The sequence below is a fragment of the Lepeophtheirus salmonis genome, chromosome 4 (assembly GCF_016086655.4).
Source record: "Lepeophtheirus salmonis chromosome 4, UVic_Lsal_1.4, whole genome shotgun sequence".
In the NCBI taxonomy this organism is placed as follows: Eukaryota; Metazoa; Arthropoda; class Copepoda; order Siphonostomatoida; family Caligidae; genus Lepeophtheirus; species Lepeophtheirus salmonis.
The window spans coordinates 36,653,376-36,784,579 of record NC_052134.2 but is presented as its reverse complement, the minus strand read 5'-3'; the positions used below and the strand labels follow the sequence as shown (position 1 = coordinate 36,784,579).

The window sequence follows — 131,204 nt, the reverse complement described above, 5'->3', positions numbered from 1 at the left end:
CATGTTCTGGGATCTCATCTTTTGAGAAAATGTTCTTGCACCTTACTCGATGGATGCCATCTCATTTAATGGAAGACTCATTCATTGTGCAGATGTCCTTTAACGTCTAAATATTTCACCTCATCATCCATTGGTTCAAATACACATCCATCCCGTAATATTTTGAATGGAATCGTTGTATACTTCTATCATAACTGAGGATATGGTTAATCAAGAGGAGTAATACTGGAATGTAGTGTAAAGAAAGGAACAAAGAGACTTATCATCCTTCATCTACATCTCTTCCATTGAAACTCCTTCCAAAGTCTACTCAATTTCGTCTCCTAATATTCTTAGAAAAAACTCTTTCATTGATTTGAGTCCTGAAATGTCATTGATGTACATAACAAACAAGTCATATCTATGATACCGATTCCATTTATAAGGATGAATTATTTCTGTAATTCTAGACACTTCGTCCTCACTTCTGATTCCTTTATTACTGTGTGTCTCTTCTGACATTTAAAAAAAAAAAGTAGGAGACGATCCTGCACCATGAATTTAATGTGGTCCTCTTTTCTAGATATCTTTATCAGCAATGCCATAAAACATATTCAGCTCTCCTATTACCTACATTTATACATAAATAGTTTTATGCGATAAATATGTTAATAAATTATGGGTCATCATATAACTTCAGTGGAGTTATATTGGAAAATAGGAATTTCGTTTAATATATTTTAAAAGTTAGTGAGTTGGAAGTCATTTTCTGAATTACTAAATCACTTGTCATTATATTTAAATATAATTCGATCGTGATAATTTAGGATCTCCAAATCAATATTCAATAAATAAATTACGTATCCCACTTATGCCTACGATGTAACAAAACTGTATATAAGATATAAGACTGTATATATTTCAGTATTCATTGACACTAATTAATAGATTTTTTCTTTGACAATTTTAAAGTATATTAATATGAAATTAAACAATTAAAATTATTTTCTTATTTATCAATTGTAACTAATGGTGTAATGCAAATATGTATTTATTTATGTCCTTCATTGATTGAAGTTTATATTTTATTTTTTCTTAATTGTTTAGCCTTATAGTATATTTGATAATTGATTAATTTACTACGATTTACACTTATTCCATTTATATAATTCTAAATTTCTAGGTATGTAGTAAAAATATAAGATTTTTATTGACTACTCTCATTAGTCAAAGATTAAGTCATAAGTGTCTTTTTTTCGTTCCAGAATGCCGTATTAGTGACAAGGCATCAAAGTCTTCAAAAATTCAGTATAGTTCTTACTTTTCTGAGCGTCTACGTTTTGTTATTCAAAATGTTCATAAATTATAAAAATTATATCTTCAACAAAGAAAATGAAAAAATATATTAATTATAATACTTAAAAACTAATAGCGGAAGACTTATATTTTCTATAAATTCTTGACGTTGAATGTGATGAAGAGCATCAATTTGATCGTTATATATTTTTAATTTTCTAGTGCATGACAAAACAACTAGTGTGAAGTAAATGATAATATTCAAAAAGATATAAAGATAACTTATTTAAAAATTAAAGAGTAAAAAAAGATACCAAAATTGAATAGTAGGGATCATAAGGATGATTTATTTCATTAGTAATATTGATAATGTTCTTGAACCTTTATACAAATTTGCTTGTCTAATTGCATTGTACAATATTATTAATAATATTGAGTACATTCACTACAATCTATTCTTATTTACAATAATAAACGGTAATACCCATATCAAAGAAGTAAAAACATAAGAATGCCACATACCGTATCTCCTCTCCCACTCTTTCTCTTCCTTTAAGGTAAGTATCCATTGAATAATATTATCCTTTAGGGAGTTGTATTATTTTGCCGCAAGACTGTGTTTTTAAACACCGTCTTGCACAAACAGATTTACATATCACTAATCAAAGATTATGGGAGAATATGTGGTACCAGCAAGAATCAATAAAGACCTCAGTCAGAACCATACAAAAAATAGATCAGATTTTAGTAATACTACTGTAGAGATAAAAAACATAGGTTAATAATGTGAAGATGGAGCTGAGTCGACACTGTCAAAAAAGCGAATAACATTCTAATTGTATTATTCATATATAGGTAGTATTCTGTCAGTCCTTATTTATTCGGTCCAGTCCGTCCTTAGGACCGTCGGTCCTTTGGATGATCATTACTAGAACTGATTAAAAAGAAGAAAGAAAGTCATCAAGGACCGACTTTTATAATATAAGCTTTAGGACTGAACTGGACGGGACTACAGTCTTCAGTCCAAAATAAGAACTGACACAACGTAATACAATATAGGTACGTCTGTTAACATCATTATTTTATGTAATTTATGTGGAGCGATTTACGTTTATATAACTATAATTTACATTGTTTTGGTCATCTAACTTCAACCTTCAAAAAATTTCCCTTGCTTTTGCTCAGCGGTAGCACTTTATGTATTTTATCTCTATGAATAGCACCAACAAGACAGGCTCAGTACTTTCAACAAAAGCAAAGGTGCACTGACCCTCACAAGTATCTTCTTGCCCCTATACTGGGACCCTAATACATAAATGTATAAGATATGTTAAATTATTCTACTTAGCCCTCTTGTGGCCAGAAACTTCAAACTAATTTCACTCCTCTATATGACTCTTCCTAACAAAGATTTTGTTGGCATATAGTAGAAATGTTACCAAAAAATTCAAATTCAATCTTTTCCTTTTAAAATAATAGATCAAGGTAAAGAAATACATTTTGATACCCAAATCATGTCTCTAGCTTCGATATTATGGAAGTTATGACCAATTTATTATCGTAATTTTACGCCCTTTTTTCGTGCTCTTTATCTTATAACTTACATCAAAATCTGTGATCTAATTTTAAATTGGGATTTTAGCTATTAGTTGATTCATTTTTCCATAGTACTTTTGTGGCACTGTAATCATAGGGACAAAAGGCCCTATGGTTTTCGAGAAAATAATGATCAAATCCCTTTTTTTCAATGTTCTTTGTTCAAATTTAGTCTCTTCCGAAAAAATGAAGCTCTAATATAAATAAAGCTTTTTGTATTTTCTAAAGAAATTATTTCTCAAATTTGGGACTTATAAAAAACAAAAATCTAATCTTTCAAAATGGTCAAAAAGGCTCAGCAGCCCAGCCTCCTACAAAAATATAAATCATGTGGACACCCTTGATGACCTTACCATTATATAATTTTTACCCTCTTTCCCTCCCTCCCTCTCACTTAAAAATAAATATTTTGGGCACCGGTACCAATACGCCACTTTTCAAAAGTTTGGGATACTTTAGTACCCTATATACTAACGTTAAGCTTTGAAATGTTTGCTCGGATATGTTCATGAATAAAAGTTTTTTTTTTTTTTTTCAATTATTAAGATTATAAATTGGCTATAGATGATTCATGTTATAATAGAAATATTAAAGGACACAAACTCATAAATAACTTTATAACAACCAAATAATAATAATAATAAATAAATGTGAACTTTATGTGAACAAACAATCAAAAACTCAAATGATATACGTATCGATATACTTATTGGCATTAAGTAGATCGAAACGTATATCCTTAAGTCATGTATACATACACATTACAAACGTGAAACGCTCCTTCCTTAATTTTCTAATAGGTTAATTAGATTATTGCATGAAAATGGATTTACTAAATTGACTGATCTGATATTACATATGAACAAAAACAGATGGTGTTTTAGCTAGTAAGATGTCCGTCCTTATTTAGGACTGAAGGCTGCAGTCCCCTCCAGTTCAGTCCTAAATCTTATAAGGTTCGGTCACTCAACTTAATTTCTTTTTTAAAATCATTTATAGTATTGCCAGTCCGAAGAACCTACGGTCTCAATGACCGATCTTAAGACTGAAGTGGACCGAATAAATAAGGACTAACGGTCTCAAAGACTGATCTTATGACTGAACTTTACTGGATCGAGTAATTAAGGACCGACACAATACTGTTTTAAGCCCTATAAAAGTTTCACATGATATTTGCAGTTGCAATACATGATTATGATTGATAATATTAATACATTTGATTCAATGGTTGAACATTGATAATTAATTACTCTTACTTCTATGGATATCATTATCAGGTAGTATCGTGATATCAATTAAGTGGTCAGTGAAGTTTATTTATTTATGAGAAATATGAGCTTGATGAGACATTGCAATTTCTTCAATGTTTGGTATAATGTTTGAAGGACAAATTTTCATTTCTCATAAAGAGTTCCACCACTTTTTACACTTAGCATTGACGAAGATTCTGTTGTGTATTATTTAGATTAATCCCAATTCACATAAATATGAGGTGGAAAATTGTAATAAAATAGATAGAGAAATATCAGAGCGGACCTGAAAAAGAAAAAGCTGTGAGTGCCAAATACACCAGGGCTTACAGTTTGAGAACTATTGGTCTAGATTGTAGTTTATTATAGGGTTTTAGATGAGGTATTGGAGGCACTTGATTTAAACCTTGGACATTATTTAAAAATGGGGGAATGCACAATTTTTTTTTCTTTAAAAAAACAAAATTTGAAATTATTTTCTTAAGGGAAAAAAATTAAAATTAAATTAAAAAGTCTACACATAAACCTTTCCAATAGTCAGAGCCATGAAATTTTTAGATTTCATGTCACCGCTCAAAAACAGAGCTAGATATCCTGAGAGTTGTCAATTGGCTAAGTTAAAACTTGTATAAAAAATTATCTTGTTCGGTAATATAGAGGAAATGGAGTACTGATGTTGAAATATCACTTGATTAAGTTACAGATAGAAGCTATTACAAATATATTTTTAATAGCTAATTATTGTAGAAATGTGGAAACCTAACAAAATCTGCCTGTTTATTCAATAATAAATAGTAACTAAGCCTACTAATCAGAGAGTACATGTTTTATGAACATAAAACAAATACGGAACTTTAACATGCAAAGTCGTCAACAAACCTCTTCATATTATTCGTAATAACGTTGTAGTGTTGTACAAACTCTATGTAAGGTATGACTGAATAGTGGTATTCGAGCATCACTAATGTATTATGTTGTATGACGTCACCATTATATCCAGCTGTATCTTTATAAAATTATAAATATAAATAAACAGATAAATATAATAATTTTCCTACCGCAAGTTATCGGTGCGAGTAAATTTTTAAATTAATTATTCATTAAAAATTCTTATTGAGTTTTATTTATTTGTACTTACAATACATTAAGTAATTTTTATTTAAGTTATGATTACTTTGCTGAGGGTCTCTAAAGCTATAATACGCAGGCTTAGTTCAAATTCTGCTGAGAAAATTGAGTCAATAGCTGGAAGTTTATACAAAGTAATTCTTAATTTTTATCCATTGATTAACTATAATTTATATTCATTTTGTTTTAATTCAAAACTTCATTTGCTTTTTTAAGGGTCAACTCTCAACTCGAATCCTTAGTTATCCTGTCTCTGATGCACACACCGATGTAGCATTTGCAAAAATGAATGTTTTGCATCCTGTTGCATCTGATGTTAGAGACTGGAGTCAGTATTACATTATGGAAAACTCCGGATTATGGGAAAAACTAAATTCACATTGTAAGATTCATGATGATCATTCTCTTTTCCTATCGGGTTTTGTGGGCCCAAGACCTGTAAGTTTGTCTGGTCAAAATACTCCCCTCGGCGAATGGGCACACTGTAAATCTGCTGCTCAGAATCGACGAAATGCTCTTACCTACAAAGAAATGGAAGATGATAAAATGTTAATCACTGGAATTGAGAACTTTGTATTAAACGCATCTAAAGCAGATCATTTTGTGGTTTGGGCCTATGATGAAAACTCAGATGAGTTGCGCGCTTTTTTGGTTCCTCGGGATTCAAAGGGTCTTACTATTGGTAATGAGTCGAAATTGACCATAATTTCATCATTAGAAGGAAGAAAAGTTTCTTTTCATCAAGTGGAAGGAATGTTCTTGGGTGAGGGCCATGACCTATATAGGCAAATGATCTCAAGAGAACATAGGATTTATCAAAGTGCACGAGTCTTGGGAAAAGTGACAAAACTTTTCAATCTAACATTAAAACATGCAAGCCAAAAGAAAGAGTTTAATAAACCATTATCTGAAATTAATATTATTCAAAGTAAATTATCCAGAGTTTCTGGGCTAATATATGGTCTTCAAAGTACATTATATTTAGTCTCTGGATTAGCTGATTCTGAACCTATTGATTTTGAATTGGACTCAGCACTATTACAAATATTAGCAGAGTTCATATCATTTGAAGTAATGAAAGAGTGTACTTCCATCTTTGGATATCACGGCCTATTAAAAGGGTCTCAGGTTGACGAAATGTTGAATGATATTACGTTTACATATTTTCATTCAGATTTTTCAATAGATGTTACTAAGGTATATACCTCACTTATGGGTATTCAAGGATTAGGAAGAGAGATAGGTGATTCAATTAAGTTGAGAAGAAAAGCTCGAGAGTATCCTATGGAGGCTATTAAAGAGTTATATAATCAAAGCAAAATTGCTAAATCTCGTTTAAAAAAGAAAAAAACTCTGGCATTATCTGATTATGTTAACTATCAATTTAAGGATGCTACCAATGACTTAGAGGATTATATATTGGATTTTCGATTTTTATTAGATGCTTCCCTACTCACACATGGTCGCAATATTCAATTGGAGGAAGAAGAGCTCTCAAGAATGGCAGAATATGCATCCGAACTTCTCGCCATTATTTCCATTATCTCGAGGCTAAATCTTCTATCCACAACTCCAGGTGGATATAAAAAAGACTATGAAAAGTGTTTAGGCTACTCCTATATGCGAGATGCTTTTATTCGATTAAAGTTCCTTAAAGAGAGATTAGGCAAGGAAAGTCATACAAATAATGATAAAAACTTACGAGACGCTGGTGACTACATTTTAGATCAATCGAAATATCCATGTGTTCATCCCATTACAAAAAATAGATTTTAATTTATTGTTGTTGTTTAATCTACTCATATGAAAAAAGAAAATCATTCTTCAGAACATTTGTATATTATTTGCCGCTTTAATTGTATTGGAAGATTTTTTTACCTAGACAAAGGCTCAATATTCGTGTTTTGTGTTATCACATCTGTCTAACGTTATATTTTTTCATTTATTGATATTAGATATTAACTAATGAACTCACATAATGGTGGAGCTTATTTTTTACAAAAAGTTGTATTTGTTTCAAGATATTATGTATATATATATATATATAATATAGACTACACATCGTAATCCCAACAGTTTGAAGAATTTTCGGGATGAGAGCAGCTAAGCTGACATACATACATATTAAATTAGCTTCCAGCAGTCGTGAGAGTAAAGGTGGGTTACACATCTATCGAGATTTTGTAAATATACGTGTATAAGTTTGGAACAGACCAATAAAATAAATTTTGTTAAGCACTTTAGTTACTCATATGCTTCCAAAATTTATTTTTGTGAGAATTTCTCTCGTCTATACAAGGTTCATTTTAAACCACAAAGCCTCTTGATATTGATTTGAAAAAGTTGTTGAGGTTTGAAGATTATAACATGAACAGTCCTTAAAAACACATTGTCTTCTGGTCCTTTCCAAACTTAATTACTTCTATTTACAAAATTTTGATAGATGTGGTGGGCTGCCTTAAGGAAATAAATATAAATTCCACTCCTTATATAGCAAAAATATTTGAAAAAAATATTTAAGCAGTATTTTATATATATTCCCTTAAATTGAGACCTTCTATTACAACGTAAGTTATAAGTTATAAATATGCATTATCAATGATATAAAAAAAAGAATAACAAATATTAATCATAATCAAAATTGGGAATGTAGTTTTAGGATTTAAAAGGGATTATCAACAAAAATTCAAATAAAGTTTTTTTCGGAAGACACAGAGGATAATTTGCTGCTTTATTCGTTGATATGATGTTGATTCTTTTTTCCACTTCAGACTTGAACGAATTTCATCATTTTTTGACCTTAAAAAAGTTCCTGATATTGACATTAAATACTTTGAATGAAATCTTGCTCAATCCTTACACTTGGGACCAGATTCATATTTTTTATCTAGAACTGAGAATGCACTATCATCGCCATTCCTTTTTTAGATTACCGCACAATTGAAAATATTAGTAGCAGATAAAGCCTTGAACAACTTTTGATTAAATCTGGCCTCTTCAAAATGCTATTTAGGAAGTTGTCGATGTAGCAAATTGACTAAAGAGCAAATTCGAAGGTGTAGTAGTCCTACTCTATTAATCAACTCAATTAAACTGTTTTTCTCAGCTTCTTCTTCAGTGGTAGCTTGAATATTATTGACATCGAAGGAACTCTCTTTAATTAAAAGATTCTTGCAGCTGGAACAAGACATTTTTTTAGAGACTGACCTTGCAATGAGCCCACTGATGTATGTAGTAATAAGTAGCATTGAGAGCGGTATCTTCATTGGTAAACCCAATTTCGGTGTTACACAGTTCGTTGCAGATATTAAACGCCAAATCTAAGTCTCATTCACATTCCAATTCATTGGTGTCTTCAAATATTCCGGACAACTCGGTTATTGGAACTTGAGTATATTTAAAAAAAAGTTCACAACCGAAGTGCTTTTTCTGCTTGAAGAAGTTGTCTAATTGAGGTGAAATAGTTAGCCCTGTTATTATTTGACATTGTCCAAATCTCTGTTCAATATGGTTAGATTGGAATTTCCCAGTAAGTGCAAACTCAAACCCCCAGTTATTAATCAAATAAATTACTAAGGACATTATTTCTTTATCTAAATGGCGTACTGAGAAGAAAGTTTGATGTGTCAAAGAAAATTTATATGAATCCTTCTTCTTCTGTATTTTTTGGCTATTCCTTCCAAATCCCTTAAGAAAGAGGAAAAATCTTAATGAAAAATGACCAAATATTTCCATATATTGCTTCTCTTGTAGGATCTCAAAGTCTTGTGGCAGCATTTAACTCTTTCACAATCAAACGATTTTACCATTCCCAAATAAGGCGCAAAAAAGGGCGGTCTGTCGAAAATGAGGGTAGCCATTATTTGCATACCATTCTAGCCCAGCAAATCTACTTTCATGGAATGCCGCATTTGCTATTTGTTCTGACGTTTTCTCCAACGATGAAGGTGCGAGACATTTTTCCGTTAGCTAGTAAAAAGAAAGGTTAGACTGTTAAGCGAGGTTCTGAGTGAATATGGAACAAAATGGAATGTCGAGCTGGTGAGGAGTGAAAAGAACATAGCAGACTCCTTAGCCAGTGTCCCAAATGCTTGGCTCGTAGAAATGAAAAACGGCCTAAATAGCACGGACGAAATTGTACAAAGTAATTCACTTCATCATAGAGGCATTAACACCACATTACACTTTTGTAAGGAAACCTGTAGGGATGTACCGTTGGAAACAGTCAAAGAAGTAGTGAAAAGATGTAATGAATGTAATTCAATAGACCCGTACCTAAAAAGAGAGAAGTGGATATGAATTGGAGAAGACTCGCAGTTGACGTTACCCACGTAGGAACGATAAAGTTTCTTGTTATTTTTGATTGTAGGCCCAGTAGATTTGCTGTATGGAGGGCGTGGGGAAGTGGAAGCAAGGAGGGAGTGTGTCCAAAGATAGAAGAACTGTTTAGTCGATTGGGACTTCCAGAAGAATAACTTTGTGACAATGGCAAGACTTTTAGATCTAGAAAATTTAGTGCAACCATCAGTAATTAGGAGATGAAACTCATATTTCGATGTGCCTACAGACCATCAGGTAAAGGAATCGTGGATAGAAACCATCGTACAATCAAAGCTATGGTCGCACAGACAAGGAAATCATTGAACTACTGTGTGTTCTGGTACAATATATGGGTAAATATTCAGACTTATATGGAGAAATCCCTTTCTTGATCCTCCAAAAGAGGATGCAGGGAGGGGGCTCCCCGCATCCAAGGTTGGAAAGAAGATACTTTATAAACAGAGACATGGTTTGGGTGAAACCTTTTAATAGAAGTTGCACGGAACAATGGAAAGATAGCATCGTAACTTCTGTTAATAGTCATCTGAACTTCGACGTTGATGGAGTTTCCAGGCACACGAAGGACCTGAGGAGAAGGAATCATTAAACGGATGATAACCAGTGTAGGAGACCTATCAATCGTCCCCTTCCAAGAATGCTGAGGATGATTGCAAGACTCCACAGATTCGAGGATTTTGTCTGATATGAATACCATAGAAGTATGTAGCTAGAAGCATACCTGCTCTCAAGGAGGGCAGCGAGAAGAAGAGACGGTTGTATTTTCGTTAAATTTATTGAATAGATAATGCGTGGTCAGTCGTAATGAAGATCTGTGTTTGCGTTTAATTGACGATAGAATGGAGGAAATCATACTAGCGTAAACTGTGGCCGGAGTGTATTATAATTTATTCAAATGGGTCCTTGATACTCAGGATGGTGATAGCGATAGGTTTTGGTCCACCTGTGAAACCTGTTGGCCGATATATATTTTGCAAAATAAAATGGATTCTCTTGTGACAATTGCTTATCATACTATAGTTTGATTGTCTGAATAGAATATAAAGTGCAACAAAAATTTACTACATCAGGGATATCTAGTCTTTTAAAATAATGGGCCACTCTACTCAAATATTTTAATGGGCTGCAGAACCTATTAAGTTAAATTTCTTGAAAAAGGCTATATAAAAGAAACTATTAAATTCAAATATATTTTGAGTTTTAGAATAAATATAAATAAAGACCAAATTTAATTTTTCAAGGCCAAACTGCTTAAAAAAAGCAAAAAATCTGGCAAACCTGTTAGAGTCTCAGAAAATAAGAGATACTGTCAATTTTTTTTCGCTATTTGTACGTATTATGAGTGTTCTACGCGTTTTAATGATATTGGGACAATTTTGGTAAGACATACTACATGCGAGATTTAGTAGTGGGTCACACCTAAACATTCGGCGGGCCACAATGTTACCTGCATTCCACAGGTTGGACATCCTTGCATTAGATTATCTAATTGCTAGCAATGAAATCGTGTCTTAATCAAATCCTTAAAGATCAAATTGCATGTAATGAATTGTTTAATAATCTAATTACTCACAATCATTTTCCTGACAATGTAAATGAAGTTAAAATGACAGTTGTCACTCTATTGGAAATTTTATAGATTGCCCGGACATTTTGCACAATGCTCGATTTTCCACATTGCCTGTAACATTTACATAAGAAAAGAATATAATATCGAATTTTACATAATGCGTTGAATCAACCAATCTTCTACTCTTGATAAATATCAAAGGCACGAACCGAACAATGGAAGAATTTTCAATTTGATGTATCGTAACGACTGCTGGGCCAGAAAGACAGATTTTGACAAAACACGCTACAACTGATACAGTATGACGTCAATATTGAAAGGCGTGGTGGAAGTCAAACATCAGTCGTACACACGTTATGGTATAACCCAAGATTAATATAAATACAAAGTTATACCAAAATTCAAGCAAGCCTGATTACATGATGGTCTACCCATCATGTATTTCTGTTAACTTTAACTAGGTATGATACCGTATGTTACAAAATGCCTACGTACGGTACGAAAACAACAACTTTGTAGCAGAAGTCTAGATTCTCATAGAAATCCTGAATTTATAATAATTGTGCTGTTTGTCTATAATGAGATTCAGTCATAAAAAAATTATGAAAATATAAACTTAATGGTAAATATGACTTTATTTATCTTTTAAAAAAGCTAATTACAACATAGAAGGACTCGTTGATAAAATATAATAATTTTTATTAAATGTGATTTGACCGGAGTTCCAAATAAAATAAAATAATATAATTAATGAATATATAATAGGAATAACTAATAAGATGAATGTTATTTAAAGGATACAAATATTTTACCAGGTACATAGAATAAAGTTAGGGCATATGTTAATATATATATATTTATGTATGAGTTAAGAAAATAAAATACTGATATTATTTATGAGATAAAATATAAGCGGGTTGATATGTAATTGGGTATATTGGACCTTTTAAATGTCCTCACTTGTGAATATTTGGGCGATAAATAAACATTAACAAAAATTAGTTGACTTTTAAAAAATATATAAATTATGATAGACTTTACTCTTAAATAATTTGTACTATGGTTACAAACAGGATATGTTTTAGCGTGATCAGGGCCTTGGAGTGAAGATAAATTCAGGGGTTTCCACAGGGGGTGCGTTGAAGGGGCTGTAACCCCCCCCAAAAAAAAAAAAAAGAAATTTTTGCTTTTTACCAGAAAGTTAAATATTTGATTTTTATTTTTCAAAAAATTAAATATTTCAAATATAATTCAATTTTTGTTCAAAAAAATATAATTTTCTGTTATTATTTTCTGTTTCTGTATAATTTTCTAGCTATGGATTTTTGAAATTTTCTCCAAACAATTTTATATTTGCCATGTAGTTTTTCAAAAAAAAAAAAATTAAATAATTTTTTAGTGAACAGTTTTTTGAGAAAAAATTTACTATTTGAAATTAATACAAAAAATAGAAAAACCAAGCCAAATTATAATCATGCAGACGCCCCTGAAATGTTCAATGCCCCTTTTTTCATTTCCTTTCTTAAAAAGTTGACTTTTAAAATATATATTTTATTATTTAGAAAATAATATGTTGATCCTTTTATTTTTAAAGTTACCTTGTTTAGAAAAGGCCAAGGCTTTGTTTTGGCTTTTTGGATTTTTTTATAATTTATGTTGTTTTGTTTCTCTATACATAATTTTATACAGCAAGCGGCCCTAGTCAAAAGCGTGGCATAGGACAGTTGCTCCTTATAACCCGACTTGGTCACAAAACACGAGAAATAAATCAATATTGTCTCCATCATCTAAAGAGGACAGGACTAAGTTATTTCCGATTATGGAACTATGAAACATTTAGATACTTCCTGTGAAGAGGGATATTAATAAGCAATTTGGTAAAACGTACAGAGGTGCCAATGGAAATAAATCAAAAATTACAGGCCGTCATCATACATTAGTTAAATATGGTGGCGCTATGACAGAGAAAAAGAGGTAATCATGTTGAATAGATTTCTTTGTTGGTTTTCTCGTAGCAAAAAAAAAAAAAAAAAAAAAAAAAAAAAAAAAAAAAAAAAAAAATCTAATCTAAATATTAAAGAAACAAGACAAGCAAAATAATGAGTATATAACAATTAACAACATTAAAACTGTGGAAATGATAATTAATATACTACACAACATAACACATAAATATAATATTTGAGATACTAGTAAATATCAAACAATAAATTAAATAAGATATTATTCACAGATAAAATATGAAAATATATCAACATTCCTATTGATTGTGCATATCGAACAAACAATCTACTATATAAATGTAATTTTTCCCCTAAAAATTAATATATTTTAGTTGTCATCAAACAATCATTTTATTGTTTAAGGATTTAATTCAACGGAACATTTTACAAATAAAGGATCAACCTTTTTTTTCCTCTATGGGTGACTAATTGAAATGAAATATAAATTAGTTAAGCTGGATTATAAAATACATTATGTAATAATAACTGATGAAGGAAAATATAGTGAAGGTACAATAGAAACGAATATTTGAGACAACTTCAATATATGTAATGATTTAAATAAATAAATAAAAATATAATATATTTGTATGTAATATGTATAAACATTATGTATGTAACAGTATGGAAATTGACAAAAAATGGAATATGGGTGAATGCTCAAATTTTTAAAGTTATTTTTTTCTTTTGAATAGTGACACAGAAAATAGTAGTATCAATAATCAAATAGTAGTAATAATGATATGATAAAAAATAATATAAATATACGCTATAGTTTTTTTTTTTTTTTTTTTTTACTATTTCACAACCAAAAACTTTCTTATAAAAATATATTTAATTTGATAAAATCTTTTTAATTTATATTTTATAATTTGTTGTGGTATTTTGGTGATTGGATACATTGAATGACAAACGAAAGAGAAAAACCCAGTCTTACATGAAAAAATTATGTATTATATATGAAAAGTAGTTAAATAGCGGAATAAATAAGAATTTGTCAGGTAGGTGTTGATTCAATTAAACAAGTTATAATTTGATTAGTTAGTTAATTATGTGAATTGTACAACAATTAAGGCGGCTAGAAGAGGGACTTAACAGAGGGGGGTATTTACGTATATATGATATTATTGATCCATTGATTTCCCCCATTTTTAACATATGGGATATGATAATTAATTTGGGGTTGTTCCATGTGAGTCTTTTTCCTGCTGAGCAGAAGAGTGACGGGCTGCGACAGTTGCTGCAGCTACAGCCATAGAGTGACCAAAGGAAGAAGATAATCTAGAGGCTCGAGGCTCTACCATAAGTGATCTTTGATACATTTCTTCATCATCCATTAACTTGCCAGAATCCAGTAAGTAATTCACAACTTTGGGAATCCTTTCAATTTTATATGGAGTTTGCTGGAATTGTCGTATTTCCCTAATGACATGTGCAATCTAAAATTCAATGTAAGATTAATAACAATCGAAAATCGACTAAGTTATGAAATATTCTCTTACCATTCGCATTTTAGCAAAATTAAGTAGTCCACTCTCTGTGAAATTAGGAGTACCCTCCTCAATGAAGGTCAAATCTGATAAATACATTCCGAGATAAGGAATACAGGGGGGATCCGTTCGATGAAGTGTATCACGAAGATTTCTGAAGCGTCCATCTGATGAAACAAGAGATTGAAGCTTATCAATGGTATGTCGAACCTGGGGAAATAAATAAGAGGATTCATGATGAAGGAGATTTATTTGAAAGATGAACTGAAATCATTACAGATTTAGACACTCGATTCCATGTATTTTTTAGACGAAAGACTGAAGAGTTTGTAAATGCTGCACATATTTGTAAAACACCGTTAAAATTGTGTAAACAACGACAAATGTCTGCTACTGCCGTCCACTTTTCAATTACCATTATTCGTGAGTTTAAGCAAGTCTGTGATATTATTTCCGAACACACCAATCTTGAAAACTAGGAAATAATACTCAGTTTATTATTGGACAATTATGTAAAAAGGAGCTCACATCGCAATACTTACATCGTTGAAGAATTTAGTCATTTGAACTATATTAGGAGCTCTTATATTCCGATCTTTCTTTGTCCATGCTTGTCCCAAAAACTCACTATTCAAAAATTCAAAATTATTACAAGGAACAAAAACCCCAAGTTTTTGTCATTACCTGCAAGGAATGGCGAATAAAATTTTTTGATCTAAATAAGTCATTTGTTCCGCAATTTCAAGCGCCAGCAAGGATAAAATAGTTTCTTTAGATGGTGTCTATAGGTGATACGAAATATGAAGAAAATTAAATGGAAGAATTACAAGAGAATAGTCTATAATTAAATTATATGCATGTTAAATCTGGCAACAAATCCATTTATTATAATTATCAATGGAGTTTGAAAGCATCCAAGGTAAAGTATTTGGGATTAGTGAGATAGCAAAGGTAGGGTCAAGTCATTATTGAAGTAAACTTAGCGTGCCAATTCTCATAATGATATGTGTAACAAAAGTTTGACATTTTCGTACTTGGTTCACTTAATACGTCTGACTTACGAAATCAGTTGAAGTCATTATACATATCTTTCTCTAAGAGCGATCAGGATTCGTACTCACACACATGTTAGGAGAATAATGACCCCTATCGTTATCCACTACACTATAGGTAGTAACTTTTTTATTTGATGATCGACAGGAGAGGACTCTGACTAAGGGTGTGTGTGTGTGTTAGTTCTTTTAACCTCTCCTAGTCAAACAATTTTTTTTGACAATTTTCAAAATATTACCTATAAAAAGGGTAAAAAAAATAATGTTGTTGTAAAAAAAAATTATTCCCAAATTTTTAGTAAAATAAATTGTGAAAAAATAATCATATTTGTAAAAAAAATTACGATCTAGTAATTGTTATAATTCTAGAATAATCAATGGCATTAGACAATGACGAAAGAGAAATGATTGTTTTTTTAACTCTCTTTTATTGTTTGAATTTTGCATAAGTTAAACTTAGAAGCAGGTGAAACATATCATATATTTTTTGAACAATTATCTAATATATGTATTATTACCAGGTCTTGTTTTAAATTTTTTTTTACTCTACTTAGATTTTTAGTTTTTTTTGACGAATCAAATGTTGTGGGCAAAATAGTAATAAGTTTTGGTTCAATGTGATTTTAAGATTTAATTTTTACATATTGGCCTCTGTATATAGAACTAAAATTAATGGAGTAGGTGAATTGGCAACTTATTTTTAATTCGCACACTTCGTTGAAAATAACCATGGGCATTTATAGTGGCTGAAGTGGACTGTCCGATAATTGGAATATATATCTTATGTTATTACAGTTATTTAGTATTAACTGTAGCAAAGGTGAGATACAAGATTTCAAGACAGATATATGTATAACAGGAGACATAACGTCGAAAGAAGATATCCATTCAGTAAAAAAATAATTTCGAGGACAATCATAACACTTAAATAAATTTTGATCAAATTTCCTAACCTCATTTCACCTGAACAAGCTCATGACGTTGCAAGAATTTCTTCTGATGTTCATCATCACATTGATACAGGTGAATCTTTAAAACAAGTACATTTTCTCCTGAGAAGATGAAAATTTGTCAATTTAGGTTGGATTCCGTCCTGTAATCTGGAGTGATCAGTCCTTCAAAATCATGTTGGGCTACCCGTCTTGTTTTTTTCTTAAGAAAAATCCTGGAGAATGCCGAATGTTCAGCGATTATCAATAATTGAATTTTAAGACGATTCCTTATAAGTACTCCTTACCTTTTATGCACAATTTATCTCTCCGGATTGATGGTGCAGTTATTTTTATTTAGTAAAATTGACTTCTGGAGTGCTTATTATAATTAGGAGAAAAACAACACAAGGAACATTTATCCAAAGTAGTGCAAATTCTATCTCAATTCAAACTTCGATTTTCTCCAGAAATCATCTATCAAATCTGTAGGTGTGTTTATCTCCGCTAATGTAATTCGTCCATTCGATAAAAAAGTAATTGACAACGATGAATTTTATTTGCCTATTTATCCTAAAGACTCAATAAGATTTCCTGGTATGGCTGGTTTTTATAGGCATCTCGTGCCTTATTTCGCAGCTATTACTAATCCTATGCGCGAATTAATCAGACTCTCCAATTTGAAAACTCCTTTAGCCTGGACTGAAGAAAGTTGATCATACTTCACTGGTATAAACGATTCCCTGAAAAAAGTAGAATCGTTTCCTTTCTATCATCTTCGTTCTAATATTCTATATCGTGTCGTATAAATCTTATATCGTTTAAAATGCCCATTATACACAAGATTTTCATCACTATTAATTAGCAAACGATTCATTTCGGATATAAATAAGAAGTATGATCGTAATTAATTTTATGTAGATTGCTGGATATTTTTTGCTATTTAATCATGGATGTCTTTAAAATAACTTTAGGAAATATGATTTAGGTTGAAAAAAAAAAAAAAATGTTTTACTTAAGCATAATATAATCATGAAATTAAAACATATCTTTATTTATTTAACTGATCTCTTTTCATAACTCAAAAAAAAAAAAAAAAAAGAAGGAAAATAACTGAAATTATCGAATTATTAATCAAACAAATGAAGCAACATATTTTTATTAAGACTACAGAAGACACACTTGAATAACAAAGTCGAAGTAGGAAGTAATAGCAATTGACCATTTTAGACAAATAAGAAAAGACAAAGAATAAAAGTTTTAAGTCAAATAGTCCACTTCTCTTCTAACGCCCTTTATACCTAACTACAGGCTCTCATTTTTAAAATTAATTCGGGGTTACTACATAACGTCATCCGTGTTGTGACATCATTGAGCATTGACATTTTTAATGTTATATTAAATAAAATATACCTAATGCATATAAACAAATATATTTATTGACTTTCGATTAAATATTAAATGACACTTTTTAGGCCTTTATGACGAAGTGCTGTTGGTGGCTTCCATTTGAAACATTATATTATTCTAAATTAAATACTTTGAACTGTTTTGATTGATGACGTGGAAGAAATCCCTGAGTTTGACGGAAATTGTGTGAGACTTGAATATCAATATAATCGGTATCGCCCTTAAAAAAACATATTGATCTCTTTCTCAAATATCATCCCAATAAATTAAATTTAATGTTTACTACCTCCTGCAATGATTAAATACTCATTTGACTTATCCCAGAATTCATACTACATATTATTCTTCATTTAAGGACTAGAAGTTTTATTGTAAAAAAAAAAAGAGAATATATGTTTTTTTTTACAATAAAACTTCTAGAAAAAGAATTTGCAAAAAATGGCGTGATATTAAAATACAATGACTGTCTGATTATGAGTCTACACGTAAAGAGAGTGTTTATTTCCTAGGTAGGTATTTAGGTTTTTATTAAAGCCCTAAGTTTTATCCTTGTCTTTGTAAGATACATACCGAGTGCGTTAAGCTATCAGTGATAGCCTACAACTTTTCAGTAGGCCGTTGCTGTAAGAGGAGAGAAAGGAAGTCCAAACGGCATGGGGCTGGACTAGAATTTTTTTTCCTTTTTCTTTTTGCTCTCTCTCTCCTTCATTTACATTGCAATTGGCAATATATTATTACGTTGCTTCGAATATGAAGAGATTCTCAGAGAATATGTTATGTGTAGTGATTTCGCAAGATTTTTGATATTGTTTTTATTCATTGTATGCATTTTAATTCATTAAGAGGTTTTTTTTAATAAAGAATAAAAATGGACAAAGAAGTATGTTCAGATGTTGTAACTCGAGGCAAAAACTGGATCAGTAATATTTTAGTACATCCATCACGTAAACATGTGGATCCATATGAAGGAGGATCTCCAGATTTCGGTGTCTCTCCTAGTGGTTTCAATCTTATTAAAAGAGGATCCCTTTCTACTGCAGATCTTAACCCAGGGAACTTCCTAGGAGTAGGGCAAAATTTACTTCCATCAAGTTCAAGAAGAGGAAGTGATTTTATGAGTATTGAGAAATACACCTCAGAGATAGTAAAACTTGAGGTAAGGAAGTGAAAATCTTTCGACTTTTTAGTCAGATATTGAATAAATAAAATGTTATATTTTGATTTTTAGTCTGAAAACATCGATCATGAAACTCTGAAAGATAAATTGAATCAAGTGTCAGCTAACCTTATGGAACATGATGTAATTGGGACTCAAACAAGAAAAAAAGCTCCAGATGAAGAGATATTTTCTCTCGACTTTAACCTTACTCAGCATCTGGATACTGAAGATATTCAAGACAACTTGAAGAAAAATCACACAAAACTTAACCGTTTCCTCCCTAATAACTGGCTTTTTGCTAAACAAAGCGATGATGACGAATCCGGGGATAATGAGGAAGATGGAGTAGGAGACAAGACTGCGAGTCGAAAGATATCACAAAACTCTGAAAGGTGCTACCCAAGACCAATTACTCAAAAAGCTAAATCAATGATGGAACGGAGAGAACTTAATTTTCTAGTACCACAGGGAATGTAGTCAAGTCATCTAATGATCGATTTCAGTGGACCTCTAATTAAAATTGTGATATCAAAGATTCATTGGTAGTATTCGTGAATTTGTTAAAAACTATTTATCTATCTGTCAAATATGTATGTATGTAGAATTACATGAACTATTTTTCCCTCCCAAAAAATAAATGTTATATCTCCTATTTATGTACAAATAATTATGTTTCTCTAACTGATCTAATAATATCGGTATTTTTATATTACTATTTTTTCTTATTTATTAGTGGTAATAACGATAAGATATCAGTGTTTTTAATATTGATTAGTCGAATTCTAGTAAGCTCTTATTAAGCTGTTAACAACTCCCAGGAATTATTAAAAATAATAATTTCATAGTTGGGCAGAATTGGATAAATACATTCCTTATTATTTTTCAAGGAATGTTTGGGAGATACAATAAAGGTAAAGCTTTAAATAAAGTTATCGACGTGTACGCTAGGGCGACCCGTTTTGAGGGAGTAAAACCACTTTCTTGGAAATTGATAAACATCAAGCTATAAAAAGTTAATAGGTACTATTGAAAAACAGTGTACAAAATTTCAGGTCTGAAAAATAATTTTTTTAGCTGCTGACACTCGATTGAAATTTCCTATGTTTTAATTTTAGTAAAATTCTTACTTTTATTATATCAAAAAAAGATGGGTATGTCCTAGTACACATACTAAGACAAACTCGCTAATCATCTTCTTTCCCTTTATTACGAATGATTTATTACGTACATACTGAGAATACTAAGACAAACTTGCTAATCCGCGGAAATACAATCAAACTCCTACTATAATATTATATTATAGTAATGTTTCTTTGTCCGTCCGTCCGCTAATAAAAACGCATAACCAGGGTATACATTTAAACAAACGTAGACAAATACAGGCCTTAAACATAAAATAAAAGTTGCTCAGAATTCTGAGATGTGAAGAATTTATATTATAATAATGTTTAGTCATCATTTTAATAGTAATTAATAATAAATTACTATTATATTAAATTCCTAAATTTTCCTAGTATACCTTTATTTATATAGTGACTTGTGATGGAGTCCCTCAATAAAACTTGGATTTGTGTGGTTGCCATTTGCGTAAATTTATACATTGATATATGATCATGCTTCGAGCTACAGGTGAGTCTTCAGGGGAGAGCTGTAGCTCTTTGGGGGAAAGAGGAAAAAAAAAAAAATAACTTCCATAGAAAAACAATTAGCCGCCCCCAAAATCAATTTAAGGATTTGTTTCCAAAAAAAAATTCCAATTTTTCTTTTTTAAAAAAAGTCATAGAAAAAAAAAAAAAAAAAAAAAAAATCCTATGGGCGCCACTGAAAAGTTCAATTTTATAACTCCAGAGATTCATTGTGTATCAGTGTGATTCAATCATCAACTCCTGAACATTTACATAACCCAAAAAAAGTTATCATTTCATTAAATATATTGAAAACACAAGGAAGCAGTTTCTTTCATTTACATTTATAATAATTTATTTGGTATACCCTTTTGTATATATATGAATATCATCCAATCAGTTAGATGTATGTATAATATTGAAGGCCTTGGATAAAACGGGTTAATAAAGTCGTATATCTTATTATTATTTTAATATTTTTACGTAAAAAATTAGTTCATATCGTGGCAGAATGTATGTTAATCTATTCATATCGGAACACTAATAGAACTAAGTTGTTAAGTTTGGTGGTATTTTTGCATTTGCTGTTGTGTATACTCAACCATGACTTAACCATAAATTACAATATATAAATATGTACTTGGTTTTTTTTTAAACATTTGCTTCAATGACGTTCAGTAACAATTAATCAATAGACATTATAGCCAAGTAGTACAATATAATTCCTGGTATTACGACCATTTAAAAAATAAAATATTTTTATCATAATTAGTTATAAATTCAATTCATTGAAAAAAATCCAATGATTTTTTCCAGATATCATGAAAATTTATATCGATACTATTTCGATATAATATTTTATTTTTTGCAGATAAATAATTGTACTCTTATTTTATACCTCGAATTCAGATTTTATTTATTTGTGGATTGATAAGAACTTGGAAGCAACCCATTTTCTTCAACTACGATTCTTCGGTAACAAAGGAGCTACTTTTCAACTGTCAGGGAGAGGGATTTATATACGTTGTAGGATATGTGGGCAAAAATTTCCCCTTCTCCCCCACCCAAATTCACAACATAAGGAATCCATACCTCATATCTTAATGTTCCACCTAGTCCATGGCTACAAGCTCTATCAAGGAGGGTATTAATTCAACCATCTACAAAATTTATAATCTTTTTAAAGACATTGGAAAACGAATTTAATCAATTGCATGGCAACTATGTAGATACTAAGCCCTTTTTTATGGATAAATTGATAAAAATTATTCATAGTAATCTAATGAATCTTATGATGTTATCATAAAATTTATACGTACTTGAACATTATTTCGATATATAGTAATATATTAGTAAATTAAATAAGAGCCGTACAAAAAATAAATTAGCTAGGAAAATAAGAAAGATGACTCATTTTGTCTGTTAACTTTTAAAATACTTAAATATCAAATTTTTATTCTACTCTAATGTACTTTTATAACAAGTTTTGACGCAATTTACGTATTTTTTATGTTTTCAAAATATAGATAATTTCCCTCTTTAATATTTTATTTTTAAGATATATTTAGTTTTAAAAGCTGAAAAGCATGTTAATCTTAATTATTCAGATCAATCGCTTCATAATTATGGATGAATTCAATCAATTAATTTAATAGTATATCGACTATGACGTCACGTTCCATCGACAAAGAAAAAAAAAGAAGGAAAATACGTGGTGGAAGGCATGCATAAGTCCAAATACGCGTAATTAAGATACCATTGTATTTCTATTTACCTTGCTTGGACCTACTTTTTTTTCTGGTATTATCCTCTTAAGAGTCGTTTTTTGTGGTAAAAAAATCTTCTTCAATAATATTGCTTATGATAGAAAATCTGGATTTCATTTATAATTCAACGGAGTTTTTGGAGTGCTTGAGAAGTTAATTGTTTTATTCTTTTTTTTTTTAATTTCTTTTTCTTGTAGGGCAACTGTTGCCTTCTTGTGTAGGACACAAATAAATCTTTTTCTTTCATCAAACGTGAAGTTTTGTGCCATATCAGGAATTTTCTTAGTTAATGGACATTTTCATGATCAAAAAGTTCTACATTGACAAGATGAAATATGAAATAAAGAATGTAAATCATTCATAAATGAATCAATATTTTTTTGGTAATCTCGTAACTTATTGGTTTAAAGATTTCATCAAATTTTCTAAATTTTTATGATATAGTACTTTCTTATTTGACACTTTTTTTGATCAAACAAGCTGTAAGGCACATCTATTACTTTCATGTGTGAAATTTTACTCATTTCTTTGACAGTAGTTCTTTATTGAGTAAATGATTTAAATTCCATTTTATACCATAAAACGTACTTGATCATATCTTGGCGGGTGAGTTTCGTTAAAGTCAAGAACACATTCAAAAGGAAGACAATTGTATTTTTCACGCGTTCTTTTAGCCTTTATTGCTTTTGAAGCTTATACAAATCTTAAAATAAATTATAACTTAAAAGTCAATTTTTTAATAGTAACTAATTTTAAAAATGCGTCACCAATATAATAATTCATTCACTCTTAATTTTGAATTGTTCGAAATACCATGCTAAAAAATGAGGTATAATAAAGTAATATGAGACATTGATATTTCAATCTAGTTTCGGCAGCTAAAAACGTTTTCCCACCCTTCTGAATTTTGGTATGTATGCTTATTTTTATGCATAACATTGAATTATAAATAGCCATATTCAATTTTCCAACTTTTTGGTTTTCAGCCCTCCCTAGCGTACACTATATTCATTTTATAAATACTTGGAAATGGCTAAACCCCTTATACTTCCTATTCGAAGACAATTTACAATCACATTATCGATATAATGTAAAAATGTATTTCTAGTACTCTTACAAATTCTCGATAGTAACAGGAGCACATAAGTTATCAAGTTACATTCTATTTTTAAATACCTATATAAAAATAATCTAAAACCTCTTCTTACGTAATCATATAAACAGACTATAATACATGGACTACTCACCTCAGTTCCTTTGAGTATCTCCTCCAGGTTCATTTTATTTTTATCTGACTCGTCTTTGGTTAGCATTCTTAGAATTTGAGTTGAAGCTCTATGTTCTGCTGGTAATAGTGAAGGAATGCAATTAATGTCATCCAGGAATTCAATCGAAGCACTTTTTAATGTAGGATTTGCCTCAAAGTCCTGTGATAATAATATATACATTAGTTTCAAATTTGACATACATAAATGCTTCTAAATCATGTATGTACTTGGGGATGCTTTGTGACCCAGTGTCTAAGAACACTTAAAACTCTCATTGTCGTGGCATTGGAGGACATTGAACCCTTTCGCTTAGATAGTTCTTTAAAATCTTCTGATTTTTTAGCTGGTGATCGATTATTTGATGGATTTCCAGATCCAGCTGTAGCTACGGCAAATGCTATCGATGCACATGCAGAACTTGATCTGATGTTAATGATTAATTATGAAGTAAATAAAGCATTATGTATGTAGTGAGTGTTGATTTACCGTCTATTTGCTTGTCTAGATGACGTAATGATGACTCCTATTTTACTACTATGTTGTGGAGAAGATATGGGTGTGTTCGTATTAGATCCTGGATTTTGACTTGTTCCACCACTTGGGCCTGATATAGAGCTGCTTCCTGAGTTACAAAACTCATTGTGGAAAAGTCCTTTTTTCTTACGGATTTCTCTCTAAAAAATAAAATATAATCAAGAAGATATTAAGCAAAATTAAAGGTAGTTGTCATATATTACTTACAGTTGGACTTTTAAAGTCCTTAAAGGTAATTCCACCAAACAAGGCTCTAAATTATAAATACATTCGTTTGAATATTCTTAACACAAGGACTAATTGAAAAATAATTACCTCGTAGTTGACGTACTTGAAAAAGAGGAATGATGACTCCCAGGAATGCTTGTACCTCCAGTCGAACCTCCACTTGACGCCACAGTGGCATCTTTTTCACCTTCTTCCAAATTGAATGTATAAGGCGTTGTATAGCTTCCGCTAGAAGAAGAACTGGTGTTTGTTCGAATGCCAGTTTTACGAGTAAATTTATGAGCTAATCCGACCAAACCAACCTTTCTCAGAAAAATGATGGAATAATGGGTTTAATGTTTCGAATCTATGTTTTACCTCCTCAACTGCTTTATCTGCAATTCCCTTCAGAGTAATGTCTGCCTTAGGCATATTCACCATAGTCTTGGCAAGATCAGCTATTTTTGATGGTTCTTCAAAACTATTTTGTCGTTTCATGGGCTGGTGACCGTGATGTTTTTCACTGACCTTTGCTGAAGACTGCCCTTCCTCTACTTCTTTCTGAACATTTTTCTCTTTAGGATCGTCTTTTAATGTTAAGTTTTTAATTTGTGTGTTCATATTTGTAGGTGAAGTTGGCGCTGTAACAGTGTTATCTAATAAAAAGTGAAAGAAATGTTGAATTTTTGATTATATGTAAGGAAATGAGATCCATTCTCACCAGTCAGTGTTTCAGCACTTGATGATGCAGCCAAGTGAGGAGGTACAGCCAAATATGGCGTACCAGTATCAGACTTGACCTTGACTAGTGATTTATTATCAGTATTAATACTTGAAGTGGCTGTTGATGAGGAGGAAGAGGAGCTAGATGATTGGGTGTCCTTAGAGACGTTGGAATGGCTAATTGATATCTCCTCCTCCATCTTTTCTGTTGTTGACGTGCCATTTGAAGAAGCATCATCCATTTCACTAATAGGCTCTGTTTGTTCTATAATAGGAACACTCTCCTTGCGAAATGTTGAGACAATTGATCCAGAGCGGCCAGAGCAGATGCTATTTGAAATGGTGTAATTGATGTTAATTTAAAATTGATGGCTAAAGATCTGAATAATTTCATTATTACCTATCATAGGACCCTTTTCTTCGTCCTCCCGTCCCACTACCACTCCCAAATCTAGATAAAACTTCCACATTTTGAAGATTACTCGAAACTCCCAAAGTAGTTTCTCTCTGCTCCTCTTCATCTTGAGGATAAAAATAAACAATGCATTAAGTGTTTACAAACCCCTCAAAAATTCGTAAAAGTCAACTTACAACGTCTAAAGCTGTATCTCCAATGTTGAGGTTTCATATGAGGAGTGAGGCCTCCCTCTGTAGAAAAAGAACCTCTTTCATCAGAGCAATAACCTGAGACTGAACTTGCTCCGCTAATTCGACGAGGTGTCAACGATCCATGTCGACTATTTGTTCCAGTGTCTGGATGATGAGACACATTTGGTAAATTTGCTAAATTATTATCACTATCATTACTCTCTAAGTGATATTTTGGATGGAATACACAAACCAAATTGTTTCTTATGCCTTATTTAGATATGATTAAAGTTATTAATGAAAGGAGAAGTAATTAATATGCTATATAATCTTTTGACTACAATTTACTCATTTATTTCAATAACGATGCAAATTTATTTGATACCTTTTGTTACTTAGTCCAAAAAAGAACTCCAACAGTATGCAATTAAACTAAGAAATTATGAAATGAACAAAGACAGTTTGAATTTTTATGATTTGAAGCTAAAGTATTCCATCCCTACTTATCAGTTTAGTTTACCTCTTCTTAAAGAATAATAAAAATCAGTATTCTTTAAACGTACCTGTGGCAGTACTATAGCCGGAACAAGTACTAATCCTCCTTTTCCCTTCACATTCAGTGGATGGAATTGAAGTGACCTGATGGTGTACATGCTGTGTATGTCCTTCTCCTAAATTCTCAATTGAACTAAGGGAAATTATATAAACGACAAATTCACATATAATAAAATAGATTAATTAATACCTCAATGAGCTGCTGGAGGATTCAAGTGGTTCTGAGGTATTAAACACATTTTTCAAAGCTTCTAGAACTGTAATACTATCTGTAAACACTCTGTAAGTTAACAAAAAAGTATTTAAGAAATCAATATTTAAGAATCTTAAATCCGTAAGGCGTTGAAGTAAACGTTCCGGAGTCGCATAACGAATTTGAGGGATCTAAAAAAAAAGATGCTTTGTAGGTGTATTTTGTTTGAATCTAATCTTAACTTACTTTGCAAGTGTTAAATGTTTTTGAAAATCGAATATCTACATCATCTTTGAAGAGACTGGGATCACTCTTCACACATTGGGGAAGGGTAGAGGAGCTGGCGTTAGGAAGGGTATTGTAGAAGAGTCCATTAAAATGCACATTGTCCATGCATTGGGAAATATCCGTTATCCAAGCAGCTTTCTCTTGCTTTGTTGGACAAATTAAATGTACGTTTATTTGTTGTGTAGACTGGTACTCGTCCACAATTATTTTAAAGTCCTTTTTCTCATTTTGATTCAAATTATTTTTGCCTCCGGTATTGGGGGTATTCCCTTCTCCTTCATCACTCAAAGATCCACCTGAACCTGGATATTCTAAATCAATAAACTATTTAATATTTTAATGCTATTTAAAATAACAGAACAACCTTGATCATCATTTCTATCATCTTCATTGGGGTCTTCAATTAATGTTACATTAGCAAGAGGTATTTTCCCGGTTCCCTCTACCAAATGAAGTCGTCCAGCTTGAGTACGCGTAGTCATAATTAAATGGTTCGAAAAAAGAAAACACTGTCGAACGGCTTCTCTTTCTTTTTCTCGTCCAATGTTGAGACGACTTCGACCAGGTCTTGATGAAGATGGAGAAGGTAGGATTTGTATTAGTGTACCTTGTCTTACAAAGACTTGATTAACATCCAAAAGGATGTCACATCCCTCAATGATCATCCTTTCAATCGCTAGATTTTTTCGTATATTTTCAGTTTCACTAACTTCATCGTGCATTTGACGTGACAAATCTTCCAATTGATCTCTAGCATGTTCTAATGATTTCTTTTCTACATGGTCTGGTGGAGTATGGGCAAGTAAGTCATGTAGAGTTATGATGTATCGAGGAATCTATTGTACAAAAGGTTTAAAAGATAACAGAGAGCTTGTAATACAATGAATATTGATTTACCTGATGCATTGGATAAGTTAGAAAAATTTCTAAGGATCTACCTTTACAAGCAGGTTTCTTTTCCAATCGGTTCAAAAGCTGAGCAAAGGATGGAGATTGCTTACATTCAGTTAAAACCTGAATTTAAATAATAAAAGAGGTATAAGGTGTGATAGAATAAGTGTAAATATTAGCTTTATATCACCTGTAAGCAATAATGGTGATTTCTTACGTATTCTTGATATATGGAGAGCATTGGAAGTAACATGTCAAAGAGATCCCCTAATAGTCAATTGTATAATTAGAATTTTTGAAAAGTGATACGAGAGAAACATTTAAATAGAAATTAATTATTTTTATTTAATAACTAATTTAGATTAATTTAAGAAATTTATTTAAATTGACTACTGTAGCTCATTTAGATAAATTACAAAAATCAATAATTACTTTGTATGTGCGCGCAAGGAGAAAAAAGCTTTAAGACAAGTGCACTCATAAAGATAACTATCACATAAGCCAGATAAATTTTAACTTAATTATTTTTTTTCTTGTAAATATATATACTTTTAAATTGTATATTGAATATTATTCTTTTTTATGTCTTGGACAACTTTGTGAGCTAAACTATTCAAATAAAGTTAGACTTTAATTATAATAATCTGATAAAAGCAAACAAGACACTTTTTGAAGCTTAAGTACATTTACTTATTATGTAACTATACAAAATACCTTGACTCAATTTAAATTAATCTATGCATTTATACAACTGAATTTAAAACGCATGAAGCAATATATATATAATATCTATATGTATAATGAAGCTTTCATTTTTGGATGTGTGTAATAAGATAATAATGAGATCGATAATATTTTTGTAAAATTGTTTTTAGAGGGGAACAACATTTTTATTAATATATATATTGTTCTTATGTATTGACTAACTTTAGATATTACCTATAACAACCATTCTTCAACTGCATTTATTTATAATAATAAAAAACATTCACATTAATTTTCATCCAAAAACAAGTTACATTTTGTGTGCACAATAAATAAAAATGAAATATTGATGATTTAGGATAAATTTTTAGATTTTTGGGGTTACTTATAAGGATTTGTGTTTTTCCAATTAAAATAATGGTTCTTATAATATTTGAGGTTGACTATGTAAATATGTTTTCTATGGAATTTTTGACTTAAATGAGAAATGAAATGTATTCTATGTTTTACATAAATGCTCAATTTTTAAGTTTCATTTCTACTTTTTATCAAAATTGATCTTGAATAAATTTATCTATCTTTCTTATAAGTCAGATGTATTTGCACCACCCATTAAGTATAATGGGAAGACATTGTACTACTATAATAAACTCCTCTGACCTAGGAGATATTTAGAAGTCAGTATAAATATCATCTGTATATCTCCTGCTTTAGCGAAACTAGGATTCCATTTTTTATTATCTCCATATTCACATATATTGTAGATAATATTCAATGCTAAAAAAATCAAATTTAAAGTTAGATCCACAAGGTCAAATGTCATAAATAAGGTGATGGTCCCAAAACAAATTAACATACAACAAGTTCAGAATTATGATTTTTCACATAATATTTACTTTTCAGAATTACTTTGCTTGCTGAAATTAAACCACAGGTTACTAAATTCGAAACGTATTGTACACACACCATAATTTTTCTTTTTAAATTTCAAAAATAAAAAGCTCCATGCCTCAGAAACCATTTTTTCTTATTTTGCAGGTAAAAAATTTACTTGTATACTAAATTTCATCAAATTTTGAGTTGTTATTATGGTAAAAAATTGTTTTTTTTTTGGCAATTTGATTCGGAATGACCCTTACATGTGTATTGTATGTCAATAAGCTAACAAGGATATCACATATACATATGTTGTATATAAGTTTTAACTTGTAAATGCGAATTGTACAAGTTATAGTTTGTATGTCTCATAACACCTCTTTTAATTCAAACATAGGCCATTTTCATTGTCACTATTAATTGATAGAGTGATTTTGATCAATCGAAATTATTTATATATTACTATATTATATAAATTACAAGTGGTGGTACTGTGGACCCTTGTATTAATATCTAATGTGCTATATAATACTGATTAATGAGTAATTTTCATTAAAAAATATGGGGATTAATATATCGACCATCTACAAAATATGCAGATATTTATTTTCTTTATCATTATTATTCTAAATACTTCTTCTATTTTTTGTTACAATTGGTATCTTTGTACACTACATGATATTTTCATGACTATATATTACTTCATAGAAACAAGATTTCAAAAAGAATAGAGTTTGATTTTATGAATTTTTAGTAGTCTTTATGAAACTATCATACAATTCATCCCTCTGTCCTTTTAAAAATCTTGCTATATTTTTTGACAATATTATAGATCTTATTACTATGGACCATATTATTATATTAACTTAATTATTATTATAATTAATTACCTGGTACACAAAACTACTTACATATGTATTTTTTAAGGACGTTGGTACAAAATAATATATATTTAAAAAATGATAATAATTACAGAAATATCATATTTATAAAGAGGTTTTTCAAATGCTTTGGTCAACTTAAAAAGTGAGATAGGTTAAGTGAGTTGATGTAAACAAAAATGTTTCGTACGTAAATTGATAAAAAGAGTTCTATGACTGAGCCAAAGTAACGTCATTTGAAAAACAAATAATAATAATATAATTACTGGATAAAGAATATATAATTAAAGATAGAACAAAATAAAGGTCAACTAAACAAATAATGACATAATTTCTTTTGACACAAGACGACAAACAAAAATATATTCTAATATTGATTGGATTGGGTGGGCATTTTAGAAACAATTACACAGAGATTACCTTTTTAATTCTAGGAGTAATGTTCCTATGTATGTAGTCCTGCTCTAATTTGAATTGAAATAATATTCTGATTCGTCAACTTCAATTGACATAGGGGGACCAGGGCACAAATAATTTTTTTAGTAGTATTATTTATCGGCCCATTAATGGCGAGTCATCCATAGTCACTTCGATCAGGTCCTCCGATTAAAAAAAAATCAGAACCATAATAAAAAACCGTGATGACAGGACAGAGAAGCGATGAATAATAATATGTCATAATGTGGTATATAGATATCTTAAGGAATCTATTCTCCTTACATTAATTAATTGAATAACTAATTGATAGCAGAGGTGGGGGAAAGTCCTCATACTACAAGTCAATTCCATGTCCTTAATCCATTCCAAGTCATTTAATATTTTTATTTAGTCCAGCTCAATGCCTCAGATTTATTTTCAAGCCCATAATTATGTATATTATAAAGTTTACATTGAACTTCTTTCGTTTAAGATAAACTAGCTTCTGAGTCCAAGTTTAGTCTCAAGTCTTAGTTAGCGAGTCCCTTGGCCTTAATTATACTTTTATTGACCTTGAATTATCTTTTTTATGAAGAAAAGACGTAAAAAACTAAAAATTAACAATAATGAATTATAAATTTCAAATAGGGTTAAAAATCAAAATTGTAACAGCATAAAAAAAAATTGCCATTTTTTTAGTCAAGTGTATCAACCCTTGTATTCACGGGACTGCCAACTTCAAGTCAATTCACGTGTCTTTGATTGTGAAGTCAAGTTAAGTTCTCAAGTCTTCAAAATATGGACTACACTCCAAATCGATTTTTTCAAAAAAAAAAAAAGTTGGATTTAAAAAAAAAAACAAAACTATATATAATCTTGCAGGAGACCTAGCATCTATAATAATAATTAAATACTCAAAGAAGGTTCAAATCTGGATTATTCTTATTCGAAGTTAAAAAAAATGGTATTAATTTCCAATCAAGTTTATTTCATATAGTCAGATAATTTCCCCTGTTTTATGCTGAGCAAGATTGATAATTTTCCATTTTCTCTATGTTGGAATTTCTAGCATATGGTACTAATCTTCTTCCAATATTGTAACAGAATAGATAAGTTATATAAGAATAGAAATACTCGTGAGAATTATAGAGCTATTTGTATCTTTAAATCTGTGAATTTTTAGATATTTTTCAGTAAAAATTATTTCCAAAAGTTGTATTTGTCTGGATTTTGTGGCATTATGTTAAGTAGTTTATGGAGTTAAACTCTTTGTGTCTGAGAAAAAATTGCTTTTAAGCAAACTTTTCTCTTATCCGGATTGATTTTATCCAAATTCTCTGTTTTTAAAAGAAATATGATCGTAAAGAAAATTTGTATAATAATAATATGTTAGTAAGCCAGGAATAAACTAAATAAGATACTGTAGAGGCATTGACATTCAACTTTTAATACATTTGGACAGACAGCACATCAACGACGACGACAGGTTTTTGGTGATGACCTATTAAGCAAAAAATGCAAATTTTTCCTCAGCTTAAAATTTATGTTTTTGTATCAGGGCCAGTTTTAGCGTGAGAAGGGAATGGGACAAAGATAAATGTACAGTGCAGTTTTCTTTTTTTTTCTTTTTTAAAATTTGATTTAAAAAAAAAAAACTTTCTTTTTGATTACAGGGAAAACTAGATAAGAGAAAATTTTCCTTACAAACAAGTTTTTCTTGAAGACAAATATTTTACTTCAGGATAATCATAATATCGGATAAGGAAGAAATCCGGATAAAATCTACTTTTTTTTCTTTTATCCAAATTTGACTTGTAATTTTTTTTTTTAAAAAGAGAAATCCTTTTTTTACAATTAAATTACATTTTACATTAACTTTTGTTCTCAAAAACATTTTTTCCCAAAATAAATGATATGTATATTTGTATCAAATGAGTTTTTTGTAACTAAAAAAAAATGGTTTTCACCTCTCGTGAGGGCCACCGATTGAGATCTGGGTCTAAAGTAAGTGCCCCCTATGTCCCTTTAAACTGTACTGAATCGTATGTATGTGGATTGATATCGTATTCAATTTTTTTTTGTTTAAAAGAGGAAAAAGTTACATTTGATTCTTTTTGGAGAAAATATTTCGTTAAAAATGTCCCCACCTAGTGATGTACCTAGAACCAGAGTAGGCCAAGATTCCATTCTTGCCGTGAGACCTTTCAAAAATATTTGATGAAGAAATAAAACTGTTTCAGAGTTGAGGAAGATTGAATTGATATCATCGTGTGTGCAGGGAGGATTCTTGGAGCTAGCTGCCATTTTAAAGGGTCGATAAAAGCAGGTGATCAGGATTTCCATTTGTTCTACATACTCCTCCTCGGCTTCCACCATTCGAAATACAAGACTACAAGGGAGAAAATAAAGAGAATTTAAAGAGTTGGACAAACAACTAAAACAATTAGAAAAGTCTATACTCGTATATCCCACTTAACATAAATAATTAACTCAGCTCAAGTACATTCCATCAAAAAAGTAACGGGAATTGTTTATTTAAATTGGCCGTACTAAAGGGATTTAAAAATACTTTTTTTTTAGGTTGGCTGTCTTTCATTATGATGCCATATTTGAACTCGATCTGTAGACCAATTTGCTTCTAACAATGGATAAGTCAGTCTACCTCCCTTATACTTCATTATTTTTACAGTGAACGAAATAATTCAACAAAAAAATCGCGTACAAGCATAAGGGAGTTACAACATTGCCTTAACATATCTCACGAGTCACGAGTCAGTTCTGACTAAAAATTTGAGCATTTAACGCGTCGCTGCACGGTATGTTCCAAAAGAACTGAATTTTTTTCAAAATGAGTACCATGAGCAAGTCTCTACGGACATGCTTGATCGTGCGAATTCTGACCCAACATTCATGGAACGCATCATAACTTGTGATGGGACGTGGGTCTATGAGTATGACATACAAACAAGCCAACGATCATCAGATTGGAGGGAGAAAAAATTCATTGTAGACATCGTTGAACATTAGTGAGGAGACTGACTTATCCAGCTCTTGCTAGCAAACTGATATACAAATCGCGCTCAAACTTTGCATCATAATGAAAGACAGTACTGCCGACTTAGAAAAAAAAAATCCCATTAGCACAGGCAATTTAAATATTAACAATTCCTGGTACTTTTTGACATAATGTGTCGAAACTCGGTACAAGAGCGATTTTTGTTTGATGGGTCTTGTTTTGATTTATTTGGATCGATATTTCGGCCAAAACTGCTTTCTGAAACTAATGACAAAATGAGATTTGTAAAGTTAAAAATTTTTTTTCAATAATTTTCCATAAAATAGGTAAAACATAACTTCTAAAAAGTCCTCTTTTTTTTGTGAGACCGATCAATACGATTTTTATGTTTATACCGATTTTTATAAGCAAACCGATACAGATAGAACTTGAACCTAATAAATTAGGTCTTAAAAAATTTAATTCGGTCCCAAACACAAGTTTTTACATAGAATATTATTGGTTAGGTTAAACTTGTGCATTTCAATTTTCTCTTTGCTTAAAAATACAATAAAATTTCCACATAAAAATAGAACATAACATAGGCCATTAAACTGTACATGTTTATTTATGTCTGTTTAAGCGGTTACATGTTTTATTAAAACTATATATGGATCAAAAATATATTTTGTAAAAAAGTATTTAAATTAGAGTTCCTGAAATTCTAAGAAAAAATTAGGTAGAATGATTTAAATGGACTTAATTTTTTGTATTCGGATTCAAATAATTTCTTCTCCAAAAACAGAAGAAGTCGTCTTAATTCGAGCAAGAATGCAATTAAAAATGCTGATGTATCTTATGGTTAATGTGAATTTTATAATGAAGGTCTTAGGCCCGTCTCCTTTTTCTACCTTGCTAAGAAGACTTGAGCTAAGGAAAATAATTTATCTTCATCCCTGTGCTGAGTGTTTGATAGTGGGCGATATAATTAGTCCTTCTTTGAATAAATATAAGAGTCTTATATTTGTAAGATTTATACTTATAACGTCACAAAATAGGACGTACTTTTCAATTTTTTTCTATGAAAACAGTGTCTCTGATATATTTTGTCTCAAGATATTTTAGCTTTATTCAGAATGCCTAGTTTGTCTGATTTAATATCGGCAGCTAATATGATCTGAATATTAGTTATATATATTTTAATATTCGTTCTTGCAAATTATTGAATTTGTCAATAAGAATTTTTCAATATTTCTTTTATATGTGTATTATTTACATGTATAAATACTTGTGTTTTTTTACTCTTCTTCATCTACACTTTTATGTCTTGGGATAATAATACCCTTTCTCCCCCTCCCCTCCTTAAAAAAATTCTACAATAATAAACAAATTGTAGAAAAACCTCAATCAATCAAATTGATTTTTTTCTCCTTCGATTTATTTCTAAATGATTGGATTGGTTCTTGCATATACAACTTAAATGTAAAATTATTTTTCGTTTATTCAAGATGATGATTAGAATGTAGATACTAGTTTCTGTGTCGAGTTGGATTTATATTATTTTGAATCATGCAATAGTTCTCCTCTACTGGCTCTACAACTATTTGTAAGTAACCGTCTTGAACTAATTTATATTTTATAATTCAAATAAATTAAATTTTATTATCAGATAAGTAAAGTTCAAGCCTTGAGATGATTTTTAGAGACCAATGGGACTGAATTAAAGTAGAGTAAAACTACGTTGTGAACTGTGTCATTTTTACAAATGTGAAAAAATAGTAATTTTCAGCATGTGATAAAACACCGCTGCTTCTGTATAATGCTATTCTTCAAAGAAATATACATATCAATTTTTGAGTAAAGCCCTTCAATCAGTTATAAATGTAAATCGTATGACTTACCAATTTCGTTTCCTCATACTTTCTGCATGAGGGGAACGAATGTATTCATCCACAATTTGCTTCCATCGTCTTCGGCAAAGCCACCCACGAAAAAAACTTTGTACTTTCTTAATCTTTGCCAAGTCAGGATCTTCCTCTTCTACACTTGAATTCCCAGAGCTTCGTCCTTCTTGACTACTTGTCTTGGACATTTGAGGCAAGAGACGCCATTCTTTTTTTAGGGAAAAGAGCTGGAAAACCAAAAATAAATTATGAAAAAAGGTTGAATATCTCGATACCCACAGCGTGGCTCCTTATATCATCATCATTCATCAACACTTACTTCATTTCTTAGCTTTTTGATTTCTTCCGTCAGTTCTTCACAGTGCTGAGTGTATTGCCACTTGGCTGTTTTCTCACTTTCAACCACTTGGAGTAAATGCAAATGCTTCTGTTCTAACTCTCCCATTTGAAATCGTAATTTGTTAAAACTGAAAAAAAATGTTAATATGTATTATATCCTTGATCTTTTGAATAATATTTTAGAATAGAGCGGGGACAGTTGTAATATTTTTTTGCTTATGACTCAATTACTCAAAGGTGGTTTGGCAATGGTCTCCCAAATTTTAACAAAATATGTTTTCTATTATTTGAATCTATTTAAAGATTTTAATAGTCTATAACTTTTTACAAATTGTATGGGGACAGTTGTAACAGTTAAAATAAATCTAGTATGAGTCAGAAGTTAAGAAAAGTAGACAAAATAATATTTTTGATGAATAAATAATTATACTTTTTCTGATTATTTAATTATTAAATTTCAATGTATTTTTTAGATTAAGATATAATATTATTTTTATCATAAATATAGGAAGATTTATATATAACTTTTTGGCCCTCTGGTTCAAACGGTATACGGAAAATTCCACCAGTGAATTCCCAGCAGTAAATTCCCACCTATATTAAAAAAACCAATTTCAAATAAAAAGGAAAGAAATAAAGTAGTGGATTTTTTTGCATATCTATTTTCTATTGGCTTTGTATTTTCTATATATTTTCTAAATTAATAGTAAATATAAACATAAAATAGTAAAATAACATAAAGATATATAATTAAAAAAAAAAGATAGACAAAATGTAATATTATGAGCAATAACTTGCAAATAATCAAAATTTTCTCGATTCTCATAATCATTTAAAATCGTCCCAATAAGTTGGTTAGAATTGCGATATCGCCTTCAGTGAACAGGCGGAGAATGACCGGCAAGCTGTTGAATGATCTCTATGCGGATCAATTTTCTTTATCATTTAAAAGTTTGAGAAACTTCAAGAGAACCGGATGGTATGAAGCAACTTTGCTAGGAAAACTTAGTGTGCTATCCTTACACAGTGTTGTTTGTCCGTGCTGATACTTTGTCTGTTTGATTGAATATATTGAACAATTTGATGGAAAATATAGGAATACTCTGGTAAGTATTTCTCTGATATCGCCCGATCTAGGTCTCCTCAAAATAATTGAAGAGTTCATTTCGTCTATTCAATGGATTCGGGGGAAGGTCCTTTATTTCCCTAAATTTTTGGATATTTCTTCTCAAGGTTCTAATTGTAGGAAGATTAGCAGCAACATCATCATTTACGTTTTTTAATTCCTTGGATAGAATTTGCTGTGGAGTATTCGTTGTTTCTTGAATCCTTCTCTTGAGATTGGCTGTTATATTGGTCGCTTGTGTCTCAGTTTGCGATGGAGCGTGTAAATGATTGCTGATTTATTGAACTCCATTTTTGTGGTCATTTTGAGTCCTTAAGTCTATGTGTGATTGCTAGAAGTGATTGTTTGAAAGTAAAGCAAAAAAAAAAAAAAAAAAAAAAAAAAAAACTCGTCCGCTTGTGCATTTGAAAAAAATTGTCATAAATATTCACCTTATTACGCATATTTTATGTATAAGGAGAAGTGACAACATAGAATAAAATAATGTTATTCCTAAAGCTGCCTTCAACCTAACGATTTTAATGAATTTCATTAATTTCCATAGATAAAGTTGTGGACGGATGTCTCTAAATTATATACTTTCACATTAAGTTTCGAATCAAATTGAGAGTATATTTTGAGACTTGAGGAAAATCATTCAAATCAATTATAGCTGTTTGTTGATTAATATTGGTGAAAATTCACACGAGGGGAATTTTCTGGTAATCAGTTTCAACATCCTTTGCGCACAAACACACTAAAATAACCATTTCGTCATCTCCTCACTATGAGTGAGCAAGAAACCAAAAAAGCAGCACATCATCTCCTAGGTGCTAAATTTGAGGTGGCGAGGATTAGGGACTATTTGGAGTGCTCCAGCAGCCTGGTTTTTAAGATGGCCAAGAAGATGAAGAAGGATGGTGAAGACCTCTCCAGGAAATCAGAAGGTGGAGGAAACAATTCAAAGATGGACATGGAGTTACTTTCTAGCATGGAGAAGAAGATCAAGGAGGAACCCACCAAATCTATCAATCACTTCTCTGTGGCTGCTAGGACCATCAGGAGGGCCGTGAGGGAAGATTTGGGATTGCCCTCATACCCACGACACCTTCTGACAGAGATCATGAAGGCCAGGAGGTACAAGAGGTAAAGAAGCAAAAAGATCTAGCCCCTTCCTGTTCCGATTTGAACTGGCTGGTCTTTGTTATTTGGCACACTTTGGAGAGGGAAACTAACGAAATCTTCACACCCAAATGTGAACTCACTGAAGACCGCCATAGTAGCTGAGTTGGACAACTTGGCTGAGGAGTATATTATCAATTCCTGCAAGGCCTTCCGTCGACGTGTAAGGCTGTGATTGATGCTGAAGGTGGCCATATTGAGTGACCTAGCTTGCAAAGGGCTTATTTACAATTTTTGTCAAAAAAGATTTATTTTTTGTTATCACAAAAAAAAAAAAAATATATATATTAAAGTATTTCCATGTTTAGCTGCTCAACACTGTAGATTACTGATCAGTATTATAAATCAGATACATTCACTATCAAAAACTTCTTGAGGCAAAAAAAAAAAAAAACTTCAAGTTTAAATATATAAAATAATGCAGAAAAATAAAGAATACGGGGAAAACTGCAACACTTATTGCAACTGTCCCCTTTATATGGAGTTTTATAATATTTCAAATTTTTCATCGCGGAGTAAGTTCTAAATATTAATAGCTTATATAACTGACAACATAAAAAAATCATAATCTAAGAAACAGCAAAAAAAAAAAAAAAAAAAAAAAAAAACTCACTGCTTTATTACAAAAATTTGTTCCTCAAAATTAATTATTTTTACAGCTAAAAATGAGTCACTATTCAAAAGAAAATTTTACTAAAATCACTGATTTTTCATTCAAATTAATTTGAATTATATTTTAAATTTTGTCACCATAACTCTTTGATGGTCTATAAAAAAGGGCCTGTTGTAATCTTCCCTGATCTCCATATCTTTATATTATGTATCGAAATAATCAATTTCAATTTAATTAAAGTTAAATAATATGCGTCATTTATCATATTAGGAGGGGAAAAAAATAATTTTATAACTCCAAAATTAATTAGAACTAATTTGTGTGATTAACTATTTTTAATCATGAGTTAATACTGGCGCTTGTATTATAATTAAAATATATATCATGTTGTACAAGTTTAATGAGAACATTAATAATTAACAATCTTTGAATATTTAAATACCCTGTTAATGTTTTTTTTGGCAAAAATATAAATTTTTGTATTTAATTGCGTTCTACTTTAATTGTATTGATATTGTAATTATTTTTGTCAATCATCTCATTCTTTTCAATGATTGGTTATATTTCTAAAAAAGAAAAGAAAAAAATTAAGTAAACTAATAAAGTGTTACCCGGCATTGCTCAGCCCAAAAAGGGAGCGGGAAATCACATTGACAATAGTCAATGCTATTTTACTTTTAGAAATATAATACTACGAACCTGTAATCAAATTCTCTAGGGCACCCACTACAAATGACGTCGATAAACTGAAAATTACTATAGTAACATAACATAAATCCAAAGGCCGTCTGTCGACCATTTGTCATATTATTTAAAAATAGGATTTTTATATAAAATTGTCAAACATATACCAATATATATGTATATATGTTACCGGCAAAGTATGAAAATCCGGTATAATAAAATAATACCTAGTTAATGAGTGTAGTGCCTGAGGGTCTCAGGCAAACAATATAATATACGCCATTTTATAAATTACCCCGGCATTATATATAAAGCCGGGGTCACATGTTGGCAAAGTACACAATACATATAAGTTACAAACAGTAAATGACAATACAAAGTCAAGCAGAGTGCCTAGGTAATTGCGGTTTGTGAGTGTTAACTTTTTTCCTGTAATCAATAACATATTTCGATTACATGTTCTTCAACCTGGCATGAATTAAACCATTTAAATTGGACAAAAGGGGGGTTACTTTTAAATATAAGAATAATTGTCCTAACCTTAATATTATATAAATATATTCGAAGATGTAAGAATGGAGTTTTACCTCAAAAATTGAAGTTTTTATGCGACCAACCTAGATTATTGGGGATGGAATCTGCTTTATATCCTTTAAAATTAAAAGTTATAAGGATAACTTTTGACGACGTCATAATAATGAAGTAATATTTGATGAGTTTTAAAATGATAAATATCATTGCAATCACTCACTAGAAATTACGCATTAAGTATGAATAAAGGTTTCTTTTGTTGGGTAGATCAGAAAAATAAGAGAAAGACACCAGATAATTGAAATAGTATTTGGGGATAAGATTGCGTTTAACACAACTCTCATAGCCCAGTTTATGTGGAACTTATACAATATATTTATTTTTCTCATTTGTTGAAAAAGTATTTTCTCAACACTTTTCCCCCTTGCATTCTAGTGCCTGTAACTCGGAAATAGTGTAGTACCAGAGCATGAACCACTCCAGGCTGACATGCAACAACGCTTCTACCATGAATTGCCTTAAGCAAGAGCTGACGTTGCTGTTGTGTATAGTGTTTCTCTTTCTGAAACTAGATATCAAATGTTAATTGTAGAAGAGAAAAAAGTGAAGGTAATCATTAGGAAGACACAAAGAGTATCTGAATTGCCTTCTTAAGCATTATGACGTAATGAAAGTTGGGAATAAGAACTAATTAGTATATTCTTTGAAAGAAAATTTGAGCAATATTATATTTGTAATATGTAGGTATAAGCCAGTTTCTTTGAATGTAATCAGATTTTTTAATCGAAAGATGTATGTGTGTGTAACATCAGAGTGTCAAAATATTTTTTTGCGAATAATATAATAACTCGTGCCATTCCAGCTGTATCATTTTCCGTCTCAGGTTTGGTATTATTTTTTTCTGAAAATAATATCTATTATTAAGATGATCTTATTTCAAATGCCTAATTTATAATAAAGTTTTCTAATCCCACCTTGTCAACATTTAATACTTTGGCTAAACAGTTACTGGCCATTTTATATAATACCTAGCTAAAGTATAAAAAAATGTCATTTATTATATTGATTGCATGACAGCATCAGGCATTATATACATTACCTAGGTATTCTATATAATGCCTAATTATACATACATATATATTTAAATCAGGTTTGTGAAACTCATAAATCAGAGTCTATATGATATTATTCAATTCCAATATCAAGCATATGACAGTTGTCTTTTTTAGGTATTGGAATACATTTGACTATTTGAATATAATAAATGTGCGTTTTTTTATAGAAATATGAGAAATGGCTTATAAACTGATTTCATGTCATTTTTTAGGTATGTTACGAAAGAGGGTGCGCTCTAATCTTTTTTCTCCCCCACATATTAGTTTGCTCAACAGCTGATCGATATGAAGTTTCGTGACGCATAAAATGCCAAAAATATGTAAATCTTTTAAATTATAAATTTGATGACTTTTTCTTAAAGACTTTACAAAAAATTTACCCTTATAATGCTTCAGAAGGTTTAAACTATATTGGTATTGAAAAAATCAAGCAAAGCTGCAATACACAGCTTCATTTAATAGCTTAAAATGCCCTCCAAATTGCCCTCGACGTTTTGGGCCAATAATGACCCTTCTAATTAATAGATAATTTTTTTTAACGTAAGGAACCTTAAATATTTTCCTATTTATTAGTGAAAAAAATATTTAAATTGATTGATAGCATCAGTTTTTATGAGCTGAAATAGTTAGTTGTCGCTAATGAATAGAAGATGTAATGAATTGCAAATTTATGTGGCAGGTTGGGGGAAAAAAATGACCCCTGCCAGTTGACAGAGAAATTTAAAAAAAATTAACAAAGTAAGAATATTTATCTTTTCAATAAGGTAAAAAATATATAAATTGATCGACAGAATCCATTTTTATGAGATTTAGAAGTTTGTGGTTGCTAATGAATAATAGGACTATTTCTTTATCTTTAAATTGGCTTTGACATTTTGGGGCAAAAATGACACTTCTTATTAATAAATAATTTTTATTTTTAAACGTAGGAAAGCTTGAACATTTTACTGTTTATTAAAGAAAAAAATATAAAAATTGGTTGAGATTATCAGTTTTTATGAGAATTTTAAATTTGTAGGCGCTTATAAAATATGAGAGGAGTGTCATGTTTGTGTTATTCTCATTCTTTTCAGGTCACTGAACCTCGTACAGTTCACATCTAGAAAAGTGTAGGTTTTGTTATTCAAACTAGGACAGTCCTAAGTGTAGAAGGACATCATTTGAGTGAGATAATAACAACAAACTCCGTGCGTCATATTTTATACGCCAATCTTAAGAAACCAGTTCTTAGTACGTGAAATTCAAGGAGAAGAACGATTAAATTTTCGACCACGAACCTCTGGATTTCTCAGTGAATAGCCAAAGGATTTTAATAATTGAGGTATCAATGGGAAAAACACTCCATACACAACGTAAGAGCCCCAGCTATGCACGTCTCAAGGGACAACTTCTAAGGCGAACCAAGCCTTTGTTCAAGTAAAAATAGAAACCTCCGTGAAGGATCTTGTCTTCTTCTCTGACTCGACAAAAAATAGATGTCTGGCAAAAAGCCCATATAACTTTGCTTAGATCATAAAGCCCAAGTTATGGTTCTTGGTGTTATTAGCAGCGAAGGTCACATTATGCCGGTCTTCATCTTCTATCAAGGCAAGACCTTGTCACACCAGCAAAATGAAACCCATTTTTTATTTATTCTAAGAATGTGATGTTCATCCACCGAATTATAGGCCTCCTAACTTAGCAGAAATGAACCCTTTAGAATATTTTTTTAATATAATGTTGAATAGGTTTCCTATTAATATAATGTTAAAAAATAATACTACTACGATAGATTTGTAATTTATTTTTATTTTCAAAATAACCTACATTGGTGGAACTTACCTTCAACATCTCGAGAGCCCAAGGCTCCATTGTATAAAACGGCATGTTGTTTTTATTTGGGAGATCCGACAGCTCAAGAAGCTCCAGCGCCAGTTATTCTAACTGGTGTGCTACTGAGTATGCTGTGGGTATATAGATGACCCTCCGTCTACGAAATACCAAAAATTATCTCGATGGTTTAAGTAGCTTTCCCTAGCAAGTCAGTTATATCTACATATTTCCTGCAGAAATCTGGCGTAATATTCTTTTTGGTGGAGCCCTCCTCTCTCTGTACTCTTTTCCATCCCAACACCACCACATATTACTGACCTAACAACCCCACGTCGTCCACCTGTCCCACAGTCTTTTTCTCACTCGCACATGGACTCTCATTTACCCTACACTGTCAACGTCTTACCACTGCTCCCCCCTGTACATAGCACTTGCAGCCATCAGTCCTCTCTACCATTATCAACTTCAACTCAACGATATACATTATAAAAACATTACTAACGAAAAAACACCTAATCGTCTTTTCTTCAACTTCTACAATGCCGGAAAACCATGTTGATGAAACGGACTCTGTCTTTGATTTTAGAGTGATGACGTTCTGTCCTCTAGATCCTAAGATGTAGTTCAATATCCTAGAGATTGGGTTCTGAGCAAGTACAACCACAAGGAGTGTCAGCAAATTCGGCCAAGCCTCAGACACCAACCCACAGCCATCCTCACTAAAGTATAAGATGCAATCGCTGACGTGAGTGAATCAGGTAAGTCTTATGAGAAACTAAAGGAAGCGTTTGTAGAAAGATGTCAAGCAAGCTTGAAAGCTCGTCTCAAAGAGCTAGTTTTCAGAGATGAGGGGGACACGAAAACCCCTTAAACCTACTCCTACGTGTGGAAAAACTACTTGATGATTTATCTATTTGATACCCAGTTATTCCTTCAACTTTAATTTTAACGGCTACCTCACTTCATTCAATTGAGACTCTTAACCGTGAAGAACAACCTGGATCTTGAGGACCAAAAGCTTGCAGACCAAATGATGATTTACAAACTTACAAAGCGAGACGTTCAACTGAAAATGTTTCTTTCATCATTCCATTACCCCCTGCCTCCATAGCATCCGAACCTCACGTCGTTCATCCTGTCCCCTTCAACAAAGATGAAGCTGCCACCTTCGTACCCCCGTTTCAGTCCTTCCTCCTTCCTCGTCACTTGGAGGTACTGTAGCAGAGATAAAGAGAAGATGATAACATTTCTTTTCCGTTCGATAGATTCAGCTTAAACTTTTATTTTTAAATTTTTGAGGGGGAAATACCTTGCCGTAATAAATACGTAGAAGACAATATTTTCAATGAATAAAATATCATTATTAATAAAAATACGTTAAATTTGTGCTGTATTTCCACATTAATCTACCTCAAAATTCATCTTGAATATAAATAAGGGGAGGGGGTTGGAGGGTGGAGTGGCCTAGGTTCTATTCTCACGGCGTTACCACACCAATAGAAAAAAATTACGCTGTATTTTCATGTCAGCTGTTGACTTTTCCGAGCCATCCATAGTTAAGAAGTATGGGCTCATAACATCTACTGATTTTGGTCCTTTTTTATACTTCTTTATGAAAACACGAGGGTTGTTTGAAACCTCCATGCAAAGTTCAAGAGAGGGCAATAATGGTGATTATCGAGGTTATGTTTAGTTAGTAGCATCACTCCACTTCCTCAATTCAAACGAATGCCAAACAGAAAGAAATAAACCGATCTGGCTGAAAGTTGGTGGGTGTTCCTCCAAGAGATGCTACTAAATAAATATTACCTCGTTATAGGCCAGTAATACCATCTCTTGGACTTTGCACGAACTTTTCCAACGACCCTCGTAATAAAAGTAAAAACTGCTTGTAGGTAGAACATGGTTTGTTTAATAACGAATGAGTTATTACCTCTGCCGACGATTTTGTTTTTGCCTCTGTTTTTTGTTAGTTATTTTGTCTGTTGGTCACCAGGATTACGGCAAAAGTTACAAATAGATTTGGATTAAATTTGATATGAAGATTATTTATTTATGAGCACAGTAAAAAGCTATTAAATTTTGAGAGGTCAAAGGCCAAGGTAGCACAAAATGTTAAAAATACATACTTGACTATAACTTAGGAACATATTGAGGTACATAAATGAAATGGATATCTTTTGTAGGCTTATAAATATGTTTCATTTACCAAAAAATCCAATTTAGAAAAACTGACCATAGACGGAAGTTTTCACTCAACTGAGTTCTCACTCTATTTTAAAAATAATTTACCCTTACAATTTTGTATTTTTTTATAACTATTTTTTGGGGATTATGAATTGGCAGATATAAAATGTACAAACCGTAAAAGCTATTCAATTTGTTTACTGATGCTTATATAACAATTACTAAGAGGTACATAACATTGGTTATGTTGGACCCAATAAAATATTCAGGTCTTATTTTACTCTTATGTAAAATATGTATATATTTTCATAAAAGAAAAATTGAATCATATGCCGTGGTGAGATGAACAAATGTAAATAATTAACATACCTTGCAGCTTTGATTGCGTCAATCCATGACTTACATTCATTGATGGAGTCTGCTCGGAGTTCATATTGACGTTGATTCTCTCTCCGATACATGATGGCAAAACAATACTGTGGACGTATAAATAAATATAATAGTTAAGATTAATATCCTCAGTTACTTTTCTTCATTCTTTGAAATTATTCAATAAGGAATTTTATCAATATAATTTTGTATTTATTATATAACCAGGGGAATTGGCAGAGGGTGGGCTGAAGGGGCTGTAGCCACCCCAAACTAAGGATTTTTTGCTTTTTACTTTTAATTTTCTATTTTCAGTCTATATAAATCATAAAATAGGTTTAAAATATAAAAACTTAAGTAAAATTGACCAAATTTCCAGAGAAAAGTAACCTAAGTTTGAGATCCCATCCTGATACCTATATAATTAAAAAAAAGCCAACACGATTTTTGACACAATGATACCCCTATTTATGTAGAACATGTTTCCAAAGTTTCAAATTCAATTTTTTTATTGTTGATCAAGTGTATTTCAGATTTTAAAAAAATCGAAATTGAGGTCCAAAAAAAATTAAATATTCTAATTTTCACTTCATTTTTGGAATCCTCACACTTCAAAATAGTTAAGTATCAAATTTCATGAGGTTATTTCTTTTGGATAAAAAGTAAAGATAATAAAACGACGTTGACATTTTTTGGTCTGAGACGAGTATCTGTATCTCAAAAACGATACATAATTATGTGCTTAAATCTACTCATGAATTGTAGCTTGGTGGCCAAAAATAATACAAATATAAGAGGGTCGGATGAAATTTTAATTTTTTTTTGTTGATTTGACATAGAATGACATTTTTTAGTATTTTTTTCCAAAAAATACCAAAAACCAAGCTCCTTAAAAAAAATTGATTGGAGTTATTAGGCGTAAAGCATCATATAAAACCTTGCTTTAATAATATTTATTTGCATTATTAATATAGAATATAGGATTACAATCCTTGATTAATAAACATTGCTTGAGGGCGCTACTATAGCACAGCATCATATCAAATGTTGTTGTTCTTCAGTTTTTATATATGTATATACTATAAAAATCAAATAAAGAAAAGAACAAAAGATAAAGAAATATGAATAAGCATAAATCTCTAGCAACAACTGACATAAACTTATATGATAACAGTCACCTCCAGAAAAACTTTGTCTCTCTATATAGTTGTATTCATTTTATTTGATATGTTAAACAAAATATTTATAAAAAATTTTCCTTTCTTGTTTAAATGACGCGCCGAGCAAAACAAATTATGATGTACCTTCAGATTTTTCGTATTCCTTTGCAATTAAGAGGCAGCTTTTTTAGTACCATTCATAAATATGAATATATTTTACAGTACTGTAATGTGTTGGTATTGTATGTATATATAAATATTCAAATGCAAGGAGGGAAAAGTAACAAGAAGGGACGCTCAGTTATTTGCACAATTGAAACTAATTTGTGGAGAGGCAAAGTAACTAATTTTCTCATAGGTTTTGAGTCACGTAAATCCACTTTTTCCAAAAAAAAGAAAAAGAAACGATTTTAACTGTTATGTACTTCTTCATCTCTTTCATGTTACAATTTGTTGGCTCTCATCCATAGATGCGTAGTCACAGTCAATCCTTCCGAGGCCTCCATAGTACCTGCCCTGTAATACTCATCCATTCATTTACTTAGCCCTGTTTGTCTAATTAATATTCATCGTACAAAGTAATCGCAAAAAAATATATAACTATATGCAAATGACTGTAGAGGAACCATGTGCTGTATTAATTCTAGCTTTTCTTATCCATATAGCACATGATAAGTGGGAGTCCAGAGTTGTTCTGTCATGATATTCAGCTTTTCTTATCCATAATATAATGAGTCAATTAGATAAATCCAGACTATTCAGTGGCCATGCAACAAGGCAGGCATTCCTACCCCACTTTTGAGAATTTACAATTATCCTATTCTTCATATTTTGATTTTCGAAAAAAGAACATGTGGCCCAAATAGTGTCTATTTTAGGGAAGAGAGTGTACACTTTTTAATTCAAAAATTTCAAATAAAGAATTTTTAATTTCTATTTTATATCTTAGATTTTTTTATAAAAAAAATATTTTGATCTTTCATTATTTTTAAATTAGCATTTTTTTAAATTCTTTTTTTCTTTTTCTGTACAGAAAACGTACTGTACACGCCCGTTGCTCCATTGTTATTTCTTATATCTAGTAATAGCACTCAAAAATAATGTATCGGCAAACATCCTACTATTCAGACAAAATTTACTTTAATAATATAATTAAACTGTTTTTTGTTTCTAACACAAATCATAATAGCTCTGAAACAACAACAAAATATCCGTAGTATACTTACATAAATTGATAATGACAATTACAGCTACAAAATAAATTCTATTGAACCAAAATTACATTTTGATCAAGGATGTTCTATTAAAGCTGAATGGTCGCAATATTATTTCAAAGTCAAAAAACAAGCTAAAAATCAGTTTGTAATTAAAAAAATCCCATTTGATGACTTTTCAGATATTACTTTCCTTGCTGCATTTGAAGTACAGGTTCAGAAAATATGATTTGGGAAGGTGAATATTGTATCAAAATCCTTGTGAGCATAAATATAAAAAAAGTACATCTTTCAAGATTCAAACGCTTTAGCGAGTAAGGATAACTATACTTTTTTATAGTGATATCTATTAAAGTTGCCAGCTTTCCTTTTGATTTAAACTCACAAGGATCTAAACCATTTTCAAATCCCCATATATGACTTTTTGAAATTTGGCATTCTTTTTTTTCCTCATATCTTGGAAACACAGTATTTGATTGCAAAAATAAAATTAATTCTCTATTTCGCAAGTAAAAACATTAAATTTAATCAGATTCTGCATTGTTGAGGTAAGAACCTTTTGCCGATTTGATGTGATATGAAAAGTCATATATAGTAGGCACAGTTTATTTCAGTTTACTTTATTCTAAAATAATCCTGAGAATAAATAAATTTGAACAAATTATATATTTATACACTAAACATCAATAATCAACATAATATCGAAATATGTATATAATTTGTATCGAAATTTTAAATAACAACGTGTATGCATTTTGATTCTTTTAAGTTCATTTAACAAAGATATTTAAATGACATTTAAATTATTTAATGGTATTTGCATTAAAAGTAAAGCAACGAATCTTAGAAAACCCTCATATAATCCATCTTTTTTTTGGCTTCAAAAAGTTGTTTTGTTGAAATAAAGTTTTACCCGTATTGTAAGGGAGAACAGTACTATGACTTATGAGAAGCATTTTTTTTTATTGGATCTGTACAAAATTTTCGAGATGTACATATTTCATTACTTATGTAGAGTGTCCTAATAATATTTGAATAGCTTCGGCTGTGCTGTTGAGAGTAGTTTTTAAGGCTAGTATTTATATTCTTGCAACTTGTTTCATCGATCTCATACTCTTGCATTCAAGACTTCAACTGTAATGGAATTTTCACCGATTTCAATACTCAAAGTTATTATGGAACTGGCTTAGTATACTAAGATTTTGAATATTTGTTTATTGTTATCTACAACGTACTAGTGTTAAAACGCAGAGCAAAAAACTACTATTTATGGACTAAAGTTATTTAGCCTTGTTAAACTTATCAAAAATAGTATTAGAAATATGTGTCAAGTAATGACTACATAATGCTTATCTATAGCTGAAAAACACTGTGTAGACACGCTAGGGCATAACCAACATTATTTGCCTTCTTCTTATATATAAACTGCCAGTGGCGTCGCTAGCCCCCTCAATTTTTATTACATACTTGTTTATATATAAGTCTGTTTCACAATCACAAAATGGTGGAACAGATTAGTAGAAAATTTAGTAAGTAGACGTATAAAATAACAAAGCATATACTTATGATATTTTTTTTGGCCTCCAAGCCTGTTTTTGACCGAAATAAAACCTCATTTCTCTTCTTTCTTTCTACATATCTCTCGCCTCTTCTCCCTTTGTTTCTTTCTACATCCCTCTCTCTGTTTTTGTCCTTCTACCTTCATTATTTACTTCTATTTCCCTCTATTCAGCCCTGCAATATAGTATTATAATAAAATAAACCTATTTATATGAGTAATGGGACTCATATATTATATTATGTTATTTATTATAATGTGTTTATAATTTTTGGGGCTAAGTCCTCCCAAATCATGAAAGCTAGCAACGCCCCTGTCTCCCGCTATATGCCAACGAAATGTTTGCTGGGATATCTTTTACTTTTCTTCATTAATCTTGAAGTCGCATTGAAAATCAGATACATTTACTAGATATTTGTATTTTTTAAGGTATTTTGTTGTTTTTTTCTTTTTGGGATTATAAATTGAAAATATTATTAATCCCTCAATAATGTTATGAATAACTGAATTAGCTAAACTACGTTCGATATATCAATTGCTTTTAAGGATATAACTTTCATAAAATGAGCCTATCATTTCATTGTTCGGACACACTTGCGGCATTTCTTGTAAAAAGTGCGAGAAATACGAGTAGTCTCTGAGATATTGAAGCAATATTAATAGATGCCGGATTGGTGTGGTACATGCACTGCTTATCAAAGTTGGGTGTATTTCTCTTTAACAAGTGCTTTATCTTCTTATGATATGATCGAGTCAGTTACTATGAAATTTATATTGTAAAGTTTTGAAGTTCTTGGTCGTGTATCTCTTAAAGTGAACATAAGACATTTCACGACCGTTTAGGGGGTTTCACTGTGAAACTATGATAATTCAGATGAGAGTCTTTTGAATTATTTACATAACCCCACTTGCATCCAGGATTAGAGTACCTGTTCACCAAGATAAATTCAACCAATCTCATCGTAATATTAGTCAAAAAATATTATACAGGTGTGCGTGTCCAAAAATGAACACTCCTTTAAATTTTACGCCATGTATATATTCGTGATTTTATTGAGTTGAAACCGGTTTATACTTCAAGGCAAGGGTCTTGACTAGTTATATACAAAACTCCAGCAAAATCTAAATAGCAACAGTGAAACAACAGCCGATAATATGGAGAGACGTCGAGTCGCAATTTTGGAACTGACCGCGCGGAGAAAAACTGCCACTGAATTGTTTACAGCGTTGTTTATCGTTTACAGTGTCGAAGCCAAAGGGACTCCTGAGACGACCACAAGATCTAAGTCAAGGCGTCGAAGGTCGGACGAAATGGTTGCTGCCGTGAAAAAGTTTGTCGAGGACAAGAAAGGCAAGGTCACCGTCAGCGCCTCTCCAGGGAGTTCAACGTCAGCAGAAGGACCATGGACCGGCTAGTTAAGAAAGATCTTGGCCTTTAGGTCTACAAGAGAACCCCTCATCAAGCCCTAAAGCCTGTAGACAAGGAAAAGCGCCTCGCAAGGTCGAGTATTCTTCTCAACAAGCTTAATAAAAAACCGCCTCACTCGCCTTATTGTTCGCCGCTTGACTTCGTAGTGTTTGGGCGTTTGAAGGGGATGCTGTCGGGAGTCCCATACAAGTCCAAGGACCAGCTGAAGTATGCCCTCAAGAATGCCTGAGCCAATATCGACCAGAGCTTCATCGCCAAGTCATGCAGCAAGTTCCGGTCCAGGCTGGATTTGTTAGTGGAGAACCTGGACGGCCATATTAAATAAAAATGTGTCTAAGACTCTCATCTTTCATGTTAAATAAATTAATTCGTCAACCACATTATAAATTACATAATTATTTAACTATTTAAAAAAATTCAGAGTGTTCAGTTTTAGACGTACATATACGTATACTATTTTTGTCTCTTCTTTTATTTAATCAACTAAGAGTACAATAGTTATGAAATGAACGAGGAAATTGAATTAAAACAATTGTGTAATGAATGTATAAGGAGTTAAGATATTCCCACATACATAGATTTAGTTATTTATGCTATCAAAATCAGATTTAAAAAATAAAGTTTTTTTAATTCCTTTAAACATTCATTTTAGGACTTTTGTAATTCAACACTCTCCTTCATTTCATAACTATTTTACTATTAGAAAAAAAAAAATTTAGTTTATCTCCCCAAAAAAGGCATTTCAAAGGACCTTGTATAATCCATGTAATTGTAGAGTATTTCGTGGATTATATGACCAACAAACTCAAGCAAAACTGTAATCAGTCATTTTAATTGGGAGCATTTTGAGGATGAAGGAAAAAGAAAACCCAAAATGAACATGGTAAACCTGACAATTTTTCGACGAATGTTTTGGAGGAGAATAGCTTCATGATGTTTCATTAGATCAGCTACAATCAGTTTTGATGAGGGGCGGGGGCGAGTGACAGCGACAAAGGATTTCTATTGGCAGTATTATGAGATTATTTTTTAATATGTAATGGGGTATTATAGAAATTTGGTCTGAATTAAAAAAAAAAATCACATTTTTAAGTTATATTGTCAGTAGTTTTAGCATTTCATGGGTATAGTTATTATGTTGCTGTCATAAAAGAACATCAAACATGTATACTATAGAGTTTACCTCCTGAGTAAAAGAATGTAAATTGAGGTAGTAGGAACAGTTGTTAACTGGCATTTTTATGTCCTTTATTTCCTTCCAAAAGAGAAGTTAACTACTATTTTAAAAAAAAACAAAAAACTTTTATGTATAATATAATACCTACATAGTATACCTATAGCAATATTGGTATGTTTAACTTATGTAAGAAGAAGTTAAAATATTGTAATAAAAGTGAATAAGTCCATTAAAAAAAACTATTCATTGCTAACCAACCGGAGCTATACACACATATGTAAATTTAACTATAAAAAGGATACGTTCACAGTAGATTTGGTTACTACCGGGTGGTCCATTGAAATTTGAAAATTAGTTATTGAAGATTGAGTGATTGAAATTAATTCATATTTTGATATATTAAAGCATAAACAATGAGTTACAAAACAGAACAAATTGGAGCTCTCTAGCTTACCTACAAAAAAATACACTTGTACGTGATCGACAAAGTTACATTGGGGCACTCCAAGCAGATGAACGTCTCCAAAGCCATCGTCTACGCCATCAGCAAGTCCGAAACGTTGGAAAGGAAGAAGGGCTCAGTCAAAAAGGCCACACTGGATCTGGAGGAGTTAAAGAAAACAGCCCACGAGAATCCCGTGAAATCCATGTGGGCCCATACAATAGATGTCGGATTAGAACAACAGACTGTCCAGAGAGTTGTCAAAAAAGTATGTCGAAAGAGCCTTGTGGCCGCCCTAAAGACCTGATGCCAACTCCTTCGACTACACCATTAAGGTGGATGTCGAGTTGAAAGGCCTGCAGTGTCCTTCATCCAATACATCAAGGCCATCAAAGCGACGGTCAGCCAGTAATGTAACGTCATGACAGATGATTACATCTGCAGCAGGTGCCAGTCCTTCCGTCACTGTCTGGAAGCCATCATTACAGCTAAGGAATGCTACATTAATGATTAACATAGCTCAGACATATATCTGCTATTTATTTTGTTGAAATTTTTTTGTTAATTAATAAATTATATCTTGTTGAATTTTAAAATTTGCAGTGTGCAGATTATAATGGATTACTCGGTCTGTGAATATCATCTTTTGTTAGTTTAAGGAGACTGTATGATAGGGTTATGTCAATATGGTACTTTATATCCATTCTATGTCTACTTGGTTCTTGAAAAACATCCTAATTTAACTCTTTAACGGATTTTACACGATATATCTCTTTTTCAATTTCAATTTTTTTTAGGGAGACACAAGAATGAAAGATTAGGTTATATAAAAGAGGGGGATACATTCAACAAAAGGCTAGGATTAGAGTGAGTTAAAAATAGATTGTATTGAAAATAATGAATTTTTTATATGAACGAAAGGGATTTAGCATTCTCAGAGAATCGATACATTCCCTGATCCAAGATCCATGAGTTTTCAATTTCTTCATGATTTTTATTTTGTATTCTCTCAGGTGTGGTTATTTTATGAAAAATAAATGTATTCTTTAGAAAATGTTTCTCCAAGAAAATGACATAGATTTGAAAAATAAATCAATCCGTAAAGAGGTCAAAGTATCTCAGTTTAGCAATTGAATTAATTTAGCACAGTCTCAAGTATTTTTCATGCTTGAGAGGGGTTTATCATTATTCTAAATTAAAAACTAATCAAAGGTTTCCTTCACCCAATGCTAATTTTCAGATGAAGCTGAATAACCCGATTTTTCTTGAAACCTAAGTTTATAAGAAAATACCACAATTTTAGAAATACTTATGTGAAAAAGTTATTTTTAAAATCCAGATCATGGGAGGATTTTTACATATATTTCATCTAAATTGTTTTCTAGGGGCACTCATGATATGTATCCGTATTGTAAAATGAATTTGGCAAGAAACATACGGAACAAAAATGTAGGCGATTTGGATTTTGTCCCAATAAAAAGGAAAAATCCTTTGTGGAATTTTTCATTCTCAGGAATTCCTATAAATTTTTAAAGCAAAACAGTGAAGAAAAAACTGACGTTCTGCTGATTTTGTACTTCATGTTAGTTCTAAGAAAGTATTTTACATAGTAAAAAATCTTATCTGAGAACGTTGTATTTTTTTATTTCCGGATTTATTATTCATAAAAACATTGGATACTTAATAATCGAAATTGATTGATGAAGACATCACTCCTTAATATCTCTGATGCCATCATTTGGCAAAGTCAATTTCTATGGGGCGTGTCCTCAAGACATAGGTTGGCCAAAAAGGACGTCAAAATTTGAGACCGGTATATCTATATATTATGTATTCTATGTTTTATAAAAATCTATTTGACTTTTCAAACAAATCGAAAATGAATTTCCATTCTTTATTTTTTATTTTTTTTTGGCTACATTAGATATGTTTTAATCAATTTTAGTATCCAATAAAAGGATTTCTATCAATCCTTTAATAGGTTTAGCATATTTTTGCTTTCTTTAAACCCATGACATCATTTTTTTATCTTTCTCATTCATCAAATTCATATCCAACTGAATAATGATATTAATAATTTCACGCTGCTACACCTCTTCCTAGTAAAAAAAAAAGGACAAAAAAAAGAAATTTGATTATGTTTATATATTTAGAATATGATTATGACGTCACTTCTGATGGGATTCTATACTTTTTTTAATGTAATACCAATTACTAAGACAAATAGAACACACCAAAGAGTAAATAAATACTTTCTTTCACTACTAGAAATATTTTGCAAAAATAAAAAAAAAAAACCTTTCATTATTTTCAAATACAATCCCTGAAGTTTTGATCAAATGGCTATTTCATCACACCTACATATATACAAGTTGTAGCTTTTTAGAGATGTGTGCAAAGAGCTTTAGGAAAATTCCATGAAGAAAATGGCTCTAGAGGAAAATTTCCCCTAATTTACCAAATTAAATAATACTTCAACAAATAGGTAAACATCGATTAATTAGTTTCAAAAAGATCAACATTGCATTTTGTTTTGAAGTGAACATAAAATAGTCTTCAATGTACCTACTCTTAATTGCAATTAGAATATAACTTCACATTTGCTGAAGTGTTTTTACAATTTACTCATTTGTTTTTGTTGGTTTCAAAAGTACACATTTATTTGTTTGACTTGAAGTATTTTATTTGATCGATTGAAACCCTTAAAGTTATAGTATTCTTGTACGATACATCTATGATTTTATTTCATAAGTTTTATATTTTGAAACTATAATTTCATTTTACTTTATTTTGTACAATGCTAATATTCTTAAAAATAAAAATACTTTATCTATAAATATTTTATCTTTCTACATATACTCAGAATTATCAAAATATATTTTAGTTAATTCATTTTTAACGTTTAAAATATAAGTCTAAAAAATATTTTAATATGTACTTATATTCATATTCCAATAAAAAGTATGAACATTGAAGGGGATTTCCTCTCAATTCATTTTTATCACCCTTTAGGCTTTATAATTTACAGTAAAAAGTAAATTCAATATCATAGCCTATATAACTAGCTAATCGACATTTCAATATGGAAGTATTATCCAATCTAAAATTTTAGTAAATTATAGGCAATTTTCTACACTGGCAATTTTCCAAAGTCATATATATGTAATTTTATAAATGTGGTAAACCTTGAGGGGTTGGGGAGGGAGGACAAATGGGGGTCTTAGAAACATGTTCTTTCATCTTTTTTACCAACTGGATCCACGTATTTTGGTATGAAAAGATTTGTAGTCCTTTTTTTGAGATATATGGTTCTGACAATTTGGAGACTCGAATGCAATTTTAAAATATACTCATTTTCAGTTTTTTTTTTAAACTTTAAATATCATGGAACGACAAGGCATAGCGGACATCGAAAGGTAGTGTTGTGTCAGTCCTTAATAATTCGGTCAAGTCTAATCTTAGGACCACTTTTATTAATATTAGTATTACAGCAGCATGAATCTTCATAAAATACATATATTTATCACTTTTTTCAGGAGAATTGTCATTCGGCTAAGTGTCCGTGTATGGTATAAACGGGCTTCCAATGTGTATTGGATACACTACTCTAATGACAATTAATAGTTATGAATATAACTTCATTTTATTATTTAAATTTTTCAATACATGATTAAAAATTCATAAACAAAATGTAGGGTAGAAATATTCAGATCAGAAAAATGTAATTCTATTAAATTCAAAAGAACTTCATATATCTATGCAATAAACCATTAAGAACGTTCATATTCTAGAAAATATTTTGAGTATTAAGTTTTGAGTTTTTCTTTTCTTTGATACTTCATTGACATTCTTAAACCATGTTAAGGGGACTGGTTTTTCCCCTCCTGAAATCTAGTGCACATCACTCAAATGCAGAAATGATATGCACATTTTCTTTAAATTTAATAGCAAAAACAAATATGACCACATAAAAAAATTTAAAGAATGTTGCAATTAATTTCAAACATATTTTGCAACTTTTTCCCCATTACTTCACCACATTAGTCCGCAATAATTTGTTAACTATTTCTTTCTTTCTTTTTTATCCTCTCAAAAGATTCACGGGCAGTCAAGCGTAACAGTATTTCTGGAGGGAATATTTTTTTATCCGTTGGATAAATGCAACAAGCTTGATATATATTTTAATATTATGTATATATACGTAAATGCAACTCATTCCATAGAGTAAAAATGACCTATTTTCATATGTAAAAATATATCAGAACAAACATTTACACATTTTTCTCTTATATGCTGCCACTCTCATCTTCTTTGAAGTTATATTTGGAGTAATTAATAAAAATTGCATTTTTTAGACAGTATTCGTAAGATTATAACAAACAACTGTTCTACATTTTGGGACGTTTATTGTCGATTTACCCTGCTGAATAGTGTTTAAATTTATACTAATAATATTAAGATGGAATAGTAAAATATTTAAACTTCAATAAAGTTCCCCTATCCATGAACAACAGATTTTGGCTCATTAAACGTTATTTTCATTAGTAAAATAATTAGTACCAAAAACAATTAACGTCGAGTCATATTTTATCTTTTTATTAGTTTTGGTAACCAGTGATAACTGTTGAAATGGTAATGAAAAATAGAGACAAATTAATATAAGTGGATAAATAAATGAGAAACCACAGTTTTGCTCTTATCAGAGGCAAAGGAGAATAAATATGATATTTAAGCATGAAGTGTTATAATTAAAAAAAAAAAAAAATGCCAGAATATCTGAACTAAATCTTACAAAACAAACAGAAAAAAGACGTATACTCCATTGGGAGTTAGCTAATTCTTCCTAACTATGCATTTAATTATTTAACATTTGTTATGAGTTTCTCAAAACAGAACATAAACTATTTTGTATTCACTCAATCAACGTTCGGAACACTGAATATATTAAAAGAAGCAGAAAAATCGACGAATTAATAAAGTGCCAATTTTTAGTCAGATAATTAATGCCTTTGATGGATAACAGCGCGTAGTGCTTTAAGCAGTCAATACATGGTCCCATAATTTAGGTAGAATCCGATTTTGTATTACTACTGGGAATAGTGAAAGGATTAACTTTTTTGTGAAATAATACTTCCCTCTTTTTTTGTTACATTAATTACTTTATAGATTAGGTAGTTATTTTTTTAATAGTTCAAGTTGACTTTGGATGTCTTGAACATTCCCTTTTCTCAAGTTATGATGCTTCAAATTCGGTATGAAGTCTTAAATATGTATAAGGCACATTGCATATTTACAAAAGGGTAACCCATCGAAAAATTTCATTCTTCCCAAGTAAAGTACAGGGATTTCTCATTTTATATTTTGAGAAAAAAGAAAAAATTGTTTTCCATTCATTTTTCATAAATATTCACTTGTAGGCTTGTTACTTTTAGCTACTTAGTTGAACATCAATTTATATTACTTCACATAATTTGTACTAAAGCAAAAATGGTTTAAAACTGTATCCCAAATGAATCTTCGATATATAACATTTAGCATCTAATTGAATGAATTAAACAACGAAAGCAGATATGTTTGGGTGCAAGTATTCCTTGCTCTTTGAGCCCTTCGAAAATCCATTGACAATTTGTAATAAAATAAGATGTTCATTAGATGATACCAAACACACTTTCTTTTTTGTATGACACATAACAAAAAAGTTGGAAAATTTGAACGCAAGTAAGGAAATAATTAAATTTGAGATTACTCGATAATTTATCATAGGTGTAAAACAGCGAGAAATCCAGGGAACCCTTGCAAGTACCCATGAAAACATGTTGTAACTCGAGTAATGAACCAAAGGAATTAACTTCCAAGGAGTATTTACACCATAAAAAAATATACTTTATTTGAAATAAAGTCTGTGGGTACAACCCATTAATTTTTAGATATATCTACATTCGTAGATAGTTTTCATTATTTATGTATAATGCTTTTATCTTTTATCCATATCTATACAGTGCGCGTGCATACAGTGCAGCATATGTACATTTATGCAAAATGTAAGCGTTCATCTACTATAAAAATGACTTTAAAGGTAATTTGCATTCGAAGATCATAAGTTATTACCGCTTTCATTCACGTTTACTATAGTGTGACTATTTTATAGCCTAACAATATACACAATATATACATTTATAGGTATGAGAGTTTGCGAATGCTAAGGGTTATAACCAACCTTTTGGAGTAATTTTCAAGAAAAAACAAGTTCCTTTTTTTTGAAAGTTTAATGGTGTTTATATTTTTAAGAAGCATAGGGATTTTAAGTTTCAACTTGGACTCATACATTTGCAGCTTTTACTTTTTATAAAAGAATGGATGTAACCTTTAGAACTTTTGTGGGACGTCGAAAAAATGTGTGAAGCATAATTCGTATAAAAATGATCAAAATTGAAAATAAATATTTCTTCAAACTTTTTCAGTAAAAAAAATATACCTTACATATGCCGATAAAAACAACTTTTGACATCCTTCACAAATTTGACTATCACGATCTTATATTTCAAGATTTCGAGTTGTCAATTTTTAGCATGTAGAAGAATGACTGATTAAAATGAATCTGCATAAAACTAAACCATCATCAAAACCATTGAGAAAGTAATATATAGTGAGTTCAATGACCTTTCGATAGACAGTTCGGCGTAGTATGGGTCTAGTATATGATAATGTTCAGTCTGTTACAACGAACATCAACTATATAAACGGGTATACCGATTTCCACTTTCGTTAAATGAAAAAAAAATGTTGGTTAACTTTTTGGAGTCAATAGAGTTTAATATCCTTTCTCTAGTTGGGATTACCGATTATTAGATCAATGAAGTTCTTTATCTATTAATGTAAGACTAACACACAAATGTGACGTCATATTATTCCCTTTGTATTAGCCGACATCTATGCTCAATCCTTTGCACATCTTGTACCCTATATGTACCTCTTTTTCTAGGGGGTTAGCCCATCAATCGCAGATATCATCATCATATATTGACATTATTTCTTTTGAAATTACAATTATATGATTGGAATTAAACAGAAGCTCTATGATTGAAGTATCATCATAAATGCTAGTAAGAGTCTAGATTTTCTTTATATTGCTTTCCTTTTGACAAACTTTAGATTAAGTACAAGGGTATTGTGTGAAAACAATCAATACTTCAGATTCTGAGTCAATATTTCTAGAAAATCACATGTATGATTGAGAAAAATACATATTTTGGTATTCCTTCTCAATACTTCTGTACAATGTAGTCAATTCTTAGTACAAAATATATGTATACAACAAAAAATGAAAAAACTAACTAACTTGGGAATAAAAAAAGTTTTTTTAATCAGATTAAACAACATTATTTGGTTGTTCATATATTTGTTTTCATATTGTGTATGTAAATCTCTGATAAACTTTACTTTCATATTTATAGTCCTCTCAATAATAATAATATTCGCAGTTGTAATAGCAGCAGACTTTATTATCCATTTATCCAACAAAAACAACAATCTCCTTATATCAGGGATTGGGAAACTATTGGACGGAGTTACTCAAATTAGTTGTCTCTTTGAGAAAAATGTTTTTCAATATAGAATTAAAATAACCAGACTTATTTCTAAATCTTAATTAAAGATAAGGAATTAAACAAATATAATTATATGGGGCAAAGTTTTTATTTTTTAAGTCATATATAGCTTTGAAAATAATTCGAAATAGAAGGGAAGGCTTGGAGATTGAGCAGAAAATCAACCTCATTCATATTTTCTGTTCATTTTTGAATTCCTTTGCAGAAAGTGAACGTTGAGCGAAAATATTCTTTGAACGGCGTTTATTAAGTCGTCCATTTCTTCGCATCTTTTTTATCAATCTCCAAACACATCTTTTATCCCGGCACAGAATCTAAGCCCACGTGGCCAAACAACGATCAAGGATACACTTTTGTTCCCTTGGGGCGTTGAGTCTACAATGATAACTCTACAACTAATTACACTAATGCCATACAATCACTCTTATAATTGAATTCTCTAGGAAATTCTGCAAATAGGAAGAAAAAAAATGGAAACATTACGAAAAAAAATTAATAAAGGGACATATATATTACTTCAAAAGGGACATTTCACGAGATGATAAAAAGTTTTGGGGTAGCCAACTAAATTTTGACAAAAATTGATCACATAGTCGTCTTAAATTAAATAAATGAACAATTATTCTTAAAGAAATTAGCTATGGAGCACTTGAATGTAATTGTTTTTAGAATGGATCATAATAAAGGTGAAGGGTTCCAAGTCTGTAGAAGGTTAAAAAAAGCTTTTATGGACCTCGGTAAAAGAGATGATAAGGGATGGATGAGTGCTAAGCCATTTCCAAAAGACGTATGATAAGGTTGAGTATATTTGACGGATGTAATCTGAGGAGGGACTGGGTTTCTATATTCCAAAACTGACTTGCAAAGTCAAGCGTTTTCACTAACAAATTTTTAATGAACACATCAGATTAAGTTTACAATTTATGTAAATCCACAAAAGAGATATCGGTACACGATTGTAAAAAAATAAGAGCAATTATTGAAATCGTTGACAACCAAGTTTGTGATGAATTCCAAATATGATCAAATAGGAATGGATTAATTTCTAGTGCTGAAACCAAATTGCAACAATGACTTCAAATTGATAGTTTTTTGGCCACGTGGGTTTAGCTTCTGTCCCGCGATAAAAGATGTCTTTGGAGATCAATAAAAAGGAAGCTAAGAAACGGAGGGCTTTATAAACACCACTCAAAGAATATTTTCGTTCAAAGTTCTGTGAGATTTTGAGAATCCATTGGTATTTGGCATCAAATCAATCAAAATAGCAAGTTTCTTGAAGAAGGATTGAATAATCTTAAATCCTAGATCCTTTTTTTTCAACTGTTATTATTTGTGTATTTTTCATTCCACTATTTAGGTATCGACTACTTTTGATATTTAAAGTAAATATTTCAATTTTAGACGTAAAAGTCTACATTTTTACTAAATTTAATAGAATTCTACGTTGTTGATTTATAAACAATCTTTGTGTGATTTGATGAGGAAGGATACAAATACTCATAATAGTAACAAAAAAAAGTGAAGCATTCCTTTCTAAAAAAAATTATAAAACATACACAACTTTCCCCAACGTCGATACTTTATCCACATATACCTACATATTTATCTATGTACATTGTACATTCTTGGAAAACAAATATCTTAGAGTAAGAAATCATTCATTAATCTATTCGATATTTGATGAAAAGTTTAAACAGCTAAAAAATATTGAAATATCTATTTTTTTGGGGTTTATTTTCGTTCATTTCTTTCAGAATTTCAGGCATAGGAGAAAAACTAATAAGTTTCATTATTATTTTTTTTTGTTATAAAATAATACCATAACCCCCAACCGTAAGTCCGTCCTTTAAGTATCAACTAAAATGGAAAATATGGTACAAAAGAGTATAAACCCTATTTCGTACATCAAATTTTGTCAATTGAGCCAATTTTTAAGTAGAATACAAATCAGTAATCCCTATGATAACTAGTTTATTCTTTGTGTTTTATGTAATAACCCAATCCTAAAGAAATGCTATTTCAAGTTTTAAGTCCACTTATTTAGAGGAATTGTTTGAAAATGTATAGCGCCTCCACTTTCATTTTTTACGCCAAGGGATTATAATGGAAGCATAAATAAATAAGGTATCATTTACATCATGATTCACTGCAATGTTTGATTTCCTTTCAACTTTATAGAGGAAATAAAAGGTCGATATAATAAATAAAATATATAAAAATACTCCAAAAAAACTCTGAAGAACCAGATTTACTCTAAAAATACTAATTACAGATTTGTAATAACCGTGTCAAGAGCTATTTCAATTAAATATGTAACTTCAAAGACCTTTCTGTTGTTTTGTGTTATTAAAGTACATAAATTGTATTAAAACGTACCTCTCATAATCTCACTTATAAGTCCACGTATGTTAAAAATAAATCAAGTCCGATTCTATATTGAATTCCCACAGATATTACTAAATGTTGTACTTGATTTGTTCATTAACAAACCATGTATTATTAGGAACAAAATAATAAATTTATACTTCATATGAGTGATCTTTCTTTTTCTTTTATTAGTAGAGAAACATATTTAGAGTCATAAATATTTAGATCGAAAAATAAAGATACCCGTATTTTAAAATACGTAAAAAAACTTGAATGGTTCAAATAATATCCAAGTGGTTCATTACATACAGTTAACACAATTCCGTATTTATATACTTTTATTGTGCAGGAATGCATAAAAATATCGTGATAGAAACTTAAATATTTTCCTCTTTTTTGTCACTTACCAATTTTTCTCCTGTATCTTCTGTCTTTGATGATAATGATACTAGGCGGCTTTCACAGTAACATCCTTCTAAGAATATGACTCCAATAGGCTTTACAGTGTTCTCATTGTCATAGTAAAATAGCAGATTCTGTAATAATAAATATCAATTAATACTTTAAAAAGGTTTTTTTGAAAAAAAAAAAAAAAAACTCCAGAAGATTTTAAATTTTTTCCATGTTATTTTATCACATAAATAAAGGTTAAGTGCTTTTTTTTCAGTCTTCATATATATTTATATTCGAATACAATGTATATTTATTTATGAATATTCTTGATTCTTACCCCTATTATTTGTAATTTATTGTTTCTTAAATGTTTTGTTCATACTTAAATTATATTATAAGTTTCTTCATGCGCTTCAATGACAAAGTAACAACTATGATATATGCCATAAACATTTTATGGAAAAAAGAAAAATTGTTCATCAAATTTATATTACTTGAAGAATAATATATAATCAAACTAGTCAATTTACTGAATGAATTATTTTAGTATGAGCAATTGAAGTACTACAACTATTTTCCATCAAATGTCTACTTTGATAAAACAAAAATTGTTATTTTCTAAATTTGAATTCGATTCTCAATTTTATTTTTTTATCTTAGTACACATGTCCACAACATACATATGTTGCATTTTGGCATTGTTAGTTCGTCTTTGGAAGATAAAAAGATTTTGGGGTGCTCCGTAATTTTTTACCTTGGAAAAAAAAAAAAATCGAACATAGCAAAAAGTTTAACCAAACGTTATAAACGACCTTCCAAAAAATTTATTCTCCTAAAATATTATATTCTACAAAATGCTAAATTTTGAAGAAAAAACAACTGTTTAAAAGTTTTTAAAGAGTTGATTTTTTCTCTCTAACTTTTTTTTTCAATATTTCAAAATTGCAGAGTTCACCAAAATACGTCTAACTTTTTTATCCGGCAAAAACTAAAAATGTAGCTGTTGTTGAAATGTGTACCGACATACTAAAAAAATTAATTTGAGAAACCTATGTGACATGAGTTTAGAATGAGAAAATAACAGGTTGGCTTTTATCAGGCTTACATAAAAAGATTTTACTCCAACGTAATTGTTTGGAATCTAATGACAATAATAAATGTTTACCCTTTCGTTACAGAAACTCCTTTTTACAACGTAATTATTGAATTGTACCGAAAAGAAATTCAATTACATAATAAACAGTGAAACTATTCAGGGACGTCTGCAAGATTAAATTTTGGGGTGAGGCTTCGTTTTTTGATTTTTTTTGAAAAAACAAAAAATACAATTTTTGGGGAAATTTTTGGAAATTAAATTTTTCTTAAAAAAAAAATCAAAAATCCATACATAGCTTTTCTCAGACAGTTGGGTACTCATAAATATCAAATATCACATAATGAGGAAGGCCAATCGAAACATAGGAATTATTTAAAGAAGCTTCAAAACTCGGTACCCATCCTTTATGTTAGAACTTTATCAACTTTATGTCCTTTCGATTTTAATATATGGATTTGAGATCTGGAATCTTATTTCTTCCACCCAGGATACTAAATAAATGCTATATCATGCACAAAACAAGACCCTTCACTCAAAATACTATGTACCTACCAAAACCAAAGATTGATATCTTTAAGCATAGTTTCTATTACAGATCGAAAAGTCTTTGGAATACGATACCAGTTTGCTTTCGCTAGGGAAGTGAGGCTCACCTGAAGCGATTTTTAGTTAATTATTTTTTTGTGTGGTACATATATATGTTTACATATGTGGTTTACTTTATTATATTGGTTTTTTTTTCTTTGCACAATCACGTTATTTAAAAAATTTAAATAATTGTATTTTTAATGATTAACTTTCAATAAAATTTATATATTTTATAAGCACTAAATATAAGTCAACCTTTATGGGCTCTGTTTATCACCGCTGTTAGATAAAAAAGAAGAAGCTAAAAGTACTTGTATGAACTTGCTATTGTCCTCAGATTGAAAAAAAGTAGAATCCAAGAAATCAAAAGTTAAAGCAAAGGAACAATTTTTAAGGAAAACAAATAATTATACTTACCGAAACCTCAATTCTAAAATGGTTAAAAATACAAATAAATTCTGAACAAGGCATTATCAAGATAAATAAAGGTTCACATAGCGTCATATTGAATGTCACATGTATGATTGATAAAATGTAGATTCAAAAGATGTAATAATTTCAATTTTTTTTATAAAAAAATGATGTCTAATTGCACAAAAAAAACATTTTATAGAATTTTGAAAAATATTTAAATATAGCTTAACGATTTTTAAGTTTTAAAATTTTACATTTAAAAAAAAACAATAAAAAAGTAGAGTATTTGCTTGAATACCCTCCATATACTTCAAGTTAAAGCTTTTTCAGAAACCGATAAATTGAGCTTTTTAAATTTACAATAAAATATATATTTTATTTTTATTTAAAAAATAAAAAAAACAAAATATTTTTATATTTCATAAATAACGTCAGTTCAAGTTGATTTGAAGTTTAGGTCTTTTTTTTAAAAACGTTTATAATTCATAACAAATCGTATATTAATATAATTTATAAATATATTTAACATTCAAAAACTTATATTTTCTAGGTTATGACTCTTTATAAAGTCTTGTATAATTTCTTTTATCTTAGTTCTCACGAGCAATTTAGCAGCAATGGGAATGGAGCTGGGAGAGCAATGTAAATTGTATAGAAACTACATATCCTCGTCTCCTGTCTTGTTGAAGTACAATAATTCTAGATCTTCTGTGAAAGACTTTACTTCTCAAAGTTTTGTCACAATTTTGTCGGTGATATACGTTCTGTTGTAATTAGTTAAATCTGATTCTTCAAGTTGATGCCCACAAAAACATCATGTTCAATTTTAGGTATAAGAGTGAGGAGATGCGAATTACTTATTCCTGAGATGAAGAAAAGTGCAGATTGTTCATTTGAGAGATAGAAAAGAGATGAAGGTTGTTCATCTAAATGATGGAGGGAGATCCAGATTGCTCATTTGGGAGATGGGAAGTAGACCCAGATCATTCATCCCATTCAAGAGGATCATGCTTTATATAATTAAAAACATCAAATACATCCACCATTTCTAAGGGATTATATGTCGACCTAAAAAGGGTTTCTAGCGACGGCTCTCCATACTTCCATCACTGTTTTTCTATTTCTCACATGCTTAATTTTTCGTTTCCAAAGAACAAAAGTTGCATTTCTACTAATTTGTATAAAAGCTTCTCTTTAAAATCCCATTTCGTATCGGAATATTTTAACTCTGTACCACTCATATTTAGGACTTAAAATCAACACTTTTTCATGCACACCTTAGAAAGTTACGTCGCCGGCATAAAGCCATGCGACCTGCAAATATTATTCAGTCACCAAATTTTTATATTGTTTTTGATCTAATAAAAGCATCCTTCCCGTAAGTTCGGGATTTTTTTAGCATGTATTAGCTCCATAATTAGGTCTTTTATTTCTTTAGCATATTGCAACCCAACTATTGGACTGATAAATATCACATTTTTCAACTACTTTTAATTCATAATTTATTCAGCGAAAATATGTTATTTGTTAATAACCATGGCTTTAGTGGTCTTATTATGATTTTTTTATGGAAAGAAATCATTTTAATTTAATTTTATTGAACTAAGCTATTGTGCTTAAAAATTGTTATTCATTTTTTTATTGTTTTTTTATTTAACTCTAGTCTTAATAACTTCTTCTTGACCTTTTTAAGGGAAACCTCATTATATTCAAATAAAACAAAAAATCTAACTTCTTTAATTTTGTATGATTTAAGATTAGCCGATATATAAATTAGTATTAGGTTAGATAGAATAATTAAAGTACTAAAATGTCTACTTATACCAAAAAGGTGGAATTGATTTAATAAAATTAACAGCACTTGAAAGAGACAATTATATGTAGATAAAATATTGCAAAATCATACCAAAGTCCCAGAATGAAAAAAACTCCTGAGGAAGGAGTGGGATAAACGGTTCAACCAGTCTCTGCTCCCCTTTCTACTAAAGCTCTTATTAACCATACTCTTAATGATGTCATAAAAAATTAAAATCTTACGTCTATATCAGGGGTCCCCAATATCAAAGGAACTTATGAATTTCCTCAAACCTCTAATTAACGCAATTAATTTCCGGGGAGTTGTATTCCAAAAATTACAATAGTTAGGTTGCAATATGCAAAGGAAAGAAAAGAGGGGTCATGTGCTAAATTTCAATCAACTAAAATTGACTATATTTTGGACATAAAAATATTATATTATAGCATTTTTTTGTAAATTTGTGAAGCTAAATTGATTAATTTTACAAAAAAGCTATATTTTGAAGTATTAAAGAAAATACTCAGTATTTGTTCTTTAAAAATATAAATTTTCAAAACTTTTGGGTCGTAGAGCAAGATTTAGATATTTTCAAAATTGTTCAAATTGTACAATTATACATCATTTTTTAATCTAAGCCATCTATTGTTCCAAAAAAATGAAATTAGTGTCGCTCTACTTGGTGTGTATAATATCTCAGTTCGCTAACAGAGAGTTAATAATTTAACTTCATTTTATCATTTAAAATTTTTAATATTTGTCAAGGAATTAACTACAGTTATGTTAAGTCGAAATTTTGTATAACCCTTTTGCCTTTATAAAAGTGCAAATTATGATTATGAGTGCATTAATAAGACTTTTTAAGACTGAAACATTCCGAAAAAAGTTTTCCTTCTATTTTATTTTTACGTTGGAAACATTTAAAAACACAAATGTTGCTTGACTATTTGCTTATACTTAGTAATTAGTATATATACATATGTATTTGATATACCTACTAAGAATGAAGATTGATTATATATAAATGATGTAAAAATACAAATATTTCTACCAGTTTTTTGAGGCCTTGGATAATAATAAGTGTAGGACAAAGAAATCCATTATTCTTCCAATAGATGGATTTTGTAATGTGTATCCTGCGTTGTATAAGTGTGATCGATTTAATCTAGATGGTATTAGAAAGATAACATTTTATTCTACAAAAAACTTTGTAGTCAGTTTTGTGATTGTTTTTCTCAGTATTGTTTGAGGTATCGTCAAAGATGGACACGAGCATATTGTACAGTTTTCCTTCAATAAAGGTGAACATCACCTAAAAATGTGAATAGTGTTTATGGGGTCCTGATACTGTAACAGCCAATTACGCACAATTTTGGTTCTGTCGTTTCCGTTCCTGTAATTTTGACGTCAAAGATGCATCACGCTGTGGAAGGTCAATTGACGAAAATGTGGATAAAATAAAGGAAATCTAGTCCAAACGTCATTGTTTTGATTCCCAATGAGATTAACATTAGTGGAAAAAAAATCCGTTAGAAATAATCGGGTTCGTTTTACTACACCTTAATTATTGTCTGATATAGAGTCCTTACTACTACTACTATTAATAGAGTTGTAAATTCTAAGCATTTACTCCGATTATAACTTTTTTTGAAGTTAACAATTTTTAAATTGGTTTTTTTTTTTGTTTTCAAAGTTTTCAAAAATAAATTTATACCCTCTTTTTCATTGTTCATTAACTTTCTTCTGAAACTTTTCCTATTTAATAGTATGGAGTATATTGGTCCTAGAAATGTGTCAAGTAAATACATATACTCTTTTGTTACAGAGTATTAATTGCAAGTATTTTGAATTAATAATTCAGAGACAGTTTGTTTTGTCCAAAGTTATAAAAAGGTAAAAATATCATTGTTTTTGGGGGGCATAAATGATCCTTTGAAAGTATATTCTATACTTGGTATAAAAAAACGAAAATGGATTAGTAAAAATGAAAAAAAACATAAAAATATTTGCACGTAATACGGCTAGTAATAGAAAATGTTTATTTATGAATAAAAATTTCCTGTGATAGCAAATTCCGTACCTTTGTGATTACGTTACACTCTAATTTACTTATATATATATATAGAGTGACAAATATTTATTGTCACCTTTTTAAAATTTTAATTAAAGGCATATTTTTATAAGTTTAAAACAGCCCTTGGTACCACTGAATTTGTCAAATTATCATCTTTCAAATAAAACATCCAATGTTCCAATTCGAGTGACCGGTCCCAAAGGCTTTGGGACCGGTGCAAACATATCAAAGTAAACGAATAGTTGATTTGATGGTAGCACAATGGTAAAATATGACAATTTTTGACATGACTCTCGTGCTGACAAAAAGAAAACAAATGCATGAATGGTGGTAGGATTATGAATAAGTTTTAGACTATTTATTTAAAAGGTACAGGTAGATCTCGTAAATATGTCTTGGGATAATTAAAGAGGATACAACGATGTCAATAAAAATGATTGGAAGAAAAATATAAGTTTTGAGGACATTAATTTCACGACGACTCATGGAGATTTGTATTGATATCATATGTACGGATTCCAAAGCAAATTTTGTGAAAAACTCTTATATTTACAATTAACTGTGTCTACAACAGATGTAGTGACATGTACTTGGCATTATACACCAATGGTGTTGCTAGTCTATGTAAAAAAAAAAGTAAAAAAGTTATGTAGTACAAACCGATAAGTGGATAAATTTTCATAAGTAAAAGTATCATTTAAACTAACAACAAAGGGACAATAAAAACGTACCACCCTTATATACCTAGAGATTGCAGAAGTTCCCTCATAATACCCGAAAAGGTATGATACATGTAACTTATTTAGGTTTTTATAAATACCTAGAATGATTAATTATATATATATTTTCCTTTTAAGAGAGTTTATGAGAAAATTATACTAATGGAGTTTATATTATCAAGTATGTAAAATAAAAAAAGAGGAGGTGAAACGAGAAATTTTATTGTTTACATGTGTTTTTATCTTTCTTTTTTTTAAAAATAATTTCCATTGTCAAATGGATATAACATACTTTACCTATATGATATCCTTAAATTTTCTGAATTTCCTATTTCTTGCACTAGATGAATAGCAGGGGTACGGGGTCAATTGCCCCCTCCCTCTACAATAAATATTATGGGCCGTTCCAAATTTTAAAAGTCCCATATTAGAAAAAGATAAGAGGAAAAAGGTTAAGAATGGTGAAAATTGCACCTTTTTTCTCAGGTGCAAAAATATGGATTTCCATTGGAATGTTGGATTTGTAGGTAAAATAAAGTTTGTGAGAATCAAAATTTGTTACTTTATGCAACAAAACCAAGAATTACTATATATTGAAAAAAATATATGTAGCTTTACCACAGATTTAAAAAATATATATAAGCATAGCCTTGGATGGTAAAAATATATTTTCAAAGGAATTCCCTAATCTAAAAAAATAGACTTATGTAAACCTGCACGGTAGATATCCTAAAATATAATCCACTGCAAAAGTCATACCCCTTCTTCACTGCTTTTGTAAATCTTCATTAATGATAATCAGGTATATTCAAAATACTCACTTGATAAAGACGAAACCATCGTAAAAGCCATTTTGAGCTGTCTGAACATCTTTTAAATAAAAAACCCGCCAGGCGAGAATCATAGCGTGCCTTTTCTGCCAATCCAAGGAGCTGCCCATCATTTATCCGTACTGTTCTTTGAATTCGTTGCATTTTGGGACTCATCATGAGACTAGACATTGTACTCCTCGGATATGAAGGAATTGTCTGCAAAATAAAGTATTGAAGAGTCACGATACAATAATTCATAATCTTTTTGTAAAAAAACTTTTACTCCTAAAAAAAAGTTGGAAAAAATTCTGATTGAGTAGACACATCTCATTTTTAGATAGGTAAATGATCAATATTAAATAAAAGTACATTTTGACTTACAATTATTTAGTTAATCTTTTTTAGCGACTTTATAATAAATTAAAAGGTATATCGTTGAATTAACTGATGGCTATCAATTTGATGCATAAATACATGCTAAAGATAATAATATAACCATTAATTTCCGTTTTTAAATTAGTTAATTTATACCTAAAATATAAAAATATTCATAAAAGACAATATCTTCGCTTAATTGAACTTTTTAATCAGATATCGTAGAAACAGTTGTAATATATTTATACAAAGGAAAAAGTAGGTCAATTTGAGTTTAAATATAATGTATGTAGATTTTCTTGTTGGCACGTGGGTAATAAGTTAGTGCACTACGATCTATTTCCTAGTTTCTATGGGTTGTAGTACAATAGTTTTCTGGAACAAATACCCATTCGTACTGCATTAACTACAGCTCTTCAGGGTTACTGAGTACCAGTTACTGAAAAAAGTAGTCGTCTAGGCATTTATAGTAACACTCTTTACAGCCGAATAAACCAAATACTATTTAATGTAATAATTTTAAATGAACACTGTGCCTTGTGGATAATAATATATCTAAATATTTCGTAATTTCTAAATACATAAAATACTTCAGAAATGGCTTAAGATATCTTAATTCATAAATGCCTTAAATGAAATACAATACTATCAATAAGATAAATCAATGGGTCAAAATTATACTTGTGATCGAATTTTTTATTGTTACTATAAAAAATTTTTGAATTTTTTTTTCAAAAAATGAAATTAAATTTTTCAAAGTTTTTTGAAAATTTTTTAAGCTTTTCTATATAGTTATAGATTTTGGAATTTTTCTCTAAAAAACTTAATGTTTGAATATTTTTTTCAAAAAAATGTTATATTTGAAATTTAATTTGATTAATTTCTTTTCCAAAAAGTTTCAGTTTTTCTAAGCAACTCTGGATTTTTATAATTTTTTTGCAAAAATTTAATTTATTGAGATTAGCTATGGATTTTTAAAATTTATTTCTAAAAAAATGCATTTGTTGTGAATAATTAAGGATTTTTTTCTCCGATCAATCTAACATTTGAACTTTTTTCTAGAAAAATAAAAGATTTAAAATTATTTTCAAAAAAATTATAATTTCAATTTTTTTTTTCAGACAAAATTAATTTTTCCTTTTTTTTCCAGAAAATTTAGATGTATGCCTATCTGGTGCTTACATCTAAGAATGGAAATTTGACACTATTCACTACTGGTGAGTAACTATCATATACATATGATATCAGCACACATTAGTTGAAGTATCTTGGTTCACATACATAAATATATTTAAAAGGATAAAAAAAGAAAGACTATTTACTTTTTTTATATTTGCTTTGAGTAGAGAAGATCACTTGAGTCTTAAATATTGAAATGGTTTGACATTTTTAGAGGATCACAAATCAAAAAATATAAATTTTTATTTGAATTAAAAATTTGTTTAAATTATACCAAAATATATATGCTGTTATTTTCCAGTACTATTTATCAATAAGCAATTTTTGCTCAATTAATGGGACAGGCTGTACAAAAAATTGCCCACCTTAAAATTGATAATACTTTGAAGAAAAAATCCTTTCTCAATAATCTGAAAAAACCCCAAAAAGTGAATTTCGTACAAATTATAACTTTGTTCCACTAATTCAGACATTCCTAGAAAAATCCTTTATTGATCGTATTTTATTTTAACGTTTTTTTATTGAACGTAACATATTGTAGATTGTAAATCGATAGCTACTATGAAAAAAATAGTTTTATTTGATAGTCAATCTTTCAATTCACTGATAATTTCATGGGAAGTTATTTTCTTTATTAATAAAGGTAAGTTAGTCTATTAGTCAAAACCTAACCACTCTGGGAATGCCAAGTACGAGTGATATACAGAAGTAAGCAGTAGTTTTCACACAAATCTATAAAGCTCCATTATTGTTTACAAAATTGACATGAGGTTTTTAACAATAGCAATTTGGAGGGACCACTTTTAAACATTTTCTACTTGATATGGCCGCCATTAGCCTTTATTGCGGAGTCCCAGGTGACAACAGAAGGCGGAGAACGCCCAGGGTAACCTTTTTGGAGTGCATTTTCTGAGTTTGGGGGGACTGCACAGAGCATGCTTGATGTCCTTACTGCCTTGCAGTTATTTTACAACGTTGTACAAAGTATTTCACCTGTACTTTGTTACGCAGATGATATCTTTTGCAGCGTTTCCGTCCGAGTAAAAATCGTAGATCACTTTGCATCGTTACTCCTGGACATTCATTTGGAAGAATGAGAGAGAAACTTATTGTGTAAATTTGGAGTAAAAATGCTTTTGTTGACAAGCAAATACAACAGTGAGTTTAAAAAAAACCCCGCTTAAATAATTTACAGGTAAAACAGCTTGTGTACTTCTGCCCACCTCTGTATAATATGTTAATTATTTAAATGATTATGTCTACTAGGATTGATTCTATCAGAATCCCATTTTCCTAAGATCAAAATGGAGATAACACCTACCAAAAATTTGCACAATAAAGATAATTTCTTGGGAAATTTCTCACTTACTTACTTCATAATAAGCTCCCAATCATGTAACTCATTAGTAAAAATTGAATATGTATTATTGAAGATTCACTTCAGATAAAGATTTTAACGATGTATACCATGCAAATGATGAGTTACATCAAAATAATGACTAACGAAGTGTCAACTATAACAACCCTAAAAATGAATATTTAATTATTATCATACCTGCTAATATCTGTAGAAACATGCATATATTAAGGATACTTCATGGCTTTTAAAATATTATTTAAATTATACTATATTTCACAGTATTTAGTATTTGCTGTCTCATTCTGGAATTTGTAAATGAGTCAATTTGGATCTCGTCAAAAGACAATTGTTCAAAACTGAGATACCTTATAATGAATAAATCTCTATTACTAAATAAAGAATTTATCAATTCACTATTCAATAAAATGAAGGTCTTGAAGGTCCCACAGGCTTAACCTCACATTCTGTATTGTTATTTAAATCGTAAACCACGAAAATGACCATTAAAACTTTCAATCTTTAATGGTTTGCCCCCAAAAGGCCTTTTTTGATATCAAATTTTTAGGATATAACTACGATTCAGTGCCATATTTTGACATGAAATAACTATATAGACAAACGTCAAAGTAAATAACAAATTGATACCAACATTTCAACATTTGCAAAATGAATTATTTATGACTTTATCTTGATTAAAACGAATAAAAAATTTATATAGCCACAAAAAGTTTGAGTAAAATATAGGACCTTACAGAAGCAATATCTTTTTTATTTTATCTTTAAGTACTTTACATACTACGTGAAGTTAAAGAATAGACCTTATTTTCAATTTAAAAAAAATAGCCTTTGTAAAAGGCCGTTTTTGATTGATTTTTTATTAATTGTAAACAAGATAAAGAAATAAATAATTCATATTTAAAATCCTGAAATATTTGTGTGAATTTGTTAATTAATTAGATTTTCATCTATTTGCTACTTTCATGTAGAAATATGGTACTGAATCTTAGTTATACCCTAAAAACTTGATTAACAAAACGCTTTAAAGGCAAAACCTTTGAAAGTTGAAAGCTTTAATGGTCATTTTAGCGTTTTACGGCTTAAATAACAATAATAAATGTGGATTTCAGCCTGCGGGCCAAAATACTGTTACATAGTGTTATGTAGCATAATGACTTAATTGACCTATTGTTAATAGTGTTAATAAATTGTTCTTTTTTTAAGGAAGAGTTATTTAGAATACTATTTTTCTTAGAAGATTTGTAAAATCAAATCAGCTGTCTGAAAATATAGTGTAATTTTTATGTCTCGACAAGAAGTAAGACTTGATCATCACAAGATACCTATGTAGTATATGTAGAGAAAAATACCTAGTTGATATATATATATACATACAAAATATGAACTTTTTTGGCTTTTGAATTTAGATGCAGTGCATGATAAAAATATTTTATAATCTAAAATTTCTGCTTTCTGTGGCTTTCACAGTGTACCTACTAAAATTTTTCAATTTGATGTCCTTGTAAAAGACAAAAGAATAGATATATAGTTTGTGGATACAGTTTTCCAGATTCATTTTTTTAGAATAAATTAGTTATCTTTTTCTGTATTAGAGAAAATTTCTTGTAAGTGTAAAAAAAAACTAAAAATCGACCCTCTCTTTCGAAACACAATGATAAAAATCATATAGTATATAATAACTAATTCATTTATACTCTAAAAGTTATTAAAGATTTGTTTCTTGAAAAAATACTTTTTTTAAGAATATTAAACTATCGAAGTTAGGTGACATGATATAAAATGTTGCCTTCTGCAGGCCTCAAAATGCCCTATTATAACAGTCATGTTTCTCGAAGTAAAGGCAAAAATCGGTACAGCCTTTCAATTGAAGGACAAAAATTTTCTAAAGTAGTATGATTTGTTGATTTTTTTTTATAAATTATTGGAATTTTTGATACAATAAAATATTTCACAAAGTATACTAAAAGTTGAAATAATGAGTAGTGATAGGACGATAAAAAAAAATTAAAAATTAAATTTATAATATGAAATTTTTTGTAGAGCAATTTCAATTTAGTCATAAATAAGAATCGAAATTGCAAATTCAAAATGATTTAAAATATGAAATTAGAATATAAATCATATGATCTTTGTAACATTTCTACGTAAAATATTGTGCATTCATTTGTACATTGATTTTAATATGTCCATGACCAAAAATAAAAGGAATATGATCCTAGTATCCCTGTAACCACCTCTACTTATGCATCAAATACATATGTACCTAACGGAATTGCAAAAAAAAAAGAAGTAAAAATGCAATAAAAGTTCATCTCTTGATTTAAGTATCAATTGAATAAAAGTAATAGATATAGGTATTAATAATAAAACAATAAGCTTTCAAAATGCATTTTTTATTTATATATATTGCTTCTTTTTCTTGTTGCATAGATAATCACATACAATTGTTCCTAAAGGGATACATTTATGCATATACATATATGTAACAATAGAACAAACTAAATGAACCGTAATTGAAAGGTACAACTCCTTCCATGAATGTTTTATTAAAGAGTATTTGGTATTTGGTGAAGGAAAATATTGAATTAATTGAAAAGGTATTTTTCAAAATGTAGAATGTATGTAGAAATGAAATTGGGATTTAAGTTCAACGGCGATTTTGTTAGGATGCAGCTGTTTGATGGCATCTGTTTTTTTGCCGACAAAAACATTTGCTGTATGAACAAAATTTAGTAAAATTGTGGTGATCATGGCGACAGCTGCTACAGATATAAAGAAGATTGAATTTACAGAGGAGGAACGGTGTTACGCCGTGACAATGATTTTTGTCAACAGTAACATGGAAATTAAAAATGGGTAGGTCTAAAATGTCGCTGGATATCAACCTTGAATTTGGCAACAAAACTCAGCACCTTGTAATTCTCAAAAAGGTTGCTGAAGTGGCGGAGTGAGCACTGCTATGCCTTAAATGGCAAATAAATATGGCCCAACAGTCTGGATACTCATTCAATGGTTTTTTTTTCGTGCTCCGTTGAATCTAAAACAAATCGAACATCTAATGAGATCAAGGACTCATTGACTACTTCGTCAACGCCTGTTCCTCCTTTCAGGCCTGGATCCAGGCTCTGATTGATGCTGGAGATGGATAAATCGAAGGAGCTCTTTTTCAACATTCATATGTACAATTCTAGCTACTTTTAAGTAAGTTCCTCTGAAAAATGTGGCCCCAGTGACAAATAGAAAATGCACCGATTTGATCTAAACACTCTATAGATGTTTCCATTAACAATTATAGTGGACTTTTGCACACCACCTGACAAAATTTTAGTATAAATATTTATTTATGTGGCTTGATCAACTACTAGTATTATGGATGGATATTTCATATTTAATACTTCAATTTTTTGAACTGGTTCCGTTACAAAGATCGGTTTGGTTTGGTATTTCTATACTACTTATGAGTCAAGAAACATAGGATAACTATCGTTGAGGAAAGTCCACATACTTTTTCAGCGGTATCCAATGGGTTTTTGTTTAGGATGGGGCTATTTCATATATATATATATATATATACATTATTATTATTATTATTATTTTTTTTTTTTTTTTTGGGGGAGGGGTAATTGTTGTAATTTAAGTGCTTTATTGATAGACGTTCATTTTTTAAATTTCCAAAATATTAAATTATAGCAAAAAACCAAATCCTCTATTCCTCAACATCTCTTATGTTGTTTAATGTCAACTAAAGATTTTCTATCTTTCTTATTCCTTTTTGGTTTCTGGAACGTTGATTGATTGAGCTCAACGTAGTTCCTGTTAAACTGAGATTTTTTTTTTGTAATTAAGTGAAGAATAAAAATACTGTTGGGAATAATTATTTTATCTTTCTCCTTTCGAAGAAGGAAAGATGGAGAAATACAATAATGATTATTATGTGTTTTATTAATTTATGTTTTAAGCTATTTAAATATAAAAAGAAATTTATTTGAATTACATTTATAACGCTTTACTAGATACTTTTGGACAAACCAAAAGAGGGTTTGTTGGAACAAATTTGGACGGATGGAAGTAGTTGCTCATCCCTGATCTAATAAAATATGGAAAAGATAAGTAATCCTAGATCAATGTTTTATTTCTTTTGTGTTTTAAATTTACTTATTCTAAAATAGAGATGCATCCATCCATTAACCTCTATTTTTTATCCTGGCGTTGGATTTAAAAATAAGTTGGTTTTTTTTACCTTATACATCTCGTTGAAACATTACTACTCTAATTACACTAAAGTTCAGATTTTGTACTCTAAGCTAATTTATCTGTTCTTCTATTAGTGTAATAGTAATTAAATGAAAGAGAATGTTAAAACAAAACAATCAAGTCGAAGAAATTAAAATAGCTTATTTAATAATGATTATTCTGATAATATAAAATAAATGGCGCTAAGTAATTTTGCTTTAAACTATTTTGTCTCTGAAAATTTTGCCTTAAACTATTTTGCCTCAGGATATTTCGCCTTAAAAACATTTTACCTCAAAGATATTTCGCTTTAATATAAATAAATAAGATTTAAACGTCATGTTGTTTATTTTTGGCTAAAATTCATGTTCTCATGGAATTTTTTTCTCAAATTATGTACTGTGTATTATTAAAACGGATTAAAGGGTTTTTTTTTTTTTTCGAGTCAACCCCCAAAATTTCAATGCATACACTAACAAAATCTCACTATGTAATGAATTCAATGCAGACACAAAGTAGGTAATTAAATCAGTGTAATAAGAAAGACAAAAATAGATAAACAAGCTAACAGTTCCAATAGAAGAACTACTAATCACTTCTCCGTTAGTAACTATCATTAGACAGATTGATTATTCATACTAGAAAATACTTATGGATTGACAAACGATCATAATATGAAGCAACAGCATAATTCCGTTATGGCTCAAATAAAAGACAACTATTGAATACACTTTGTAGCAATAAATATAACATACTTTGAACTAAAAAATTCCAAGGAAACATCAATTTCAAACAAAAATAGACAATAAATACGTATTTGTCTCATTTATTTATATATTAAGGCAAAATATCCTTGAGTCCAAATTCTTTAAGGTAAAATGGTGAAAGGCAAAATTATTGGACTCCAAAATAAATGGATCAACCCAAAAAAACATTTTAATTACTGAATAAAATCGTTAAATGATTATTGAATTCAATCCTCTCTTTCCTTTTATTAATGTTCAACTCCAAAAAAAATCAGTCTTATTTAGAACAAACAAATACAGGGGGAGGAAAAAGAGTACATGCCCCATCTATAAAGTGTTCCTTAGAAAGATATAAAGTCAACACTGTACTAATGGTCACCTCATTTAAACGTGCTACCACACTAAGTGGACATATCCAGTTCCCATGCAGGAATTTCCTAACATATAAATACTGTATGAAGCGTGGCCCTGCAAACCTAGACCAGCTGTGATATAAATTATTAGATATGGAGGCTTTGGAATTTCTTTCAACACCAATAACCATTTATTGGATGTGTATACTATGATAGTACCCTATTTGTTGAAGCAAATTACAGATATACAACTAATCAGGAGAATTAAAGTTCTTGTGAATGCGTTTGAGAAATACTCAGACAGATCTGGCCTAATTTTCAATAAAGATAAGACTGTTATCCTCCCGATTGGTTCGTGGTGTGCAGATAGGTCAGCTAAAATTAAAGGCTGTTCCATTTCTGACAAAATTGTAGTTTTGGGCATTGAATAGCAGAGAGACGGCGAAATAAAAGCTAACTGGATGTCACTAAATTCTACTATCTACAAAAAAGTAAAAGAATGGAGAAGTTTTAATATTCTCCGACGGATTGATTTTTACAATATCCACATTGTTCCCTTAGTGTTATATAAAGCTGAAAAATCAATTAAGGAGGAAAATGTGTGTCTAAAAACCGTTTTCAATCATAAATATATCTCCAATCTTGTAGGACCGAGGAAATGCATTGTTGGTGGAATAACTTTGTTGTCCATCATAGTTCCTAAAATATATCGAAAAGTATTTATTGATATTACTCTTAAACCACATATTGAATGGAGAGCAATGGTATCAAATACAGCAATCTACACATATTTTATGATGAGAACTATTGCATCTAATGAAGTTGTTGGGGAAATATCCCCATGACAGGGAGCTGTTCATCATATCATTTGGCCTGGAACACCTATATATGAGTCCAATACAACGATTGACATCATTCACCAGACCAGATCTATAAAAAAATTCTTCCAAAATACTGAGGGACCCCGTTTCCTGGAGAATCTAGCCTTACGCGATGATATAATAACAGTTCATGATCTTGATAAAAAAAAAACTCCTCAGTCTTTGTACGAGGTACAAGAACTTTTAATTCTACCATTCATGCCTTTGTTGATTGCCTTAATGTTAGGATTTTAAACATTGAATCGAATTTCACAAAAGTATTTATATTATTTGGAGTATTAAATAGTAGGACTTCCTCTGATAATTTTAAAGCATTGGATGTTGCTGTGTCTAACGCTAAATCCCTTATTGTTAACAGGTTTATGCACCTATCAATATCACTGGAAGATGCAAAATTAAGAACAATTTTTATATCTGCTGCAGTGCGATACTCAGCCTTCTCTTAAACGATTACAAATGTGTCGGGTTATGGATGGCAATATGGAGCGGATTTGATACGATACTACCCAAAAATATCAGCAATATATTTGAGTACATTGAAAAGAATTATTAGGTCTTATGAAACTTTGGGTGAGTAATTGTTTTGAATGTGAATTTTAGACTCTTGACTCCATTTTTGGCTGGTTTTTCCCCTTATGTATTATTATTTATGCTCGTTTTACTCATCATACTCTGTTTTTATTCTATATATCTACATCTGATCATGTTTTAATAACTGTTTGAATTTTTATATTTCTGTATATTAGCATGTACTGAAAAGTTCTTCGGGAGGGGAATAATTTTAAACTTAAATGTTTATTTATTTTAGGTAAAACTCAATTCCTCTACCTACATATTTTATATTGTATTATATAAATATTTTTGAGCCTTAATAATAATAAAAAAAAAATTGATAGCCTCATATTTAAATGTAACTGGATTTGCCCCTCATCCTTTAAAACTTACATACCAAGACTTTTGAGTAAAAAACAAAATATACACTATAGACACTCGTTTGACAAGTCACTATATAAAATATATATTCATGGGCATAAATGGGTTTCCCCCATATTTCTGTCTTTTCTTCTCTCACTGTCTAAGAATGAAGATATCCTTTAATATATTCTATTATCCACTATTTTCAACATTCTCAAAATACCAAACCTCGTTAAAAAGTTAACTTGCACTATGTAGTGACTTTTTCAGTTTCCCTTTGCCTTAATGGTCAATACAGTTTGACTGTATAACAAATATGCGGGTTAAAACGGATAGCCACCAATACAAAAAGAAGAATATTATCATGTTGTATAATGTATATCAGAGATAAATAATTTCCAAATATTTAAAAAAAAAAGAAGAAGTAAATTCTTCTTCCGCGTTACTACTTCCAGTTTTATTAAACCTTTTAAAGTAAGTAGCTAATGTGACTCCTTCTAACATATAAATATTAATTATAGGTATTACTTATACGCATTATCCCATTTACTAATGTAATATGTAACAAACAACAACAAAATAGATAAATTACGAATATTTTATGAGAGCTTTTCATATCCTCACTAAATAGAAAAAAACAACAACGAATAAATAAATAAATATGTGTATATGTACTTAGATTTCTACATCATAGAAATTGATCCAGAAACAAACATTTAATATGGATATTAAGGTGTTTCCCAAGGTCTCCGAATCTTTATTTTCATAAAAAAATAGTTCCACTGTATATTGGGACGTTTTTCGCTACTGATTAAGGCATGCATTTTTTTCGACAATTACTTTCATTGATGAGAATGATTGGATTTTTCAAAATAACTTTAAATTTTTGTCTTGGAGGACTTTTTTTTGTTAGCAAAGACTCATTTGAAAAATATTTGGTGACGTCCCTGATGACTATCAAATAATTTTCTTTTTAAATATATATCTTATATTCTTTATTTATATCTACTTAAGCAAACATTTGATGTATGTTATAAATTGTTTTTGAGGAAATCATCGAAAGATGTGCACCCTAAGAAACATCCCTATGATATGTTTTGCCTTTTTATAGTGAAACTACTGAAATTATGTTTTCCAAGCGACAGAAGGCTTGGCACCTGCTGTGGATGTAGTACCCGATCATGGGATCCCAGTGCTGGGTAAAAGTGGCCTTGAGGGCCTCGGTGTTTGGATGATGGATACTGCAGGCCTTCCCCTGGTGTAGTCGAGGGGGTTAGCTTCAGGGATGTAAGCGGGAAAAAGTGTGAAGAAAGAGTTCAAAAGACTCATTCAATAGCCGTGCAACAGAATAGTTGGATTTCTTTCGTTGTTGGTGTCAATAGTGGCCCTTCTACCATCACTAGACTCTTTTCCCCAAGTTTTTTTGATAGCTCTCTGGAGAGACTGGTGTGAAATCCCAAGATTTCTTACAGTGGTCCTTATAAACTTGAGGGGATTAATATGGGCTTTTTTTCTTTAACTCCTCCAGATCCAGTTTGGCTTGATTGACAGATCCCCTCTTCTTCTCCAACATTTCGTATTTAGTAACGGCATAGGTGGTGGTCCCTAGAGACGCCAAACTGATTGGAGTGCGCGTATGGAAAACCGTCGACCACGGTCAAGTCTCATTTTCTCGATTTGAACGTAAGTTAGAGAACTCAAATTTGTTTTATACTGTAACATATGTTTTAATACAGTGAAATATGAATTAATTTCAATCACTCAATCTTATTTAATTATAAAATAATTAAGTGGTCAGATTTCAATGAAGCAACAGGTATATCGGTTCCACATAGAACTAGTCTTGATCGGTCTCCTTTAAAATTCGATCTAAACTGACTGTATACCGTTGATATAATTTTGTGTGCTTACTTATTGTAAGCATTGGTACAATGACGTATTTCATACTCTGTGTATTTTTCAGAGAATTTTCACTGAAGTCGCAATGTACATCATTATTGAAGGCAAGGCTATCTTAAGGGCTCATAGTTGGTACTTTTACTACATAAAATGGACAATTATCCAATAAATCTTGATGAAACTTCATCTAATGACTTTAAAAATAACCTTAGCACTTACATAGAATACTACTTGATTCCAATGATGAGCAGTGTTATTTAAATTAAAACATAGTAATGCGTAATGAAAATCGCTAGAAATGTCTTTATATGTAGAACTAACTTTTTTTTTGGATCAATTAGGGATGGGAAAAGTAAGATAATTAGATAAAAATATCGTATTCCTTGCATTATAATATTTAATTTATTGTCAACAATATGAAAATACGAATCTAATATAGGTAATAACATATTTTAATGTATATTAGCGTCCGATATATAATACAACTAGGTAATAAGCGGAGGGGGGGGGGAATTTTTGATAGGCAGTAAGGTTTTAAGTCCTTTTTTTTTGGTCCCATTTTGACAGCCAAATACAGAGTAATAGTTAACTATAACTATTTTCCTTAATTACAATTAAGAAATGGCATTTAATGTTATAAAGCTTTGTTTTTTAAGCCCCAAAATATCCAACATCAAACAATGCCGATATCACATGAAAACGCTCTATATTATTATTTATGTGACTAAGATATATTTAAGCGTGTGAAGATACAATTGTAAAAATTAAGAGAATGATTTTACTTTTACACGCAGAATGCGTTCATTTTCTCTCCTCACAGCCACCACAAAAAGAAATCCATCTTCAACGTTATCTGGGACTCCTCAACAACATGAAGAGTGCAGCGCCAGGCAGACTCATCCTCTTCTCAGACGAGAAGACTTTTGACGTTGATGCCGTATATAACTGCCAGTATGTGTGCGCGGAAATCAATGAGGAGCTTCGAAGGATGACCAATCTCAAACAACCAGCATCAGCCATGACGATAGGAATTATTGCCTCCAATGGCATTATGGCACCCGTTATCTGGTTCCCGGAGGGTTACAGGCTCACAACACCCATGTATATCGACGTTTTCAAGGCCAATCTGATCCCGTGGATCCAGATAAATTTCACCAACGGCAACATCATCTTTCAGAAAGATAGCACCCACGCTAACACTGTGAAAATTACTCACACCTTAATAGCTAGTAACATCGATTTCTGGGACAAGAGTATGTGCTCACTATACAGTCCGAATGTTTAGATATTCTTGGTAGCCTTAGAAAAATCTTTATAATTGTTTTTTATGGCTCAGAATAATGTATATCAGAATTAATTAATGCAAAATAATGATTAATACTGTATCATATTTTTAATTGGCTAAATAATTAACTTTTTTCTCCTTTCAAACTTTGAATTCGATGTGTTACCTAAAGGTGACATTCTAGGAAAATGAAATATTAAATGGGTTATTTTCTTTATAAACAAATTATTCCAATGTATAATTGCAAAAAAATATATATTGTATAAGTGTAACAATATTTTAAAATAATTATATCTAACAAAAAAAAAAATATTTTTATAGATAATATTTATTGGATAAGTTATTTGTTAAATTGAAATTAGTTTATTATTTGAATACGCTACTTTTAATTTTTAAACTACTATAGAAGAATAAATTAATTACTTTTCGATATTATAATTTCTTATCTTCCATTTAAAAGTTCGACATAATTAGTTTGATCTGTAACTAAATCCAACTTTGAAGCCTTAGAGATAAAGAGATTAGCATTTTGAGGAATATTTAACAAGCAATATATCGTAAACCAAAGCAATGAATGGCAGGTATAATACATCATTAAATAACTGTCCTTTAACTAAACAAAACTTAAAATAAAGAAGTATATACATATAACTAAGCCACTACTTGCTCACTAATGTATATCTGTCACTTATATATTTTGTTGAATAAAATCGTAGTGGAAAGATGATAATATTTATTTAAGGAAAAATATATCCACATTATGGCATATTCAATTTTATTATTAGATCAACAAACTCTTATTTTTTATTAGTATATGGCTTAGTCGTTAAAATGAATCTCCTTTCATTAATAATAGTATATTTTATTGTATAACTTTTTAATATTTTGTTGTCAGTAAACTTAATGAGCTCCGGAATCATTTCTAAAAATGAATTATTTGGCATATGCAAAAAGGATACATAAGATAATATGAACCCCTAATTCAAAATTACCTATATATGATAGACCTAAAAATACCTTATACATAGAACACCCTCATTTTTTTTCTTTCCTTTATTTTGGACCAACTAAAGGCTTTTTTATATCTTACTATTAAAGAAATGAATTTGAACAATGCTGATATGAATGTTTTAAAAAATTAAGTTTTCTTAATTTATATATATAGTATATTTATTTTAGCCGTATATGTTAATTTGACAAAAAGAGAACATTCATCATTAGCCGGGAAGTGGGAACACAAAATTCGAGAAACTTACTCTCCTTTCGCGTACTTCTAACTCCGTTTTGGGAAGTAATATAGTATAGCAGCTGGTCAAAATAAAATTTTGAAAAAAGTATTTCATGATCATCATATACTAGGGCTACGTATGTACCTATAAAAAAATACAGCAAATTACTTTTATATTGATAATCGATATTTTCTACTTTCTACTTCAAATCGTAAATTCAATTAAATACGTATTATGTATACGTATTTAGTATTTTCTGCTAATAGTAACATTTCTCAGACGACTTTTGAATAGTCATACTAAAGACTAACCCGATACAAAAAATTAAATGAACGATACTGGATTATGTTTTTACCATGTTTTAGTCTATTTTTGAACATCAAAGCACTACGGCCACAAAATTTAAATTACACTTGTCTAATCAAACCAGATAATTGTGACAAACATTACAACAGTTAAAAGTATTTGTCAACTTTTCATTTGAGTTATTGGATAACAAAATGATATTGAGGAGTAAAAATAAGCTTCTCACATCTATCTAGCATCTGTTGAGACTTACTTCCGAAATTTTCAGCCAATTTGGAAGCATAGTTCTTATCTAACAGTTGGTCGAGTGGGTTGATGTGTGTTTTTGAGAAAATGGACAACATCGAGTATAAAAGCTATCTTTAATTATTTTTTTCTTTGAAAGTGTAAGCTTTAAATAGAGTCAAACAATAACAGACATATAAAGGCTTGTTATATTCAAATTTGACATATCTTAGACAATCACACCCGGGATAATTGAGCCAAAATCAAAAAGTGTCTGGTGAAAAATTATTATGCAAAGGAAAACAACTAGTAGGATTTTTATGGGTTACGAAGATGGGAACATCGCTTGGAGAAGTGTCTAGAGTTACAAGGAGAGTTTAAAAAAAAAAAAAAATCCTGGAGCACCGGAGCATTGAACCTGTTTTGAGATATTGTAGCACTCAGTACAAAGATGTCAGTTGTAATCAGTATTACAATTTTCCTTTTATTTCTTTCTTTCTATATTATTCGATATACAAACGCTTCACAGCGGTCATGTTAAGTATCCAATTTTTTTTGGGGGTTTTGGATTTTTTTTTAAATTGAAAAGTTAAATTTTTTCGAAAAAAAATTCAAAAACAATATTACTCTACAGCCCCTTGAGCCCACCCCTTGTGGAAGCCTATGAAGGAAAGTCAATGAAAAAGCTTTCAAGAGTGAATTTATCCGATTTATAATTGTGATCAGCTATCTATATTATAAATCTATATACGTAGTAGATAATGATTTGTTTTATTCAATTGTTGATTTTTTCAGTAATTTTAAAAGATTAACTAAAATCAAAAGTGTAACAACTGTGGTGTGTCAATATAAAAACAATCTTGAACAAAAATCAAGAAAACGAGGAAATTTTAATAATTTTTTTACGTCATACTCGTATTTACATTCAACTCAAAATTTTATAGACGTGTTTGAGTCAACTATAAGCTTTGTATTTAAATTTGTTTGGCAACTAAGATATCCAAGAATTTTAGCCAATATTTGGAACATCTATTTGATCTAAGAAACTTAAAAGTTTGTAAGCTAACATAGTAAGACAGTAAATAATAATATTTAGCAAAGTTCGATTCATTTATTCAATATAGTTATCTTGAAGGGAAATACAACGATTTTAACTGTTATACAGTTTTCTAATGCCATTTTTTATAGTATAGTTTTTTGTCTCGAAATAGGCCTCAGTTTCAGCCATAACCTTTAATTTATTTTGCAACGAGCATTCTTTTGAGGTCTGCAATCATGGCAAGTCACTGGGCCAGATCTGGATGGGGAAGCAATTCCAATACTCATCCATGTAATTAGCCATCATTTTCAGTGATTTGTGACATGGTGATGGACATGGTCTTGATGAAACAAATATTTTTTTTCGTTATTTCATCCTTCAAACGCTCCAACAATGCTAGCTAGTAATAGTTGTTAATGGTCTGCCCCTTTTTGAGGTAATTAATGAATATTATATCATTCGTATCCCAGAATACTGGCGCCATAACCATGTTATCCGACTATTGCGTCTTTTCTTGCTTTGGATTCAGTTGGCTGTCGATTGGACTCAATAGTGCAGTGATGGAGCCACTTTTCATTCATAGTCACATTTGAACCAAAAAGTTATTATTTATTTCAGTACTTTGATCTTCATTTCGCCTTGTTGGAATTTAGAAAATCAATGCTTCATTTAGACAAATTTTTATTTTATCCATTTTTTTAACAATTACAAATGTTACTTCATGGATAATCTCACACTTATAAAAAAAACTGAAAAAGTTATACACATATTGTTTGAAGGTTGATGCTAATTAAAAATCAAAGGATTTAGTTCTAGTGGTGCCGTAAATATGTGTCAGACTACAAACTTTTCAACAGATCTAATATAGTAGCCCAGATATGCCTTTTTAAAGTTTTTTAAAACCAATTTCATATTTTTTTACTATAACTATTAATTTTGGGTACTTTTAGTCCAATTTGCGGTGCCACCAAATAATCAATAATAATATTTTTCTGATAGAAATTGACGGTAATTCGTAGAAGAATACAAATGTTATTTAAACTCAATTTTGAGAAAAGTTTTTCTTGCTTGTTGTTGTGTTGGTGGGGTCCAAAATTGTTCCCAATATCCCTCCTACAATATATACTCTGATATTTAATTTGTGTATGGATATTTGAGAACTACGAGTCTGTTATTTTTTATGGCGTTACATCAAATATCATGACTTATAATTAAATACAAACCATTTTTGTGGGTAACTAATTGAGGAATTATCTCAATTAAGTTCCATTAATAATTATTATGTATATAGATAAATAATGTATTTATGATTGTACATCCCTTTGTAGTTGAATAATATTGAGAAATATGGAAGTATGGAATATAAATATGTGTTTAGTACATTTATTTAAAATATTTGAATGTAGCAATAGATTTGTTCTCTTTTTAGCTTATTGAATATCCAATTTTTATTTCCATATTTCCATATATTTTGTAAATTTATACAAAACATATCTTATTTACTATTAAAAAATGTATAAATGAGTCTGAAGTTATGTTTATGTACAATATACAACTAGTGATGTACATATCTATGTATACTATCTTATCTCTAGATATGTTCAAATCTCTTTATTTCATAGATATAGGTAGATTGAACTTATGTAAGATCATACCTAAAGAAGCAGCTTTTTTTAATAATGTAATAGTAATCTTTCCAAAATATATTATTTTATGTCTATTACAAATATCCACTCAACCTTTTGGATAGCTCATTTATACTCCATGGCCTTTCAAAATAGTATCTACTCGACTCAAACGGAAATTCGATTGTTACAATTGAAAAAAAAAAAAATCCCTGAGCGAATTCCTATTTTTATTGAGTGAGCTGATATTTGTCAATTAATGTCATCCAGTATTTTGAGTTTCACAGCGATGAAGTCAAGGTTTTTTTAAAATCAATTACAGTAAAACCTATTGCTTGGACGAAATTAATTTTATAGGTAGGTTTTCGTTGGGGAACAGTACTTTTGCCTGATGCCATTTTGCCTTAAAGCTATTTCCCCACAAGGATATTTTACCTTAATAAAAATAAAGAAATGGGATTTAGAGGTCGTTATTGTTTATTTTTGATTTAAATTGATGTTCTCTTGGAGTTTTGAAAACAAAATATGCAATTTTTATTTCCATAAAAAGACTGTAAATGGTTGTTTTCTGTTAGAATATTGATAGAATTATTTCAACCCAATATATAAAAATTTTGCTATGTTAAGAATTCAAACCAAAGACAGAATAGGTAATATAAATAATAGTACAATAATCAAAATCCACAAACACTACAGCGATTTGAATGGAAGAAATCCTAATCGCTTTTCACCCCGTAGTTATCAATTATCATTCGATATGATGGATTATTATTACTAACAAGCATAATATGAGACAAGAGAGGACCTTTAAGCTTGATTATGATCTAGGATGGGGCAGAAGAGGAGGTGGCATGTTGTTAATTATGACCCGACCTTTGAGTGGCTCCTCAAATCCTCTTGGTGGTTAGTCTCTTTGAAGCCAACGGCCTCTCCTTCAGACACTTTTTGTATAAATACAAAGTGAAAATTGATGTTTTTGCCTCAAAACAACAATTTAATGTTTTTTTATGGTAATATACATTACTTAGTTTGATTTCAAAATTCAAGGAAAACAATAATTTCAAGCATAAATAATAAATAATCTTAAAGTCTAAATGATTTAAAACAAATATAGTTTAAGGCAAAAGCACCTAGGACTTATAAGACATTTTCTGGCAACTTTAAGAGCTCCAACTAATAAAAGATGTAGTTATCATCAAATGTTGGTAAAAATGGATATGAGTCATGCGTCAAAACTTAATTTTTTCTCTTTTTATATTTATGGACTCAAGTGTTTTTCCCTTAATTTGTTATTTATTTGAAGAATGACACTTTGTTATACATTTTTTTGAAATAATTCTTAAATGTTATTACTTTTTTCTTTGAGGAATATGTTGGGTAAATATATCATAATACACGTAAAAAAAAGCCAGTTAGGAGAAAGCTTTTTTTTACTTACTCTTCTTCGATTTAAAACATTCTTATTTTTGCTTTCTTTTTGTTCCTAGCTTTTATTTATTTGTTTTCTTTTTTCCCCTAGCCTCTGAAGACATAAATATATAATACTTCTCTAAACACGGCTCAAATACTTTATTATGACACACCTGTATGCACTAACCAGCGTGCAAATACCTATACCAGTAGATTGTACACTTTCAAATTCGAAATTCCACTACTATTGCTCAAATTTATTAGCTCTGTAGAGTTTTTTCCTTTGACGTCAAGATTGTTACTCTCAATCATCTAGGTGAATGCATGAACACCCGAATTTTGTTGGAATAAAATCAATTTTTTAATTCAGCTTAAGGCAGACGCGGATAAAATTAGACTGACAAATAAAATGGATGAAAAACAGTTAAGAGAGATTTCGAAATTGTGTTCTCTATATGTAAGTAAACGGGATTAAATAATTGTAAGTATACCCAATACAAATATGAGAGGAGGGTAAAAACTGCCAAGTAAATCGAAATCATATTTTGTAAAGGGCCCCTTATCGAAAATATATATACCCAACGTCTATACTAGTTATATGAGGCTCTAACATGTAATTAAAATATATATTAATAAATAATGATAATTACATGAATATTAATTACAAAAATCTATCCTTTTTCATAGTGATTTTTGATATCAACTTATTTGATTTGTTTATAATATGACTGTTTTTCTTTCGGATCAAGTTATACTTCCAATACAAGTGCATAATCTTTCTCTATTTTTGGGTACTTTTGTTGAAGTTTCTTACGCTACTTGTTCATTTTAATTTCTCAATACATCAACTTTAGTACACCCAAAATATTATCTTTCCAGGTTAAAATGCTTCCTGTGGCGTCAAGAAAACGATTTATACACCAACATAAATATATTTATTTGATATCAGCATTCCATGAAAATTCGTTTTCTATAAAATAAAGGTTTTTTCATTAGGGATGATTCATTGTTTTTTCTTTTTGGAAAAAACGACCCCATACTTATTTTCTTCCTTTGACATTTAGAAACTTCATTAGTATACATTTCATCATAGAGCTATATACACTTGATCAGCGATTGCAAATTATCCAAATATATTATCAATAATATCTATACTGTAATACAAAATAACTGATTTTCTTTGCTAATTATCTTGAGTGATCAAAACTCATTTTTGGATCAATGCCCTTGTTAATAAGAAAAAAATGCATTATTGGTCAGGTAGTAATCCACAAGGGCTTCATGATGCATCATTACATCACAAAAAAATTACTGAATGGTGTGGACTTCATGCTGGAGGGATCATTGGGCCATATTTTTTCATTGATTATGATAATCACCAGGTTACTGTAAATGGAAATTGCTATGAAATCATGATAACTGATTTTCTTGGCCCAAACTGTAAGGTATAGACTTGGCAACAAGTTCATTCAATAATAGAGAGTCACATGTCGCACATCAAACGTTGCAATCGATTTATTGCAAAGCAAATTTGGTGAGTGCGCAATTTCGAGAAATGGACAGTTGATTCACGCATCCATCGTGCAATTTAACGCTTTTATATGTATATATATATATATATTTTTTTTTTTTTGGGGGGGAGGGGGATCACATGAAGTCATTGGTCACACCATTGTTAAAAGAGCTCAAAGAAAATATCGAGCGCAAAATTGCTACAATATTGGTCAATTTATTAGAAAAGTAATGGCAAATCGGGTTCAGCGAATTGGGAATTCTGTAAACGTGCTCGTGGTGGTCACGCTAGAGAAATCTATTTTCATACACAAATGTATATCTTGTAAAATTGTATATCTCCTGCCTCTTGTTTTACATAGGAATATAATATATAACTTTCCTTATTTCGTAATTTTATTATCTATGTTTTCCGCCCCAAAAAATCTTACCCCATTTCGAATTCTTTAACAAAATTTAAGACAAAAAAATAATATTTGGAAATCCAAACATGAATTAATTCATCAGTAGGATCAAAACGTCATAAATACATAAAATTAAGAGTTGTAAAGATTTGAACTGAGCCAAAACTCCATATTATGATCATTTAAATATTAAAAGTATAAAATAGTGTCTAAATCAATTTTTTCCACGCTTATAATCGATAAAATTCAAATCATGGACCAAAAATTTCGTAGAGCGTAACTTCCTTTTGTAATAAAGCTCCAGAATAGATGCTTTTTTTTTCTACAAAAAGTGTTACATGTGATTGGATCAAGGCCAGTCTAATTTTTTGATACTTAAATTCAAGACTATGTCTATATGTAAGGTAGTTGTCTGCAATTTTCATTTGCGAAGCTTCAATGGACTCTTTAAGAACTTAGAATGTGATATATACAATTCAAAAATTGTCGGTTTATGTTTACGGTGTATAAAAAAGATAATTACTTCTATTGGGTCACATATATGTAAAAAAAAATCAATATGAACATAGTTACAAATGTATAACTACTGTATACATAGTAAGTCAACTATATCCACATATATCTAAGATACGGAAAATAGATATTACACATTTTCCCCAAAGTAAAAAAAATTCAAAAACTATAAAAAATGAGATTTCTATATATGGATAAGGGGTTTTCTCTTTGGAATCCCACTTCTCCAAAATTTCTCAGGGGTTTACATTTTGGGATATACCTTGATTTAATTATTTCCTAATATATGTTTCATTAAATTATAATATTAGTTTGGGGAAAAATTAATTTAATATATTTTACTTTATTTCAATTCTCTATAAGAAGTATTACAATCATCTGATTTAAAACCAAGTATACCCCATGCTGTTTGATAACTTTTTGTGGAAGCCCTTTTCCTTATTGGCAAAAAACTCGGATAACCAACTTTCACAGGCCTCTGTTGAGGACAAATTTGTATCCCAAAGTACATTGTCCGTAGACAAGAACAGAGGCAGTCACTTGGTGCCAAGTGTGGACTGTAAGTTGGATGCATAATAACTTCCCATCTGAGCTTCCGGGGGCTGTGACGCGTCGTCAAAGATGTGTGAGACATGGCGTTGTCCTGATGAAACACGATTCATCTCCTTTTCCGGTTTTGTTTTGAATCCAGGCTGTTGAAAATGTTTTAAAAAGGTTTTATAATCGATGTTCGGCTCCTGGGCGATGTTACGACTCCTAACATGATGGCCTATCTCCATATTTTCCATGACTTTATTGACATTCTTGACGATAAGCCTTCCAGTGGGTGGCACATCATTCGCCTTCACTACACCAGAACGAAATCGCTCGAAACACTTTTGTGCGGCACGAACCGAAAAAGTATGGGCTCCTATATATTACAAATTTTCTTGGTTGTTTTCGACCCTTTTTCGTTTTCAGGTAGAAAGATGTAAAATATAGCAAATTTCTTCCTTTGAGATCTACATACTCGACGCACGGTAATTCACGACTGAACAGGTCAAGCACAATACTGTCCAAGAAGCGTTTGTAATACACACATCCACATCTTTACAACGCCTTATCTTATGATCCGATGTGACCAATAATGAGCAAGATATATTCAGTAAAATAACGACGAAAAATACAAAATAACTTTTTCTCCAACCTATTATGATCCACCAAAAATTAGTTTATTTAGTGATAATGGTACAAATGAAAAGTACTATAATTGAGGATATTTATGGATAGCTTAAAATATATTATTATATATTATCTATTCTTAAAGTATAAAAAAAACACTAAAATTTCATAGTATACATTATTTGGTAACGAGATTCCCGAATCCATTATCCTAAAATCCCAGTGAAATACAACTTCCCGGAAAATGAGAAACTGTTTGTATGTTAGTAAAAAAAAAAAAAAATAGCTTTTCACTGCGCAATTTTATTCCATTTTTTAAAAGTTGTATCTTGCATATACATTTTTAAATGAAAGAGAAAAATTTAAAGCAAATGTGAATACGTTTTTTTATGAATGTTACAAAGACTCTAAATTCGGTTAAATCCCAATAAAAGGTTGTAAAGCTGTATCATTTATCTTATGCTACTAGAGATCTGTTAAAGACTCAATGATGATAAATGAACACAAAATGTAACAGACTTGATCTAAACAATCTTCTTCAATTCTTTTACATACTTTCTTTATTCATCAATATTATTTTGTGACTACATTTTTTAGAGGGATATGTTATTTTGTCTGCTGCGTATTAGTAAAGAACCTTTATTTAAAAGATTTGCGTCTTCAAAGAATATATTTTGTAACTTCTCAAGCCCTTACCATTTAAAAAACTACATTTCTCCCAACTGAACTCGGTTGTTTTCAATGGGGGGTTTCAAGTAATTTGAGATATGAAACCCAATGTTTTAAATCTGACTTCATTAAGATCTTAACTTTTTTTCTTCTTTTTGAAAATGATGAAATGAATTTTTTCTCGACAAAAATGGGTTACTTTCAAATGGTTTTTGCAAGCTTTTTGGGATATGATAGCCAATTTGCAACTTGTTTTTTAAAGATTTTAATTTCCTGGGAGTTCTTTGCGTTGCTACTTAACAAATTACAATTTACAATTCGATTTAAGATAAAGTCAAGTAAAATAAATAAATAATAACCGGATGCCCCAATAAATTATGATACATATTCCCCAATACATGATTATTTAATCAAACGTCAAAATAATTTATCTAACACACCAAGATGGTTTAAGAAGTGTCTCTCATCATAAAAAGGGGTCTCATTGAAATTACTTTAAAAAATATAGGAAAAAGCAGACTGTGGGAACCACTTGTTGATGAGTCCACTTTGTGTATTATTACTTACGAGTATTCCTCCCTTACACAAAAATGACTTATATTTAATACATATGCATTGGTTTAATTATTTACCTTGAAGAAATGAAGAAACGGAAGAACTTCTTGAATCTTTTATTCTCTTTCTATTTTATTCAAGACCAGTAGACGAAATATTGATGTAGATTTATAAGGAGTTGGATTTGATGAGGGAATCCATATTTTTCATTTCTTATGGGTTATCTAACTATGGGTATATTCTATTCTATGTACCTCTAAATATTGTATGTTTGAACAATAAAATATTTCCCCCCCAGAATGTCCTTATTAAGCATAGAATGATGATCACCCAACTGAAGGTGAGAAGGGGGGAGAATCTGAAAAAAAAAATAATAAACATAAAAAAATAAGGACTTGTTGCTTTCCTCTACAAACAGCGCCTTTCACCATCCAAAAGAAAAGAAGTAAAAGAATAGTGTTTGGAGGAGAAGAAGAAGAAGCAGGGGGAAAGGAAGAAGACTTGGTGTGTGTGTCTGTGTATTTTAAAGGTAGGTGAAATTTACGGAATTTCGCATACTAAGGTAAATATGTAGATGTTTTCTATTTGTATAAAAAAGGCTGCGCTCATAGAAGGAATAAAATTGCAAAGGACATTATATGTATACCTATCAATGAATGTTTTTACATACCTACTCTTGTTGAGAATCGGTCCGAAACCTTTTTTTTTTGTTTTGTTTTGGTCCTATATAATTTGTTCGATATCGATTTGAACCAATATTTCACTCAAGGGTGCTGTTCCAAATTGTTGACAGAAGTTTAATCGTATTCAAATCCTGTTTGTATTTTTTGGTCTTACTCGAAGGACTGATTTGTTCTATTGGTCCTTGTTATACGAGTTGTGTAGAGTACCCTTTCAATCTTATAGAATGTATTGATGCACACAATTTAGAATTATTCATGATGAAATAATTCATCTAAAATATCAGTCTAGACTGAAATTAGATATGAAACTATTTAAAGTAATGGAATATTGTAAATTTTCAAATTTTGTGTAGCAATAATGGAATAATTTTGAACGAAAATAATTATAATCTAGATCAAGTTTTTCCCTGTGACGTTTACATTTTTAAAATAAAAAACAGGTTTGGTCGATAAAATGTTACAATGGTCTTAGAACGGTCCAGGATCTTCTAGGTTCCCAATTCTGGACCAAACCCCAACTTTAGTTTTTACATAGCTGTATCAGACTATTGTATTTCTATTTACTTTGACATTTAGAAGACCTGAACATCAAAAGAGCTTTTTATTTGACATTTCCATCTACCTAATAATATTGTCTACATCAGGACAAAATTACAAGTATAAAACACTTGTGTACAACCAAAGCATTACAAATAAAGAAATGAGTGATCCTGACTTATTGATTAGCATTTAACCCCTTGTATCTAAAATTAGGCTTTCTCTCCGATGGGTATATCTCTACTATAAAAATTTATGTATATGTATTTCAACAGAAATTAATCATCAATATTGAACTTAACAAAAAGTAAACTGTACATAGCTACGCATAAAATGCTCTTTCACAGCAAATTCCGTCTATAGTTGCTGTGGAAAGTTATGTCGTGTGACAGATGATAGTGAATCAGTACTTAGATGACATTCAGAACATAAAATGTTTATACTCTAATGATGTATCTATTGAAGGAGTATTTACGCGTAGATGTGGTGTAAACTATGCTGAGTATGGGCGCAGATTCGATTTTTAAATTGGAGGGGGAGGGGGGGAATCATTCTGGAAATATATGTATTCAATTTTTCAATGTAAAAAACAAAAAACAATTAACAAGTCAATTCTGACAATTTAAAATATATTTGGCAGAAGAACAGCTTATCCATCAGAACTTTCTATTAGATGAGCTACTATCATCTATGAGATGAAGGAAATAAAGACAAATTCCACTTCGTATCTAGTAAGGACATCTGCAGGAGTTATTACAATGTTTACACTCAAATCTACTTTGAGCCGAACAATAACTAACAATTGTAACTCCCTTCGATATAAATCACCAATGTTACTTTCTGTCTACCATTATACACGCACTAGTCATTACTCTATACTAAATTTTATTTCTTCAAGAAGCAAATCATAATAATAACAGTTTAGGACAATATAAAACACTGCTCAGATTACAAACTACTTAGGAAATATATCGCACACTTCAGAGTTAGGTAATGAATTCTAAAACTCTGTATATGTGTGCACAGAAAAATTGCCAGAGTGGAAAACTGTATATAATTTAAGTAAAATTAGATTAAATAATTTCACTATATGTAAAGGGTGATTCAAAACGAGCGGTTTTTTCCAGTAGGGATTTTTTGACAGATGCGCTCGAGTTCTGACATCTCAGCAAGTTGCTACCCCTTCAAATTTTTCAATTATTCTGCGAATTGTGGATTCTGAAGTTCGATTATGTGTATCATAAGATAGGCGTAATTTGCGAAAAACTTCTTTCACAGAACGCTGATTTTCATAGTACAATTGAACAATTTGTATACGTTGTTGTGGCGTATATCTTTCCATGAAGAATTGTAAAACAATACTGAGTAAAAATGACGTATGAATTTGACAGAACTCGTGCGCATCTGTCAAAAAAATCCCTACTGGAAAAAACCGCTCGTTTTGAATCACCCCTTTATAAACATTGGTTAATCAGTTTTAAAATGGTCAAACATTGTATTTGCTTTATGTTGAATTTGAAATAATCTTCATTGAACTTTTGACTGGAGATTAAATATAATATCTTATTTTTATGAAATATTCTTACACTTTACTCATTTATTTTCCGTTGTTTCAAAAAATATCCTTTCTTTTACTTATTACTTTAACCTTAGGTATTGTTTTTAATATATTGATAGACTTAAACTTATGTAAAATAATTTTTTTGTATATGCAACTAAAATATGATTTTTACTTTATTTGCTACATTACTTATATCCTTATAAATGACAATGTTTATATAACTCAATATTATATCATTCTATACTAAGAATTAGTGAAATAGATTTCAGTTATTAAATTTGAACGTTTGAAATGTAAGTCTAAAAAAAAGATCTTCTAAGTAGGTTTCTCACTAATCATTTTTATCACCTTTTGGAATCTCTAATTCATTTTAAAAGGCAAATGCAATTTTAGAGCCTTTCAAAACCAATTAATCGGTGTTTCAATTTTAAATTATTATCCATGCAAAAAAATTCAATAAATGATGGCAATTTTCTACATTTGCAATTTCCCTAGAATCATATACCTATAGTATATAGTTTCATAAATGTAATAAATCTTCAGAGGGGGGACAAATTGTGGTTATAGAACATCTGAGGGAACTTGTCTCTTTTTCTCTCCCCCCTCTACCAACTGCACCAAAGTATGTAGGTATAAAAAAGTATGTATTTCTTTTTGATGGATATATTTTGAGAATTGTACGTAGTTTTATAATATACTAATTTTCAGATTCGATTTATATTTAAAATATCAAACACACATGGAGCAAACGGGATAGTGAACAGCGAATATAGAAAAATTATAATCTTGAAATCAATGTGCATGAGTTTGAATCCAGATCCCTTTTACTAAAGGAAATTTAGTATATATATGATATGTAAATGAATTTTAAAATATTTCCTAGTTCATATTGATTAAATGTATTAGTTTATTGTTTACTTATGTATACTTTGTTGAACTCCACTGGACCAATAAGGGGGGATGGGTGAATATTAAATGTTGTATTCTCTCATTCTAGTTGGACGTATTAAATAAATTTGAATCAAAGCATGTATGGACGCCTGTAATTTGGCATTAAATTATTTTGCCTCAGGACATTTTATTTCAAGGTTATTTAGCCTTAATATATAAATAAATGAGAGTTTTTGTTTAGTTTTGGTTAAAACTAATGTTTCCTTGGATTTTTTTAACCAAAATATGTTATTTATATTACTATAGGACGCATTAAATGGTTTTTTTCTGTTGGAAAAAAGATGGAATCATACTTAAAATTTCAAAAGAATACACCAACAAAATCTTACTATGTAATGAATTCGAACCAGAGACAAAATAGGTAATATAATTAGTATATTAAGAAAAACAAAAATAAACAAACACGCAACAATTCGAATAGAAGAAGTGCTAATCACTTCTCAGTTAGTAATTATAATTGACATGATGGATTATTCATACTAGAATTATAAAAGACTCATGAATGGACAAACAAGTATAATACGAGGGAAGAGCATAATTCTATTATTATTCCAACAGAATACAAACATTGCATACATTTTATACAAATAAGTACTACATATTTTGATTAAAAAATTTTAACCAAAAATAGAGACAATAATCTCATATATTTATATAGTTAGGCAAAATATCCTTGTGGCAAAATTGCTTAAGACGAAATGGTTTAAAGCAAAATCACAAAATGCTATATAAATGTAATAAAGCACAAAGTGATTTTGGACTGATACTAACATGGACTTAGTTGTGCAGATACCTATCATTCAATGTATTTTTATAGGCAGCCTCCTAATAAATGTGATTGTCAACACAAAATTTTGCTTGAATAATATTTATTAAAATTAAGTTTGATTTACATTGGAATCAATCTTATTTACTCTTTGAAGGTGCTGCAAATTGCACTTCAATTGGTCAAAACTAATCTTCATAATATGAAATTTACCGATTATTTAAAAGACAATATTGGAGACTATACAAGTCTCTTTAAATAAATAAAATTTTTAATTATAGCTAAAATTCTAGGATATCTTAACGTAATTAATAAATTTGAAGAAATAGCCTATATTTGAAAAAACTATGTCTATAAAATATCGGTCTGTATGTATATATGAAATAAAATATAAAAAGGATTGTTTGTATAGACATATTTGAGTCAAATATATACTTTGTCTTCAAATTTCTAAATTTCGGTAAGATATATTTGGTTAACGTTTACTTCTTGCACAAATGCAATTTCTAAACACGTATGAAGCAAAACTGCGTTATTGTTTAAAACATGTAAAAATGTAAAATATTTCTATGAACAAAAAATCATTATCGTTTTTGATAATTTTTTCTGTGACTTTCCTTGATTTTAGAGAGGAATAAGTGAACACGTCTAGAACGTTTATTAAATTAAATATACATTATTAAACTTAGGAAAGAAAGTAAAAAAGGAACAGCCTGTTACTTTTTTCTTACTAATTATTCTTTTTATGTAATATACAGAATACGCGGAAAATAACCACATTTAGAGTGATGCAGTTCCCTAAATTCTAAATAATTGTCAGAATCAGACGGTCTTTTCTATAATACTACAATAACGTCAGTTAATATCATATACAAACTCATTTACTAGTAAACGTTTTTCGAACAGTTATTTTGATATTAAAAGAAAAATTGCATTTTTTGAGATAAATGACTGGATATTTATTTCAATGTAAAGAAAAAGGTATGTCATTAATAATGGAAAACAATATCAGCCAAAATGGCTAACAAATGCTAACAGGAGTGGATCCTTTTTATGAAATTTTCCATCACCAAATCGCAAAGTGGCTCTTATATACCTCCATAGCTTCACGAATTCCATCTTTGAGATCTTGAATTGACGCTGTTGGTGTAGACCTTATCTTTCACGTGGCCCTAAAGGATGAAGTTGCTAGGTTTTAAGTCGCAAGATCTAGATGACCATTTGCGGTCATCTCATTGAGAGATAACACGGTCCAAAAACTTTTCTCTTAAAATAACGATGGTTTTGTAGCTGTGTGGCACGTAGTGCTATCTTTTTGAAAGTAAACGTTTTCCTTACAATATCCCCCCATGACGGCCATAAAAAATTATTAATCATTTCTCGATGGCGAAATCTATTCACAGTGACTGTTGCTCCATACTCATTCTCGAAAAAGGAAAGTGCAATGACCCTGCCAGGTTTCTGTATTGCAGTCCGACGAGGTACTTCAATACGTTGTTGAAGCATGGATCGTTCCATTTTGATTAATGGCTTAGTTTGTACCTGTCAAATGTAAACAAATTAGCGCTTCAAAAGTGACATCTTCCGAAATAGCAGGCTATTCAATATAACACCTCTTATTGGAAAACCCTTTATATTCGTCCCATTCTACTGCGTAGTACGTAACATTCATTTATTTGTTTCAATTATGTATTATTGACTGAAAAATTTGCATATACAACACACGTTTTGTTCATTAGGAGCATTGGTCAATCTTTGAGTGTTGGGTTAAACTAGTCTTTAGTCTAAGTCATTATTTTTTTATTGCATTAGTTACTTAATATGCGCACTAGAGGTTCTGATAATCGTTTGGATATTTTACTTGAAAACCCAGGGCCCAAACATATCAAGATAACTGGAAAATATAGTTCAAAAGTTACATAAGGGGGTGTATTTATTGCCTGGACAGCAATAAAAACTAAATCGCTTTAAATACTATGAGGCCAGACAAAAGCTTCATGCCGAAACCTGTCGAAAATAGGAATCCTATCTTTTTATTAGCATAGAGTAAATCGATAACTTGTCTGTTGTTAACGATCGAACAGAATGAGGTGTGTAGTTGCTTTTTATAGAATTGACGAATGATCTATTTATATGTAATAATTTAATTATGATAATAAATTTATATTATTTTATGAAGATTGTAATCAATAAAAAAGAAAATAAATAAAAATGAAAAAGAATTGTTTTTTTCCTCATTTTTTCTCAACTAAAGTTTAATAATGTATTCTTTATTTAATAAAAGGTCAAAGTGCAATCACTTACTTCTTGCTACAATCAAGGTAGGTATAGTGAGAAAAAGAAGTTATGAAACACTTAATCTTTCTAATGAATCCAAAAATGGTATGAATGTAATTCACTAAAAATATTAAAAATCCTTGCTACCATTATACACGGCGTTACCTCGCTAACACAAAAATACTTATGTATTGTGTTGTCAGCTGTCGATTCACTCACCTCACATGATACGTCATGGTTATTTCATAATGTTTCCTTTTTGATAAATAAACAAAGTAATAAGTCGTTCTATACTTATCCTCCGTTTCCAAAAGAGCATGAATACAATTTCTTATAGATCCCTTGTCGTTTAAAAAAAAAATATATATATATATATTGGCCATTTTATTATTTATATGAATAAATTTTGGTTACCAAATAGAAATACATTTTTAAAGCTACACTTTAAATTGAATATTACTAAGCAATATTATAATGAAGTATGTAGATTCTTATATTACGAAATATATATCTAATTCATTTTAAAAATGGTGAATAAGTAATATGACGGTAATAGTCTGGTAGTACATAAGGAGTTGGTATGATTGACTTATTTGGTTAACTACCTTATGATTCCGGGCCTTTTTTCAGTATCTTTTTGGAAGGAAGGTTGCGTGATATAATAAAGGTAAGGACGTGTTTAAGGTACAAATTTGTTCATTTTACAATACCCGACTTTTCTATAAATATATAATATCTACTACAATTAATTATCAATTTATTTTCTATAAAAGGTTGTGATGTAATAAATAAAAAACTCTATTCAGAAAAAATATGAGAAAGAAACAAAAGCGATAGTCAAACAGTTTTATCTCTTTTGTTGTGGAAAATAATCACTCAAATGATATCTGTCAATAAGATTTGATTCCTTAAAGAAAATCAATAATATATACTTGTCTAGTTTTTCCAAGAAATGTTCCTTTCAATAATAATAAAAAAGCTCGCACATATATTTACAGAGTGGATATTATTTATATTAGTGATGTATCGAACATCTAAAAAGACGTATTTTGTGTATCCAACTAGCAACATTGTAAATTTGGGGATATTTTTTTAATACAAATAATTTACTCATGTGAAAATTAGATTCATCATTGAAATATAGGTTCCTATATAAATATAAATTCAATTTGAGTTCAAGCAAAAATATCGGATTACAAGTATTTCAATATATTTGAACACATACTCGTTGATATATGTTATAGGCATATACATATAGAAGGCTTTGAAATTATGCACATTACATATATAATTAATTTATTCCTTTTACCTTTGATCTTAATCAAATACTTTCAATGGAAATTAATATATTATAAAATAGCAATGATTATATATATTTTTTGCTAGTTATGTATTTGATTGCTTCACTTATCAATAAACATCTATGGAGTGAAGATTATATCGAACATTACACTTACACTTGTTTGATTATATATTCAAAATTTGCTACCTTTTTATCCCATTCTAACTTTTATGTTTTTTTTTTATCCTTTGGGATCAAGTACAATGTATATATTTTTGACATTTTTTGCCTACTCCCCCCCCCCTGCCATATCTTTTACTCAATCAAGTTTGCAATTTCAACACATCGCTGCACCTCCTGCGTATGTTCTTTGTATACAGCTCTTCCATAAAAAAAAGTAACAAAAAAAGACCATAATCAGTTTGTACTTTGACAATTCTTCTCACTACCGCTCCCTAAAATAAAAATTAGTTTTTCACGTTATCATTGATTATCTGAACGTTGGTTAACTGAGTTTGAACTAGGACTTGTTAAACAATTACAAACAACTAGTCAATATTAATTGTATAAGTAAGGAATAGTTGTCTAACTAACTACTGAATTTAGATCTTTTTTCTTTAGTGTTTCTTTAATTGGTCAGATGGAGTTGAACTGATTAAGTATAAGTAAGCAGGATAGTATTACAATTACTCCATCTTACCTAGGAATTGTTTTTGAAGTCCATATACATAATATATATTTTCTTCTCTGGGAGCAACAGTGTATGTAATCATGGACGTCTCGAGCACCTGGACAACAGACTAGAAAACGGTTGCTCCTAGGACTGGCTTAGAAGAAGTTCACTATTATGTTATTTTTGTAATAAAAATATATTAATACAGTTTTTCAATACAGATTGTATGACATAAAATCAATAAATATTTATAAATAATAAGAATTCAAGACTCAATAATCTACAATATATCACAAATATAATTTACATTAATTATGTCAAAAATAGATGCACTCACCAGAAAAATTAATGTTCATAACTTAAACATTATAAGATTGAAGTTTCACAACCTTTATAAATTTGAACTTGTTTTTAGATGATCTTTTTCTGCCTTCCTGTGGGATGTTGTCATTGAGTTAGAAAGCAAATTTTTGCCAATAACGTTGAAGAGGATTTGTGAAATCTTGCCAAGAGTGCTTGCCTATTTGTGACCCTGAATACACATAGTATCAACCATTGCTTCGATTGTAGTTTATGAGCTCTTCTTGACTCTTTATGGTGGATTTCTTTGAAATGAGCGAAGTTAGGGTGCAATGATGATTTAATTCCTAAACGGTTCAGGGGAATGGTGAAGTATTCTTGCCTTTGGAAGCAGTTATAAATATTTTTTAAATTGTGTAGAGGGTCGAAGATGAGTGAACTTTTATATTAATGTTGTGTGGCTGAGCAATTGAAGTCTGGACCTCACCACCACAAAGAAAATGAGTGAAGAAATTCTTGTTAACTGGGTAGTTATCAACTAATACGGCCACAAAGATAAATCTGATTTGATTGAGGGCTTTCATCATTAGAGTATATTTGTTGTAGAGGAACTCAGCGTATAATTTGGCAACCGGTAATAGTGCTACCACATCCATGTAGTTTCCTCCAACGGATTTGATCATAAATGTAAGGACCTTTTTAGTTGTTTGGTTGTTCTCGAAGACCAAGAACTAAACGCTAACATATTCGACTCTTTCTATGAAGTAGACCTCATCGTTGATATGATTGACATTACGCTCTCTGCTGTTAAGGTGTTTATTCCTTATTCCAAGATATTTAACTATAGATGACGGTAGTTCAGTCTATATGGTAACTGCAGTATACAGAGTTCTAAGATACTCGGTACATGGGACTGTAAGGCAATTCGACTTGAAGATTTGATCATAGAGGACCGTACTAACAGTTTTCCACTGAGGACAAACAGAGAGAAAACAATGTGAAAATCTCCTTCTCTTGGGTTTCTTGAAGAGTAATGTTATTTGTTCTATAATGAAAGACAATTTTGAAGAATGAAGTGCCTCCAAGTCTGGGGATTAAAGTAGTTTATTCCTGATGACTTCATAAGTAACTTAATTATTCAGGACCTGTTTTGATCTTAAATACGCAGCAATCTTGATTACTTCAATTACTGATTTGATGATATTAGCCTTTGTGATAAGAAAGTGGAAGACTAAACTATTGCTCAGCTTATGATGCCCAGGAAAGGATTGATAGGTAAGGTCTTTTTGGACTTCGAGGCTAGCCTTAACATCAAGGTTAGACCGACAGTCGCTTCCAGCTTAAAAAGGGATAATTTGGGGGATTTAATTAGTTCAAATCCCGACTGTAATGTTTCGACAAACAACTTATCATACAGATATGCTAACGGCTAGCGCTTCTTCTTTCCCACTAGTGGATGCTGGGGTGGGTCTAGCATGATGCGGAAGAGAAGAGAAGTAGAGCAGAGATTTAGCCACACTCAGGGCAGAGGACCCTTTTTCAGTCTCCTGAAAAGTTAAGTAACTCAATAGATTACATATTTCTATGTCCGATATTTTCATTTTAAAGTACCTTCCCTTTTACCCAAAGCTCGAATCTGTTTTTGAGCTTTTGCCCATGAGAGCCCTACCTTAGTTCCAATTGCCAATTAAATTGACGACCACTGCCCTGTCTTTGGTCTACGGAATGGGTAATCTAATCCAATTTTGTGAAATGGAGGCTGCACAGTTTTGAATTCTTATTAATTATCTTTATTTTTGAATTCACTTTGAGATCAACTTTCTGTCTTGGAATAGTGTTCTTCCGTTTGGATTCAAGTTCCAAATTAAGAGGAACATTGCAACCAGGAAAAATATGGTAAGGATCTTAGAATTCTTCGGAGTCACGTCATCCCATCACCTTAGCCCATATCTTCCCACTGTCAGTTTAAACTGACATACCTTGTATCGGGTTTAAACGTTCTTTTTTAATACATATGACTTTAAATTTCAGATTGATATATACCAGTCAATCATATGATTCATTTGGAGTCATATGCTACTCCATTCCAAATAAATGAGTTTTTTGAACTAAAAAGTCTAATATTGTGTAGTAGATATTTGCAAATGTTTATTTCAATTGAATTTTTAAATATGATAAATGTTAATTTTTAATATAAAAAAATCATAATTTTTTAAAATTGTCTCTTGAAAAATAATTTTTTTTAAATACAAACAGTATAAGCTCCAAAAATCGATGTTTTTGAGCGTCAATTTAAGCTGAAGCTGGTAACAGGAGGGTACAGCGTTTTATTCATAATTGAATTTTTATGTCTACGTTCATAATGAAGTTTTAGAGGACAAAAGTTGCCGGAAAGTACTTTGTAGTCATAATAGTAGGATGTATTTAATCCCTTTGTTATTTTGTATGAAATTGATTCTCATTCATCTTTAAAATAGCTCTATTACTTATGATGATATTACAACATTTTTGTTTATCAATACATTCTTATTATTATGGACTCATCGAAAAAAAAAAACTAAATTTGTCTGAGGTTCTTGAATATTTGGATGAATTTGACGAATGTGATCTCAATATCGACCATGGAAGTGTAAGTGACCAATAAAAGCCAATAATTGTCAAAGCAATATTTTAATTCGGGTGACGAAGAGAATCCAAACATAAATAACCTAGTAAGTAATCAACCCTTGGCACAAGCGTCTCTCATGGTGAAGGATTATAAGGAAACCATTTTTGATGCCAAAGAGCAAGATGAGAAGAACTTAAGTATTGATGATTTTCTCATAAAACGAAAAAGTCCTCTCCCAAATCCAAATGTACCCATGAACCGAAGGCAAAAAAGAAGAAAGTAAATACAGGAGTAGACGTAAATGAGTGGCTGCAACGCGACATAAAAAATGAAATAATTTGAAACTCATGGCCCATCCTGCTCCTACTCGAAATGCTCATGATTCTCCAACTACATTATTTGAATTGTTCTTGACAGATGATGTAGTTGAGAATGATATAATTTTTTCATATATATAGTTATCAATATATAAATATAGATATCAAAATAGAAATAAATTTATTTTGAATTTCTGATTTTGTTTTTTCATTTAACCTAAAAAAATATAGACAATTTTTTTTTGCATTTTGGACTAATTTTTATTCATTATTTTGTATGAAAAGGGAAAGAGAATGCACACCCTTATGTGACCAGTGTCAGTTTAAACTGATGTAAAGAAATCAGGCTTTTAAGGCCCCCAAAAAGTCCAAACTTTACAAAAAGCGTAATTTTACATTTAACACACCAAGATCCATCAAACCTTTTTATCTTTTGATACGAAAATCTTATTAAATCCTAGAGCTACAAGTATAGTTAGTAGTATATTTCACTACTGCAAACAATGACTAATTAATTTTAAAAAGCCGTTTATTGGAGCCAGCGCGCTTTTTTATTCATCTGCAAATAGTTCAGGTAGCTCGAGATATCCATGATTGAACCTACTTACATTGAGTTCAAGAGAATGTATCTTCCGAGCGCGTTGTTCACACCTCCATCACCTTCTTATCTCTCTCTCTTTTTTTTTCTTGAAGGAAAGGTTGAGAGATACAACATAGGTAAGAACGTGTAGAAAATTATTATTTAGTAATTTCTGGTAATTGTTCACTGTTAAACAAGAGCTATTTTAAATTCAACAAATCAACATTCATACCATGAATAAGGGGAAAATAAGTAGAACATTGGCAGTTGACTACAAAATACTATTTATGTTAATGAAATAATCTTTAAATTCAAATTAACACGAGTACGAAAATAAAAATTTTAAAATCTTGGTATTTGAAATTATTGATTGAACGTCTTACTTTTTTGTGTATTATATTTATGTAATAAAATAGCTTTATGATGGATATTCCTACAAACATAGTTTTAATGCATCTGTTCAACAATGAAAAACCGTATCTTGGGATATAAAAAACATGTACAATTAATCCCAAAACATAACCTCATAATTAATTTATGTACCATAATAATATTTTCTTTAATTAAACATATTATATATTAATCTATACCTTAGCTACGTTAAGACTGTATAAAAATGCATTCTTTTTTACTATTTAATCTAAGATAATTTCGTACTTGTAAATTCAAGTGGACTTAAATATAAAGCCTCATTCTTATTTAAGTATATTTTATTGTTCATAAAATTATTCTTATATATGTAATGTACAATTTGCAACTTTAATAAACAAATTACTGGATATGAGGAACATGCAAATATTGAATATTCCATCGATGATTGATATATTAATGAGGTAAAACTTGGCTATTGTAATACAAATTACTAAAATATAAGGATGTGGCACATTACAAAGCTCAAATGCACAAAGCTATATTTCTCAAAGATACAAACAACCATGTAATCTTAATGGATCAGCATCAAATAATAGTATCCCTTAATAGTTGGTAATTAAAACGACCAATACTGTATTAAAATAATCATTTTAAGACGAAAAAATTGCAATTTGTACAATTCTATTAAACAAATTGCAACTTGTACACAACATATATATTTATTTGGAAAATTATAGATTAAAAACTACATATACAGTGAGCCTGGTCTACCCATCACTTAAATTATTCGTGTCACCACACTAAAAAACTACATCCAGTTACCAGTCTTGGATTTTTCTAACACATAAAACTGTCCCCGGTCATCAGTCATATTCATTATTACGTAGCCACTACATATATAGGTTCATAGATTAGCATGAGTTTAAAATTCACTTTTTTTAAACTTACATTGTCTTGTGAGTACTTAATAAAGGAGCAACTTATTGAAGAGTTAATAAATAAAATATGTATCCATGTGTAGTAATGAAAATCCGGTGTATAATGGGCGTGTTAAAAATGAAACTAAAATCAACATGGTAATCCTGGCAATTTGAAAAATGTTTTCGAGGAGATAAAGAGTAATGCTCATGACGTTTTATTAGATCAGCTACAATCAGCTGTGATTAGGGAGGAAAGAGAAAAAGATACAAACAAGGACAAAGGAGAAATACTCCAATGTCGATCTCCAATTATAATCTGAGTCGAAAAAGACTCAGATTATAACTCTGCAACAAAGCCGTCTGCTTAAGAGTACACAGAAATGTTTAATCATATTTGAATATAGTTGAATTGATTTAGCAAAGGATATTCACTCCTCAGTAATTAAATAATAATGACAACCACTAAGGAAAATAAAATTCATTCTTTTAAGTACCAATTCCAAAAAAAAACCGGCTAGCTAAAAAAATCACCGTATTTACATCACTGTGCATGTGTATTAATGAAAGTTTCCTACACATTATTCCCGTAAAGACGGGCTACCATATATATTGAGCGTGTCAGGTCTAAGTGTATAATATATCTATATGTACATAAATGATATTTTTGACCATAATTCAAAAGAAAGATTGAAGTAATTATTGAGATGCTGAAACTCCCTGAAGAGTTTTTAAAAGCCGATTCAAAATTATGGGCAATCAACCATGATTATAAAAGATCCCTTCGAAATAATTGGTGCTAAATTAAATTTATCTGTGGTTAAGAAGAACGAGGATTGACATTTATAAAATAATACAGTCGATTGTTAACAATTCACAAATCGCAGCTTCAATTCTTATTATATGTCGTTGAAGAGCGTCAAAAAATGTACCCGGATTCGAAAAAAATATTTATGATAATACGAATAACAAATTCTTTTTTTATATTAAATTATCAACTTTGAAAGCCATTGAGCTATTTCAACATCCCTCAATTTGACATATAATTTACAAATGGTATTTTGTTAATCAAAAATAACTAATAGTTTTCTCTAAGACTTTAACAATTAAAAAAAATGAAAATATTACATGAACAATTTAGGTTAAAAAAGAGCAAATATAAAATATTGCGCTTACTCTGTTATATATGTATTAGTTTTCTCTTCAACTATTTTGCCTTGTAATTCACATTTTATATAATTTTATTGGAACATCATTATTCATTTTTAAAGTTAATTAACTCATCTTGAAAAAATTGTAACTCATAAAAAGCTGTATCGTGGACAGTTTTCACGATAATTGAGAAAGAAGCCACTTAAAAAAATGATCATTTTCAAAACTTTGAGGTAGTTGAGCTACCTCTTAACATTTTTGCTCAAACTTTACCTATTGTATTTTGGATCGAAAAGAACGTATTTTGATCTGACGATCCATACATTTCAACAAGATAAAAAATAAGAACCCCCCCTAGTGTATACAGTTTGTACACGGACCATAGATGTATCTTGTCCTTTATTTGTATTCTTTTATCCCCTATTTTCAGCTATTGAATTGTTCCAAAATACCAAAAATGGTAACTAGGTCCCTACAGTCACTTACACAAAGCAGTCAATTTTTTAGGTTACTCTCCCTCACCGCTTGATAAAGGGTTCATTCTAGTTATGAATTAATATTTTAATATTAATTCAAATATTGACTTCTCTATTGATGCTTAAAGTTAATCTTAAATGTTTAACAAAATAATTTATCATGAAGTGCTATATGTTTATTACAATGGATGACAGTGACTTGCATATTGAAGTGAAACTTGATTTTAATTTGAGAAGAAAAATAATGAAAAATGAAAGAATGGCTTCAAAAGAAGCCTTTATAACAAATAAGTATAAGTGAGACAGTTAATAGTTGAGCGTATATAAAGCCTTCATAAAAAATACGGAGACTCTGAAAATAAAATTTTTTCAGTTAAAACTAGATTCCGAAAAATATGGATTTTTAGGTCAATACTAACTATTTGGGGGCTTAAAAAACAAATAACTTCATCGATTATTATTCCAAATTAACTATTTCGGTCAATGTATAATTTTCCTCTTGGCCGTGCCATAGTTTTGAGAAATTAAACCTCATAATTTTAAATGTAGATTCCGTTTTATTTTATTGATGACCAGGTTACCACATATTTATAGAACTTATGTACGTTTTTATACAATTAACAATAGCTAATCAGGAAAGTTATTACTGCTAAAAATGATGTCACATATTTTATAAAATAAATTGATTTTCAAGGTCAAAAAGATAAATTTCAGGGAAAATAACTTTAGATTGAACATGTGTTGTTCGGCATGACAATTCTATTGTATAACTGGTGTTACGTAACAGTACTTTCTAAAATAATTATTGAACCGGTATATGTAGCACCACTTCATTGTATAAAAATTGGCATACTAATGACGTATCTCCTAAACTTTTCTATCTCTCTTCGCCAAATTAAACATAGTGACCTTTTATTTACAAATATTATTAAAAAAAAGTCATTTATACTTGGAAAAGAAATCCAATTTCCGACCTTAATCCAACCCTATACAAAAAACATGACTCTCCAGACAGTCTATACAGTTTTTTGTATATTTTATTCCAATAAATCACAAATAAATTGTTTTACGAATAAAATATCTTCAAATATGAGCTTTATAATTGAAAAATATTGTTGGTCTTATCACAAATTGAAAATGATATGGAGTATTTTTATCTTCCATTTATCCTTTGCAATATTTTTACACTTCCTTGATCTATTTTTTTTAAAGCTATGAGCATCTGCAGAAAAAAAATACCGATTTGGCTGTTGAAAACAAAATAAATTAAATTTTAAAAATAATATAAACAGCAAAAAAATACTTTTATAATCTCTAAACATTGGGTTTTGAAAACTTTTATATCCATCTTCAACATTAAGCTTTTAAAAATCTTTAATTAAGCAAATAAGTTTATAGCCTTTATCCGAAGAATTTGAGCCTAAAAAAGAAAAACTTAGGCAATATTTAGAATGAAGGGCTCAAGTCTGAGGACTCTACTAATTTTAGTCTTCATTGATATTATAATATTTTCTGTTGAATATAATGATATAAATTGCTGGTTTTTTTTTTCATTTTGACGATATTTTTAGCCCAAAATTTTGAAACAATTACTATTCCATATTTTTAAGACTTCCAAATATGTTTTACAAATGTAAAAGGTACTTATCTAAAGTATTATCAGTTTCAATTTAACAACTGCTTTAAATTAAATGCTTGAACCGCAAATATTGTTTTTTGAGTGATTTGTTTAAATGAGTGGATCAATATATTGTGTATGTGGTTTTGATATTAATTTACTCTTTTTATAATTTCTAAAGATTGCTTTATTTGTTAATCATTCGATCAAGAGTTGCAGATGTCATTTAGTAAATTTTGATTAATCAAAATAGAAAAACTTTTGAAAAGTTAACTCAATAATAACTGTTTCTATATTTGAGATATATATGTACCTACATAATTAAATTAAGTACAAAATATATGAAAAGTATAAATGTACCTAAGTATTCTCCTAAAACTTTCTGTGAATAATGTAAAAACATCATGGGGAATAATAAAAGATATAATTATGTAATATGATACCCAAGGGGAGATAGAAAGGTATTATAATAAGACCGCCTTTTTGAAAATGAGTTTATATCCTTTTTTGGAGAACCTTATTCACACACAATAAAATACCTATGTACATACACATAAGTTCAATAATTACAATTTCAAAGCAAAGTATGCTTCTTTTAGCTACTGAACCATGAAACACAAGAGGAGAGGTTCAAAGAAAATAAATTAGGAAGAAAATATGACTGTTGTAAAATAAATTCCAATGCACAGAGGTGAGGAAAAGTCATTACATTGCAGATTCAATTCGAGTCCATTTATTTTTATATTTTTATCGATTCCAGTGCTTAAACATTTTTATTGAGTCTTCAGATTTCCTTTCGCCCATTTCTAGTCCATAACTATAGGATGATTTGTTGAGTATAAAATTAGCTTTCGAGTCCAAATCGAGTAGCAAGTTTTCAAAAAAAATAATATGTCAAGGCTCCACAACGTCAATGAAGTTTTTTTTCTTATGCCTTAATATAGCTAAGGCTTAAGTTAAAATTACCTGTATAGTTAATCGACAGAAAACAGTGCACGTATTCAACTATTTGTAAATACAGATGTTAAAAACAATTTCTCAAGTCAAATGTGGTTGGTAGTACTACATATCACGACAACAAAACGAGATGTATTCAAATAGTAAGGCGACTTTGTATTTTTAGGAAAAAATATTTATTTATTCATCAATATTTATGTTGCCCCCTTCAAAATAATCCCCTTCACATAAAATACACTTGTGCCAACGGTTTTTTCAATCCTCACAGCATTTTTCGGTATATCCTTGAAGTTTCCAGCGATGTAGTCTTTATCTCCTCAATCGTTGCAAACCTCTGTCCTTTCATAGATCTCTTCAGTTTTGGGAACAAAAAAAAAGAAGTCATATGGGGCCAAATATGGCTGCTTAGACATGATGGTGGTGCTGTTTTTGGGCAAAAAATATCTCAAAAGAAAAGTTAAAAGAACAGGGGCATTATCGTGTTGCAAAAGCCAAAAATTGTTTTTCCACAATTCCGGTTTTTTTTAAATTGCTTCACGCAAGTGCCGTATACTTTCAATATAGTACTCTTTATTGACCGTGCAAGCATATGCTAAGAACTCCTGATGCACAACAGTACAGCAATTAAAAAACAGTGATCAAAACGTCCAAAATAGAAGCTTGTCACTGGCATCTTCCCGACCATCTGGAAGAGTTTGTACCACTTATAAACAGTTTTTCTAATAACTTTTTTTCACTGTATGCTACTGTCAATATTTCAAGTGTTTTGGAGTACTTCGTTTTATTTATTACACAAAGAAAATTTGATGGAAATTCTTTCATCCATGTTTTTCAATAGCAAAAATTGCCAAACACGCAAAATAATTCTAACTATTATGTGTGTCAAAAACAAACGAAACCTATTTTATAGATGAAGCAGTAAATATATGTTCGTGGTGGATGTACTAACATAAAAAAAATTAAAAAAATCGAGCATACCAAGTGTATATTGCCTGCGAAATTCGAAAAGTCAACTTAATTATACGTAGAAAATAATTGAATTTATAAAAAAAAAATTGTACAGGTTCTTTAATAGAAAGGAACAGCATCCCCAATCAGTTTGAGTAGAAGTTATCTTTATATGATTCTTAAATAAATATAGATTGCTTAAAAACGTTGTCATTGCATGATTTCACATCAGCCATTGTATGGGGAGCTTTTTGGTATACATAGATATATATTATATAAATTTGAAGATTACAACACTACAAAAAAATAAAGAAAATACGGCATGATTGTATCCGACAACAACTAACATGAAATCATGCAACAACAAAACTCATAAGTAAAAATACTTCACTTGATATTTTTTCAATAATATAATTTGAACAATAAAATAAATAAATGAATACCTTAGATATAATATAGACAATGATAATACATTTTTAAGAAATGCAAATTGGATTAAAAAAAAGTATATCTTTTTGTCATAATTTAAAAGGTAAAAAGTGTGATTCAATACTTTGGGTTTAATAACTAATTAATCACACTATGAAATAGTATTTTTTCCACAACTTAAAACACATATTTATTATGGTCATTAAAGCCATAGAACATAAAAATGACCATTCATACCTTCAAGGAATGAGGTTTGGCATTTTTATAAAACAACATATTTAGAAACAAAAATATTTTTTTTCAATTGCTTTATATTGTAGCTAAAACTAAGGAATACAATTTTTGTATCAGTTTTAAACTATTTGACGTAAAAAAAAGTTCTATTTTGATTTATTGATTCAGTTTAACTGTAGACTACTTAACATCATGTTATGTAATCCATGGTTTAACTTATGATTTTAATATAGAATATTGAATAAACATTAGGGTGTTTCTTATTTTTTATTTTGTTGAAATGTCCTGGTTACTATATAAAATTCTCTCCTATTCATAAAAAAATACAATTTGCAAAGTTTGAGCAATGTTTGAAATATGTTTAGAGGTTGTTCAACGGCCTCAAAGTTTTAAAAATTGCCATATAAAAAAAAAAAGATTTCTTCTTTGATTATCATGGAAACAATTCCCAAAATAGCTTTTTATGAACTAAATTTTTTAAAGATGACGTAATTTACTTTAAGATATATTAATGCTGTCCCCAGAAAAAAAATATTTATAATATAAATTACAAATTCAAAATAGTTTAATAAAAAACTAATAAATATTTATCTTGTTGCGTTTATATTTTCACCATATTCCGTTTACCAAGGTGTCCTAAATATCAAAACGCCCTCTGTGAAGTATAATCTCTGATAGGCACATCTTAAGGACTTTTGTTTACAATTTAAATCCATTTGGCACGGAATTCTACTCGTATTATTTTTATACAACGAAAATATTAAGGAGGGTCTAAGCAATCATAATTTGAAAGAGGAAGAATATTTTTAATTACTCCCAGAGTTACATCAGTTATTGATCGCACAAAAGTGGGCAATCAAAAGAAGTTTTTGTATTAGTAGAATCAATCAAGAGAATGGACGAAAAGATTAATCAGTTTTCACCTAACCCAAGTACTATGCGTAATAAGAGAATTGAATTTAGATAAAAAGCTAAAGAAATATTAAGAAGACTTTACGATGTAACATTCCTCTGGTAATCCATTGGGATGATAAAATGATGTCCAATTTAATTGGAAAAGATATGGTCGATTGTCTCACAATAATAATTTATAGAAGAGGAATTTCCAAATTACTTTGTGTTCTCAAGCGTCCATCTGGTACAGGTGATGCGCAAGCTACTGCAATCTTTGAATCTGTTCAAGATTGGGGCATAACAGACGATATTCCACGTCTGTGTTTTCATACAACAAGCTCAAAAACAGGTAAAAACGATGGAACTTGTGTTTTATTAGAGAAAATGCTTGATAAAAATTTATTACCGTTTGTATGTAGGCATCACATTATGAAATTAATAATTTGTTCAGTTTTTTTTTGAATATATGGGAAATACCACTTCCCCCGAGGTTCTACTCATCAGAAGATTTCAAAAAATGTGGGAAATGATAGACAAAACTAATCACGAGCATGGAACTGTAAAAAGTGAAATAACATGTCATACTGAAGATCATCTTCAATGGAGTCTTCCAATGGATGATTATATAGTGTTTTTCGAACTCGCAGGTACATTTCTTGGTGATATTCAAAAACGTGGAATAAAATATATGTCTCCTGTTCAATACACCATACTCTTTGGTTTTCTTAAGTATGGCTTAGTTTAAATATTTGGTTCTTTGAGTCACAATTTAAATTAACTTTTAAAGAGGAACAAGGATTGCAGGGGGTATATCTACGAATATATTTGAAAGCATACTCTGCTCTTACAGCCTCAGAAGCTCCCTTTAATCATTTGAATTTCATGAAATCACCACATAATTATTCCAGAATCAATATTATAATTTCAATTACGGCATCTCAGAAATGTTCAAACCATTTATTGTATTTATCTGAAGAGCTTTTTGATTTGGCTATTTTTCATCGTAGAGTGAGTTTGGAAATGAAAAAGAAAATATTATTTGCAATGAAAAATAAGGAAAAACAAGACCAAAATTCAACAAAAAAATAATCTATAAAAATTTAGAAGACTTTGTTACAAAAAAGACAAAAATTTATTGAGATACTGAAACTCCTTGAAGACTTTTTAAAAGTCGATCCAAAATTGTGTCCAAGTTACAATGATTATAAGAAAAATCCCTTGAAATAATTGATACTCTTCAAGCTATCAATGACGAAGGAGAACTAGGAGTGGCACTTATTGAAGAATACAGTGGCTCGTTAACAACTGACAAAATAATACTTCAATTCTTATTACAAGTCGTTGAAGAGTATCGAGAGATGTATCCAGACTCGAAAAAAAAAAAAATCTGTAACTAGGATACCTTAGTATTTAAAAAAATATTATTAAAAAAAAAGGGATACCCCTTTATTGAAATCCATATTGTATAATAATACTTGATAGAATAGAAACTATTATTTTATGATTTAAATTATCTTATGTTAATAAAGTTATAAACTCATAAAATACCTATAAAAATCACAAAAAGCAAAATAAAACTATTAAGGATAATTGAGTATCTTTTTTTAAAAATTATGAATATAAAAACCCCCTCTAAACATAAATATACTATACCATTACTATGATTTTTTATAAAAAAAAACCAAATTGTCACTCTAAAACTCTAACAATTGAAGCGAATGAAAATAAATCATGAAATTTGGATGCTTTGTAGGAAAAAAAGAAAAAAAAAATATACAAATATGGTGCGAAATACGTTCTGTATGTATTAATTTCTCTCTTCAACCCTTTTTTTTATAATTCAAATAAAAAATATTTTTCTATAAATGAAACGTTAATATATCTTAGAGTAAATTTAGTCATCTTCAAAATTATAGAATATAAAAGGCTGTATTTTATACTGTATTCATGATAATTGAAGAGGAAGTTACTTTTTTTTTTGCAAAAATTGGCAATTTTCAAAACTTTGAGGCCGTTAAGCTACGACTAAATATTTTTCAATTTCGTTGAAACATAGGTAATTGAATTTTTTTATCAATAGGAATGGATTTTCACTGGGCGACCATGATATTTCAACAAAATGAAAAATAAGAAACACCTTAATAAACATGTTATTTAAAGTTGCGTCAATAAATATTTAGAAATTAAATATAATTGAGTCGATTAACTGTCTAATTAGAGTAAGTAATTAATATTTTGTAGGCAAAGAGATTAATTCCCATTATCATATGTTTCAAACCAATGTATTTATTCATTAAATATTACAGATTAAATCATCTAATCGGCTTATTTATGTTTAATTTCGGAAATTTTCACGTAACCGTTTCTTTTGCTTATTTCTGAAATATTCCATAAGAAGCTTAAAAGCTAAACTGAAAAGAATTAATCAAAACGACTTTTTTTTGGCAGAAAGTCTCTTAAAGAATTAGTGTAAGGTTTATTCTATAGTTTTGTTCATAGTATAAAATTATTAAAATGGAGTACTGTAGCTATAGAAACCACTTGAGAGAAATTATTCTCTCAAACTCAAAGTGCGCAGGTTCGATACTTGGTTGTTCCCAGAAAATAAAATATAATTTGTGTATATGGACTTCAAAGACAATTTCTAAGTTAGATGTAGTAATTATAATACTATAATGTCAACTTTTACTCAAGTAGTGGGTCTCTATTTGACCAATGGAAGGAAAGTTAAAATAAAGCAGTTAAAAAAATATTAACTTCCAAGTATGATCCTTAAATTTACTTCATTTTGTATGATTAGACATATTATATAGGAGCTTTATTCATGGTAATTTAATGAAAAATTTATCTTTCGAATTATTAAATGTTGTTTATCAATTCTTATTAACTTTAATTTCCTCTATATGTATAGTTATCTTGCGTCCAAATAAGCCTCTACTCCAAAAATGTGTTATTATAAAAGCCTTTAAAGCTCAAGTCTATTGCAGTTGCAAGATTTAAGAGTAATTTTCGTGATTTACGGTTTAAATAGCAATACTAAATGTGGGTTTAAGTCGGCAGGCATTCCAAGACCTGAGTATGAGGATAGCACTATCATTCGTCATGAATGATACCAAATCAATGAAATAAACCATTTATTGCTCAAGTTTTTCATTTCAGATAACCTACACATATATAATATTTGCTAACCTAATTGCACTTGATACATAGTATTTTCTCCATATTTCTCAGTGAGTCTCCAATTACCTTACTATTGACATTTCTAACGGGTTTTATACCTGAATGTGCGTATTTCCAAAGAATTAACAACGAATACAAATTATGTTCTGTAAGTTTATAAACTATTACTCAAGTGAAGAAAAATGGAAAACAATGACGTCGATATATTTCCATGTACCTAGAATACCATGAATAGGCATTTGTATACAACTCTTAGGTACGCTCAATAAATTATTATAAAACTCCAATTTATCTGAATTTAGAAGCTTTAGACTCCCAAGCTGTCCGTCGAACTTTAATGAAAAATTCAGGATTATTTTCTCAAATATTTTACCAAATAAAGGTTTCCAAGGCTCGAGCTCCCATCTAATGAAGAAGTGATAACTAGTCTGAAGGAGAAGGGGTTTCGGTACCAAATGGTAAAGTTGTCACTATTGCAAATACACTACTCAAGTAAGAACTGTAATCAATGTATTGATCAGGATACGTACGGGATTGAGTAAAAAAAATGTGATTGGCTGGTGGACACCAATCCCAGGGCCAAACGATGAATTTAAGATCGAAGCAACTATCTCGAAAGTACTTTTTATAACGTATGGCGCAAGGTCTTCTGGGTCAGCTTTGCCTAGATGTTTGAACAAGCTAGAAGAAAATGCAAAATAATAATTTTTGCTGTTTTGGACGAGAAAGGAGAGACGATGGATTTGGGATGGTAGAGGAATAATAATATTTACCAGCATATTTTTTTAAATCTGGCTCGGGGTCTTCTCTGGATCCACAGTTTTTTTTATATTTTTTTCTATTACCTTATTATTCGAAGAGTAATGATTTGGTTAGTTTCAGTTAATAAAAAATAAATAATAGTTTAAAGAAATTTTTAGATAGGTAATAATTAAATTTATATTTATATTATGTACATGGTTATTGTAATGAAGAAAAAAAAAGAAGAAATTATAAACACATCCGTTAAATGTAATATATTATTAAGGAGTTAAAATATAATTACTGGGTCAAAAGAGTGTTGATTTTGTCATAGTCTCGCTACGTCAGACATTGTTTTACTTATTTCGCGTCTTGTTCTCATTTTTATCACCATTCGTCTCATCTCACTTAATTTCGTTGGGACTTCAGCCTGTTCCCCCTATGCAAAGGACGAACCAAAGATTATATTTCGTCTTGTCTTGTTTTGGCACGTTTGGGTTTACTACATAACCTCTCGTCTTTATTTCGCAAAGAAAATATTTTTCTTGTTTTTTGTCCGACAAAATAGAAAAAACTCTTTTGTCACGTCTTACTCTAGTCTTAACTAGAACAATTAACACAGTTTCTAAGAAAATAAAAAGGAATAAATTTAATAAATACCATAAAGTGTTTTATGTTCTACAAATATTTATATCGCCAATTGAAAACTTTTGTAATTCCTAAAAAAATGTGGAATATTAGTTCTGTCTTTATTTCAATGTCTTTAACATTTATACAGGGGGGATTTTAAATTCTGGATCAAGTTTAAACCTCAATTTCTTGGTAACTCTGAGATCTATAGTAATAAAAGTGTGCACATCAGACTAAAATGGCAAAATTTTATAAGAAAATATTTAAAATCTTCTATGAGAAGGGCTCTATTAAGTTGCATTCTTGTTGGCAACAAGTTATTAAACAGAGAGGGGTATACTTAACTTCAATCCGATGATTGTAAAATTTATGAAAAACACGAAATTCCTTTTTCCCCAGCCAAATTTATCCACAATCCCTAAATGTAAAAACTATATGAGTAAACAAATCACAAAAATTCCAAAGACCTGTGGTGATTTGGATCAAGTTTTATAAGAAATAAGGAGATATGTATGATACCACTCTACTACGGATTTACAAAATATTTCCCCCTTGGTCAATATCATTTTTAATTAAAATTTCATGTTTTTTTTAATTAAAATTTATTTAAGGTATCATTTCTTTAAATATTAGGATAAAAAAACGAAAAACTTTCCTTTAATAAAAGCTCCCATTTTTTTTGTAGATGCAATATTTAATTTTATTCGAGTGTAAAATTTCTTAAATTGCAGTTGCAGCCAAAAAATATTATTCGCACAGACAAGCACAGTTCCATAGCAATCTCCTCAATGAAATAATTGATCAAGGCTTAGTATGAAATTTACTTCACCAAATGTACTCTTCAAAAGTGTATTCGGCTATGTACTTTTATGAGGAAACCAGGAATTCATTGCCTTTGAAAGCGATAATTTCAGATTTTTTTTCATAAAAATTGCTACAAAAGAGTAATTGCGCCCATCAAAAACACCTTTACACTAGTTAGAATGTACATAATTATTTGAAATTTATAAAGAAACTACTCTCAATCTCAAGTTTATTTATACTTTATTAAATATTTAATATAAGTGCATAGAAATATCTAGAACAAAAAGCAGGCCCAATAACCAAAAAAAAATCTAGTTATACATAAAACATTTCATGTTTACAAATGAAAGAACAAAGTTCTTTTTGTTGTTCTTTTTTATTCTGCAAAAGTTTTTCTTCATAACCGATAAATAATAATTAATATTAATGCCCTAAAATATAATTATTGTGCTTAAAATAATAATTATTGATCGAGTTTATATGAAATATTTTATTATGTATTTATTAAAATCCAGAATATAAGAAATGAAAAAAAGAAATATTGTCTGTCTTGTAATATTGTTCGGTGTATTGGTACTATATAAGTACTGTGATACTGACGCTTTTACAACTGTACTATAGTAAATTGACATGTTCTTGCAGCGCCATTTCATCATAAAAATTGACCTCCCAATGACTTTACCCTTCAAATTGGTTAGCTAGAATATGGTACTGTATAAAACAAGGGTACAGTGACATTTTTATTATAAGATCGTCCTATTTCTGAGCTATTCCCTCTCTGTACCCCCTCCCCCCCCCAAAAAATTATGGATATGTAGGGCTATGTGAATAAAATTTTTGTTTCATATTTTTTAGTCGAAAAAATTTCGAAATACTGATACTAACGTTGGCACCAGATCCACTACAAAATGTTTTTACATCACCATTGTCTGGCATGTTGTTTAAGACTAACAAAGGTATTAACAATGAAATATTAATGCAGTGCAAAATCAAAAAAAAAAAAATATATATGTTTAATAATAGTTCAGCATAAATTACGTATATAAAGATTGACAATTTTCGCCTTTTTTATGTAGATATGATGCATTTATTAAATATTATTAGTTATACAATTATTTACTTTAAAAATAACAATTTCATAAACTATATTGACATTTAAACTGACAAAAAATCCTTTTTTTTTTAAATTAATAAATTAATAGTAGAGCAGAGTATTATTTAAAACTACTGTGTTGTTAGTGATGTGCCTCCAGCTGAAAAGGAGTTTTCAAGATTACTAATGGGTCTATTTTTCTTTTCTTGTCTCTTTCGAGTCCCAGTCTATTCATTCTTCTCTGAACTAAATATATCTGTATTAAATATCTGCCTTTAAAAAAAAATTCTTTTGTGCAAAAAGTTATGCAAGGTTTTTTTCCTGGATAAAAGTCTGAATAAAAGGATTATTTGTACTTATTGCTAATTTAATAAATTATTATTTTTTTTTATGTATAAATAATAAATATACTTGCTATTAAGACAGATTCGGTTGGATTAAAGATAATTTAGTAGAGAGTTTATTTATTAGTTATTTATTTTTATACGAGTTTTTTCTTAATGCAAAATATATTCATGCTCAAATTTATTTTAATTAGATCAAGATACACAAATGTATATGATAAATAAAAAATAATTAAAACTTACTCAAGAAATACACTAATTTTTTTTTTCGAAAAATATAAATAAAATAAAGTTTATTTTATTTTCATTTTATTAAATTATACTTCTATTTATTTTAAGTAAAATCTTCTTTTCCATTGTTAATTATAATAACTAATATTTAACACTTTGTTCTTTATTAGCCCACCAATTTGTTTAATATGGTTGTATTAAATGAATGTCCCATAAACCTTACGACCTTTTTTCTGGATTTCTAACCATTTTTGAGGCTTCGTTTAGAGCTTTCAAATGAGTTCCCTCTTCCCTGTTAAGGGTGAGTAATTATAAACTCACTTTGGAAACTGGCATCTTTTTATTGCAGTGGCATCAAATAGAAAAAAAAATCACATCTTTTCGGTATTTTGAACCGTATTAACACGTTTACATACATGGTGTTCCTAGATATTAATTAGGGCGATGGGTCGCAGTGGAGTCAAGGAAACTCAATTCTGCTTTCAACAAATTGGAGCTCCCCTACATACAGTCAAAATTGTCTAGGTGTGAAGTGCGTTCAATATTGGGCATTACTATCTTCTTGTTTTCCTGATACAACATCCTGAACTTTGCAATGTAGTATATGTTGATGAAGAAGACCAATGCTTATCATCTGGTGGCAGCTTCAGAAGGTTTGTGGAAAGGGATCTATTTTCTTCCTATCAGAGACCACAACTCCCAAGCACATTTTTTGGGCTGGATGTTTTTCCTAAAGATGCCCTGGACTTCCTCATGTGATGCTACTATAATTATATAGTTTCTCCAGTTCAAAACCTGGTTGACTGTGAAGATCTTCTTGTCTGAGAAGATTTGTATATTCCCCGGATGACTCTTCAAGTAATTAAGAACTTTTTAGGATCCATCAAGCCTTAAGGCCTTCATCTTGTTGCTGAGGAGATGTCTTTTAGTTTTAACAAAGTTCTTAAGGCTGATGTCATCATGAACTGCCCTCCTGATGGTTGAACTCGTCAGACAAGCGGCACATTCATGGAGTTGGATCTTCCTTGATCTTGGACTCCAGTGACAGAAATGTTTCGTCTCGCTTCAAACAAATTTCCTCCACTTCCTGCCTTCGTTTTGACTCCTTTCTCATTCTTCTTGGCCATCCTGATGTTCCAATCTGTCCTCACGGTCACACTGACAATGTCTGAAATTATTTTTGGATCCGAAACCCTTTGACTTTTTTTATTCCTGTTCACTCATTTTTCGTCCAATTTTCATTAAATCGAAACAATGCACAAGAAAACAACTCATGTATCGGAGCATATCTTCAGATATCACCTGAAGCCTTAATTAGCGCCAAAAAATAAAATTTTAATCACGCAGAAAATTTTCCTGTCGCATTCTGTATAAGTACATATCAGTGGCTTATATACTCTTAATAGTTGTCCCTATCTACAAAAGTTAAAATTAATATTGTTCCTGTTACATATACTTAGAACATAATCCAAGGTATGAATATTCATCAACATATGTTATGTATGTAGATGAATTCCTTTGACCTTTCTTTCAGTAACTTTTGAGAGGACATTGTGAGTGTAATTATTTACAACATATTTATGAGCCATGATAAAATAAATATTCAGATAATGATCAAAAGTTATACATATTTTATGTTAACACATGATAATATTTATTTGAAAAATTAATAGATTTCTCATTTCCTTTGGATTATTTTGAGATGATTACCCTACTTTGTAGGATAATTATTATTTATACATTGAATATACATATATACAAGTATGTATTTACCTACTTGTACGTAAAAGCTTGTTCATTTCATCTTTATTTATTCAAGTCAAATGACTTACAGACTTTCTTTCATGGAGAAGAATAAACTAATTTTCCAAAGAGGATTCATTCTTTGAAAGATATTACGACTACGTATCATGTCATCAACATAATTAATCAAATATAACTACTTTACCTTCTTACTTATTGTAGCATTTGGACTTATTCATTTACTCGTAACGTGATGTTGAGTATTCATTTACTTACTTACTTATAAATTTATAGATTATTAAGGTTGTTATTGCAATCGTTAATCTAAAAAAAGAGAAAGTTTATTTTAATTAGAGGAGGCAGGGAGGGGGGTTAAAATCAAATTCGATTCTACCCCAAAATTAGAACGCAAAAGGATCTTTAAAGCACTCTGAAAAAAACAAACACCAATGAATGCGTGTTATTTTAATCTATTTTCAATGTAATAGGAAGAAACTAGCAAATGTCGTGATCATTAAAGCATTTTATATATTTAAAACAATAGTTATATAACATTTTAAGTTGATAAAGAAAAGTTTTAAGGTCATATAAAAGGTTAAAAAAGGTCAACTTCTTCTAAATTTTTATTTTAGCGTGTGTTTTTGGCTATTTCAATTTTGTTAATTCAATCTTTCTTGTACTTTAATGAAAAATTCATGTTTGAAAAGTTTCATTTTCATTAAAAAGTTGGGCTAATATTTAATTTGCTCATTTTTATAAATTAACACCCCTCCTCCCCCTATTTATAGGCCTGATGTAGTGCTAAAAACAATATTATAGAATTATAACTTTTTAATTTTTTAGAGTTTAACTGAGGAATTGAATTGGACTCAAACTAAGTATTCAAAGAATTGAACATGACAGCAAAGACTTGAAAATCTACTTTGACTTACAGTTAAAGTCTTTACCAATCTCTGTCCTATATATATTGAAGAAAAAGGTTACATTTTTCATATTTAGAAAAGCTTTGTTAAGCGAATTGAAACAAACAAAAAAAATAACATCGCTAAATTGCAAAAATCCAATGAAATAAATAAATTATGGCATAAAAAGATTATTTATATCACTTTTGAAAGAAAAATTAAACAATGTACTATATATTCAACAAAAACTATTAGAACAAGTCTAATTTATTTTATAACTTTTTTGTTCTTGAAGCTCAATATTGTGAATTGGGAATTAGTATTAATTTTTTTAGAACAATATAATGAAAATATAATTTAAACTTGGTCTCTAATAAACAGAGAGTTAAAAAATAACGAAAAAATACTAAAATTTAATTATTGAAGATTGAAAATATTCATTTGAACATATCAAATGGTATACTTGATTTAAAAAAAGGAAAATTTTATTGATTTACAGAATATTTGTTATTCGTTTATACATATATTGAGTAGATTGGACAAATTTCAACCGCAAAAGTAAGATAAATCGTTCGAACAGTACTTTACATGGGATAATGTAATGATTGAATATTCCTTACATTATTTTTTCTCAAACTGTATATGTATTAATTTCTATATAGTGGTACGCGAGGTAAAACAGAGTGTAAATAAAAAGGGGTTCAACAAATATGTCTTTTGTATAAAAAGGTCATTAAAGTATTTATATAATTTCTGTAACAAAAATGCAAATTCTAAAAGTTTTAAGTTAGGAATGTTTACATGGATATATTAATGTATTCTCAGTGAGTATTCAATGTAAAATGTTTGAGAGAACCACAGACTGCCATTCATGCTCAATATATTAATTATTTAATTATCTAATAAAAATATGAATTAATTAGTATACTTTGGTGAGTTAGATGATTATCCAAGGGTCAATGCTCCTTTTCATTGTAAGACACAATTAATATGTAATATTGACCAAACAAAAAGAAATGATATCATCAATTAATAGTTGATTATAAAGAAATGGTGTTATAATTAGATAAAATGTTATGAGACATATAAATTACAATATCTAAAGGAAATTGGAAATTAATAATATTTTTAGCAGGGTCATTTGTTCATCAAATCTAAGGAAAATATGTAAAGTTTTTTCCCAGTTATTTTGTTTCTTGCATCTTCAATAACCTTTGTGATCATTGTCCGAATCGTACTGTAGCCTTGATTAAATGATCAGCCTGGTTTATGCTGCTTTTCTTGGTTTTCTACTCTTAAGGGAACTAGCATTACTGTGTGTTTTCTGACCTCCAAAGATAATAATCGAGTATGTTGAAATCTGGATTTTTGCTAGGCAAGATTTTACCTTTATTCTAGGTAGCAAGACGTCCTTCAAGATCTTCAGGTACTGAGCTATGTTGAACTTAAGTTCAGCCTTGATTAAATGTAGTAGCATTATGGAAACATCGCTGGGCAAACTATGAGGAAACGTAGTTACCTCGTCCTACTATTTTTTTACAGTTTTCTTGTTATATGGCCAAATAAATCTATAGTACTGTTTATCTGCTTTTAAAGCCTTCGTTTTCTTTCACAAACAGATTAATTTTTAAAGCCCTTAACAGTGTTAAAAGATGTTCATGTTTTCAGAAAAAAACACAACGTCTCTTTTTGCTTTTTCTTTTTTTTTGGCCACCCTCAAGGTTTTCCATAGTACTAAGTAGGGCATGTATGAGCAATTACTATATTCACAGTTGCCTATTTTTAAATCCATGTCATCAGAATTCTTTTTTATTAGTACTGTCTTCTTCATAGGTTCTTCGCTTTAAGATTCGTCGATGGGACTTTCCTTGGAGTCTGTATTTCTAAGTGCATGCAAAATTCGAAAATTGGGGGTACTTTTTCTTGAAAAAGGGTACACATAATTTATGCTTGATGATGTCAGAGTCTTTGAAGTGCTTAAAACAGATCTTTGACCATTTCAATTGCAACGGCAGTTTAGTATCCATTGCTTAAGAAGCGATGGATTTTTATGACATCTGACAATTGATGGTGATAATATAAATTGAATATTAAATTAAGTGACAACTAAAAAGAATGCCAAAACATGTGATTCTTTTATGAAGTTATGAAAATAGTAAATACTAACTAAGCTTATTTTTACATAATTGGGGTTATGTTTATATTTATTCCACGATCTACTAGCAAGATTGTGCTCTTGGGATATAAAAAAAGCCGCTGTTCTTGAAGTACAATTGAGTACAATGCAAGCAGGCAACTCAACGAATAAAATAATATGAATACATAAATTTCCAATGATATCAACCATGATAAACTTACTTAATACCAAACTCCTATTTGTAAAAATTAGAGGTAACTTTATTACTAATTAATCATTTATTAATATTTTAAGAAATATTATTTATAACTGAAAGACTAATGTTGACATAAAAACTGAATGATATGATCAAGGTTGTACCCGGTTCAGGTTCAGCGGTTTTATCGGTCCCGGTCTCAGTTCTTTTATTTCAACAATTTTGTTTCGGTCTTGGTTCAGCTTTATCGCTCTCAGTTCCGGTCTTCGGTGTCGGTTCTTTTTTATACAGGCTCAGTTTGGTAACAGGCACTTAGAACAAGAGGTGCTGCTAGAAAATTTGTCCCAGGAAATTATATTTGATACAAACAGGGCCTCAGCTACCTTGTACACAGAGTGGGTACTGCCTTAAATTTCCCACACGGGCCCCTAAAACCAATGTCACTTAATACAATGGTTTTCAAAGTGAGGACCATTACAGAAAGATGGAGAATTGATAATTGCTTTCAGTCTACACATACATAGTACACATGTTTCGTATAAAGGGGGACTAATTTAATAATGTATTATGGAAGGGAGCCTTGGCATTTTAAAGTTTGGCAAAACATTACTTAAGTAATAGTATAGATATCATTTTTAGGGTAGTACCCCGACAAGATTAGTAGCGGACTGGGCTCCATAATTTAGACCACCTCTTTCATCTTTTGCTTACAGCGTCTGGTGCCTAAAACCACTTTTCCAGATCCATAATAATCCCTTAGCTATTTGGAACTCAGATACAACTGTATTACCCTAGTGACGTACAAAAAATCATTGCAAAACGCTGCAATTGAAGAATAAACAACACAGAAATTTGACTTATTTATTAAAGCTAATTTATTCTTTATAATATATGTATACTAGGATGTGTACGTATTATACACATACTAAAAATCATTATAACTTGCTAATCCGTGGAGTGTAGAGTGTTTGCTATTTTTTAAATTTAACCAAAATTCAAAATTATCAGGGATCATGAGATGTGTTTAGGTGTTGGTAATTACCTTTTAATTTTTTTTGTGACATCAAAAACGGTTACCCTGCATCCAGTCAAAGTTCCAGCGTTCCGGAAGTACTTAGAATAAAGTTAAATTAAAAAAAAAAAAAATCTTATTATAGTTAAGGTATAAGAATAGAAAAACTTATTTTAGAATTTTTTTGAACTTATTAGTAATTTGTTTACTCATGAAGTAACTATTGACGGCATAAAAATATAATTAAATAATATTGGACTTTCTATTTATTCAACCATTTATTTAATTAATTTTTTTTTAAGAACAAGATACAAAACTGAATTGTTATAAATCTCTAAAAATCAAAATTGAATGAAAACTTTCAAAATTCTGATTTCATTAATTAATTGATTATTCAAAGATTTAAAAACTATATATGTTCATGAAATAATTTAAGTATATAAATAGCTGAATAAATACAAAATCCATAATTATGTGTCTATATTTTATTGTCGTCAATAGTTACTTTAAGATTTTGTTCTTACAAAACCGACTATATAATAAAATAAAATTACTTACAAGTTCAAAAAAATTATAAAATAAGTTTTTCTATTCTTATATCTAAATTACAATAATATTTTTTTCTTTTTTTAACTTGACCTCATTTTGAAGTACTTCCTGAATGCTGGAACTTTGACCGGTGTGTCACTAATAAAATAGATGGACAGAAATCGTCCACCTCTGAAGTGGAACAAGGGCCAAGGGAAGGGGAATCTACTGTAAAAAGAGTAGACGGAGAACAGCACAATCTTACCCCTGAGACTAAGAGGAAGAAGGGTCGGTCCCAAAAAGATATCTTAAAACTGCCAGAAACTGACTCCCAACAAATTCTACAGGTGCTCTTTCTAAGAAAAATATTTTGAGCTTTAGGTCTACATATGGATCCAATCCTACGAGGTCATTGTCAATTTCACAATTGTCTCCCATCGGTACGTCTTCAAAACTACAAAAGAAGAACGACCCGGCATACGAACCAGAACACGATCCTGAAGGGTCTCGTGGGGTATCTAGTCTTCATGGATATAACAATCTCGTCTAATACAGTGAAATAATGGATATGATAACTTTTTTAACTCTCAATTGTATTCCACTGATAAAATTGCAGAGAAAGTACGCTTTATTGAGACTTCTCCGACATTTTGATTACCCTGACATTGTTGTTTAGAAGATCATTTTTGTATTTCGGACTTTTATCTAACTATTAGTTTCTTAGACAAACAACTTTCAAATGAAACGTGGAGTCACACTGCTGATCAACAAGCATTTCAAACCAAAAATTCCATTTCAAGAATCAGATGGGAACTTGATAAAGGTATCATACTACGTTTCGGGAATTACTTTTGATATTCTGGGAATTTATGGCCCAAATTCGGACAACCCTGATTTTTATAGTAAAAAACTTTTACCAATTTTGGCTCACAGTTTCAAAATTGCGACTCGACGTCTCTCCATATTATCGGGTGTTATTTCACTGTTGCTATTTAGATTTTGCTGGAGTTTTGTTTATAACTAGTCAAGACCCTGCCTCGAAGTATAAACCGGTTTCAACTCAATAAATCACGAATATGTGCATGCTTTAAAATTTAAAGGAGTGCTATTCTCAATGGTAGAACTCCATACTGAGCAATTCTTCCTCCAATGATGACCCGATATTTTAACCACTTCAAACATTTCACTAGGTCTCTTGAAGCTGGATCCATTTTATTCACGTTGAATTTTTTTCCAACCCAAAGGCCTCCAAATCATCTTGGCCTTGACGTATTATTACAGGGAAAATTAGTCCTTTACTTGACAAATAAGATTAGTATTACTATTTAAAACAGTAGATTTACGTACAATTTAAAGTTTAAACAATATTTGGCGTTAATTAAAAAAAAGAAAAAGAAAAGGAAATTGGGAAAGATCAACAAAGTATTTATTCCATAACCGTCAAAAGAACAGAGAGTCCGTGCTACGATCCACACCGGAACATACATAACTGGATAATTTCTTTGTCGAGAGAGTCAGGAAGGAACTAAAATAGTCCGGTGGTGCCAATAAAACTCTTTTCTATGCCACACTGCAAAGAAAACGTTGACCTAGTTGTGTAATCTTTTTTTTAACTCTGTTGAACCCAGTGTTTAGCCTCCAAGCTCACCGAACCTCAACTGCATGGACTTCTTTGTGTTGGAAGAAGTTGAGCCACAAACAAATAAATTCTCCTGCAACACAAAATCTGAGCTGATGTCCTGGGTACGGGAGAAATTCTGGAATCTGACAAGGGATACTGTCCTCCAGACCTACTCCCGTATCAAAAGTCGAATTGATAATAATATAACAGAATAATAGGATTTTTTGATTCAGTTGATATTTGGCATTGATTTTTACAAAAATCGGATGATTAGTGTAGGATAAATTGTTATCAATAAAAATCGTGTTGGTTGTTAAATAGAGATTGCAACCTGTACAAAAAAGGTAAGTATGTTTTGAAGTTATATTACTCAGTTACCCAAATACTGAAGTACTGTCTTAGTAAAATAAGATTGTGGAAATGAAAGAATTCTTATCAAAACAATTAAATTATAATTAAAACAACAACAATAAAATAAGTTCTCAAAATACAACAAATACGCTATTGAATGACAAAAATTAACAACGAGATCATACACAAATCTACTCGTCTACCATAAAATATATAAATATAGAAGAATGAGTCCACAATTTAAAAAGTCGAAATATTTTTTTTAAATATAGGAGAATGAGTTGAATTGCAAAGGGAAATTACAAATGTATTTGTTATGCTATTTTTGCCCTTTAAAATATATACAGTGGAAAATAAATGAAAGATAATTTGTAAATATGAGTAATATAAACTAATACTTTAATTAGTTCTGTATTTTTGACTGAACCGAATAAAATTGATTTTTACTAATGTTAGTACAAAAAAAATATATTCTTTCTTTGAACGTCAAAGAAATTTCTCATTTTCAATCTTATTGTCTGAAATTATATTTTGTAACTAGTGAAGTCATACATTTTTCTAATAAAAAACATCATTCTTTCAAGCATTTATATTAAATATTACTTTCTGTTGAAAAAAAAATTGATTTCAATGATATATCATGTTTATCAAGGAAAAAGGAATTAAAAAAAAGACCATCTCCATTCTTGAGCAAAGTTCTTAAGTTTTAGTATTAGTTTCTTTATTTTTAATAAACAAATATTGGCTCTAAAAATCAATATCAGTCTGTGTTAAAACAAAAACAATTTTGAGTAAAAAATAAGAAACTAAAAAAAAACAATTTATTCTTTTAGATCCCAATATACATTTACTTATTTTGGTTAATTGTA

General features: G+C 29.9%; 3 protein-coding genes and 1 long non-coding RNA gene across 11 annotated transcripts; 2 read left to right on the top strand and 2 right to left on the bottom strand.

The window, feature by feature from the left end:
• The first annotated feature begins 5,113 nt into the window (after positions 1-5,113).
• Positions 5,114-7,253, top strand: LOC121115847 (complex I assembly factor ACAD9, mitochondrial). The gene is made up of 2 exons (XM_040710010.2): positions 5,114-5,383; positions 5,466-7,253. The coding sequence occupies exons 1-2, from the start codon at positions 5,288-5,290 to the stop codon at positions 7,023-7,025; spliced, it is 1,656 nt and encodes a 551-aa protein (XP_040565944.1). The 5' UTR covers positions 5,114-5,287; the 3' UTR covers positions 7,026-7,253.
• A 6,790-nt stretch (positions 7,254-14,043) lies between these two features.
• On the bottom strand, positions 14,044-94,702 carry LOC121115845 (ras-specific guanine nucleotide-releasing factor 2-like). 8 transcript variants are annotated; one of them, XM_071887866.1, is made up of 27 exons: positions 94,368-94,702; positions 70,408-70,614; positions 62,915-63,043; positions 45,554-45,660; positions 35,936-36,083; positions 35,614-35,843; positions 32,865-33,106; positions 28,029-28,105; positions 27,845-27,961; positions 27,312-27,783; positions 26,906-27,258; positions 26,657-26,850; positions 26,475-26,599; positions 25,915-26,106; positions 25,724-25,844; positions 25,322-25,653; positions 24,979-25,256; positions 24,709-24,923; positions 24,601-24,646; positions 24,346-24,533; positions 24,087-24,282; positions 23,839-24,018; positions 15,335-15,432; positions 15,193-15,277; positions 14,928-15,125; positions 14,663-14,860; positions 14,044-14,599 (listed from the first exon to the last, which is right to left on the bottom strand). In XM_071887866.1, the coding sequence occupies exons 2-27, from the start codon at positions 70,585-70,587 to the stop codon at positions 14,333-14,335; spliced, it is 4,968 nt and encodes a 1,655-aa protein (XP_071743967.1). In that variant the 5' UTR covers positions 70,588-70,614; positions 94,368-94,702; the 3' UTR covers positions 14,044-14,332. The 8 variants fall into 8 exon arrangements, with proteins under 8 accessions (XP_071743967.1, XP_071743971.1, XP_071743973.1 ...); XM_071887870.1 differs by having other exon boundaries at positions 25,915-26,076; XM_071887872.1 differs by having other exon boundaries at positions 25,915-26,076; positions 32,877-33,106; positions 94,368-94,650.
• LOC121115846 (uncharacterized) lies at positions 18,049-18,416 on the bottom strand. The gene is made up of 2 exons (XR_005863701.2): positions 18,328-18,416; positions 18,049-18,261 (listed from the first exon to the last, which is right to left on the bottom strand). It is a non-coding gene; the product is annotated as an uncharacterized lncRNA (long non-coding RNA).
• Positions 18,581-19,912, top strand: LOC121115844 (uncharacterized). Its single transcript, XM_040710007.2, has 2 exons — positions 18,581-19,197; positions 19,270-19,912. The coding sequence occupies exons 1-2, from the start codon at positions 18,910-18,912 to the stop codon at positions 19,675-19,677; spliced, it is 696 nt and encodes a 231-aa protein (XP_040565941.1). The 5' UTR covers positions 18,581-18,909; the 3' UTR covers positions 19,678-19,912.
• Positions 94,703-131,204: the final 36,502 nt, after the last annotated feature.

Coding starts and splice junctions, on each gene's coding strand:
- LOC121115847 (XM_040710010.2), top strand. CDS start 5,288: ATGATTACTTTGCTGAGGGTCTCTAAAGCTATAATACGCAGGCTTAGT. Junction 5,384..5,465: donor TAGCTGGAAGTTTATACAAA/GTAATTCTTAAT, acceptor TGCTTTTTTAAG/GGTCAACTCTCAACTCGAAT.
- LOC121115845 (XM_071887866.1), bottom strand. CDS start 70,587: ATGTCTAGTCTCATGATGAGTCCCAAAATGCAACGAATTCAAAGAACA. Junction 28,106..32,864: donor GGTTCTAGGTACATCACTAG/GTGGGGACATTT, acceptor ATTGACTATTAG/GGGATCTCTTTGACATGTTA. Junction 15,433..23,838: donor AGATACTCAAAGGAACTGAG/GTGAGTAGTCCA, acceptor TATCACCTATAG/ACACCATCTAAAGAAACTAT.
- LOC121115844 (XM_040710007.2), top strand. CDS start 18,910: ATGGACAAAGAAGTATGTTCAGATGTTGTAACTCGAGGCAAAAACTGG. Junction 19,198..19,269: donor CAGAGATAGTAAAACTTGAG/GTAAGGAAGTGA, acceptor TTTGATTTTTAG/TCTGAAAACATCGATCATGA.